Raw genomic sequence first — 133,192 nt, 5'->3', positions numbered from 1 at the left:
CCTATAGTACACTGTAGGAGGCAATGTGGTCAGCATTGCGCTCGCGCGAGATTATTACCCTGATTTGACTTCCTCATTTCAAGCTGAGTCAACTGGTATCCGACATCCAGTCCCGATAACGGATCCCTCTGTCACCGGTGAGATTTGAACCGCGACCTTCTGCTACGACAGTCCAGCGCTCTAACCACTTGATCCATCCGGACACAATGATAAAAGCCAAAGGAAAATGCTTCAAAATATTGAAATCCCATTTTTGAAGCGTTTATCCGATTACTTGTTTGACTTTTTTGTTTATGTTTGGTTGTTACATTTCTTATGGGGATTGTAATAACAAAAGCGATTTTGCCGGTGGTCAAAAGACCATCCTGAGTGCCTGGAGCCGACCAAGAGGGGTGAACTATCTTAAAAAGCTAAAAAGATGGCGAAATTGATCGTGAAAGTCCGCTCGCAAATACTGAACCTCCGTCGATAGCCAGGCTCGGGAATGTGGGGAGGGCCCTTTGAACACTTCGATCCCTCACGTGTCCTTTCTATTGCGTGGATCTGCACCGGATACTGAACAATAAACAACAAGGGGGTTCGCCTATCGAATGACAAACACTCGAACTAAATCTGAAAATTCAAAAATAAAAAATAACGGCTCGATTGTGCGCGGAGAGCCATAAAACTCTGTACCTAAGTGTCACGATCACGGAAGATCCACGATGGATCATATCCCCGATCGATGTTTCCTCTGCCTCAGATGTATTGTGAGGCGCGACCTTCGAGGTTCCCTCAGTGTGTTGGCATTCTCAGACCTTTATATTGGAGGAGGCCCTTTATCGAAAATTTTGTGGGGTTACCGAGGAGGAATAGGGAAAAGGAAGTCCTCAAGTTAAGAAGGCAAAATTCATGCTAATATATTATAGTATAATTCTATGCTGTTCATTCTATCAATTCAAAACAATAATAAAATAAATAGATAAAATCATATAAATAGAAAAAATCTAAAAGGATAAAAATAAAAAGAAAATAAAAAATAAATTCTTAAGTATGGTAAACGAGAAGTGATGATAAAAGTAAGAATAAATAATAAAATCTTCAAAATACACGTTCAAAAATAAAACACAGTAATAAAATTTGCATGCAGTTGCGCCAGATTTAAAACAATTTAAATTTGTTCCCAGTAACGCTTTGATAGATAGATCCGGTGAAATTCCTTTTAGTATTCGAACTGGAGTAGCAAGCAGAATCTCTCATAACATTAAGAGGCGTGCGGTATATAAATTTTCACTGCAATTTCATATCTGAGGCCGAGAGTAAATGTGGCACTTAAATATTTGGTATTCAAAAATGTACAAATTACACCGATATAAACGTAATTATATAACTACTTGAAAATTGAAAAGGCGTAATTCCTTCCAATTCATAAACGTAGACAAACGGAATACTATTTGTTTTGGCTATTGTTAGTTACAGAGATGTCAAATCGCATGGAGTGTTTTAATAAAGAAAAACAGTTTATCACTTTATAGGAGTTGGAGAGACATTTATCTCACGGACAACAATGTTTCGGCACACTTTCGACGATATCTTCATGTAATTAGGATTATCGGGAAACCATGAACGGCAGCTTGATGAGCAAATGACTCACCTTAATGCTATCTTTAATTTCTCCATTCAGCTTAAAATCGTCGTCGGAGGATGTATTGGGAACGCTAAGAGATGATGGTATATTCACCCAAACTAACATCAAAGTATTGTTTTATATGTAGTAAGGCGGAAGCCCCACAAAGAAAAGAGTAGCCTCCAAGAGAAAAATTTCCTCTTAATACAGCGTACATATTTAGTATATTGCTGTAACTGCATCCCTGAAGGAGTTAGAACGTTTATGTTGGAGGAGGGCGAGGTACGCAACCCCCCCCCCCCCCCCCCCCCGCCATAAACCCCTCACCAGCTCCGGAGATACGGTTGAAAATTCAACCTTTATCGAAATATTTTTTGCCCTTCATTCTGCTATCCTTGTAAACTTAACTCTTTGTCTTTAGTTCATATTTCCATAATAATAATAATCGTTGGCGCAACAATCCAATGCCACAACTCCAAACCATGGTCGTTTTAAGGAAGAGAGGGTAAAATTTGTTGAGCTCTAAATCATACAGCTAGTCGTGGAGCTTACGAAAGATAACATCTCTCTTACCCTACAGTTAGAAATTTCTTGAGGTCAGCAAAATATGGTTTACTAAATGCTAGTAGCCTGGTTCTAGCTAGAGCTAGACAAATGTAAAGAAAGTGCATGAGCGTCTCACCTTTCCAGAGCAATTATATTCAGTCTGGCAATAAATTCCCCTATTGGCCGCATCCCATGCATATTATTGTGACCCTGTAAGGATTCGCACGTATCCGATTCATAAGTTCCCATGTCCCGATTTGTCGTCCGCTGGCGGGTAGTCAATGGCGAAACCCTTTCTGGTCAATTCATCGGATGTACTTATTCCCCTCTATATTCCTATGGCCGCTTGAACAGCTTGAAGAATGCCGTCTATGCCTCTAAAACTTTGGAAGGGAGTGGGACAACAACGGAACAGCCAAAATTCTCATTCCTGGTAGATAGTTTAGAGTGAGACATTTTCCAAGCGGAAAAGTTAGAGAGTCAGTGCTATGTGTTTTTCGCTTCTTCACCAGGTCGCAATAATGGAATTTTGATGCGCAAGTGGTTTTTTGCTTTTAACATATATTTACGCTAGGTCTTGAAAAAAATATGCTTTTTGTTTGTTGCGAAAATAGCCTGGAAGAGAATCTGGGTATATAAATACATAAATATAAAAAAAAATATTTTCGTATCTATCATGGCAATTTTTTTAAAAATATAACAACCAGAAACCAAAAAAATTATTTTTTATGCTGAGTTTGTTACTATACGTCTGTTGAAATAAGCCGATTTGTGATTACGATTACGGATTTGCCTTCAGTTCTTCATTTCATTCATGCATTTGCAATTCAGTTTTCCCGAGGTTTCCAGGCTGTTTAATTTATCGTGTAAATGCATATTAATCTTGGTTGTAATTACTTGATACCCTTACATTGATGATAGAAAGCATTTCGAATCTTTCGCCAACAAATCTTCAGAAACATTTTCAGAAGCACAACTACAGCACCTTAATAATGGACTCAACTATGCAATCCGCAACAATAAAATTCTAAGGGAAGAAATCATCATCGATATTGAAACTGCCATAAAATACGAAAAGGAAAAGGAAGAGATACGGAAACCATAGCGAGAATAATAGAAAAAGCAGTAGAAAGGAAGGGAAGGAGCATGAAAGAAAGAATCGTGAAAGAATTGAAAAGCAAACCTGTTTATTACCTCCAAGTCGACAAAGGAAACCAAATAGTGATTATGAACAGAAGTGATTATGACAAAGTGGTGATGGAAAAGCTAGAAAACGGAAACTTCCACAAATTAAGAATAAACCCACTACCGGACTCCATAAAAGAATTGAAAAGACGCTAAAAGAATGCTCAAACGTAATAGAGAACCCAGCAGCGCTCAGGACAAGGAGATGTTATACACGTAAAGCACTCAAGGGGGTCATTATGGGCGAGAATGAGTTTTGGCAGATTTCTAATGTCATTCGTTAAAAATTGGACATTATAATATGCCCATTGTAGTTCCGGCTTTAGATATGCCAATTATAGTTCCAGCTTAAGACCTGGCTTGTGCATCTTACACCACTCTATGCTATAATTCACGTGCTACAGTGCCGTGACTTCTGGCACTAAAACTAATACTTTCATATTTTGTTGAATTTCTTTTTAAAATTTTAGGACGTGATCCGTGGTTTAGTGACATAGATGCTTGGCCTGAAAATGTGTCCTAAAGTTTTTGCAATTGAGGAGTCACATATTTTGGTTTAGAATTTTGGGGGAGTCCTGATTTGTTGATGTGTTGAGCTAATTAGGAAAAATTTTTCTCCTATTCTTTGTGGTCCAAAGACCCCATTGTTTTGGGCTGGCACTCAATTTGCAAAGGAGACGACTTGCGGTTTTGTCCAAGGCAGAGGTAATTTATCGTAACTGTAGTTGCTACAAGAGGTCATCATGAATAAAATGTCTACAAACAAGAATAGATGCCAATTAATGGGAAAAACATTCAGAAAACTTGGTTACATATGAATAGCGAAAACACCTAAAGGATCTGGATGAGAGATTTTTTTTGTAAGTAGTTTCAGTAATAAACCTGCATTTTCGACTTGAAATAAAGTAAATCCTCTCCCATCTTTCGTCATTTCTGGAATTAAAAGATCTGGAATGTTCTGTGCAAAACAGAGAACACATCGAGCATAATTTATATTACTACTATAATTCAAAATTTTGGATGGCAAAATTTGGTTCTAAGGGATCATGGAGAATTCACTACTAAAGATTGTAAACCGGAAAATTGTATCACGCTTATGCATATGTTACTTCTTATGTTGTTAAGAGGGAAATTATTTTCCTTTGAGGATAGGATATTCGTAGATCTGTTATTTTGTGATCAAGGAGGCGATTTACTATCATATTTTTTTTGATACAATGCGAGATTACAATCATGAGGTGCAAATGTTCATGATCATCAGATATGTGGAAATAAAACGAAATTCCGTCCATCAATGTGAAAACTAAAAGGACGGAAGCATGTCGAGAACTTGAAGTGGATGACTTGAATCTATGTAATTACAGAGGTGAGTAAGTAAACTTTGGATCACGGTTTGCAGCAGGAAAATGATATTCAGTGGTGGGAAATCCATTCTTACATTTTTACAGCTTTAGTGCGAGTTAGTAGAATCCAAAAAGATTATCGGTTAATAGAAAACCCCTACGCCATAAAATGTTTTTCTTAGAGTATTCCTTAACTACTGGACAAAATTCCCTTCTGAATCAGTGAGTGAAAAAAAGAAAAAAAAGTTATTGTTACAGCAACTGGTAACTAGATTTTGGAAATATTTTTCAAGACCCTTGAATATTCCGAATGATATATTAGTAAAGGTTGGAGTTTGAAATCGCCTGCAATTTTTCCAGCAAAATGGAAGGTCAACCTGTGTTTGAAGACTTTGATCTGTAGATTCTTCACTGGAAGCAAATGCATGCGGCGTTAGACGCGTCCAGTAAAGTTCTGCGAAACAGATTTCAAACACTTGTTTCGCGCCTTCATTAATAATACTTTTAGTGCCATTTACTGTTTCATTATTTTCAATCACAATTCTTAGGGTCGAACAAGCACAGTGCACACTAGGAATGGTGATGTGTAGTCCGTAGATAGAAGGCTTAGCTCGGATGCTCCCTAGTATTAGAGCCACCCGAAGTGGCCGTCTTGACCAAGGAGGGGGTTCTTGGTCTTGACGAAACCGCATAAGGCGCAACTAGAATGTTTGCGATTTGCCGACTATTGGCCAATGTCGGAGGCGCTTTATTCAATGGGCGTCGTTTACTGATGAGTGCGGTTCAGTCTGTCCTTCCTTACTGTTCCGAAAAACGGTACAGCAAGCGAAGCTTTACGAGTTGCGTCCGCCTATCGTACCGTTTTGGAACCAGCAGTAATGGAGACAGCAGGAGTTATTTTGATCGCCTTTCACGCTGCTGAACGGAGGTCGAATACCTCAAAAAGGGAGAGGGAAAAATGTAAGAAGGCCATTGATTTTGAAGAGAGAGCCCGCATAGCAATTCTGGGGAAAAGAATCAAGAGGTAGATGGACCGCACATCTCATCAAGCACTTGCAGCCGTGATTGAATCAAAAGCACGATGGGTTGACTGTTATCTAAGCCAGCTGCTCAACGGAAACGGGTATTTTCAGTCTCAATCGCACATAATCGGGAAATCTCGGTCGCCCGACCGCATTTACTGCAGGGATGTGGTCGATGATGTCTGCTACAAATTTTTCTTCTGCAGAAGGTGGAAGCGTTATCGCCATCGCCGAAATAGTACCAATGTGTCCAAGTACAATCTATTAGACTATGCTGCAGGGCGAAGATTCGTGGCGCAGAGTGGCATGTTACACCCAAGGCCTCCTTAAAGCGGAAAGAGGAGGACAGCAGGGTGGCTGAGGTCCCCTTAACTATAGAATGTCTGCTCTTATCCTGACCTGGCTTGAAGCAATGTTTCAAACGGTTCCGGGCTAGTATCCTAGACGTTTTAACAGGTAGTCTGTCTGAAGCAAGAGTCCATTAAAGTGTACGTAAATGCATTTCACCTCCCTACTCTGAAAATTAATTTTTTAATTTTTCTTGAAAGTTATCATTTCTTTGGATCGTTTACCAATATTTATTTTTTCTTTTCATTTGTTCACCTTATATCTCAGTTTGGCTCAAATTCAAAGCTAGCATTCTCATACACTGAGAGGTTATTATTGTTTTGAGGATTGCGGTTGCTTTCACTGATGCCGTAAAGCTACCTACCCGATAAGCAATCTTCAATACTGATTCCCACGAACTGAAGTTTGATATTGGAGCTTAATAGCTTGGAGTCTAGTCCGATCTTTGGAACTGCCTCTTTCTTATAACTTGTTTTTTTTTGTGGAATAACCGAGTATCAGTTTGCAGAGCCAGACAAAGCCACCGCATCTCCCGCGATGAAATCAAGCGTGCACTTGATATATTTGTATATGGGAGGTACTTCCATTGTCCCGTAGAACCTCAAGGATACCTTCCGCTTTTCCTTTCTATTCTTTCATTTGGGGATGTAAAACTTGGCTAATATACATAAATACATATAAGATACAATAAAGCCCACACTACTGTCTACAGCTGAAGTAAAAATGCTTAGTGCACGTGTTTCACGAAAAAATTACAAACTTATAAGTTTCTAAATTGAGCGAATCTAAAGAAACTGAAGGTTTGGAAAACGGACCAAGATACACTTCAACAGAAATCTTCAGAGGAAACCAACTGACTCCAATAAACAACAATACTAGCAAAAATACAAATATTTATCAGACATGCGAATGCATTCGAGTCATATAAAAAAATCTAATGCAATTATGTAGGACTTGTAGTGGTTGAATAGTAATCGAAACCCACTTTGAATTCGTAAACGACAACGTCAAAAAGGTCAGAGTTTGATATCATCAAGAAACATAAGTGTTAATTTTTGCGGCCCTTTAAGTATATTGTTGAACAGGCTAGAAGAAAGCACAATCTTACTTTACGCATGCAATTGAGGAAACATTAGTGGAATAACTTAAAATTTTCACTGCCACGGTGGTTTAGTTCAAGTTAATATTATACACTCCAAGCCAATAGCAACTATTTAGAATTCCGTTGCTTTAATAACATTCCCCAGAAACCGTTTTATATTCCAATAATTAACGAAAAAGAGGGAAACTTCTTTGCACCATGTCTTTTGAACAGAGTATGTATGGGTGCGGCTTAGTAAGTTGTCTACTCAAATTGAAAGGCAAACTCAGAGTTAATGCATGGATTTATTTACGTAAAAAAGTAATTAGGAGAATTCTAATGAAATGCAAAATTGCGTTTAATAGGAATATTTAAGCGGGCAGCTAAACCATTGAGTTGCAATCACAATTTTTTATAAAAGGCGAAATTCTTCAGGATTTTAGTCAATTGCGGTCTATCTAGCAATTCGTGAAGTTGATCGATTTTCATAGTGTGTTCGAGAGTTATTTGCTCAATCAGCGGTTATTTTATGTTTTAGTTATTTTTTTAAAGACTGTTCATTAAAAGTGTTTGTGATTAAGTGTAAATCCTTACTTGTCTTTTGGACTCACTGATTTTCTGAGTGGTTTCTTACGATGGCACCAAATGAGAATTCTACTTCAGCGGCTGTTCAAAATGGATACCATAAGCGAACCTCAAGGATTTTTCCAGAAACCGATGAAGACGATATTGTCGTATCTGGAATTTCAGGAAGATTTCCTAACTCTAGAAGCATTAGTGAATACGAATACAATCTCTATAACAAGGTACAATTTTCTATCATCTCAGGATTAAATATACTAAATTTAGAGTATAATAAGAACTTTGGACTATTCGAATAACGACCGAAAACTGCATTTATAAGTGAATTTTCGTTAAACGTTGGGTAATTTTGTGGAAAAATAAATGTGTTATTAAATACTGTGTGGTGATTGTGGTAATGATGGGCCTTCTTATAAGCATTTAACTCCGAAGTGATGTATAATGAAGCCCTATGCAAACAAAAACTTCGCCATAACGATCTTATGGATTAATGAAAATGCGGAAGAAGTGGCACTATGCTCGGAATGGGGTAATTTGTAGGCATCTCAGACAGTGGGTGGATCAAACTTTATTCCATAATTCAATTAGTAATACCCATTGATGAAAAGAGAGGGTCATGAATCTACGTTTATGTAGTATTAAGGAAAAAATTAAACCACACTAGTTAAGCACCGATCTCTATATATTTTTCTACTACTAATGAAGTGTTCTTGGAAATGCATTTTACACAGTTAAGGGACGTTTGTGAAGTTAACGGCAATGTTGATACATAATATATATCAACAATATAATAGCTCGCAAAGTGAAGCTAATTGGGAGGCAAATCCTTCACTCATCTCGATGCATAAATAACCTTCATTATATATTTACATTGGCTACTTTTCGACAAAGGCAATACAATTTTTCGTTTTATTTTATAACCGATAGCCACAAAGCCCGGTACGCTAGGAAGTAAATTAGCCAGCAGTACGTTCACTAAGGATTATTACCCTGATTTCATTCAAGTACTCATTTACAGCTGAGTCTGAGCTCTAACCACTAAGCCATTCAGATATTTTAAACTATATAAATTTACTATATTTCAAGTTTCTACTTCCCACCATATTTTAACAAACCTTATTATCATCAATGGACTCATTCAAAGACAATAAGCAACAATAAACCTACAGAATTATTTGTATTACTGTGTAGCTAATCGGTAATCTCTTCTAGCATACATAGCTTTTAATTGCTGCCTTTTCATGATTCTGTTCTTTTGAAGTTTCCGTTTTTGTGTTGTTGTGGTTGTCGAAAATAGATTAGAATCCTTCAGCTCCAAAGAACTTCCAATATCAATGCGTAAATGTAAAAACTTTCTCAATCAAGCAATGGCAATTATAGGAGAGAGAAGACCTTAAACATGATAGAATCCACATATTTTAATATCTCAAAATAAAAAGAACGCAGGTTAATCGACAGCCTCCCTTTTTTACCCAGATTGACATGGTAGATGGCGAAGAGACCCGCTGGAAAAGCTTTAACCCGGAAATCCCTCAAAGAGGTGGAAAAATCTACGATTTGGAGAAGTTTGACGCTACTTTCTTCGGGGTACATTTCAAGCAAGCTCACACTTTGGATCCTCAATGTCGAATCTTGATGGAAGTAGCATATGAAGCTATATTGGACGCAGGAGTCAATCCTAAAAGTTTAAGAGGCACGAGAACTGGAGTATATGTGGGCGGATGCATATCGGAATCAGAAGTAAGTCTAAATGAATATTGCTCAAAAGACCTTGACGAAACAGGAAACAAAATTCATGGCCTTCAATCATTTGAAGTTTTCTCGCTTCTTTTCTTCGTTATTTCTGTATTTTTGTATAGATATAATAACTTTTACAGAAAACATGGTTCTACGAAAAAATTTCCACTGGAGGATTTGGTATTACCGGGTAATATACTTTTATATTTCCTCAAAAATCAGAAGCACATTTTTTTCTCTTCCCAACAGTTGCAGTCGTGCTATGTTAGCAAACAGAATTTCTTACGTATTGGGGCTCAATGGGCCTTCATATGTTGTAGATACCGCTTGCAGTAGTTCAATGTATGCCTTAGACAATGCCTTCTCTGCCTTTCGTAATGGTGAAATTGATGCTGCAATCATTGGTGGAGTTAACTTAACCCTTCATCCCTATGTTACTTTGCAATTCGCCCGATTGGGCGTTTTAGCAGCTGATGGATATTGTCGACCATTTGATCAAGATGCCAGTGGTTATACCCGTTCTGAGTCGGTGAACTGCTTGTTTTTGCAAAGAAAACGTGATGCAAAGCGTATCTATGGCTCTCTGGTCTACTCAAAAACCAATTGCGATGGGTTTAAAACAGAAGGCATAACATATCCTTCAGGAATAGTACAAGAGAAACTACTTCGCGAATTTTATAACGAAATAGGGATCAGCCCAGATAAACTGGGATATTTGGAAGCTCATAGTACAGGAACTTTAGTTGGCGATCCAGAAGAATGTCGCGCTATTGATACGGTCTTATGCAAATCTAGAAGCAAACCCCTACTTGTTGGATCTGTTAAATCTAATATTGGACACTCGGAAGCAGCTTCAGGTATATGTTCCATGGTTAAGGCCATATTGGCCTTAGAAAAAGGCGAAATTGCCCCGAACATCAATTTCAAAAGTGTTCGTAAAGAAATTCCATCATTGCTAGAAGGAAGATTGAAAGTTGTAAGTGACATCGAAAAACTCACCACTCCCTATATTGGGGTTAATTCATTTGGATTTGGAGGTAAGTAAATTGAATTTTCCACTGGACGCGGTGTAGAACATTTTTTTTTTGTTTCTTTCCGATGTAGGTGCCAATGCTCACGCTCTTCTCAAAGGCTGTGAAAAGGAAAAACAAAATCAGGGAGCACCTGAGGATGACTTACCGCGTCTTGTGTATTGGAGCAGTCGCACTGAAGAAGGCGTGAATGTAATGCTAGATTCTATAGAGTCCAATCCATTGGATACTGAGTATCTTGCTCTAACGTATAATATACAAAAAGAAGGGATTCCAGGATTCGTATTCAGGGGATATGGTTTATATTCTCACGTGAAAGGAGGAAATGCTACTTGTATATCGAAAGAAGTGCAACATTACACTGGAGTTCAAAGACCAATTGTTTGGGTTTTCAGTGGTATGGGATCCCAATGGACAGAGATGGGATCTTCGCTCATGAATATACCAATGTTCCGTGAATCCATCAATCGATGCCATAATGCACTGGCACCTAAAGGATTAAATTTAATTAATATCATTACATCTTCAGATCCGAAAATGTTTGATAATATCCTAAATTCATTTGTGGGCATCGCGGCTATTCAAATCGCGATCGTTGATATTCTAAGAGCACTCGATTTTGAACCTGATTATCTTATTGGTCATTCCGTTGGTGAACTAGGCTGTGCATACGCTGATGGAGGATTCACTGCTGAACAAATGATTCTATCTGCATACTCTCGTGGAAAAGTCAGCCTAGAAGTTGATAAAATTAAGGGTTCAATGGCTGCTGTGGGTCTCGGTTACAAAAACATCATCAAACTATTACCCCCTTCAATTGAGGTCGCATGTCATAACAGCGCTGACTCGTCAACAATATCTGGCCCAGCAGAAGATGTGGAAAAGTTCGTAGCAGAACTGAAAAGTAAAAATATTTTCGCTAAGGAAGTACCATGCTCAAATATTGCATATCACTCTCGCTATATTGCCCATATGGGACCGCTGCTTCTTAAATATCTCCAAGAAATTATTCCGAATCCAAAAAAACGTTCACAAAAATGGATAAGTTCAAGCGTTCCAAAACATCAATGGGATCAACCTCGCAGTGAATATTCTTCGGCCGAATATCACACAAATAATTTGTTGAATAGTGTACTCTTTGAAGAAGCAGCAATGCTTCTACCTCCAAATGCACTGACGGTTGAGATTGCTCCACATGGATTGTTGCAGGCTATTTTAAAGAAATCGATGCCAAATGCTGTTAATATTGGTCTCACCCAACGTGGAAACAAAAATAATGCTAACTTCTTCTTGTCTGCTTTAGGAAAGTAAGTATTTTTATTGAGTTTGTTTGTATCTCGATACTGAGCGACATTTTTTGTTATAACTAAACTAAGATTAGCGTGAACCGTAAATCCTTCGATTACTCGTTGATATCTGAGATTTCTTTCGGTATTAACTTTCTATAAGAAATTGGGTTTGTTTGGGACAATATAATGTCACACAAAGCAGATTTCAGAAGAATCCTCAAGTAGTTTCTTCACTTTCTTTAAATTTCAATTCAGTTTTTTCGTTAAGTTTTGTAGCAAACAGTTAATTTAAAAAAAAATACTATTATTAGTAGATAATTAATAAGTAATTTATTCAATATTTTAGAATTCATTTAAATGGATTCACTTTACCCGTCGAACGATTGTATCCGAAAGTGGAATTTCCCGTCTCACGCGGTACAAAAACCATTTCTTCTCTAATTCGTTGGGATCACGGTGAAAATTGGTTTGTATCCAAATTTGAAAACATCAGATCTGAAAAGACAGGCGAAAGGGTATTCCAAATTGGCTTGAATGCTGAAGACACCGAATTCCTGGCTGGACATATCATCGATGGAAAAGTCCTACTTCCAGCAACATTCTACCTTTATATGGTGTGGGAGGCTTTCTCATTGATGCACGCTGGACCTATGTACATGAATATGCCCGTTGAATTCAATGACGTACGTTTCGTCCGAGCTACACATTTAAACAAGGGTTCAAATGTAACCTTGACAGTGTCAATACATCACGGAACGGGTCTATTCGATGTAAGATTTCAATTCATTTTATTGTTAGAACTTGCAATTACCATTTCTATGATTTCTAGATCACTGAAGCTGGAGCGATAGTAGTGACCGGAAGAATAAATGAAATTATGAATCCGCAACCTCCGGAACCATTGCCACCATGTCCATCTAACGACTGCATTATGCTTGAAACGCAAGATATCTATAAAGAACTCAGACTGCGAGGATATCATTATGCCGGAGCATTCAAGAGTGTTATGCAAGCTCGCAGTGATGGGGCCACTGGGAAAATCAAATGGTCATTCAACTGGGTTGCTTTCATGGATTGTCTCCTGCAAATACATATCCTTGGATCTGATTCGCGTTCATTAATACTTCCAACCCGTATCCGGCAGCTTCGCATTCTTGGGCTGCACCACATTAATTTAGCAGCGCAAATGGACCCGGAGAACAAATACTTCGATGTCCAGATGGATCATACTACACAGCGATTAGTTGCTGGTGGGATTGAAATTTTGGGGCTTCAAGCCAGTCCAGTTTCTCGGAGAAAACCACCAGGTATTCCAGTTTTGGAAACCTACAAATTCATCCCGCATTTGCCAGCTCCCACAACCGAAATAACTGACGCTGCAAGGATTTGCGTACAAACTGCTTTGGAAAATAATCCCGTACCAAAAATGAAAATTGTCGAGGTGGATCAAGATAAGGTTCCACCAACTATTCCGTACTTCCAAGAGGCATTAGAAGACTTGCCGGTGGTTACTGGCGATTTCATGCTTTTAACTTCTCAAGAATTAGAACTGCCTGATATTCACGTTGAAGATGGAAAATTGTCGACTCAAACAAACTGTACATTTGTCATATCCACAAACCTCTTGGGTCGACCAGAATGGGTCCAGAAGGCCCAAAAGTCAATTGGCGATGGTGGATACTTAGTATCAATCGAAACTCTTCCTCTCAACTATGCACAAGTCAAAGCGCCTATAGGATTCAATATTATTGCATTTTTACCAACCGAAAAGGGATCGGTGGTCCTTATGAGACGACATCCAAAAAAAGTAACAAATATCACTGTTATCCATGTTGTTCAAAGCGATATGACCTACACCTGGATCGAAAAAATTAAAAATGCACTTGCTATTAACCCAGTGATTTTAGTAGCCCAGAATGAGAACCTGAATGGCCTAATTGGCTTGACGAATTGCTTACGGAAGGAACCAAGTGGACATCAAATTACCTGCGTGTTTATTGACGATCCTCAAGCACCAGAGTTTGACCTAGAACATCCCTTCTATGCTGATAAATTGAAGTTCGGACTGGGAATCAATGTTTTTAAGAATGTACGTACACAATCTTGCTATGAATACTTTTTAGGACACTTGACTGAACAACTCTTTTCTAATATTATAGGGTCAATGGGGAACATATCGACATTTACTACTGAAGCCATTCGTAGAACCCAAAAAGAATAAACGACAATTATACGTTGACCAGCTTCAACGTGGTGATCTATCATCACTTACTTGGTTCGAAGGACGAAAGTCAGTCGAAGATTGCCAAATCAAAGTAGTGTATGCCTCCCTCAACTTCCGAGATATCATGCTCGCAACTGGTCGAATCACATTAGAATCACACCAGAGCTCACGTTTGGAAAACCAATCTCTGCTTGGATTCGAGTTCGCGGGTGTAGGAAAAGATGGAAAACGATATATGGGATTGAAGAGCAATAGAGGTCTGGCTACACATATCGATGAAACTCAGATCTTATGGAACGTACCAGATGATTGGACATTGGAACAAGCGGCTACAATTCCTTGCGTTTATGTTACGGTTTATATGGCTTTCTTCCTTGTGAGCGATATCCGTAAGGGTAAGTCAATTCTTATCCACGCTGGAACAGGAGGAGTCGGACAAGCAGCTATCACTGTGGCTTTGGCTCATGGACTTGAAGTTTTCACAACCGTTAGTACAAAAGAGAAAAAGCAGTTCTTGCTTCAGAAGTTTCCGAAATTAAAAGGTAATTTTTTGCAATTTTCTCTGAAAATTTCAAATTTAGATTGGGGTATTCTACCTTCATAGAATCGAACATCGGCAATTCTCGTGATACTTCATTCGAATATATGGTTCTGAGGCAAACAAAAGGAAAAGGAGTGGATTTCGTTCTCAACTCATTGGCGGAAGATAAACTGCTAGCTTCTGTACGCTGTTTAGGAAATAAGGGGCACTTTTTCGAAATTGGAAAGTTTGATATTATGAACGACAGCAAGCTCGGTTTAGCAGTCTTTGAAAAGGAAATATCCTTCCATGCGATATTTGCTGATCGCTTATTCTTCGCAGGAATGAATGTCATTAAAGTACGACGCCTCTCAAAGCTCTAGGCAAATCTAGCTTAAAAGCAAATTAAATTTTTCATTTTAGGATGTTATGGAGTTGATCTATAAGGGCATCCGTGAAGGTATTATAAAACCATTGCCTGTAACAGTGTTCAAAGCCGATCAAGTTGAACAAGCTTTCCGTCATATGGCAGCTGGAAAGCATATCGGTAAAGTTCTAATTCAAGTTCATGCTGAGAACGATAAGGAGCATAATACAATAGTACCAATATCACCACTTCCGCAAACTTATTTCGATCGCAATCTGGTTTATATAATTCCTGGAGGCCTTGGAGGATTTGGTTTGGAACTGGCTGATTGGATGATTTTGAGAGGAGCTCGAAAGTTGGTACTCAGTTCCAGTAAGGGTTTTTCGAAACCATATCAGTCGTACAGGGTGAAGTGAGTCGGTTCACTCTTTAGTTAAATTAGATTGGATCATAGTTTCTTTTTTCTTTAGAGTATGGAAATCATATGGAGCTAGAGTTGAAATCAGAACTGATGATATAACCACCTATGAGGGGTGCCTGTCATTAATAAAAGAATCAATGAAAATGGGGGCCATCGGCGGCATTTTCAATCTAGCCGTTGCTTTACGTGATGCGATCTTCCTTAATCAAACAGCAGAAAAGTTCCAAGAATGTTTAGCACCAAAAGCTGTAGCCACAAAATATTTGGATGAAATATCACGAAAACTGTGTCCTCGTTTGAAATATTTCGTAGTATTTTCCAGCGTGTCTTGTGGTCGAGGTAACGCCGGTCAAACGAATTATGGTATGGCGAATTCCATAATGGAGAGGATTATCGAACAGCGCGCCCTCAAAGGTTTGCCAGCGAAAGCTATACAATGGGGAGCTGTTGGAGAAGTTGGTCTCGTAGCCGACATGGCTGAAGATAAAATTGATATGGAAATAGGCGGCACTTTGCAACAAAGAATCTCGTCCTGCCTACAAGAATTGGACAATCTATTATCCACGAATGATGCGATTGTATCTAGTATGGTTGTTGCTGAGAAGCGGCGCATAAAGAGTGGAAACATAATGGAAACTGTTCTAAGTATTATGTCTATACGTGACTTGAAGTCAGTTTCAATGGGCACATCGCTTTCCGAAACTGGTATGGATTCCTTAATGGCTGTCGAAATTAAACAAACTTTGGAAAGAGAATTTGAATTGTTCCTGACACCTCAAGATTTGCGAACAATGACATTCCAGAGATTACAAGAAATTTCAGATGCTAAATTGAAGGATGAAGGAGAGCAGGTGAAGTTACGACTTGCACGTGATGATAAACCGGTTGGAATGGCTATGCTACTTCGAAATCTCGGGGATGAATTGAATAGTCACCATACCATACTCCCTCTGATTACGAAGAATAGTAACCTGGTGGATTTGAATTCGTCGCTTATCATTCCTGGCCTAGAAGGTGTAGCTGGACAAGCGTGGTACAATGTCGGTCTAGGACTTTATTCTCCTTCGTATATCTTGCAACTCATGGGCACCGTACATTTATCATCCATACAGGAAATCGCCGCTTCTGTGTTTGAGGTAAGAATAAGTTCGTATGTATATAAGTAAATGAATATGTTTTCTGGTCGCTCTTTTGTGGAGCATAATATATTCCGACAGTCTCTTTTTTAAGGTTTTGTGTAAAACAAAACCTTATTAAAATCGATTCAATGTCTGTCTGTCTGTCACACGCATTTTTCTCCAAAACGGCTAAACCGATCCGAACGAAATTTGGTGGACAGATGGGAACTATGAAATCCCACGCATACAGCGAGTGGCATAAATTTAGGTGGAGTTTAAAGGAGTGCTCCCCATACATGCAAAGGGGGGATTCAAAAATTTTTTTCACCGGATATAGTTGTGTAGGGTATCAAATGAAAGGTCTCGATTTGTACTTTCCGAAACTGACTTTAGTTTTCGCATAAATTACAAAGTGCGTGAGTAATGAGTCAAAATGTACGCACTTGAAGTGAGGCAGGACTCATTTTCGGAAACTACCCAACCTAAAAATCCGGAAAAAATCAGGGTGGTGCGCCTAGATGAAATCTAGGCCTCAAAATATGTCCCATCCCGGTATCTGCTCAAATAAACTTACTAATAGTACATTACTACTTTTTAGAAATTTACTGAAAAACCCCCCTTAAATTCATCCTAGGAATTTTGTACCAGCATAGAGGACAATATTCTGTGTATACTTGCAAAATTTCGCAGAAATCTGGCAATTAACGCCAAAGTTATAGTAGTTCAAACTTAGCAATTTCATGCTAATTAACAGCATCCTAAGCCATACAAATAAGATGCTGACGTCATAATTAACGAGAATAATTGAAATTCGAGTGAAATATTAAAATTCCATTCAAGAAGAATCTAATTCTCCCTAGCCCTTTTTTATATTTGATGTTGGTTAAATTGTTGGCATACAATATTAAACTCAGAGTGTGAAGCGTATGAGGTTGACTATTTCAATACAGGGCTTTCCATCAAATGATTTATTTAAATTACTTTCTAAAAAATAGATGCCAATAGAATTTTTAACTATGTGACACGGAACTGTCAGGCTCATCGCTCCTCACATCTTCTTCTTTTTCTTCAGCCTTCAGTTCACAAGCGGTGTCGGCTCGTCGTGATCGGTTTCGTCATTTTATTTTATCAAATGCCTGATCAGGATGTAATCGCGAGACCTTCAAATCCCCATCCAGTGTATCATGCGACCATTGTTTTGACCGGTTTTTTGGTTGCTTACCATTGACTTCGATGTTCTGACCAATACTGGTTGTTGAATTCTCGTTAGCGTGAATTACGTGACCACACCATCGAAAACGCCTCTCTTGCAGTTTTCCCACGATCGGTGCAAACCCATATCGCTCGCGGATATTCTCATTTCAGACGTGATCAAAACGTGTCACGCCACCAGTGCAATGCAACATTTCCGTCCCCATTACCGCAAGACGCCGTTCATTGTCCTTTATAGTCAACACTCAAACTATAGAGAGTGACAGACGGACGACATTGCAGTAAATTTTAGATTTGGGACGTGCGCTGATACGTCGATCACAAAGAACACTAGTTGCGGAATGTCACTTCATCCAGGTGGCGTTAATGCTTGAAACATTTCATTACGCAGTTCTTTATTGGCTTTTAGCATTGACTCGAGATATTTAAATCGCTCAGTTCTTTCAATGGCAGTAATCTGCCCCTCCAGATATTTAAATCGCTGAGTTCCTGCAATGGTGGTAACCTGCCCAGAACTGAGCGATTTAAATATCTCGGGTCAATGCGATAAGCCAATGGAGAACTACGTTATGCTCCTCACATAGGGAAACACAAAACCTTTTATACCTGAAGCGTCAAGCTTCCGGTTTCCCGACTTGTTTTTGGTTCAATAAGACTGTGCTTCCCTTCCATTATCATATCATTATCTATATATACTTAAATTTTATCTCATTTTAATCTTACAGAAAGCCTCACAAGTATTTAAGAGAAATCAGCCCTTCTACCTGGTAGGCTACTCCTTCGGTACGTTTATTACACTGGAACTAGCATACATGCTGGAACAATTAGGTTTTCAAGGATATGTAACAATTATCGATGGTTCACCACTATTTTTGAAAAAACTTTCCCTGCGGACCTTTAAAGAATCTTCCTCGGACGATGAGATTCAGTCTATGCTTCTTACTACAACGCTCATGCAAATATTTCCTGGAGAGTTTGACGAAGATACTACAGCCAAATTTTTGGCACTCCCGGATTGGAACAGTCGCATTGAGAAGTACTTAGAATATGCAGAAAAACAAACTGTTTATAGCAGAGACTACGCTGAGTGTATAATGCGAGCAATGTTTGATCGTATCAAAATGGTCAATGATCTTTCGTTGAATGACGTTAAACGCATCCAATCATCAATTACATTGGTCCGACCCACGGATGTGTCAGTTCCCGATATCGATGAGGATTATGAGCTGTGTAAATACACTACTGGAAAAGTTACAGTTAAGTTTATTGAAGGTGATCACACTTCCATGCTGGACAATCCTAAGTTACCACAAATAATCAACAGCTTCGATCCGAATCTTGAATCTGATAAATGTTTTGAAGATTTATTATAAATTGATCAATGAGAATGTTTCGAACCACTATACTAATTATTATATTCATGGAAGGAATAACCCGTATGACATTTGCTTTGAATATGGATAATTTTCGCATTTTTAGTTAAATATTGCTTAAATCAATAAAATATTTTAGAAAAGAGTTGGCCGTATTAATTCCTTATCGCAACAGATGCTGGTGAGACTCGAATGGCTCCTTTCAATAACTAAGCATCACCCATTTCACTAAATTATACACCTTCATTCACAGAAACCTTAACGCACCTTTCCTTATGCTTGCTATTCAATTCGTCTAGTCTGGAACAAGTACAGTAGAATCCCGATAATTCGTTTGCACAAAGGACTGACGATTTGTTACGAAATATCGAGATTACCAAATATCTACCATTGCGAATATTAATTTCTTTCAGGTATAGGAGCTCCTTGACCTCAATTGGACTTCAAGAACTCTAAACACTGTTTTACTTTCCATCTGCATGGAACTGTTGCATGTGATTATAAACTTAAGGTTTTCAATAGCATTTAGAAAATCTACACTGCAGTAAATGCTATTACCTCCAAACATATTTTCAATTATTTCTCAGAAATCAATGGACCAAATTCAATAAAATTGTTGTTCACCAGAACATCGAATGAGAAGCATTTTCAAAGCTTTAGCTTTATTGCTTTATATATACAATATCAAGCTTTTGCCTAAAATTGTCATTTTAAGGATGTTAATGTTTTTAGCTCCATCTGCGATTTAATGTGATTTTCGTAACTAATTTGCTTAAATCTGTCGAGGTTTTCGTACTTTTTCGTTAGTGTACGGATTTTAATTAATATGCCCCGTGCTGTTGCATTATGCGATTACGAAAAAGGTGTCAGTGGCAGGCTTAAACCAGATGGGAGATCGACGCTTACAATACAAGAAAAAAACGCGGAACAGAAAACAAATTCACGCCCACTGCAATACGCCAAACCTGTGGTTTGGCTTCCAATTCGACACGTACAAGTCTCTCCATCGTGGGACATTCCAGTAGGCCCTAGTCGCACCCATCAAAAGGCAATCCATAAATAAGGCGAAAACCGGAAACTCGGCGCTTCAGGTATGAACGGTTTTGTTGATTTTTTATGTAAAAATATAAAGGGTCGTTCTACTTATATGTATCTCATAGTAAATATATGTTGAATAATAATAATAATTTGGTACGAAAGGGACAGCTTTGATCTACTCTAACTTTAAGGGGGTGGAAAGTTTATGGTGGTGCCCCCTCTTCAAACCCTGTAAAAACTCGTCGCGCCCATCCTCTTTAAAATGTTATGGCTTCTCAAAGTCACATCATCACTGCCAATTTGAATTTTCAAGCCTATCTTGTGAGAAAGGCAGAATGGGGAGGATATCTAAAAGTGAGAGAAAGGTTCTCTTTTTCTAACCCAGTTAAAGGATTACGGCGGTCATCATCCCTTTGAACGATAGGGTTTAATTTTAGGCCCTATTCCCGCAGTGGTAAAGGAGGCCCTTCTTCTGAAATTATCCCCGTCTAATGGGGAGTATTTTGATATCATCATGGTAAAGTCGCGATTGCCAACCATACTCCCGGAGAGTATGATTGTAAAGATGATATATAGAAGGAAAAAAGGTTCCGTCTTTCTAGTTCTGTTAAAGATACGACACCCCGAAAACAAGCTATTTTCGAATCATAAATAAGCTTGTAGGGTAATTATTGTCCCAATGTGCAAGGGGGACTACAGAGGGGCCCTTCCGCCTTCGCGCGGGTGCTCTCCCCCTTCATTAATTCCACACCCCCTCCGAGGATGGGGTTGAAAATTCAACTTTTACTTTAATTGCTGCTAGTGTTGTGTGTTATGTTTATATATATGCGAAGATACCATTTGCAAAAGATCTCCGAAAGTATTTAAGCCCATCCTCAAATAATTTTTAAAGTTGAGAGGAGGAAATCCGTTGAGCAATTTGTGTAACAGTGTATAGTCCCTATTATGTATATATTTTACCTTGAATTGCTTCCGGTATTATTCAGTGGCCAAAAGAAGTTCTCACTGCATGGTCCAGAACACAGTATATCTAACAGACAGTACCCACACTCAATGGGCAGTGTGGGCAGTGCGCTTAGTGTGGGTATTACTTATTAGATGTACTGTGGTCCAGACGGTTTAAATCATTATATAATAATAATCATAATCGTTGGCGCAACAATCCATATTGGATCAGGGCCTTGAAGTGTGTTAGAACACTTCATTCAAGACCATAACTGTACACTACAGGATTATAGTACCCTGTAGGAGGCAATGTGGTCAGCATTGTGCTCGCCCGAGATTATTACCCTGATTTGACTCAGGCACTCATTCATAGCTGAGTCTACTGATATCCGACGTTAAATCACGACACAAATTCCACAGCCACCAGCGAGATTTGAACCGTGACCTTCCATACGACAGCCTTGCGCTCTAACCACTCAGCTATCCGGATACACGGTTTCAATCATTACTCAGGGGATTTGTGAAAAAATCCCCAGTATTTCATGCGACGCAATTTCAGCGGTAGTTCGGTAAATTTTGTGGCCTTGCTGTGAGCAGATGGGCAAGGTCGAGTTGCAGTTCCCATCGTTAACAATGGATCGAATATCAACGTGTAATTGCGCATCGATTGATTGTTTTTTTTTTCGATGTATTGAGATACATTTTAGCAGGACAGCACGTTGCCCTATGTAAGCCCGAGGACGCGCAGTTGGCTTAACGCTCATCGTATTGAGATGCTCGATTAACCTGCGTAAAGCCCGGACTTCAATCAGATGAAAAACATTTGGAGCAAGATGATCCGTCATACGTATGCAGGTAAAAAGCAATATCACCCGATTGAAAAATTTAAACTTCGATTATCAATGCGTGGCACGTAACCGACAATATGTATGTAGTAAAAAAACCTTGTAAATTCTTCGAATAATTTTATTTTTGATGTAATAAATAAAAGAAAAAAAACCTTGTAAATTCTTCGAATAATTTTATTTTTGATGTAATAAATAAAAGAAAAATCCATCCCACTAATTATTGAAATTACCGCTCTTTGCATTCCTGCTTTATAAAACTCACTAAAATGTAAATTTGGTCGAGTGTGCAGTGCTATTTTTCAAGCAATAAAACTGATTTGTGTTAGAGGTACTTCTTGTTTAACATTTTTATAACTCGACATTTCATTGAATTTGGTCCATTGGTACTTGTGAAAAAAATTATAGTTGTTTTAAAACTCTAGATACCACAACTTTGACAGACCCTCGTTTGTTCGTGTCCCTTAGCCTAGCTCTCTGCGGCATGCCAACTGGATTGCCCCTCCCTTACTGACCCCGTCTTTCGTCGCAGTGGCCAAAGGTCGAGCAAGACCCACATTCTTTCATTCCCAGGGGTTTCTCAACGGAAGCCAGGTCCCTATTCAATATGTCATTCTCCTCTCTGTGGAACACAATCTCCGACTTCTACCACAATTATCTTCTCTAGGATTTCGATCCTAATCTCGCTCTCCTAAACGATACCAGACTGGCGGAAGCCCTCAACGTAAAACTATATGCTCCCGGTTACATTACGTTCCGCAACGACGCGGGCAGAGGCACAGCCTTACTAGTCAAAACGGGACTTAGGGTAGATAGCATCCCATCGACTGCACTGGCATCAAACCGCTTGTTAGCAGTAGTTAGACTTCCTGTTAGGGGTGGAAGCGTCCACCGAGTCCTAATCGGCTCTCTCTACTTCCCGGGCGGCACAGGTCGTCACCTCACTCCCATTTCCAACGCGACTTATCCAGTGCACTGGGTCCTCTAATGTTGAGCTAAATGCATACATCTGGAAAGTCAACACAACCTTCAAAACTACAAATGACAAACACGCTCCAGTTGAAAAACGTGGTACTACAAATACGAGTGCCTTTCCCCTTCAACCCTCCTCTTAGTCCACAGCGCAGGAAACGATTATTTCACCGGTTACGCAACAGATGCAATGCTGACTACCAACTACCTGTCCAGAAAAATCAATAGAGCTATTCGATCCGAACTGAATGCATCTTACAAGAAACTACTCAAATCCCTCATACCTGGCCCACAAGTTTTCTCAATAATTAATCTATTGGCTGGAAAAAAAAATCAACTACTACCCGTACTACCCGCCAGCGGACTCTATCTGTAACTGCTGTGAACGATAAAAGGTTGACCTTGGAAGGGTCTTGCGTTTGCCCCATTTCGCCCAGCTCATATAGTCAGAATAGACCCGTTTGCCTCCTTCTTTACCTCCCTAGAAGAAGTCGACCTAATTCGCAATCACTCGGTCCCACAATAAAAAATCTTCGGGGCCCGACGGTATCTCTAACTTTATCCTGCGCCTACCATCAGTGAACGTCTCGCCATCCTTTTCAACAACTGCCTGAACCATAGACAAATCCTGCTATCATGGAAATCAGCCCTCCTTATACCTATCCTTAAGAAGGAGTGGTCGGGCGATCCCTTTTTTTTCCAATGTTGGAAAAATCTTGAAACGTATCCTGCTAAGTCACTTCAATAGACACTACTCCCCTATCATTCCACTTAATCAATTCAGCTTCGAATACCTCAGATCTACCGAACAGGCAATCCTGTATCTGCAAGACCATATCCTCGAAAAGGCACTTGATTCAGTTTGGAAAGAGGGCTTGCTCTACAAACTAATTCGAATTACACTATCGCGCGTCAGACTGAAGAAGTGGCTGTCCCACCCTAACCCACTGATAAAAAATCTCGCTACGTGCATTGCCTCGTTACGCGAGCAGAGGTACTACGTGTCAGGGCTGGCTCTCCTCTCAGACAGTAATTCTCCTCTCAACCATCACGCCTCCCACCCCCCACCCCCCTTCATTCTTTCCTTTTGTCAAAGCTCTTTCCGGACTTTCAAAGAGGCTAACCGCGTAGGACCAATGTTTCGGCAGTCAACCGCCGCGCAGATCACCTTTCATTATTTTTTTTACCTAGTCTAGATTAAGTCAATCATCATTAATTAGCCTGTACAGTATGTGATATCTGTAACCATTAACTTCTCCCCTAAATTAAGACCCCTTCTTTTACAAATTAGGCTCCACAATACATGCCCCGCAATCCCACAATACTCTTCTTTCCTGCCGTCTTTGGTCACTGTTCTTGCACAGGTCCAAATCGAGTAAAAGGTAGTTTTTTTTTCAATTTACTATCACCATCGAGAAAGGTTTATGCGTTACTCCAAATCCGTCGATCAATCCTGTCCGCCGGTGCCTAAAAACTCCCATTTTCTCGTTTCTCTCTCCGTCATCCAATACCGAGTACAATTTGGTGTTGTTTTGTGTTATACATATTTGTTTAGCTGTAAGTTATAAATTATTCTTAGGTTTAAGCACATGCTATGTCAAATAAACCTTGCCATTCACCGCCTTTTCACTTTATACTATGTAACCGACTAAGCCGAATATTTCCGTAGGTTAGCGTTACATACTTAATTAGTCACGCTTGAGTTTTTAAGTTATTTTTATTTTTTATTTCTACAAAAGAAAGGAAATGTCGCTCAGTTACATCAAATTTTCTCTCTGCGGCAGTCAATGAGAAAACGCCGTCTTTAAAGTTGCCTATGATACAATGACCAGGGTAAAACTGTACATAGCTGAAAAAATTTGGGTTTCCGGCTAATAAAACCGACTGGATAACTTTGACCACTGTTCGAGGCCAGATAAAAGTAGCGGGATTAGTATAGACCCGATTCACCATCGATTATGGTCTAAAACAAAGGGATGCTCTCTCATGCTTTATTTTTAACCTGGGCATGGAAAAGTGTTCCGCCACACTGAGAGCAACTTGAATAGTTAAAAAGTGTTGTTTAACCAACAGTGATACCGGATATAATGTCGGTCAACCTAGCAAATGCGAGTATCTCAACATCAACGTCAAGTTGAAGTTGTCCCGGCTCATGAACTATCTGTGCTGCTATATACAAAGTGTCCGCCACCATTAATCAAAAGCTCCAAAACATTTGACCACACTTGTCTTTTCCGTGTCATCGGGTGCTCTGGCCCCGTAGACGTGTTAATCAGAAGGCGGAAGTGATCGAGACGATAGGTAGGGCAAAAACTTCATTTTGGCTTATGCTTTGCAATGAAACCTATTATCCCAGGAACACCGGTTAGTGCGTTAAACTAGAACTACACACATGGCGCAGAACAGTTAAATGACGTCGAGAAAGCTAAAATACATTGCCAGAAACTGGCAGCAATAGTGCGTAGCGACAAATATGTATATACTCCTCACTTCTACCAATATTTTTTAAATCTTTAATTAACTAGCTGTTCATTTTTTTCGTTAGTTAATTGAAATTGTTAGAATACCAGCTAAACATTGAAAAATTAGTTTCCTATTTCCGACTAACACGATTTTTCGAAAAAGCTGTTTTTTTGTTTAAGTTTTTCCTTGGTTTTTAATGGTTTGGTTTGTAAATAATAAATGGAAATAAATAAATGTTCCCCCACTGTATTCGTGTGTTTGCCGACAGAATTTTCAGTTTTAGTTAATACATAAACCAAAAAAGGTAATAGATTAATCCAATTGAAAATATGGAATAGGTACAATTGTATGGCAGGAAGGCAACACAGCTGATTGTCAAAGATAGATACTTCGCGTGGTTGCGGTTTTTGCATAAAGCAATGTTCCTGTCGAAGCATTCCGTGCGGGTCTTAAGGCCTCTCTACCCGCTTTTTGTAAAGGAAGGTATTGCTACCGGACAATGAACCATCCAAGTAACCATCCTTTGAAACAAATTAACCATACTTTCACGCTTTACAGGGCAAACCCGCGAAATTAAAAGATGGGTCGCCCCAGTGCTCAAGGAGGTGAATAAGCGGAAGAAAAAGATGGGACCAGAACCGGAGAGGCCGCGATCTTCATTTATCGAATGGAATTACAATGCGGAATTGTTCGCATTCAACAAACGATTGAAAGAGGACATGGATTTGGCGAAACTTCAACAAGCATTCGTTCACAGATCGTATATTATCCAAGAAGAGCAGAAGCAAAGAGCAGTAGGTGTGCAAGAACCTAATATTGGATTGAATGGTAACCGCACACTGATTCAGAATGGCGAAACAATTATCAATGGGTACACAGAAGGATTTCTCAAGTTTTTCCTTCCCAAAATGCCAGCGTCATTAGTTGCATCCGTGCAAAAACAACTTACTTCAGATCAGGCCCTTGCATATCTCGCTGAGAATCTTGGGATGGGTGACTTAGTTTTGAGTTCGGAGTTCCCATTACAGGAAGGAACGCTTGCTGATACATTTAAAGCCGTTGTTGGATCACTACTTTCATCTTCTGGCGAGGAAAAAGCATACACATTTGTCCGTGATTTTGTCTGTACTCAATTAAATCAGAAAGACTTAGCTGAATGGATTGAGATTGAGAAACCTTTCGAACAATTGAAAGAGGTTTGCAACGGAATAAATATTGGTGAACCGGAACCGCGACTGATTGGCGAATCAGCTAAAAATACAGTACTGGCAGCATACAACGTTGGAATTTATAGCGACAAGAAGCTGATTGGAAGCGGTAAGAAATAAATGAAAGGTCTGACTGTTTTCCGAAACTAATTGCAAATTTATTCTTAGGTTTTGGAGAAAGCATAGCCACAGCTATCGACGTTGCCGCGTATAATGCACTGCGTGAATTGTGGGGCTTCCCTGAGAATATGAAACCGTTTGATTTCAACATTCAAATTGAAAAAGTTTCAAAAATGAAAGTAGTGAATCCAAGTTGAGTTAGAAGCATTTGTTGAAAATAAAGTTAGTTATAATCATTAAATTGTTTTTTATCTACAAGCATTGTGTTGGGAAAAAACGCTTTTTTTGCCTTCCAAAATCGGCACATCTACGCAGCTGATGGGTCCTGATATTGGTTACAGAATTACAGTATACCTCGAATCGAGACATGCAAACATCACTGTGAAAACTTCCACATAAGTTGTCAATGCCATCCTCCTGACCATTTACCAGGTGTACAAGCTTAAATCCGTTGTTTTTTTTTTCAAGAAATGAATTTTTTTTATAGGAACCAAAAAAACTTTATTTAGAATACTGGACGTCTGCGTAAGAATCGAAGTACTGCTCAGCGAGCGAATGGCCCATGGATGAAAATAGATGATAGTCGGATGGGGCCAGGTCTGTTGAATAAGCGGGGAGGGATAGTATCCCCCTGTTGAGCATTTCCAAGTAGTTTCGAACTTTTTTTTACGTGTGCGATGGAGCACTATCACGGAGAAAAATCAGCTTTCATGTCTTTACTGATATTCCGGTCGTTTTCCACTCAGAGCACGGTGCAATTTGATGAGTTGTTAGGGATAACGCTAGGCATCGACAGTTTCACCAGGTTTCAACAGTTTATAGTAGACAGTACCCCGCTGATCCCACCACACGCACAGCATCATCTTCCGTCCGAAACGATTTGGTCTTGCAGAAGATGCAAGCTAAATTACGCATGTATTTCGGCCATCTGCCTAACTTTCAATTCATGCGATACCCATTTTCCAATTTTTTTAACCTTACCCATTGCACGTAGAATCATGGAAACGGTTTGTTGAGAAACACCTAATTACTTGGCGAGGATTTTCTGCGTGTGTTGTCCTTAACTTTCCTGGGTCGATTTTCATGCTCCTTATCGCTTAGAGTGAAATCGCCATCTTTGAACTGACAAAACTAGTCTCGGCACGTTGTTTCCTATGAACATTGTAGCCGTAGGCCTCCACAAGCATTCGATGCGATTCAGCGGCTGATTCCTTCAAACTGAAGCAAAAAAGTAGAGCTTCCCGTTAATGGTTTTTTTTTCGGGAACAAAACTGGACCTGATTAGTGAAGAGAAAAAATATGTTTTTGCAAAATTGCTGATGATATGGACTGATAATTGTTGACAAATGTCGTAAAAAAAAAAATATGGCGTGCTCATAGCAGCTTGATACGCTCACTAATGCCATCCGTGAGCAAACATCGGATTTAAGCTTGTACACCTGGTATATCTATATTTACTGTGTGTTAACCGTCGAAAACGGTGAATGTACCTTCTTTTTTTCTTTTTGATTACAGGTGATGATGAAAAGATTTTCAAACATTAATAATTAGCATCGCTACAATCGTTACGGTCTTGAATGAAGTGCTCTAACACACTTCCAAGGCCCTGATCCAATATGGATTGTTGCGCCAACGATTATTATTATTATTGCTACAATTTGCTCATCCAAGAAAATACGCATTCTACTGGTGCAATGCTTCCTTGACTATTTAAAAATTGGACCCAAAATAATTGATGTGAAGAAGCATTTTTTAAGTAGTCTAAAAGGTCGATTTTATTAGTAAAGTCTTGTTGTGGATTTACAGGGAATTTTGAAGCAATTTCGCCAATTTCTTCTGGAGTTTATTTAATCTTTTGAAATACCCCACTAGATATCTCTAGTGATTGAATGTTCATCCTAGAATGCAAAATCTGTCCAGCAATCTAAGGCAGTAAAACCCTATTCTAGTTTGGTTAAGCAAAGATGATGTACCCAAAACTTGGACAAAAGTTAAATTGCGATGTTATGGTCAATGGGTCATTAATCTGTTTCTAGTAGTAAAATTGTCCTCAATATTGCTGGAAACCTCGCAGTAATGTATCTGAATGATGCTTATAATGGTATAGTGCAAGTCATGAATTAACTTGATATTATAATGGGATTTTATTATTATAACTTTTGCTCAGAAGCTAACGCTAGGCATATAACATAGTTTGAACGTTTCCCCACTAAAGAAACTAGAAAAGCCCATATAGCGTGTTTTTTGGCGCCAAATTGTTACTTCAAGTACACCCTCGCCTTATTTTCACTGACGGAAACCATTTCTATGGTGCAATCTAACAAAACTCTCAAAAACCGTTTTTGAAAAAAATTGTATTTTTTAAATTATCAGCATTTTGAATTGCAACTAAATTCAAGCGCACTGGAAAGCTCGCACCATTATGAATCACGTCACAAGTCGCGTCAAAAACTTCAGTAGGGCGGCAACTGGCAGTTGCTCATTAAAAACTCAAAATATTAAAATTAATTTTGCGCGTCAAACCTGACCTACGCCATTGCTCCAGCTGAGGCAGGGTCTGCCACGTCTTCTCTTTCTACCATAGATAGTGCCCTTATAGACTGGTCCGCTATTGCCCGACTAAATTCAGTTTCTTTGGAGACAGATTTAAATTTTGACGATCATTTCAATGTGAGTTAACACTTTTTAAACTTGAACTCGAATTTTAATAGATAAAGTATGAAGTATGAAGGAAGGTCTTAAGACATTATATGCAAGACATTCAAACCCTGCTCAGTGCCAAACCAAAATTTCAGCGAATTTATAAAAAAAAACGTACATTCTATCGCCACTCAGGAACGGGCGTTATTTCCATCCTTTCTGTTGAAAACTGATTTATTACTTGAAAAGTAACAAGCACTAAGCCGAGTGCTTCCACGTAGATAAGAATCAAATTACTCGCTCAGTGACGTCAAACGAAGTGTCCGCTTTTTTTTCCCGCCATGCGAGTATTCGATTTTTAAACTATTGTAATTAATAAATGAGCTTTCCGAATTGGTTTTTTTCAACGGATATGGTAATTGGGGTACATATACTTATTTTCTATAGCGCGGAGACCGGATGGTACAAAGTTATTTACTATTACGCCAGCAAATGTGATTTTTTCAGTAGGGTAACGGCAGCATTCATAAAGCGACAATTGTGAAAAAGCAAAGAGGAGATTGTGAAAGCTTAGAAGTCGCTGAAAAATCAGTTCACTTCTGAGATATGGTCGCTGTTTCCATAACATAAAAGTAATTCGAGGTTTTCACATTCGTAGCTCACGAATCTCTATACCTTTTAGTCATCTTTTAAGAAAACCTGAATATACTCTATATGAATCCTTAATACCCAGCGAACGTAGTGAAAACTATTAGCACAAGTGATGATTACCTTTTCTACATCCTTCGTTGTCTAGATGTTATACAGATATTCAGACCATAATAACTATCTCTGCTCCTCTTTTAAATGGACTTGGGGCCATCTATGCCGGGGTTGTGAGTCCGAAAGGCGTCATGGGTTTGGGCCTCAGTACCGCGACAAATCTCGGGAAGCGCAACGTAACGCACATGGTGATAACATGAAATTTACTATAGCTCTGGTCAACATATACGGACTAACAAGCGAAATAAAATTGCTGGGGTTGATGTTTGACCTGTTCATCGCAGCACCCGCAGGCTTCTCATCTTGTATTATAGGAAAAATGCTTGGTATCCTAGAAGAAAGGCTAGTTTCCCTTTTGGATCCTTCTGTATTGGCCACATTAACGCTTTGGTCACTTTGATCATTGCGGCACAGTGCGCGAAATTGAGATCAGCTTTTCACTTGTTTTTCATCATTTTCGAGAAAACTTTCGAAAGGTCCAACATGGACTGCACCTCATGTACTCAATGTAGGTACAGCCGATGTATCGGATGCTGTATCGAAGTAAATTCTCAGAAGAATTTTAACTTTAAAATCGAGTCCGAAAAGGCTGCGTTCTATTGCCGATGCTATTCCTTCCCGTTATCGGCGACGTACTTCATGTCGTTTTGTCCGGTGGCCTAGGATGTCTCGAACACCTCGACTAGGTCAGCATCTTCTTGCTCTCACACCCAGTCATAGAATTTGGCCAAATAATTCCGCATTTGGAGAAGGAGACAAGAACAGTCGGCCTAAAGATAATTACAAACAAACCCTAGGTTCCTATGTGCGTTAATGGACAGAGCAATGAAGGCAGCGATCGATATATCTGAGTACCGTTTTACTGCCGACGGTGGTAGAAAACTTGATTTTGTCCGACACATTAAATGCGCTAGATCCACTTTCAGTATCATCATCATCAATGGCGCAACAACCGGTATCCGGTCTAAGCCTGCCTTAATAAGGACCTCCAGACTTCCCGGGTTTGCGGCTAATAACAACCCTACTTTCAAATACACTATTTACATAATGCTACAAGATTTCGTAATGACAAAGTGCGGCTACATCCTGGACCTAGACCCTGAGCCTGTACCACGAATTTCGCTTTAACATTTCTGGAGCCTAATCTGGGATAGCTAAGCTAACGATCAATGCAATAAAAAAAATCGACTCCGAAAACGTCCTAAAATTTGAAAATACGCCTATTGTGGGCAAACGCATGCAAGAATTCAATTTGCACATTTGAAATGACAATTTTTAAACATGACAAAAACGACCAACATGCCGACCGCAACAACGAAGGTTGGATACACTAGATGGTGAATTGAGAGCTTCTTGACTTCAATCAGATCAGGCCTACGGCCGAGAAAAATCCAGACGAACCAAGCTCCGCTACTGAAGGGAACCAAAGCTAAAGAAACAGAGTTCGATTCTCAATAAAAACGAAAAACAAAAATGTAATAATTATATGCATTGTTCAATGCTATAACTCAAATAAAATTACGCGTCTTCTGGATTATTATTTTAGCGGGAAAAAGTTTTCGAACTTTTATTAAATATTCAGAATTCTTATTCAAAGCTTATATCTAACGTTGGACATAATATAATATTAACAATAATAATTGATTAAATAATATTTTATGTACATCGTATAAAATCTGCCACTGCTTTCTTATAACTGCTGAGAGTCCATTATTAAATTGCCGTCTTTATCTTTTAATCTAACCCTACCAGTTGAGTATCTCGTTTCCTGGCTTCCATCAGGATAAACTATTTTCACGGTCCCATCAGGATATTCACGTCGTTTATGGACCTTGGTATGAACTTCTTTTTGTCCATTAGGAAATGATAAAATCTTGTCTCCAGTTTTGAGTTGAACTAATCTCGTTCCATCCGGATATCGCCACTCTTCTACTTTTGTTGGATCCGTTGGATTAGCAATTCGGATGGTACCATTTTCAAAGTGAACCTCAACAGTACCGTCTTTATATCGATGTTCAGTTTGACCATTCGGGAACTCAAGAATTTCTAAACCATCGAGATAAGTGGTATGCCACGTATTTGTCTGCGCATAGTAGTATTTAACAGTGCCTTCGTTGATATTTGTTTCTTTTATATCTTTGTTATAGTAGAGCATCCGAATTAGCATCCCATCCGCGGATATTTTTTTCAAATTTCCATTTGTATACCAAATGTCCTTGCTGCCATCAGAATTCAAAATTTCGCGCTTAAATTCATCTTGTGTTTGAGATGTTTTTGGATTAGAATCTGTCTGTGCATTGTCTTGAGAAACCTCATTCTCACTAGCTTCACTTTCATTATCTTCAGGCTCTTCACTTCGTTGATGGTTTTTAAAGTAGGCACTTTCGTTCTCTTCAAGCGTATCACTATCGTCACTATTATTAGGTTGAGCTTGCTTTTCTTTGGACGCATTTGAAGAGATAACAGTCTTTTTTATTCTACGTCCACAAATTTTTCCAGTATGGGATGTAACTTTAGCTACTAGCGGCTTCGAGTGCTGATTTTTCGCTTCAACTACCGATGGAATCTAAAAAAGAATGGATGTCTTTTGATTTCCGTTAGAATAAATCTGCCTAACAAATGAGGTTATATTGCTGCTCTTGAATGGTAAAAGGAAAGCACATAAAATTTTGATGGTTGGTTGGTTTTGATTGATGTTTGCCCAAGACATGCATCCTGAACCACCATCGACAGCTGCGATATTCTCACCTTCTCATGATGGCCGTCGGAAACTGTTTCAGGGGCGGATAGCCTGTGCAATAAAACACATAAGAACCGAATATGGGAAGATAACCCAAAATAAAAAACAAAAAGCAAATATGAAATGAACCTGGATAACTGTCGGAAAGGTCTTCCGACGGGCAATCTTTTAGTTCAATAGATTAAAAGTCCTAGAGGATCTTCTATGGAAAACGCAGAAGAAATCTTTGACTTTTTCTTGCAGCCAGCATGTACATAAGCGATCACGCAAGGCAACTCAATGCGTCTCGATGGATGGACCCACTTATACGGAAATCCTGAGAATCCGAGATCTTTCCCAGGAAGTGGAAGAAGGGGATGAACGTTAATGTTCCGAAAAAGGTCACCTATGTTGAGTGACAATTGGAGGGATATCTGCGTGCTAATTACCGTTGTAAAGGCTATAGTTAAAACAATCCTGGAACATATTAAGAAATATCTCGATCGACAGATAGTATGCTTTGAGCATATCAACACCTCGCAGATGATCTTGGAAGATTGCGCGGAGTTTACGTCTCCATTTCTCTTGCCCTTCATCGATTTCGAGAAAGCTTTCGACAGGGCCCCTATGCGGGAGGGACATTCCGGAGAAACTAATGACTATTATCAGAGCGTCATATGATAGCGCAAAATGTCACGAGCTAATGCGAGATAAAATTTCGTAGGCATTTGAGCTCCAAAGTGGAATTCGTCAACGTTGTATCTTGTCGCCGATATTATTTCTGTTTTTTACCGGTGAAGTTCTCCATCCAGCCTTGTATGGCTTCAATGATGATATCTGTTTGATCTCCCACCGAGTCATGGGACTTGGTCAAATGACTCCGGTTATGAAAAGAGAGGCTAGACTGGAAGTAGACACTATCAAAACCAAGATTTTTAGTCTGAGTAGTCATAGTGCTCTTCTTATCTACATTTGAGCAGAGCATGGAAAGCGTTGATCAAATTGCACATCTACCAAGTGTCGTTTTTGCAAACGGTGGCAACGCCCGAACCATTAAAATGCGCAATATCCGCGTTGGCTGCCTTGTCTAAAATCTCGAAATGCAGTTATCTCAACACTAAGATCAAGTTATGATTGTCCTGTGCTAATGTACTTTTTGTGTTGCTATAGGGGAGTAGCGCATGGGAAGCGATCACCACGGTTACTCAAAAGCTCCAAGTCTTCGTCAATACTTGCTTGCGGCATATCATCCGAGTACGCTGGCCTGTTAAAATTTTAAACGAAGAACTTTGTCGGCGTACAGGCCCCAGGTGACAACTCCATCGATGACTATGCGATGCAGTAGAATCCAATATCAGAAGATGGCTGACGAGTGGGTTGCTCCAGGAGCACATGGCGCAGAATAGAGGAGAAGGAGTGCAAGCGTGACTGGAAGTCCTAGCGGGAATTGAATCACTGAAACACACTAAATATTTAGGTATGATGATCGATGGAGGTGGAAAGGAAAAAAAAAAGAAAGATTTAAGAGCACACAATTCGGCATAGTCCTTACTTGGGTTTCGATGTGAGGAATAAAGTCCAAAAATTGTCAGATATTGAAAGGCTGTCAGGACGACTGGAAGAAGTAAATCCGTACGACCTACTCTCATGAGGTACGAATTGCCAAAGGGCTAAAGCTTCTAAGGAGCAGCTACTTTCGCAGGCCAACCAAAGTGCATGGATTGACTACAGGGTCTTTTACCCACAAATGTGAAGCCGAAAATCGCAATCGTAACTTAGCGAGAGGTGATTTTAATATGTAAAATCCGGCGCTAACAGCGTACGTTACTCTGGATTTAGCCTTTTGAGGATTTTCACATCTTTAAAAAAAGAAAAAACTAGAAGAGCACTAAAGGCCCTGGGAAATTGAACAAGTCGGAATACCGGAAACTGGACCCTTCATGTATGAGTATATATTGAAGAGATGAATATTATGCTCATCCTAAACAAAAAAAATTGCCTATTACAGTATACTGATGTTTACATATGTATATACGCATATACCTATTTGAATTGATCATATGCATCTGAATATTTCCACTTTACTCCATTCACCGAAGGATACATATACAAGTACGTAAGTTGAATGGCGCTGGTACTAACGTAATTACACATATACATATCTATCTGGATGGGACACTAAACACAAACTTCAGTAACAAATTCATATGCATATGTCTTCCGTGGGTTTTGTTCCAGATAAAACCTTAAAAAGCAAAAAAAGAAAACAAGTTGGAATACCGGAAGCTGGGCGCTTCAAGTAGAAAGATTTTGTGTTCGTCTATGTCAAGAATTTTCTTTTCTTCTTTTTGCAATTCGTACATAGCCAAAAATTCAAAACATTTCTTCATTTATGTCCAAACTTCAAGATATATTTCCATATTAAAGATAGAAGTTGTACGCAAGCATACGTGTATATATAATACTTATACAATTGGATACAACCCGCGAATTTCATTCGCATATACAAATATATGTATGTTTGTCTCGAGTAATTGATACTGATACATAAATAACTAAAAAATAAAAAGGAAAACTAAGATGTTCCCTTTTTTCTTTTCCTGTCAGAACCGAACATGCGTACCGCAGTTTATCCTCTCGAAAAGCAGGGGTATTGTAGGCGTTCTCACAGGCCATAATTCACTAGCTGGGCATATTATTATTATTCTGTTAAGGGAAAGTCGCACCGCGTCCTTGAAGAACTATTGTGCCCCTTTTACTGGTTATAGTGTACCTATTGATCATAGTATCTCAAGCAGGCCTATAATCGTTAGGAACTTTAGTATGTTCCCTACTTCCAGATCTTTCAGCTTTGCATCTGGGCATATCTTCAGAATAGGAATTATTCAAGATGATACGTGTCCCTCCTGTAATGAGGAAGCGGAATCCACGGAGCGTTTCCTATGTGAATGCTCCGACTATGGGCGCATCAGGCATCAGATCTTCGGTGCCGATGTTCTCCAATTGCGATGGGTAGCATGGCATCCACTAACGGAAATCCTGCGATACGTTAACAAATCCGGGATATTCCGTTAGATGGGGATATCGAGTGCAATGGGCCACCACGGCCTGAGTGCTCAGAAGCTATTGCTTCTCCCCCACCCATACACACACATACACAAACAATTCGTATAAATTTGCCGGTCCCCAAAGTTCATTATCCCGATATTTTGTACTAAATCGTCAGCTCCTTGATGGTACGAATTAACGGGATTCTAATGTATTGCTTTACCACTAAATCCTTTGAAATTAATAATTATTTTAACTATCATTTTATTTTAGAAAATCTTGCTATTGTAATTTTAACAACATCATAATGAATTATTTTCGGGACTGCTTTCATGATTTCATTGTACAGCCATACTGGTACTTTGGGCTGACGAGGAGGCGGGAACCAAGTCGTCCGAATCAACACCAAGTGGCCAAGGAGAACCTCTACGCGGTGGCACCGGGAAACGTTACATTCACATTGACTTGCTGGTCCCGATGCACGGGGACTCATTTAAAGTGGCTTCGGCCACAAAGCCTCACCAGAGGTTATCTGGTTCCATAGAAAGTCAGGTAGCATTCGAGCTCATATGTCTCGGGAGAATGTGAATGTGATGTGAGAGGCATGTACTCTCACCCCCGTTAATTGCTGTTAGCCACCAAGTGGGAGTTTCATGAGGGTGTGGTTACTTTCACGTCGCGGATGGAGGCCTTCGAGCCTCAAGAGTGGCGTTTTGCTGTACAGCTCGGGTGCCGCACTTTTGAATTCAGTACAGACTTTAGGTAGATCATGCATCCACCAGTAAGAATGCGAAGACTTGGAGTCAATATAGGCTGCAACCGTTGTTGCTTATCCCGACGTGTCTTAGGAAGACCGTGGGATTAGATCTAAATGGTGAGAACTCATGTTTAACCACCCGGACGTAATTGTACAGTCATATTTTGCCAAAATAAAAAAAAACAAACATTCTGCAGAAGGAAAAAAGTTGACGATGAACATAAATTGAATACCGCGAGTACTAACGTACACATATATCCATCTTGATTGGACACTACTCACATCATAAATGTGTAAATGACTTCTTGAGTGCCCAAACGCAACTCCAGCGGCGTTGCTCAGTTATCTCACCACTTTTCAACAACAAAAAGAAGTGTAGGAACACCGATGACTAGGAAATATTGCAATATCACATGAAACAACGTGGTCCGATCACTTTTAAAATTATAATGTGCTCTCAAGCGCGACAAACCAAAATTGAGGCCGAAAAAGAAGTACTCGGGGAAAGAAAATTGACACCTCTCCACAATAGGACATCTGGTCATAAAGGGATTAGGACGGTCGTTGGAAAGGGGGTACAGGTATAAGAAAACGTCAAATACTTGATAAGATCTCAATATTTGATTTTTTTAAATTTGGAAAATTAAAGCGACTATGGTTGCTTATAGGCACTAATGGGTTACAAATTATTCGCCTGAAATCGTTAATATGCTTCGAACGCTAAACAGTGGACTTTATCCAAATTTATGATCCCTACAATTTATAGATTTACGTTTTACATTATTGAAATGTTTAGATAAATTCCCTTTAAATCAAATGAAATTAACAAATGGATAGAAATACTCACTGTTTTAGGTACCAACTTAGCAATGCTCTTATTAATTTCTTGTAGCATTTTATTGTTGCTATTTCGCATCAGTCTCGCATTCTCGTTTTCCAACCTTTTCTTCTCCTTCTTCAAAACATCAATTTCTATCGAGAACTCTTTCAAGTCTTTCTCGAGATTCCTAATCTGGGCCCGTAATCTTGCCTGGGCGGCAGTGTGTTTAGTTTCTTTTTCACGATTTTCCTTCTGCAATTGCTCTACTTTCTCTTTTAACTTTAAAACATCTTCACATTCCTTTCGATTCTTTGCTCGATGTTCTTTGACTAGCTTTTCGTATTTCTTTTTCTCCTCTTCCATTTTCATACGTTCATCATGAAGTTGTATTTCTAGTTTAATCTGCTCGTCTTTGAATTTTTCGCCAAGTTCTTGCCGCTCCTGGTCCAACCGGATTTTCTCAATTTCGCATTCTTGTTTGAGTTTTACTAATTCAACGTTATTCTTCTGGAAGTCGGCTATTTCACGTTCTAAGTCAACTAGGCGGGTTTTTAAACGATCGGTTTTCTCCATTAAATCAACTTGTTGATGATCAATTACATTATTTGTTAATGTTGTGGACTGGTCATTATCCAGTGTTGATTCATGTGATAAGTTATTGAGTTCTGATACTTGATTATTTGTTTCCCTATTTGGGGTTGAAGTATTGCTTTCATCCTGAGAGTTCTCAGTTCCATCGTCCGACTCCGACGTTATTTCATTCACTTCAACTTCATCTGAGAAGCGCACTCTATATTTCACCAGTTTCGAATTACTGCTTTCCTCCTCCTCGTTATCTGCTGTTGAGGCATCAGAATCGTCAATGTGTACTCTGTTGTTTATGTCGAACGGAAGGGGAGAAACCCTCTTCGATTTCAAAGAGGATATTTCAGCACTAGATTCTTGGTCAATGTCCTTCGACGGGCTTTGGACGTTCTTGAGCCAACGTTGCAATATACTCGAGTCGACAAGAATACTGCCCTCTCGAGCTTTTTTTTCAAGCAATTCAAATAGACTTAGATTTTCTAATTCATCATCAGGTAAACTGAAATCCGTACTGTTGCCTTCTACGTATTTCTGTAGGTTGTCAAGTGAAAATGGTTTGATGTTGTTTGGGTTCAGCACGTCCGCCCAAGACGAGGCTAATATGCTATCTGGAGAGTTATCTCTATTGCTTGGCGGTATTTCGAAAGAAACACGTTCATGTTGGCTACTATTAAAAAGATTCGGGGTGTCATGGTCACCCTTATCACCGAATGCCTTGCTTGGAATCTTTTGAAACGCATTCAGCAGCGACGATTCTAAATATTTCCCATTTTCGCTATCACACAAAACATTATTATCACTTGAAACATTATTTTCACATTTATTCGATGAGGATGGTTCTCGGAATGGACCGTTGCTAGTGAATTTCTTAGGTAACTTTTCGGGTGGACGAGAGTGTTTGATTCTGTGTGCAAATTTGTACTTCGGTAAATTATGCAAACGAAACTTTTCCGGGTCGACTTTGAATCGATTTGTAAGACCTTCTCCTTTCTTTAGAAATGGTCGTTTGACGACTCGACTATTTTCACAATTTTTTCGGTTTTCCATCCGTTTACACATTATATCCTTGGTAGCATTATCTTGTGAAGTAATTTCCATTTGCCTAATGTTAGCAGCTTTCTCTATCTTTAAAGTTGACTGTTTAACATCGCTCCCATCTCGATCTATCTCTAGTTGCGGACCAATACTGCTTACTGAATTTGAAAAACCATGTTTCTCGTAAAGCAGTCTCTGCTCTTCCTCGAGAAGTTGCCGTTGAGAATTCTGTCGCTGAATTAAGATCTTCTGCTGTTGCGCTTGCCATTTTTTCAATTCTTCCAAGCGTTTCAGGATAGCTTCTGGCGAATTGTGATTATTGGGATCCATGAATCAACTTGCTCTTCACTTAATTTTCAGTTTTAAAACAAAATTAGTTCGTGCACAACGTTTGACGTTCCATTTCAATTCAAACTTGTTTACAAAGTTGGGCAACAGAAAGATGAAAAGTGCACCTGCACGGATTGTGGATTTGCTACAATAATACAATCGTATGCAAACACTAAATAGTTCGTTCAATGCACTTGTCATGAGTATGGCACGTTTTAGCAGAGCAATAGCTTTTCTAGCACTTTCTATTAAAGAGAAGATCGTCGTATAAGGGGCTGTCACAGAAAGGAAATATTTACTGTTTGTTGAGTTGCCGCAAGCGAGGTGTGATCTGTAGAGTCGACGGAAAGGCGTATAGCATTGACAAAATGAGGTATTTTTGCTCAAGTCAAGCGCTAATTGGACAAATATTTTAATGTATGATAACTTTCCTGCAGCGAAGTCCAAACATCTGCATCGATTTTGGAGCCAGCAACACACATTATGCCTTGTCCTCCAACAGTTGCCTGGGATGCTCAAGCAATGCCCTGGACGGTGCCTAGCTATAGTGGGCTAATGGAATTCACCGGGATTCGGCAGCCTGATTTTGACCCAATGAAAACTCTATGCAGCAAAAAACGAAAATCCCTCCTTGATGGCGAAGTGTGAGTAGAGAAATGCTAGCTTACGTGCTGTAGGGAGCGTTGTCAATGATAATTGTGCTCAATAATGAGTGTTAGTTTATATAAATTAGGAGGACATCCTTACTTTTATGATCAAAGGTGGTGGCTTGCTCGTTGACTCAAGAGACTTATATTTAAATCAACCGAGCTAATTTCAAAATAGTTGAAGCTCATCCATAGGTTGAGTTCACCAGCTAATGAAGTGCAATAAGAAATTAATGTCACCAATTCTGCAATTAAAACAGTAAATAGTAGGCTTAGTCAGAAAACCAATTAGGTGAATGTTTTGCAAGTAGTATTTCTGAAAACTGCATGAGCAAATCACAGAAGTGTCAACTCTTGAAACTATTACCTGGAAAAATATGTATGGTTGTGAAACATAGCAACAACCACACCTACGCCTCATCGCTGTTGGTTCTTTACAGTGTAACTCAACTCCCCCATGATTTTCCGAGAAGTTTCCACTTTTCCACTGATCTACGTCATTCATTTCTAGGAAGTCTCACTCGCCGGCCATTCTGGGATAGTGGGTTCTATTCAATGACAGTGGAATTATCGACGTTTCCCAACGTGTCACCTATTCACTGCCAGTTCCGCTTTCTGATTAACATGTTCCCGGATATCTGACCCGTATGTGGAGGAAGTTCTTCATTCACCACCAGAATACTCTGATGACATGACCCAAAGGTGAATTGATGAAGGCTTGGAACTCCCTTGTCACATTGACGCTCATTTTCCATATAACACTCCTATAAAACATTGGCATAGAACAACTCAAATTTGATGTTGGCAGAAACAACACTATCGTTCGCACTGTTCGATGTTCTATTCACTAATGCAAATAGGAAAAGTGCAACGACTCGTCGGACTGAGAATCTGAGTTTTGTTGGTGTTTATTTTCAGTCCGACTCCGCGATTCGGTTATCACCTAGTAGTGGGAATGCTTTGCAAGCACCAAACTCCTTTATATCTGGTGCGGATGAAGTGCCGGCCAGGTCCAAGAATATTGCAAGACCTGGCTGTTTGCGGGAACATGGAGTCGGATCGATAAAAGTAAGGTATACTACTGTATACTGAACCACAAAAAACCTTGAAGGTGATCGTAATCTTTTCGATGGTCCTGTGAGCAATGTCAAGGATTTCTAATCCAATATAATTAGCAGCTGAAGAGGTAGGAAGAACATTTCACCATGGTCCTGAATCTCATAACGTCCAGTAAAGTGCCACCTATCGTGAATGATATCGACAAGCGATCGTAATATACGGATGGTGACTGTCCTGCTAAAACAAGGACAAAATTATCTTTACCATCAACGCATAAATACAGAGTAAAGCTGCCGAACTTGACGGTCTCTATGCGGAGGTCCATGCAGCCCTTGCAGTCTCTGCAGAAATGCTACTTCCACTCATTCATAAAACTTAGAAATCTTTCCCAATGTTTGGAAGAAAGGTTCTTCTTGTATCGACCATGTTGACACACTCTGGGTCATTGTGCAGCATTGTGCGAAACTTAGATAATCGCTCTACCCGTTTCAAATTTCTAGGTTATCAACTTATTGGATTTTCTTCTTATCTGCTCGGATGTCAGACCTCTATAACTTTCTTGAGGTTTACTATGTAATGGATTGTGTTTCATTAAATGATCATGAAGAAAAATGAATTTCTGTATCGTAGGGAATTTCGAGTTTATTTTACTACCCCATCCTAAAGATCAAATTGCAAGTTTCAATTCAAGAAAAAAAACACGTAATGCTTGTGTTACCCGCAAAGTCGTGCTCGCATCCCGCGGCAGATCCAGAAATGTGAATAACTTCGAAGAGGGAAATCGAACATCTTCGCCTCAGCAAGGCGTATTTTGCGTTGTTCTCCGACAGTTGCCTGACTTGTAAGGCTTGTCAATATGTTTGCCGTGCATCCCCTTTGATTTACTGTCAAAGATATTTATTTTAAGTGGACTTACGTCGCAGTTTGCTTTAGAGGATATTTACATACAAAGAGTACCATGATCCTCGTTATGGGCGAATTATATTGAACGATATATACTATTGTCACAAAATTTTATGTGATGTTTGTTGCGTCAATTACATTTGCGCATCATCGTCGACGATTCTTGACTTCAGTCCCCTAGCACTTCTTAGTTAGTTTTTACTTTCTCCTCCACTCCTTCGGGTAATGTAGTTCCCCTAGAGCTACACTTACACGTTGACTTTCTAAGATATTGGATTCGACGAGATGGTAGACTGAAGTGTGACCCATCCTCCTACTTTTATTTTCTAATCTAATAATCTGACGTTAACGTATTTCATCTTTCGATATTTTCGGATTGAGTGAGGTTTAGTCCTTCGAAATGTTGAGTTTTCATATGAACTTCAAGAATACCAGTTGACCCTAAGTTGAAATCAACCTCGGTGTACAGGCCGGAAATTTGTGAGCAAGTTGCTTAGAAGGCAATGAGAATCAGTTTTTATATAAAGGAAAAGAATTGCTGTTTTGCTATATAACGGAGATTGCTTTTGTTGAATTGTACAGTGCAGAGTGGGCACTGTCGAAATTGTATCCAATTTAAGGGGTTCTCGGGATTTGGAGAACAATATTTTTCGATTATTTTCAAAGAAACTTGATAATATTTTTTGTTGAGGATGCTGGGAGTCCTGAGTTCCGACTCACTTAGTGACGGACCGAACCACTTGGGAAGCAACTTACTCCCTCTTTTGTAGTTCACGGACTCCTCTTTTTTGAGTTAAACCCAAGTTTACAAAAAAGCAAAAAAAGTTAACTGACAGTTTCGTCCAGGGCAGAAGCAACTCGTCAGACGCTGCCGCACCTCTGCCCTGGGAGCAGCGTGAACGAAAGTGACGATTACGTGATTATGATTGAGAATTCCATGGTTACATGATTTTAAACGTAAACGAGCTCTCATCATTACGGGTGTAATCACGTAATTATAATCATATAATCATCAGTCTTGGTCAATCTCGCTATTTAATAACATGATTTCAATCGGAGATGCGTTTGATGAAATGATGTTAAGGATAATGGTTTTTGATGTGCCTGTATCAGACATCAAACAGACAAACGTCTGCGTCTGCCTAGGGGAACAGTCAGACAAATAACTGTGGCTGAGTCTGCGCATTTCAATTTACGATTTCGGCTTGCTGCTAACACGTAATAGATATATATGTTTCCTCATACCCAATTTACAATCATCTATGGGTGCATCGTGAAGGGGTGTTTGCAAATTGTAGGCAGATATGTACATATCTATAGGGTGTTCGTCACAAGCCAAATATACATATGTATATATATGTGTACTATAAGTTTTAATATTCCCAATTCAGAAGCATGCAGTGAGCAAAATTGAAATTCGGGCGCCCTAGTAAGAAATAAAACCGTGCAGAAAGGAGGGATGAAAGAAGTTATATGTGTTATATTTTTTTATTGGAACCTGTTAGAAAATTAACGAAAAGTAGAAAATGCAACCTTTACTGAGAGCGAATTACTAGATGCTGAACATATTCGGCTTAATTTTCTTTTCAATTCTTCGACAAAATTGTGTGGTTTTGTAAGTGTTTTTCTGCTCGAAGTCGCGAACGTTCCGAAGTTAATCATCGACGTAATCCTCCGGTTCTTAATAATTCTGCAATACAAAGATCGTGGAAGAGCTTTGTCTACCTTCATTATTGGACAATAGTTTAACCATTCATAACCATGCTTTAATGGCATGAATGGCTTCACTTCTATAAAATTTCACGTTCTTGCAAGTACCATTACCGCCAGCTCGTCTGAAAAACAATCGACATTGCATCTTTTACCACATACTGTTCCTCGCCAGGTGCCCATCGCGCAGCACTTACTAACGGCTGATGTCACCCGAGCAAAGAGCAGATCTTAAAACGGGCTCTCGACTATCGGAAGCAGCTTGTTGAATATCACCCTCTGCAATATTTTCTCCATAGTGTCTAAAGCGATATAAGGATGCACTAGGTGTTTTTTTTGGTTTTGATAGTAGAATCAATCTTTGTCTCTTCCACTGGCAGGGAAACACTCCTTCCACTATGCACAATTAAAATTTTCTTATGAACCATGCAGCCCTGATTTTAGCAGCCAACTTCAGGGTTTTGTTCGGAATCTCGTCCAATCCCCGAGCGTTTTTATCCCCAATTCGCCCACAGATCTCTTGTAGTTTTTACTCGGTCACCCCAGAGACCGAGAAGACGACCTGTTGGATCTTTGGTTGACGTGACGGGAATTGTGATTATTTTGGACAAATTTGGGTGATTTTTGTCTACGAATATTGTTCATTACAACTTTGTAAGTAGCGTCTCATGGATTCGTATTTATATCAAGGCACAGCTGCTTATATTCCCTATCGTCTTCTTTGGGCTAGTTCGAAGATCGCGGTATTCTTTCTCCATCGGCCATTGTTTTGGCTTTCCTTTTGTCCTTTAGCAAAATCTCCTCGCTTGCAGACCCTTATGCCATAGTGGTTTCGTGAGTTTTTTCAGAACAAATAAATGATAACTTTCCACCCCACGCGGTACCCTCTTTATAACTAGTGTCAAAACTAATACCAGCTTCGGAAAGTAATAATCGAAGCCTTTCGTTTGATACCCCACATGATTATATTCCTTAAAATGAATTTACACTCTCCTTTTGCCTGTATGGGATCCCCAACTTAAACTCAATGTAGAAGAATGTTACTCACTGCATGCCTGGACGTTAGCCGTTCCAACCTTCCCATAAAATTTTGTGCCAATAGATGTAACGCCTTCTGAGAAAAGTGCATATAACAAACAATGAACCAATTTTAATAAGATGGATTTTGTACAATTTGTTCCTGAAAGACCTCTAAAGAGGATCCAACAGATAGCCTGTTAAAAAGGACACGACAAATAGGCCACTTTGTACAAATGGGTAGAAATTGGCTACATGTAGAATACAGATGCTATATTTACTTAGTTGAAATTAATGTCCATGTTTTTTTTACAGTTGGTATATAAGTTGAGAAAACAACTAGGTGTTTTTCTTTATCCTGTAAATATTTTTATTTATTTTTTCCTCCGTATACAATTGTTTCGGAGACCACGTGCCTCCTTCCTCAGTGCTAGTACCTAATTCATTAGGAGGCACGTGGACTCCGAAACAATTGTATGCGGGGAAAAAAATAAAAATAAATAAAAATATTTATAGGATAAGGAAAAACACCTAGTTGTTTTCTCAACTTACTATATTTACTTCTTTAAAATAAATTTGTCAACGCTTTCAAGAATATTTAATTACACTTTTTGCAGCCCAACAAAACAACACATCACTGAAGAGAAAATGGCAGCACACCTTGATGGGCTTCACATCTCATCGGATTACATTTCGCACAGACTCAATTCACCAAATACATCTTCAACAATAGTTACTGTCCCCTTTGACATGCAAATGGATCCAAATATCAATACCAATAAAGAATGCAACATTGCCATGTCAGCAAAAGACCTCGAGGAGAAGCTGAAAAATGCAAATCGGATCACTATCTGTGATGAAATTCGCCGACTGCACACTGAAGATGCAATTATTCCCAAAGCCTTGTTAGCACGTTATGAGCAACCCTGCAAGGCATTGGTTCTTTGGCAACCACCACAAAAACTTGCCGATATGATAGTGCCTGCAACACAAAAGGACGATGAAATCAGTGAAGATGAGGAAAAAGATAATAATAATGCAGTTAACAGTGTAGATTTAAATTATTGTATGGATGTCGAGATGTAGTGTTAAGTTTTGCTCCCTGTTGTGTTCTTGAGTATGATAAGGAACGATTTTATGAATGAGTTTACGTAGAAGTCTTCAGTATAAGGATTCGAAAGTTTAAAAGTAGATTACGTGTAAGTTTTATACATATATATAGTTGTTCAATTATGTTTGAATGCTTCATACCTATCGGCCAAGTAAGTTAGTAGACACAAAGGCAATAACTGGTTTTGAAAATTTTCGCGGACGGACAGAGGTGTCTGAACAGCCCGCCAAATAAATAATTGTTCATAGATACTATTACTACACTGTGATACAGTTGTTTTTCTCCATAAATTTCCACGAGTTACAGACTGAAAATGATAATTTCACTCTACATAGTTTACTTCCACCCAATTTCTCATAACAACTAGCCTTTGTGCGCTGACTCGAATCATCAATTTACTATACTCTTCCGGAAATGAGACCTTATATTGCTTATGATTTCATTGTAAAGTATTCAACATCAAATAAAAGATCTCCTAATGAAGCTATATAGTTTTTTTACAAATCTTTATTTAGGGGGCTCGTCTACCACGTTGACTGTGAGTGGCTCCAGCCTCAGCGATCGGCAAAGGGTGCACTCACAATAAAACAGGCGAGAAAGTCCATTGTCAGTAATGTACGCTATTTATATTTCCCGACGTAAGAAATTTTTTAATTATATGCGCTGTGACTATCCAAAAAAGCGGTAGAGGATCATTTTGAACAATAGATAGTATACATTTTTTTAACGACTGACCCCGGTGAATCCGGCAGGATGATAATTATTTCCAATCTGTCAGTTAATAATGAACTGTGCAATCAAGTTACTTCACTTATTTTGTAGCCTAAAAGAACACCACTGGATGAAGATGTTTTGATGAATCATGTCCGATTTGAGGACATGATCCAATTGAAATGGCGTTGCGCCGTTCGTGTAGAAAGTTGCAAGAGAAGTATTTTCGAAGAATGCGATTATGCAATTCACATTGGTTGGCTAAAATTTGGCTTGAACACCCGATTCGATGGGAAACGACTTAATAGCCGGACGAAACAATGATTATGACCTGGACTCTATCGCCAGGAAAGTGGTAGATCCGATCTAGACGAAATAATCCGCTGTCGAAGGGGGAAAGGCTGAAGTAAGAAAAAGAGGTAATGTACAGACTTACGGCTGGAGTAGCCTCATTCTTTTCATAAAAACAGTTAAGTGCGACTGAACAATAAAGTAAAACCTCAGTGAGGATCCTTCCCCAAGCCCCTGATATTAATAAATATCTAAAGTGCACTGTGAAATCAGTATATTCGTGAATAATTGGCTGAGCTCTCTAAGAAACTCTAAATAAATTTTATGCCGATACTTTCCACTCCGATTTGATATTTTTAGAATAATTTTGATATAACTGAAATTTAAGAAGTTAAGTTATAAATATCTCTATTAATACATGCAGTACGCTCTATTGTTATTATCACGCCCATCAGAGAAGGAGGGAGAGTTTTGCTGGAAGCGGGGCAGAGGGCCAGAAAATAATTGGGTTGATAATCCGAACTGAATGTAATTTTTTCCCCTATTACCTTGCTTCTTATTAAGACGCATGTAAACTTTTTCATGACCACATTTTCGTTAATTGGTAGCTTTTTTGAAACGCCAGATTATTAGTGAAGGTGGGCTTCTCTTTAGGCTGAGACACAATCTACACCATCCAACAACAGTAAACTTATCTAAGGAGTGAAATTTAACGAAAAGATGGTTAAATATTTCTTCACCATGTTTCCTTAAGAACAGTTTCAATCATTTATATGACAAGCATCATTTGCTTATCATAGGGCCCCACTTTTCCCGGCGCCGCTGAACAATTTTGTTCTAATATTTCCGCCGCTCATTCAGTCGCTATCCTCTTCCCTCTTGCTTTATGAAACGAAACAGAGTGGCTGCAGGCTGTAGAGTCTGCAAAATATGCTGACACAAACATGACACGAGCTTGCACGAACGCCATGAATTGCTGTTCGGCGAGCGATTCATGGGCCGATGTGCGACAATCGACAGAGAGGCTCTTGGAATTTTGAGATTTGAGACTTTTTATTAATGGCGCTGCCGTAACGAGGTGTGGACGTGTGTCGTAGGAGTGCTTGGGCGAAGTCGTGAATTAGGATTTTGCGAAAAAGTTGCGCGGGTTTTGTTTTGTTTGCCGTGGTCACAAGATTATTTTTACTCGGTCTGGAACCGTGTTGCGGTGTTGAGATATATCGGCCGGGGAATTGAGCCACCTGGAGTGAAGGCTTGGTGAGATCGCAGGTCGTTCAACGCCGGGGTAAGAATTTTTCGCCGACGAAAATTGAGACAAAGTGCCTGATCAATGTGAAAAAATCGGTGCTCGGCTCTGGTTTTGAAGTGGTTTTTGGTGCGCGGTGACGTTACGTGTTGCGGTCTGAAGGGAAAAGTGTGATTTGGAGGCGCGTCCGAAATAAGATACGAAGTGAACTGACAACTTGCCAATCCGGAATTTGTGGTCTTCTTGTGGTTTTCGGAAAAAATAAAGGGCCCAAATTCGGCGATGTCCGAGGCAGGGTCACCAGCGAGGAATCATCAGAGCCGTCGCCAACTGGTTAGTGTCAAGCATTTGAGTATTTTATCCTTGGCATGATCCGCACTAGCATCGGTTGCCTACCAGCGTGCACGAGACCCCTGCACACTAGGATCCAGGTTACTAGGAACGCAGGAAAACACCAGCTAACTATTTGACGCCATTTTTGGACAATTACGTGAATTTTCGTAAGCTAAGTTACAGCCGGAGTCCACTAATCTACCGACTGCGTGTCTCACACGACACGTGGGAATGCTCCAATACCGTGCCCATCATCCTTAGAATGCGATTATTAACTGCAGGAAATGCTTGGGAAAATCTAGCCGTCCTAGAGTCTAATGTTGACGAGAATTTATTTGGTGTGGTGTCGTTCGCCTGGGAATGGAGCAAAACTGGCCGGGCGGGTTTATTTTTTATCGGTCGTCTGAGCAGCCGACACTTGTTTTTCGTGGTCAGACGCGGAATTGAAAAACGCTCAACGACTCGCTCCAGAAGTTGTTTCAGTATGGAAATGTGATAAAGGTGTGAATCAACGGCAAAATTTGTGCATGGACGAATTCGGCCGCCGCTCCAATTCGTCACAGGCGAACCTACCTGACGCTGTATATCTGCTGAGTCCGAGTGTCCGACTGCTGTGGCTTTGCATGAGTATAAATAGCATCGCTATCAGTAAATAAATATGGGGGACTAGGATCAAGCTTTCACCTCCTCCAAAAAGTAGAAGAAAGACTACCGGGACACTAGTAGAGCCAAGCAAGAGGAAAACGCAAAGCTCCCGGATTGCATTGAATCTAATTTGGCAATCTGCGCACAAGCAAAGTTTTAAGTTTAGGCAAATGGCCTGATGGAATTATTCACATAAGCAAGCTCGCGCCCGTATCAGATTGGATTGGAAGGCAGTAGCGCTACGACAGTACCGTCAAGATTAGGCTGGACATTAATTCTTCATAATTTTGCTGTGGCAAACGTACATCGCATTTCTAATGATTGGAGATATTGGCAAAATGCGTTTAAAACCTGCTTATTGCCTCTATATTTCCTTTGTAGATTTTGATAGAATATTTGCTCAATTTATTACGAACAACTCCATCCTTTTATTCGCTATCGAACTCGATATAACATAAAATGGTAATATGTAGTTCAATTATTTCAATACTTAGGCAAAGGACATTCACATTAGGGAATAGTTGTAATTCTGAATGAATGTATTTTACAATACACAGCCAAGCATTTTGTACGCTCAAATGTATTCCATTTTTAACATTGAAATTGAAGAAGAAAATTAGTCATCATCAACCAGTATTCGGTTTAGGCCTCCAGATATCCGGGTTTTGCGCCGACGTTCACCAACTCGATTTTCTTGGCATACTGGCCTATTCCATTGCTCCCGTTGAGACATGGTCTGCCCCGTGGCCTTTTTTACCATAAATATAGCCCACATGAATTTTCCGGGTTGGATCTACCTTAATTAATTTGCACCGGTGACCGCCTGGTCGGTCTAGATGAAAGCAGTTTCGACATTTCGGTTTGTTCTTCCCATCATGTCGATATCGTCACTATACGTCAGTAGTTGGTGGGCCTGAAGGGATTATGCCTCTTGTATTTTCGGAAGCATCACAGCCAGAATAAAAAAGATTCATGCTATGGCATCTCCTTTTCTTAGATGATATTGTTGGTGAAAAGTCTCGAGAGTGATCCTCCTGCCTTTGTCTGGTCTCATACATTGGTCATTGTGAGGCTAGTGCTTCTTATCAACTTAGTCAGGATACCGAATTCTCTCATTGCCGTGTACAGTTTTACTTTGCAATGCTATCATTGCCTTGCTATGGACGCGTGTCCGGCCTAAAAGGAGTAAAGAATATCTCTTAAATGGCACTCAACAACTTGAAACCACTATGATTACTGTATTTATATTCCCATTTTTATGTATGGCTGTCCCAAACCTTGGTGTAGTTGGTCACCCCATATTCAATCGGGTGTAAATCCGTTGGCTGCTGGCGATTTATCATTCTTCAGCCGGTAAATTGCAGGGATTGTTTCTTCCATGCTTGGTGGTAGCTTAACTTAACGATATGCAGAGCTTACATAATCTGATCGAGAAGTTAATAAGTTAATTTCCAGGACTGGGATCTTGAAGCTGACATTGACCATAACTGGATACTAAATTCCTTTATAAATATGTCAGTAGTCTAGTTGATCTCATCACAAAGCTAAATGATAAATATATATTTGGATGTTTTGGCTCTGATATCGACTCACCAACACTGAGGTAGAAGATTTAGTTTTCCCTTTAATTCGTTCAATTAGATAGAATAGTTTGGTTACAGAGAATGTAAAGAATATTCGCTTGTGAATTGATATCCGATTCGGAACTCGCTTTTAAATTATTGGAAAATTTCTGGACGCCGACGACTGAGCTTCTAAATTAAGCGGGGGTCAGTTACCGAACGAAGAGAAGTAACTTGAAGATGCTTGAGAGACATTGAACTTGGACTTCCTATAACATAAAAATATGATACCTGATGTTAGCGCTAGAATTTGAAGTATTATCAGGCTAATTGATTTTCAGTGAGATTTTTAAAATCTAAGATTTTCAGAGTTCTGAAACTATTATTTGTTTCGACTGCGTGCCAACGAATATAGAACCAAATTTATCGGTTTGGGCAGAAGATTTAGTATTTTTTCATAAAAAGAAGGTGAGGTATCACGTTTCGTGTTGATAGGTATGATATGATATTAACATTCCAGGAAAAAGTGTGTGACAGAGGCAATGTACTGTTTTTGATAAGTTATAACATTACGTGTGGTGTCAAACGATAGGAAATTTGAACGTACATAAGCCATGCTGAATTTAAGCTCACAGGACTTTACCGTTATGAAGTTATATGCAAAAAATGCAATTTTTCACAAAATTTTTTACCGTTATTTCAACCATTAGAACCCCGAATCGCCAAAAACCACCTATATTTTCGCAAGCAGCATACTATACAAATGTTAATTTGTAAAACTTCTTTTTAGGAGGCTCACACCCCCTAATCGGAAGAACACCCTACTCATGCTCTAGATTCGATCAATCCAAAACTAACCGATTTCTTGAAGCCGGCACACGGGATGACCCCCTCAAGTACGAAATGTATGATTCAGAATCAAAAATTTGCTTTATTATATTTTAAGAAGTAGTAAATACAATCCATCGAAATTTTCACCATAAACATCAACAAAGTTTCCCAACTTAACGGTAGATTGTTTATACTGGCAGCAAAGAAGCCCAGGGTACAAGAGTTGATAAAAGCAGTAACATCGTTTTTCAGATCGATGTCCTTTTTTAAGGTTTTGTCCATTTGTTACCAAGGCGGGGAGTGGGAGGGGTGGAAACTGATAATTTTTTTAACAGACTCATTATCAGAAACTACCAAACCAAAAAATTTGAAAAAAATATGAAGCTACGTCTATATGGTGCCCAGGCCTCTAAATACTCTCCATATCGATATCTGCTCAAATTAAGTTAATAATAATATATTACCATATTTTGGGGGAAATTGAGTAGAAACCCCCCTTAAGTTTATCCTAGATTTATAAAAGTTTGTAAAAGTATAGAATATAATATGAAACATGAAACAACTCCGAGTGTGAAGCGTATGAGTTTGATTATTATTAATACAGTGCTTTCCATCAAATTATTTGAATCGCTTTGTAAAAAAAGAGGGCAATGGAATTTTTAACAATGTGCACAAGGAACTATCAAACACTCATCGCTCCTCACATAGGGAAACACAAAACTTTTTATACCTGAAATCCTCCCTTTGCATGTATGGGGACCCCACCTTTAAACTCCACCTACATTTATGTCACTAGCTGTATGCGTGGGGTTTCATATTTCCCATCTGTCCATCAAATTTCGTTCGGATCGGCTTAGCCGTTTTGAGAAAAGTGCGTGTGACAGACAGATAGTGATTCGATTTTAGTAAGGTTTTGTTTTACACAAAACTTTAACAACCAGAGGTTGTTAAGAGAATGACAGTGTTGTAAAACAGGACAATGTCTGTCAGGTCTGTTAGTTATTCATAATGAAACCAAATTATATTATATTATGAGTGTTACTGTTCGTCAGATATTGATAATTAAGTTGATAATAATTTAACTGCTGTAGAGACGTTGAGTGACTTGCAAAGAGTATAAACAATTTCTGTCGAGGCAAGACCCCCGTTACTTCCTGATGGAGAATAATGAACAAAATTAATTGGTCATATTGCGATATCAATTAAAGTGTACCAGAATGTTCTTAGATTGTAATGTGTAAATTATGCATGGCAATATTATCTTTAATTGAAATGAGGGAAAGCCCTGAAAGAATATTGAATTATATACGGATATTGTCCAACAATTATTCATCATCATCATCAACGGCGCAACAACCGGTATCCGGCCTAGGCCTGCCTTAATAAGGAACTCCAGACATCCCGGTTTTACGCCGAGATCCACCAATTCGATATCCCTAAAAGCTGTCTGGCGTCCTGATCTACGCCATGGCTCCATCTTAGGCAGGGTCTGCCTCGTCTTCTTTTTCTACCATAGATATTGCCCTTATAGATTTTCCGGGTGGGATCATCTTCATCCATACGGATTAAGTGACCCGCCCACCGTAACCTATTGAGCCGGATTTTATCCACAACCGGACGGTCATGGTATCGCTCATAGATTTCGTCATTGTGTAGGCTACGGAATCGTCCATCCTCATGTAGGGAGCCAAAAATTCTTTGGAGGATTCTTCTATCGAACGCGGTCAAGAGTTCGCAATTTTTCTTGCTAAGAAACCAAGTCTCCGATGAATACATGAGGACTGGTAAGATCATTGTCTTATACAGTAAGAGCTTTGACCCTATGGTGAGACGTTTCGAGCGGAACAATTTTTGTAAAATAGGCTCTGTTGACTGACAACAGCCGTGCGCGGATTTCATCATCGTAGCTGTTATCGGTTATGATTTTCGACAGTTGATAGGAGAAATTATCAAGGGTCTCAAAGGTGTAGCCTCCTATTTTTATTGTTCCCTTTTGACCAATGCGGTTTGATGTTGTTGGTTGGTAGGTTTTTGATGCTGACGTTGCCACCATATATTTTGTCTTGCCTTCATTGATGTGTAGCCCAAGATCACGCGCCGCCTGCTCGATCTGGATGAAGGGAGTTTATACGTCTCCGTTCGTTCTTTCCATGATGTTGATATCGTCAGCATAGGCCAGTAGTTGGGTGGACTTAAAGAGGATTGTACCCCGTGGATTTACCTCAGCATCACGGATCACTTTTTCCAGGGCCAGGTTAAAGAGGACGCACGATAAGGCATCTCCTTGTCGTGGACCGTTGTTGATACCGAATGGTCTTGAGAGTGAGCCCGCTGCTTTTATCTGACCTCGCACATTCGCCACGGTCAGTCTTATCAATTTCGTCGGGGTACCGAATTCTCTCATGGCCGTATACAATTTTACTCTGGCTATGCTATCATAGGCGGCATTAAAGTCGATGAAAAGATGGTGCAACTGATGTCCATATTCCAATAGTTTTTCCATCGCTTGCCACAGAGAGAAAATCTGATCTGTTGGTGATTTGCTTGGAGTGAAGCCTCTTTGGTATGGGTCAATGATGTTCTGAGCGTATAGGTCTCCCTGGCCTAGCAAGATAATGGAGAATATCTTATAGATGGTACTCAGCAACGGGATACCACCATACGATATCTGTTCAAATAAAGTTAATAGTAGTATATCACCATTATTGCCTGCAAAACCCCCTTAAGTTCATTCTAGCACCACGAAATTGTAATTGTAACAATATAGGGTATAACATAGAGCATGATTCTACCAAGTTTGGTGGAAATCGCATTATTAGCAACGAAGTTATAATAGGTTCAAGTTGTTGCTTCCTTGCAAATTCAAAACTGAATATGGATATTAACACATAATATATGCATATACTACGTGCTACGTACTAATGGGACAGATGCAGACTCAAATCTCTTTATAAAAGAAATACACAAAACCTTTCGTACCTGAAACATCCAACTTCCGGTTTCCCGACTTGTTTAGTATTTGAGTCTCTTAACTTCTCTTCATTAGGATCAAAATCCTTGATGTTTTAGGGTGTAGTCGTTAATCACGCTGTATATCTAAGAAGAATCGTTTCTGCTAACGATGCCAACAAACTTGATGTTGGTCGACGCATTAACAGCGCTGCTTTGTTCAGGATCTGGAAACGTAGCTACCTCAACATCAAATTGAGATGTTTTGTAGTAATGTTCTTTTTGTGCTTCTGCACGGGAGTAAGACATGGAAAGTGAGCTCCACTGTTACTGGACAGCTCTGGGCCAGATATCCGTAACTGTGTGAATCAGAAGGCAGAAGTGACAGTGGGTAGGTCCCAGTCGTCATGCAGTGGAATCCACTATCTTGGGGGCCGATTCATCAAAAATATGCAGAGGTGCTTTCCATGTATCTTATACAGTAAATCGTTGAAAACGAAGCTGCGACATTTTCTCATCGGCATATTTCATAAATATATTATTGTTATGTATCCTTACATGAAGCACACGTAATAACCACATCTATGCATTATCTAAAGTAAAGTAACTTCTCAAAATAGCGGACAAATAGAAATCAGAACTTGTTCGTTATTTCGAAACATTATTTTGAGAGAGTTGTTACAAAATGTCATTTGCATTATAATAACTTAATAGAGGGTACACAATTTCTGGGGAATGATATTGGTTTCATTTGGAAAACAGGTTTTCAATATTGTTAATTACGAAGAGCTATGATTTGACTATATTCTGCACCATTACATTCTAATGCTTTGTTGAAAATTGAAATCTCTTCAGCATTCCTTATTTAAAAAAAGTGAAGCGATGGCGGCTTTACGGTTTCTTACCAGGGCAGAGGCAAATCGTCAGACGCTGCCTCACCTCTGCCCTGGGAGCAGCGTGACCGTAGCGGCTCGCAGATGTTGTGTGCTCCTCCCTGGTAAGAAACCGTAAAGCCGCCATCGCTTCACTTTTTTTGAGAAGTTTGGGTGCAAGCCCTAAGCGAAGGATCCGTGGACCAGGAAAGAGGGAGTAAGTTGCTTCCCATTTGGTCCGGTCCTGCATTAAGTTGATGCGGACTTAGGACCCCATCATTCCTAAAACGAATATTCCTTATTTTCTAACGAGTCTTCGATGCTTTTTTGTATGAGCTGCATTTATATGTTTCATCTTATGATATTTGGGAGTTTTTCATATTTCTGAAGTCAGCTTTCAGGTTCCGCTGCTCCAAATTTTAAGCCTATGGATGATTCTTAGAAATGTGATATGAAGAAATTAAAAAGCGATATAAGAAAATGAAGTCTATTTCTTTTGGATCCATAGTGTGAAGTAAATTCACCATAGTTGCGATGTGCGCTTACACTTCTCACCACTTTTCGGCTATAATGCTTGAAGGAATATTGTCCTGTGATTGTTTTCTGAACGACTTTCTCCAAAACTAAACACGAATTGCATATCCTCACCATACTTTTCAGGCTTTACCAATAATAGATAAATTGGTGTCATGTTCTGACATCGCATTCAAAACCACCAACCACTACTTTTTAAAAATAGTGTTACTGATTTAGGATTTACTGATTCTTACAGAAAGAAAGACTTTCCCCAGTAATTTTCACGTGTAGTAATATGTATCTCTCTTTAAACTTATTAGGTCGAGTTTAATTCACCAGTGATTAAGAATTCATCTTTTTTGTTTCGGTTTTTATCATATCTCCACTAACTGGTAAATTTCTTGATAATTGTTTCATAAACAATTTTATTAGTGTTTTTTTGCAATTTTTTTGCAGAGATATAATCTAAATAAAATAATAAAATGACTGAACAAAGCCAACAAAGGACGAGAAAGATATTTCAAACAATTTAAATTATATTGCGTATATTGTTATATTGTCCTGAAAGTTTTGTTCACTATTTAGAGTATCTAATGTGCAAAAACTGGCGTTCGCTATTTGGAACTGTTCGTTATTTCGATACTCTACTACATATGTATCTGACAAAATAGTCGAATATGATAATTAATTGTTCAATTTGCTAGGTGATCTAAGAAGCTTTTGCGTAGAACTCTTTTTAAGGTTCTGTGTAAAACAAAACCTTATTAAAATCGATTCAATGTCTGTCTGCCTGTCTGTCTGTCTGTCACACGCATTTTTCTCCAAAACGGCTAAAGCGATCCGAACGAAATTTGGTGGACAGATGGGAACTATGAAATCCCACGCATACAGTGAGTGGCATAAATTTAGGTGGAGTTCAAAGGGGGCTCCCCATACATGCAAAGGGGGGATTCAAAAATTTTTTTTACCAGATATAGTTGTGTAGGGTATCAAATGAAAGGTTTCAATTTGTACTTTCCGAAACTGACATTAGTTTTGGCATAAATTGCAAAGTGCGTGAGTAATGAGTCAAAATGTACGCACTTGAAGTGAGATGAAATCTAGGCCTCAAAATATGTCCCATTCCGATATCTGCTCAAATAAACTTACTAATAGTATATTACTACTTTTTAGAAATTTACTGAAAACCCCCCTTAAATTCATCCTAGGATTTCCGAATTTTGTACTAGCATAGAGGATAATATTTTGTATATACATCCGAAATTTCGTAGAAATCTGGCAATTAACGCCAAAGTTATAGCAGTTCAAACTTAGCAATTTCGCGCGAATTTACCGCTTCCAAAGCCATGCAAATCAGATGCTGACGTCGTAATTACCCGGAATAATTGACATTCGCCTGAAATATTAAAGTCGCATTTATGAAGAATCTACTTATCTGCAGCACTTTTTAAGATTTTGCGTAAAACACGTATGTGAAATCTAATCTTCGAGAGATGTCCTATTCCGGTATCTGCAAAAAAAATTTACTAATAGTATATTATCAACTTTTAGAAATTCACTAAAAAACTCCCCTTAAGTTCATCCTAAGTGTACTAAATTTTGCACCGACATAGAGGACAGCCTCGTGCATACACATGCCAAGTTTCATGAAAATCCAACTATTATTGGGAAAGTTATAGCAGTTCAAACTTATCAATTTCATGCTAATTAACAGCATGCTAAGCCATACAAATAAGATGCTGACGTCATAATTAACGAGAATAATTGAAATTCGAGTGAAATATTAAAATTCCATTCAAGAAGAATCTAATTCTCCCTAGCCTTTTTTTATATTTGATGTTGGTTAAATTGTTGGCATTTGCTAATAATATTAAACTCAGAGTGTGAAGCGTATGAGGTTGACTATTTCAATACGGGGCTTTCCATCAAATGATTTATTTAAATTACTTTCTAAAAAATAGATGCCAATAGAATTTTTAACTATGTGACACGGAACTGTCAGGCTCATCGCTCCTCACATCTTCTTCTTTTTCTTGAGCCTTCAGTTCACAAGCGGGGTCGGCTCGTCGTGATCGGTTTCGTCATTTTATTTTATCAAATGCCTGATCAGGATGTAATCGCGAGACCTTCAAATCCCCATCCAGTGTATCATGCGACCATTATTTTGGCCGGCTTTTTGGTAGCTTACCATTGACTTCGATGTTCTGACCAATACTGGTTGTTGAATTCTCGTTAGCGTGAATTACGTGACCACACCATCGAAAACGCCTCTCTTGCAGTTTTTCCACGATCGATGCAAACCCATATCGATCGCGGATATTCTCATTTCAGACGTGATCAAAACGTGTCACGCCACCAGTGCAATGCAACATCTTCGTCCTCATTACCACAAGACGGCGTTCATTGTCTTTTATAGTCAACACTCAAAATATAGAGAGCGACAGACGGACAACATTGCAGTAAATTTTAGATTTGGGACGTGCGCTGATACGTCGATCACAAAGAACACCAGTTGCGGAATGCCACTTCATCCAGGTGGCGTTAATACTTGAAACATTTCATTACGCAGTTCTTCATTGGTTGGTAGCATTGACTCGAGGTATTTAAATCGCTGAGTTCTTTCAATGGCAGTAATCTGCCCCTCCAGATATTTAAATCGCTGAGTTCTGGCAATGGCGGTAACCTGCCCAGAACTGAGCGATTTAAATATCTCGGGTCAATGCTATAAGCCAATGGAGAACTACGTTATGCTCCTCACATAGGGAAACACAAAACCTTTTATACCTGAAGCGTCAAGCTTCCGGTTTCCCGACTGTTTTCCTGTAATGTTCTAGAAAGAAAAATTTGTTATCTAAAAATATTAGTATTTATCATGTTCATTTCGAAGCATAGGTGCGATTCGATTTAAAAACTTTAATAACGGCGCCACCTGTAGCTCCCGCTTTGAAGGGACGATTGCTTGTAACTAAAAAGAGACTTGGTATATCCAAATAGATTACGCATCTACATCTGCAATAGCTTGTTTTGTCGTATAAACACAAAATTACAAATTCTCTTAAATTTGTTTTTAATTGATCAAAGGTCCAAGAGATGTTCACTTTTGGAATAAGTTTTGAAAGGAATTTTTGATTAAACTTGACAAGCATAAATAAGGTCAAGCAGTGGTTAGACAGGATCACTTCGGTCGTTTGGATTTGTTATGGTATGGAGGAATTCCGAGTGTTATACACTTACAATTTGTTCCAGGTGGCCAACGCATATGTAATCTTTTTAAGCATACGAATATGGGTTTAGTTAACAGAAATTGCGCCGGAAGCTCGATGCTTCACATTGTGTTTTCTCGTCTCAAGAACTTTCATTGCACGACAGTTTCGTCTCTACGTAGCTGGAAATTCTATTGTGGGCTGTTATTAGTCAAGTATGCAGTAGCTCATACCATTCTAAACCAAGTCGAAAATTGGAAGCGTGGCGCATCAAGTATGAAAGTTTTTTTTGTTTTTTTTTTTTATGTAAGACTATTAGGGTACACGATTTACACTTTGGGGATTATCAGGTGAGGTTGATAGCAGAAGTTGAATGAAAACCGTGTTTATATATTTGATTTGTTTATTTAAATCTAATATCGATCCTGTTTTTCATTGTGCTGCTCTTTAAACCTGTAACAATTAGCTAACTGAAGTGGATCACTTCAGTAGAGGAGAAATTGAAGTTCTAATTTCAGACAAGTGTCTGAAAGTAATTAGCACTGCCACAGCATTCCCCTGGCAAAGATTGAGTGCAAGGAAATTACGATAATTCAGCTGGCCGTGTCGCCAGCTGACGGTTTGTGGTATTATTATTGGCATTTATTGTCACAATGGCATCCTAGTGTTCATTCGTGATCGTTCGTTGGCCCTCGCGTAAGAAGGATTAAGCCCATCGATGTTGCTAACAGACTCGCTTATCATTTCCGCTGAAGCACTGTCTCCTATTTAAGATAGCACTGTTTGTAGATTCATTTTGCGTTGTGCTTTGCTGATTCGGTTGCAGATTTGAATCAGGCATTCATTCACAGCTGAGCCGAATGGTATCCGATGTCAAATCACGATGCAAACCTCACTGCCATCAGTGAGATTTGAACCGCGACCTTCCGTATGACAGCCTTGTGCTATATATTATCCCAATCTGTGCCTATAAGCAACCGTATTTTTGTGTTTCCACCGGACATAGACAGGCATCGTGAAGGGGATGAAACGGGACCATATGCATTCTTCGAAGTTCAATTACATGATTTCGTGCATTTGATGGGTACGGTGATACCAACATAAACCCTCGGGGCGAAGTTTTTGGAGCTGCACTGTGCTCGTGACATGGACCGAGAACGTTGAGATTTCCTTCTGGATGAATTCACGGGTGAATCGGCTGTTTTACTGCGCGTATCTTCGCTCGCAACTCCGCGAGTTGACTTAACAATTGCTGAACTAGCTGCGTTAAGCGTGTTTCTGCTATTAAAGGTGATGATGTATGTATACCTAAAATTGCTTCCGCGAGGCATGGTGTCAAATGAAGTGTGGAGACCTTGTGAGCTACATCGGCGGCTGGTCACCAACCGTCGTCACAATCGGTTGAAGAGTAGATGGTAGGCGCCTTACCCATAAACTACGCACTAACGGTTCTGGAGCTTTGGGGCCGCCGAAACACTGCAGGTGGCGGGCGAATTGAGAGGGTTTCACAAACCTTGCTTCCAGAATTTTTAACCAAATTTCGGGTTCCTGCGGATTGAAGCCTGGAAATCTTGGAACGCCGTTTAGTGCGGTCGCAGTCGCACTCGTGTCTGCAGGCGTGTTGTATGCTCTCGACATTCTGGTTGTCACTGCTTTTCTCTTAACCTTGAACTCGGCAATTCTCCTTTTGAACTCAGGGTTACCACTTTGAGAATTACCAGCTGAGGTTGATGGTTGATAACAGAAGTTCAATGAAAGCCGTGTTTATATATTTTAATTTGTTTATTTGATTGAATCACTGATCTTGCTTTTCATTGTGGTGTTTCCAATGTGAGAGAGTAGACTGTTTTTTCTATCGACTGACTGCGCTACTTAACCCTGTAACATTTAGGGAGTAGATCACTTCCTATTCTTATTCTTTATGCTGCTGCTTAATTTGGTACTCCTAGGATAAACTTCAGTAGTTTTTGGTCAATTTCGAAAATTGGAAATACACTATTATTACGTTTATTTGATATCGGAATTGAAAGTACCTGGAGGGCTAAGCTTTTTCAGATTTTTCAGTTGAATACTTTCTGAAAATGAGTTTTGTCCTACTTTATGCTTGTACTTTTCAATCCCTTACTTCTCTATTTTGTAACGAATATGAAAATTGAGATTTGAACAAAAATCACCCTTTAAAAGTCATACTAATTTATACCATATCAGGTTAGATAAAGCTTACCACAAAGGTTATACTAAAAAAAACTTGAGAAGGTTTTTAAATAAGTTGCATTCGTTGAAATCATCGAATTCTGGTACATCAACTGTAGTAGTGGTCATAAGTATATAGAGAGTTTAGAATTGGTGCCTTTATCCGGGGCATAAGTAAATAAGGTTTTTCTTTGGAACGGGGGTGGTTTTTAATAAAACGCGTTTATAAGAGTTGCGTGTGTGATGAATATCTGCAAACATATTTTTCCATTTCCATGAACATTAATTAAATGACTTACAACAATTTTTTCCTTATATTTATTTAGCGAGAAAGAAAACAACGAAAACTATATTCAGATGAATGGGCTTTAGGAGAAGATGATGTGGAAGGAGTTCGAGGTTTCAGTGTAGCTGAAAAGTTAGAATCACCAAAATTCGCACAAACCGGCATGGTTCGTGAAATGAAAGGTTTCGATTTATCGATAGGGTAAGTAAATTTATTGTATATTCTTTAAATAAACATATTATCATCGTCATCATCAACGGCGCAACAACCGGTATCCGGTCTAGGCCTGCCTTAGTAAGGAACTCCAGACATACCGGTTTTGCGCCGAGGTCCACCAATTCCATATCACTAAAAGCTGTCTGGCGTCCTGGCCTACGCCATCGCTCCATCTTAGGCAGGGTCTGCCTCGTCTTCTTTTTCTACCATAGATATTGTCCTTATAGACTTTCCGGGTGGGGCCAAAATTTCGCAATTTTTCTTGCTAAAAACCCAAGTCTCTGAGGAATACATGAGGACTGGCAAGATCATAGTCTTATACAGTAAGAGCTTTGGCCCTATGGTGAGACGTTTCGAGCGTTCCCCTCTTTGTCTCGGCAGGATGAGCATCGAAGTGTATAAGGCTTCATCCTGCTGACTTGTTGGTAAAACTTGCGCGCCTGGTGCGGTTGCTCCCTGTACTTTTCTAGGTCACAGACTTGTTGGATCTCCAAGGCTTCCTTTTCCGTCTGTGAAGTCGCTTCTCCGCTCGACGGAGTTCGTGATAAGTCTCTGCGCGTGCCCGCGTTCTTAGAGAATGCAACAATACTCGGTATGCGGCATTCTTCCGTTCCGTTGCTAGCCTAGGACCTTGACGTAAAAAAATGTTTACTATTGATATATATCAAAAGGAAAACTAGATCTAACGTTCAGATAGTTAAATATAACTTAGCTTAGTGTAGCTTTGTTTTATTTAAGCCCTCAACGGGTGATATTGGCTTAGTTTGATATAATTAAAAACCTACCTTTTCTAATTTTATTTTGGCATTCTTCTGTAGTTATTGGCGCGGAATATTCGAGAAGCAAGAAAATTTTAAATCAATTTGCGAATTAACATGCTATTCACATGATTTTCACCAAAAACAGAAGTAATGGCACTCAGCTCGGGCGCATAGGACATCAACGCTAGAATTGGCCAAATTTAAATTTTTAATGAACAAAGATAACTTTCAGAACACGTAGTTGAATATTGAATGGTGGAAAAAAGGCCTAAATAAAAGCTTAGACGAAGTAAATGTATTGTATCCTAAATCGGAACGATTTTGTGTATTAAATCATGATGCATGATAAATTTGTAGCAATTTTCAATAATCAACATACAATTTAGATTGCTCACTTCGGCCTTGATGTGTTCATATGTACAGGTGTTCCTATGAAAGGTTTAAGATGCATTAGATGAAAATTGTGCAAAGAAAATCTGCCGTTTAATGTTATCAGTAAAAAACTATTTGTAATAATATCAAATAATAAATGTTTTGCCTTTCCAGGTTCTTCCAACAGTATGGCTTTAACATTCCTCTACTTTTCCGTGAAAAGACTGGACTTGGACTCCGTGTGCCATCAACGGATTTCACAATAAATGACGTTCGAATGTGTGTTGGATCGCGGCGAACATTAGATGTAATGGATGTAAATACTCAGAAAAATATTCAAATGACAATGAAAGAATGGCAGCAATATTATGAAGATCCGCATAAAAATCGCTTACTAAATGTCATATCTTTAGAATTCTCACATACAAAACTTGATAATTACATACAAAGCCCAACAGTAGTAAGACAGATGGATTGGGTTGATGTCGTGTGGCCAAAGCAGTTAAAAGATTCACAAGTGGAAGGAACCAACGTTATAGAAGAGATGATGTATCCAAAGGTGCAAAAATATTGCTTGATGTCAGTTAAAAACTGTTACACAGACTTTCATGTGGATTTTGGTGGAACGTCTGTTTGGTACCATATCCTTAAAGGTAGTAAAGTGTTTTGGCTGATCCCACCAACCGAGAAGAATCTACAACTATATGAAAAGTGGGTTTTGTCTGGGAAACAGTCAGATGTATTTTTCGGTGACACTGTGGAAAAGTGCGCCCGAGTATACCTAACGGCTGGCAATACATTCTTCATTCCGACAGGCTGGATACATGCCGTCTATACTCCAACTGATACTCTTGTGTTTGGTGGAAATTTCCTACATTCCTTTGGAATTGTTAAGCAGTTGAAAATTGCTCAAGTCGAAGATATAACTAAAGTGCCACAGAAATTTCGTTACCCTTTTTTTACCGAAATGCTTTGGTATGTTTTGGCGAAATACGTTTATACCCTATTAGGCCGGTCACACCTGGAAGGAGAGCCATCGATAGAGGAGGCTGTTGCATGTATGCCACATGTACATTTAACACATCACGAACTGTTCGGTTTGAAGGTATAATAGCATTAGTAGCCTAGATTGTTGCTTATTTTATTATATGATGATATGATCTGATTTTTTTTTATTTTTTCAGGAAATTGTCATGTATTTATATGATCTTCCTCCACATAAGAAGAACGTTCCAGAACTGATCAAGGATCCTGTTGCATTGATCAAAGATGTCAGAACCCTAGTGGAACGGCATTGTAAAGACAAACCCGAGTTAGCCATAACTGGCGAGCCCGTTCTTAAGCCAGAAACATCCAGGTCGCCATCTATTCAGATTTATGACAGTAATGTTTTTAATGATGTGAATCACATGCATAAAGACGAAAACGTTTACAATGTTCACAATACTGAGAATATTATCAAACATGAAATGAATTCACCAAACGAAGGAAATTGCAGTAGTGGGCGAGCAACAACAGATGACGGAAATTTCGTTTCACCAACAATGACAGCCAGACCGGTTTCTAGAGGACCACATAAAAAGCAAGGCAACACTTCCGATGGCGGATCTTCGGATGTAGCGGTTAAAAGCTCCAGCAGTCAAAACGGAACAAATGCTGGCCAACCACGTCGAAGAAGAACACGTTGCAAAGTTTGTAATGCATGTCAACGCTCTGATTGCGGCGAATGTAGTTTTTGTCTTGATATGGTGAAATTTGGTGGTCCCGGCCGAGCGAAACAGACTTGCATGATGCGACAATGTTTATCACCGATGTTACCAGTAACTGCACAATGTGTTTACTGTCACCTGGATGGTTGGCGACAAACTCCAGTTTCGCCGCAAGCTAAGTTACAAGCATCATTGGAAGGACCTTCTTCACTAATGGAATGTTCAGTTTGCTATGAAATTGCGCATCCTGACTGTGCTCAAGCTAATTCTCAGAATACTAAAGGTATCGCTAATGAAGATTTGCCTAATAGTTGGGAATGCCCGTCGTGCTGCAAATCTGGGAAAAATAATGATTACAAGGTAAGAAATGAGTGTTCTTTAGATTTAGATAGATAGATAGCTTTATTAGTGTAAATCAATTCATGTTCAGATACAATCAATATTTAAGTGATACAGACTGTCTTTTCAACTATGGTAAGTTGTGCAGTATAAACAATCTTAATAAGTGCAATCGCTTCAATTCTCAAAATTCCCTAGGAAAATTTAAAAAAAACCTAGCTTGCAATTCTTTAGATTTAAATTTAAATGTTATGTGTGTGAATATTGTGTATCTCACAAACGGTGTAGCAATTTGAAGCAATGAATTTTGAAACAGAGCTTAGTGATAAATGTCAACCTAATTTAACCGACTCCCACAGGGTTGCATTCGATGTGATTTCTTGTTTGTTCTTATTATCGGTGACATTCTCTCTTCTCTGCCATTTTGGTGGAAAGTGGGGAGGCTTTCAAGGAACCATTACGTTTTTTCTCAAATGCCTAACTACGTGATGATATCTGTTTTTTTCTCGAATCGAGATCGAAATTAAACACCAACAAAACTAAGGTTCTTAGTCTGACTTTTCCTATCTACGTTAATGGACAGAGCGCTGAAGGGCATCGATCAATTTGTATGTGTTTCTGCCGCGCTAGGTAAATGCACCTCAACTTCAAGTTAAAACTCTTCCCCCCAACGTCTGCGTTGTTATAAGGGTCCAGCAAACCCAAAATAATTGTCCCTTTTATTTGAAAGTTTTTTATTTTTGTTAACACAACCTGCCCCGTGCTATTGGGGTGCTTTAGTCGGACAAAATCTCGAACGAAGAACAACATCGGTATGGTATAACGGGCAATAAAATTGCCGCTTTCCCTTAATAAGTGACCTATCCGTTGCCACTTTCGCCTTCTGATCAACTCGTCCGCGGATTACTGGCTTGTGCGTCGACGAAGTTTTTTGTTCGAAGTATAATAGTATTAGACCAATGTACCCCGATAACACCTAGCAGAATAACAATGTCAGAAAGAACATTAGCAAAAAACATTCTAAACTTGATTTTGGTGTTGAGGGAGTCATCTCAATGCAATTGAATTTTAAGATTTTAGACAAAGTAGTGAATGTGGATGTAGCGCAGTTGATGCGTAGTGCGGCATGAAGTTCGATGCCATCCTCGACAGAAACGCCGATTCCTAGATATACAAAATGAACAAGGCTCTTATGCCCAGTTATGCAGATAGGAAGAGTACAATGACCCGACAGACTGAGAAGTTTGGTTTTCATGATGTTTATCTCGTATCCGAATCTACTTGCTTCTCTTTCCAAATCCGGGGTCATTTGGCCAAGATCCATAACTCGGTGAAAGGCTATCATCAGCTTAGTCGTGGTGTTTGAGCAATAATGTCATGGGGAATTAGAACCGTTTGAGATCTTACCTCGGTACAAAAACTAAAAGAGCAGCGATGAATAGTTCTGCGGGTAGATCGTCAAGCCCAGCGGCTTTACTCGGTTTAAGGGCATTAACGGCCGAGATAATTTCTCTTCAGCTTGGAGGAAGAAACATGTATCCGCATGTTACGGTGACTAGCCGTTTTATCTCCAAAAGGATCTTACTGAATGTGATATGAAATATTCTTTTCATTTTTTTAGTCACTCGTCATCGTGAATAAGGAACCGACGATTAACGTCTCTCACAGGACTATCGTAAAGTTTCCGATGACATGCAAGATTTTTCATGATTTGGTATATAGCTCTGAAATCTTTGGGATCTGCTGCTGTTGACCAGCTCAACAAAAAATTCCCATTTGTCACGGCGCACATTACGTTGAACTTCCCGGAAATTCACACGATATCGGAGCTAGACGTTTGAGCGAGGTGTTATTAGAGCCCATTTTGGCATTCAGATCACGCATCACAATGACAATGTCACCTTTAAGAAGTCTCTTCTGGGCTGCATGTAATTGCTGCTGCATCATTCTCAACTATATCGGAAACCTCCGTTCGTGCATAACACTGCACAATCGTGATGTGCGTTACTGCACCGGAAAAATCGGCTCCAAGGTCAAGAGAGAGTGCCTTGCGGTAGCGTCAGTATCCGACACCGGAATCGCGTCTGTTACCACTTGGCTATCCAGAATACAAACTAGTGTTTCTGCAATTTTACCTTTTGATATTGGAGATTGAAGAAAATCTAAATTTCTTGAACAGTTTGACATCCATACTAAGATTCACGATTATCTATCGAAATAGAACGGCTTAATCTTGGATTTGAAATGAAAATTTGTGTTTACATTGTTTTGCAATGTTTTGAATGGTTGTTAGTTTACCTCTCTGACCTGATTTAGTCGAATGTGCATCATGAGGTATTTTTGCTCAGCAACAAGAGGAAGACATAGGACCATTACAGTAACAACAAGCATAATAAGTTTACTTATTCTGCGAATTCTTCGAGAGACCATCAAATTGAGAAGTCAATGGATCGAGAAGATGCTATATCCCCTTACCAGTATGGTTGACATATGCTTTGTCTGTTTGTCATCATCAGAATAAATACATCGAGCGCTCTCTTTTATGCAATTTAGTTTCTGTTCATGCTCATGTACCTCTTGTATGCATACGTTCTAATTGAGTCGCATTGTTAAATGAATCTGTCTTTTGCACATGTGTTTCTATGTGGGCAACACTTTCACTGTTAGATAAAGTTTCCTTTGTATTTTCAAAATTAATAATCTTAATGTCAATCAGCTTATTTTAATAGGATAGGATAGACAAAATTTTTTTAAAAATTAACCAACTCTGAGCAAATAATTTTTCTCCTTTGCAGCCCCGGCATTTCCGTGCTAGGCAAAAATCATCTGAAATTCGTCGCATGTCGGTGAGCAGTGATGCATCTTCAGTCATTGAAAGTAAACAGCACATTGATGGTCATCATGATTATGGAATGTCGAGTGAATCAGATCTAGAAACTCCATCGAAACGTGAAATGAAAAAAGAAATGAAAATGGAAGATCTCAAGTTGGAGCGTATGGGGAGTAACAGCAACGATGATAATAAAGACATGGAGCACCGTTTAGACGTCAGCGTTATAAAACGACGTAAAAGCGACGACGGGAGCATGTGCAGCAGTATGCATGATAGCATGGATGTCATGGAATCGAATTCAGCTCTGCCACGAAAAAAGAATACAATACGAACACAACTTGCACACCAAATCATCAGCACATCAACGAAAATTTTAAAGAAGCCTCAGTATGTCGTCCGACCAGCCTCATTGAGCTCTATGTCACAATCGTCTAATAGTAATCTTACATTGGATCCGACATGTCTTAAAGCCATTTTCAGATATTTGCCACCTGAAACGTTGGTTGTGTGTTCACTTGTATGTAAAGCCTGGTCTACAGCGTCTGTGGATCCCTCTCTATGGAAATGCATGAATTGTGCCGAACACAAGCTCTCTGCAGCTCTTCTAACGGCGATAGTACGACGACAACCAGAACATCTAATACTAGACTGGACACAGATAGCAAAACGTCAACTAGCATGGATTATATCTCGCATACCAGGTTTGAAAAACCTAAGCTTGCAGAACACTCCAATTCAAGCTATTTTAGGTCTACATACTTGCCTGTGTCCGCCATTACAAACTCTCGACTTGAGTTTTGTACGAGGTTTGAATGATTCTGCCATACGTGAAATTCTTCTTCCGCCAAAAGATTCAAGACCGGGTTTATCTGATTCTAAGTCACGTTTAAGAAATTTGAAAACTTTAAAGGTGGCTGGAACGGATATTTCGGATGTTGCGTTACGTTACATCACACAAGGACTACCGTCTTTAATACATTTGGATCTTTCATCGTGTCAGCGAATTACTGATGCTGGAGTTGCTCAGATTGGCACGTGCCCCAGTGCAATAAACACTCTGGTAGAGTTGAATTTGAGTAGTTGTCGACTTGTAACTGAACTATCGTTAGACTATTTGAGAAAATGTGAGGAGTTAACGTGGTTAGATCTACGCCATTGCCCGCAAGTATCAACCCAAGCTGTGATCAAGTTCGCTTCTAATTCAAAGCACAATCTTCAAGTTAAGGACGTTAAATTAGTTGATAGAAGGAAAGTTACTTAGATATAAGAACTCTTTCGAACCAATACAATCATCTAACAATTCAAAGTCTTTGGTTTTATCTACTTTGGTTGTATGCGTTTTAAATGAACAAATATATGTAGAGCTTTCACTTAATTTTAGATTGAAAACGATTTTAATCATTTCGAGTCAAAAATTAGAAGCTTTTATAGCGGGGCTCTTAGCATCGATAATTCTTGTTTTATTCTTCAGGTAAATTTTGACTGAAAAACAAATTAACAGATGGAGCGTCGCTACAAAATTTTATCTTGTCTGATTTTTTATGATGTACGAGATTTTTCAAAAATTGCATTGGACTTTGATCAATGAGTGAATGAGTACGAAGAATAAATAATACAATAATGTTAAAATACATACATTTATAGTGGTACAATAAATTTTCCATTTCTAATTGGTAAACCCTTTCGAGTTTATTTAAATGTACAAAGAGATTTTGACATGTATATACTATATATTAATTGTACCGATGCAATGTATTTAGTAAATACCAAAGATACTTTTATGAATTCGTTGAATTTTTTCAACTTAAAAATCTTATAGAGTGTAATGCGAGTAAGTTCAACTGTAGTCATAATGTAAATAAAAAATGCATATTGAATTTAAAATAATATACAAAAATGTGTTTTTAATTTTCCCGTTGTGGTTATTCGCCTTCCATTTACCTTGGCCTTTTCCTTTTGTATTGTATTTTAAGTGCCTGAGGGTCTCTTTGTTACTTATCCACTGTATGTGGTTTGCCCACTACACTGTCTAAATATGTAGATTGTTATAAAAGAGGACTGTTTGTCATAATCAATGGGATAAAGCTCATCATCATATTTAATTCGTCAGCTGCTATTTTCCCTCGTTAGGCCTAAAGTTTGCCTGAGAACACTTCTTTAGATGCCCTAGACAGCCTGTTTAATTTGCGAGTTCTTCCTCATCATGGAAATAAACATGCATCTACAAAAAAAGACAATGCTGTAGATATCGCAGATATGACACAAATTGTCGAGATGTTCACTTCCCTTCGAAGGTCGTGTTAACAATAGAAAGCATACGACTATTTCTTTCTTTTACAATGAGCATCATTTAACAGTAGTTCAAACAGCTTCGGTGTGTATTCTAAGTGAGGGGGAAAAAATAGGCTTGTGCTCATCTAGAGATTGAAACTAGCCTATCTCATTGAAGAGTCTTTACTCTCAAATCATGATGTAAATAGAAATCACCCATACCCCCAGTTTCTGTTACCATACATGCAAAGGGGGGATTAAAATGTTTTTTTCACCGAATATAGTCGTCGTCAAATGAATTGCAAAATGCGTAAGGAGTTAAAATGTACGCATTTAAAGTGAGAGAGGACTCATTTTCGAAAACTACCCAACTCAAAAATCAGGAAAATGCGCTTAGATAAAACTTAGGCCTCAAAATATCTCCTATTCAGATATCTGCTCAAATAAACTTACTAATAGTATATTACCAACTTTTAGAGATTCAAACGATTTAAATAGATGAGATGGTATTCCACTCGCCGTTATGAAAGACATTACAACTACAATTTCAAATCATTGTACCGCACAGGAAGTTTAACAGGCTTAAAATGGAGTAAAATGAGCTTCACTTGCTTAAGCACGGAGTTATCTATAAGTAGCCTACTCAACTTTATTCTCCGAAGAATTCATTTGTTCCACACACAGCTAAACTCCAATTGTATGGTAAATCACAAAGCAGTAATTTTTTTAAAGTTCCATAAGAGGTGGCAACAGCAGCATCCGAAGTAAAGATAGATGAACCAGTGTTCTCCTTTTGAAATAACTCAATTGCGAGGCAATAATAGTTATGGTGCAGTGGAAATATTTTAGGCGAAAGGGTTGTAAAACATAACCGAAAAATAAGTATCAGTGGATTGATTGGAGCAGCATAGAATGAAACCTAACTGATGACATGATGTATTTTATCATCCCCATCGATTTCTAGCAGTCTTAAAGAGCGATCAACCAACTTTACAGAAACGGAAAACGATGGCGCGTAGATGTATTTGTCGCCCCATGCCACATTTAGGTAACAATGGTAACCATATATACTAAATGCTGCACCAAACTCCTCTATGATTACCTACCTTATCGCGATAGGGGGATCACTGTTAGGAAATCGTCGTCGAATTGGGAAACTCGAGCCTAATAAAAATCATTGCTGATAGGTGAATGGTACCAGATGTCCTGAAGCATTTGTATACTGGAGTCTGTACTGAGAACAAAACGGCATCCTATATCATATCCATCTGCGTGGTGAAGGTTTACTACCAGGGGGAATAGTAAACCCGAAAAAGGGGCAGCTGAGTTTTCAAAAACAAGGAAAATTCACCGTCTAGAGATTCTTCAAGTACTTAAAAGAAGCAAGAAAGAGTGAAATTGAACGATATTTTCTGCCAATGTAACGCTAACCTTTCGGGGTAAAGGGATAACATATCTAGGAGGATATCTTCAGAAAGGACGTTTGTTGTGAACGGAAAACATCGAGAGATCAATAGACAACCCCTGTTCCTTGAGCCCTTCCGGTAACTTAAGTTTTCTGGTGAATATACGATATGTATCAGGACAAGTCATTGGTGATTCGGCGAAAGTTTAGTTTTCGGCCCTATCTTAAGAGGGGGCGGAACTTTTGAAGCAATAGGTCAGCTACTACCACCTTGACAAAAACCCATGGCGGTCGCTCCCCCTTTTTAAAAAGTGGGGTTGTAAGGATTCGTATAAAAGAGGACGTTATTAAAATCGATTTACTGGCTGTCTATCACACGCAATTTCTCACAAACGATTCCATCTATTGATACGAAATTATGTGGGAAGATTAGAACTCTGAATCCTTAAGCATTTGAAATAATAAAAGCTTGTTGTTTCTTATTCGTTGGTGTGGGTATTTATTCTTGCAAATACCGATATTTCAGGAACCACTTGTTCCCTTCATCAGTGCAAACAAGAGAACAAGGGAAACTTGTCTGCACTGATGAAGGGAACAAGTGGTTCCCGAAATATCGGTATTTGCAAGAATAAATACCCACACCAACGAATAAGAAACAACAAGCTTTTATTATTTCAATTAATTAATCGTTGGAAACACCGCATAATTTCACTCTGCTTAGGCATTTAATATTATTCTAGGGTGGGTTTAAGGTGGAATGAACTTCATACATGAAAAAGGGTGGGGAAAGTTTTTTTTTCGCCAAATATAGTCAGTACTTTCTGAAGTTATTTTTAATTTTAGCATCTGTTATAAATGGGCAGGAGGACGAGGGTTAAAAAGTGGTGACTTATTTTACGGACCCATTCATAGTAACTACCAAATCGACAAATCCAAATAAGTCATGAAGCTGCTCCTTACCTTACATAGGTCTCAATATACCCTCCATACAGTTATCTGTTCAACGAAAGTTAAAAATAATACATTGCGGCATTTTCCCGAAATTATCAGGTAACCTCGTTAACAGCAATTTACCAATCGATTAAGCACCTCCTCACGAGTTAAACATTTTTTTACAAAATACCGCACAAACAAAATAAAAATTTTTGAAGATCTTCTGCGGCGAGCAGTAGAACTCCCTTGGATCGCCATTTGGAAACATAATATTATTTTTTCCATGAACTACACCAGTGTATCTAGTGAATTAAGTACGTACAATTATAATTTTAAAATTTTTTTTCGCAGAATAGGAGAGTTTAGAAAAGATTCGCTTCTTCGGTGAAAAAGTTGACTTCCTTTCATCAATTATTAAAATCGTGTGTACTCAACTAGATAATCAAGTGTAGAAATTGCAGGTTAATTTTCACGCTGATCGGATGAAAACTCTTCGAGTTCTATTGCTCGCTGATTTCGAGAAAAACTCCATAAGTGGTTGCTTAACGGCTAAAATGCAGTTAAGAATATTTCTAAGTTGTTTTTATACATTGGTGGTGTATAGCGCATCAACTACACCTACCATATCCGCACTCCTCTATACAAGAACGTTATTAATTATTAATGTAGGAATATTTTAGCATAGAATAATAAAATTTTTGGTGAAAATCCTACTATTACTAACAAACCCATAATAGGTCAAAATTTTCCGCTTTGTGTAAATTTAACAATCGCTTAATTGCCTCCAAACTTTCCAGAATTATATATTATAGCCTATGCTGACGCCAATTTTTGTACTTCTAGGATGGACCTAACAGGGGTTTCGGATCAATTTCTAAAAAATGGTAAGATACCATTAGCAGCTTTATTGGGGCGGTTTAATCGGTTCTGAGAACGAGACAAGTTTCGCTTTTTGGGGCATATATTTTAAGCTCTCAATTCCCTATATTAGAAATAAAGTCATTCAAACCACTCATCGAGCACTTTCATTTGATACCCCAAATGATCATATTCTATGAAGAAAACAATTACACCAGCCTTTCGCATATATGAGGAACCACCCCTTAAACTCAACGCACTTGTTCTATGTAAGGGGATTCACAAAGCACAATTTTTTTTTATTCCAAACTTAAACAAGTCGGGAAACCGGAAGGTAGACGCTTGAGGTATAAAAGGTTTTGTGTTTCCCTATGTGAGGAATGATGAGTACATGACAGTTCCGTGTGTATATAGTTAACATTTCAATTGCCATCATTCAAGCCATTTACGCAAATAATTTGATCTGGAAAGCACTGCACTGACAATGGTCAACCTCATACGATGGATGATATCGATAGATGAATTAGCAAGAACTACACCGGTTAATCCCCCTATAGTAAATAGAAATAGGAATCTGAGAGCTCAGATAATTGCAGGGAATAAGATAACTGTGTTCCGTAAAGAGTAGCAAGGCAGCTGAAAATTTTAATTCCTGTAGGAACGGCAATAATCATGGTAGCCGAAGTGAAATAGGCTCGTGTATCAACGTCTATGCCAACAGTTAATTTCACTAGAATGTCAATTATTCTCGTTAATTATTACGTCAGCATCTTTACATGGCTGAGGATGCAGTAAATAACTTTGACACTAATAGCCGGATTTCCTCCTCTATGCCGGTGGAAAATGTAGTATTCCTAGGACGAATTTAAGGGGGTTTTTGGACAATTTCTTAAAGTTGATAATATACTATTAGTAAGTTCATTTGAGCAGATATCGAAATGGGATATATTTTGAGGGCTAGATTTCATATAAGCGCACTACCCTGATTTTTTTCAAATTTTTGGTTTGAGTAGTTTCCGAAAATGCGCCCTGTCTCACTTTAACTGTCCACATTTTATGTCTTTACTCGCACATTTTGAAACATACATCAAAACAAATATCAATTTTTGTCACTCACTGTATGCGTGGAATTTCATAGTTCCCATATGTCTACCAAGTTTCGTTCGGATCAGTTTAGCTGTTTTGGAGAAAAGTGCCTGTGACAGACAGTGAATAGATTTTAATATTGTTTCACACAAAACCTTAAAAAGATAGTGAAACTGTAGTTTTTTGTATTAGCTTTATTTCTTATTTCTACCTAGGTTTAAATTTGCACATTCAAACATAAATGTCACTTAAAATAAGCGGCGAAATGAAAACTAACTTTCTGGTTCTGCCTTATCATTATCCTGTTCCCCGTCGAAAAATTCATTCTTAGCTTCAACCATTCGATCTTCGTCAGACTGACTGATTCTCACATCAGGATCCGATTCCTCTTTTTGTCGGTTCTCCTCGGGCTCAAGCGCATCTTCTGGTATATTGAACATTTGAACACTGGGAGCGTGTTGACACATTTTCAAATTTTCGTAAACATGCTTGACAATCAGTTCCAAATATTGTTTCGTATTGGCATTGTCCTGTCTTGATCCAATGTCTGGATGTAATGTGAAATCTGGGGCGAAAAATTCCAAATATTCTGTCATAGGTAGCTCGTTCGAAATAGTTTCATCGACTAATAATGAAGTCTCGTAGGTCCAGCAACGAGCAACATTTCGAAGCGTATAGCCACCACCACCAACAACTAGTGTTGGTACATTCAGTTCCCTGACAAATTTGACACATTCCCCATGACCCCTTGTACTGAGAGAAAAGCAGCCTAATCGGTCACCTGCCAATGAATCAGCGCCGCATTGCAGCACTATCGCAGTGGGTCGGTAGTATTCCATCACATGGGAGACAATCGGCTTAAATACTTGGAAATAGCTTTGATCGTCAATCCCCTCTTTCAAGGGAACATTCACACTGTAGTATCGGCCAGATTCAGCCCCAATCTCGTACATATCACCAGTGCCCGGGAAGAACCAATTGCCGTATTTATGGAATGAGACCGTCATCACCCGATCTGTGAGGTAGAATGCTTCCTGCACCCCATCGCCATGGTGGACGTCAATGTCTATATATAATACCCGGGGATGGTACTTTAGAAGCTCTAGGATGCCTATCACTATGTCATTTACGTAGCAAAAGCCTGAAAATATAAATTAACCTTTAGTTTCAGTTCAACCTTTTCCAGCTCGATTCAGCTTCCAATGGTTGAAGAGTACTCACCTGATGCTTCGAATTTTTTAGCATGATGCAAACCTCCTGACCAGTTAATGCAAATATCGCTGTGATTTTGGTTCAGCTTCTGTGCTCCTTCTAGGGATGCTCCTGTGTACATCGAGCAGAATTCAAATAACCCATCAAACACAGGACAGTCCTCCCCAACGCTGAAGTGGGACAAATACTTTGTATATCCAACAGCTAAAGGAAAAAAAATATGTTTATCAATAAAGGTACCAATAGGAACACGAGATACATACAATTGCACTGAATATTCTGAGGGGTCACTTGCTGTAGAAACTCAATGTATTCCTCGCTATGGAAACGCAGCATGTCCTGTGCACTGGCTCTGGAAGAGGAAAAAGATTAAGTTCGTTCGAATTCCGCCAAATGTCTATATAAATTACTTGTAAGGTCGGTAGATCTTCATTTTCTTATTTAGTCCATAGTTCATAACTAAACTATGAACAAGAGTCAGTCGGTGAGGCTTCATCGGATGACCCGGTCCATAATGAAAATTGCCAACGTGTGGATTATAAAAATAAGATACGCGTCTCGACGACATAGTAACACGATCCCCTATTCAACTAAACAGCAATTTCAAACACAAAATTATGGTTAAAATAAACACAATAAGGAGTAAACGCCGGGTAAGTGAAAAATCCAAGTCCATTATTGCTTAGCGCGCCATGATATTTTGTCGTATTAGAGGACCAACCGTTTTACTTAGTGTACAATTAAACAAATGACAACCATTGAGGCACAGTCTTCACCGTTTTCTTCAAAAACCACACTTATTATTATCTGAATTCCAACTGAATTGAAAACAAAACACTTAGAAGGTTATAAGCACAAAATGTCAAGCCCTACATTTGACGTTTACGAGAACCAACTTTTCTGATTTTAGTACCACTCTGCAGGGAATTTTTAATCTTGTAAAAATGTTGCAGGCTAACAGATGTCGCCTAGGTCGAATAATGCAAATATACGATAGTATCTAAAAACTTGTTTGTCCGCTGATCATGATCTCGCAAAAGTATGCTTAACTCTACTGTTTCCCTGTTGCCGAAAGTAATACTTTTAGTACATTTGAAGCTCAATAGTATTTTAATAATTTTTCTCATTTTTTAATATTTCCTTAGTTTAGAGAGTACAGTAGAATCCCGACTGTTTCATATCATCAAGGGACTGACGGTTTGGTACGAATTATCGGGAGTATAAAATAAAGAAAATTAACTCTGGGGACCGATAAATTTGTACCAATCAGCCGGAAATACGAATTATCGGGATTTCACTGTAATACTTTTCAACACTAAATGAAATTAATACTTGGAAATGACACATTTTGATATCAATCAAGAAGACTATATGATCCTGACTGAAAAGCCCCGCCCATCGGACGCTTTATTTTTTGTCCTGCAAACCTTCAAGACTTGCCTAGGCAGTTTCCCCTCCCGGGTATAGTTTTCTTGATATCAGTACATAAAAATGACTGATTTTAAGTTGTTTTGTCATATCTGTTACTGATATTCTCTTCGGATTTCAGCGTACTAATTAACCCTGATACGATCACGCAGATTCAATGGTCGCAACCACGCGAGGTCATCGATAGTGAAAAAAACGTGTATTCGGTAAGATCATATCAAATTATGCAAGGTGAAGAAATGTTTTCCTTGCCAGAATTTGACCCCTCATTCATCACACGAGTCATTACTGGAAACGAGATATGGGCTTATAAGAACCACACACTCCGGACATCACATGAGTCAATGATGTACCACTAATAAACCCCGGGGAAAGCAGATCTGAAGAGAGTTACGACTCGTCGATTTCACACCATGATAACGTATATGCAACAAATATCATCCAACAGCCATCAAATTTGCGCGATTCCCTGCAATTTAATCAAATTAAGTAAAAAAAACAGGAAGTAACAGCAAACCATGATGTACATAGTAAACGTCGTCTATAAAAAATGTTTTAGGGTTGGATTGAGCATTGGCATAAGTATTGTAGTCGATGAGGACAATATTGATTTTGATAAATAATCTTGACTTTAAACTTTTCTGAATAAATTTTGAGAGCTTTTCAATCTAGGTGGCATGTGTGAAACAAAACCTTATTAGAAACGATTCAATGCATGTCTACTTGTCACACCCGATTTGTTCTGAAAAGGCAGAGGTTATTATCACGTTATTTGATGAGAATATGTGGTCTATGAAACCCTTTACATGCAATAAATGGCACCATTTTGCGTTGGGTTGAGGGAAGGCTCCCCATGCATACGAATCACAGAATATGGTTATGGGGAGTGTCAAATGAAACGGCTTACTTTTCGAAACTGATCATATTTCTGACATTGGGGGAAACACAGGGGAATGAGGGCTCAAAATGTTGCATCGAAAAGTGAAACATGTCTCTTTCTCAGAAGCAATCCAAATGAAAAATCTGGAAAAAATCACGATAGTGCACCTATATGAAATATAAGTCTCAAAACACATCCCATCCCGATATCTGCTCAAATAAAGTCAGTAGTGGCATATTATCGTAACTTTTAAATTTGCCTGAACCCCCCGTAAGCATCAGTGTAAACGATAAAGCAACCCAACTATTACTAACAAAGTTCTGTAAATTCGTCAAAATTTTGTATTTACGTACGTTAGTATCAGCGATGTTCAATTTACGTACTCGTATATGTACATATGTAAGCTTGGGTGCATGTAGCAAAGTGGAAATATTCAGATGTGTGCCAACAATTTAGATATGTATGGGCATGAATATGTACACAGCAGAATGCACTAATAGGCAATGTTTGTTTTAGGATAAGCATATCATTTATGTCTTCAATATGTATATATATCTGAAAGTTCGGAAATATATGAAAGAATATTTTGAAGTTCTTAACATAAGATGAACATAAAGCCTTCATACCCGGTGTCTCCAGTTTCCGGCATTCTGACTTGTTTAACTTTTGAATAGGTCAGATTAATCTATCAGTTACGATACATTTTCAGTAGATACATTGAGAATTTTGAAATACAAGTAGTTATACCGCACCACTGGAAGGAGACGTTTAAATTTACTAAAGCTGTAAAGAAAATATGCAAAGTTGAAGTGATTGCTTCAGTGCGTGTAACAAAAAAATGGTCTAAAAAGATGGATGAAAAAAACCGTAACGTTGTAGTCATCCTACGATAGGTGAATAGTGAAACCATTGAAACAAATTCGTTAACGAACACTGGAAGTTGATTGTCACACTTACAATTTTCCAAACATCTTCCCGCTCTTGCAGATCATAATTCTATATTTTCCAAATCGGCTATGACAAGTACTTGATTATAGTGTCTTATTTAATAATCTTTTCGGTTTTCTTTTTTCGGATGATTTTTGAAGAAATGCCAGTGGGTACTGTGTATGCAGGCGCTCCAAGAACTATGCGATATCTTTACACATTTTTGATATTTAAAAAAAAAGAAAAAATAAACCTATTTTTGAATGTATATTATATATTTAATTAAAATCCCAAATCCGAAATTTCAAATAGATTTCAAATAATAGAACCAAATTTGATAATGTTCTGTTTTTGGAAAATTTACTACTTTCGATACCAAAAAGAAATGAACTTTTAATAATTATCGTTTGCGCGAGAATTAAATTGGATCTTGGCGTTGAAGTGTGTTAGAGCACTTCATTCAAGATCTTAACTACTACAGAATTACTGTACGTACCGTGTATGAAGCAACGTAGTCAGTATTGCACTCATCCGTGATTATTACCTGGATTTGGTTCAGGTACTCATATATTTCTGTCATTCTACGCTCGAAAACGCGTCAAGGTAATTCATACATCCATTCGATTTTGAAATAACTTGAATATGGAGAATCTATCTAATTTCAAAACTGTAAATGAAAATTTAAATGGCCGGTTGTGTGGGGTCTGTTTAAAGCAATCTACAGAACAGCATCCAACCAAGTTAAAAGACCACATAACTTAACTAGCAGTAGGCTCTTACATGTTGAGCAGTAGATATCACATAACTATTGTTTTTGTTGTAAACAATGTTCCAGACAGTTCAACTTGATTCCCATCGTAATATATCACCTACATATATCAAAATTGTCATATTTGTTTGGAAATTGTTGCTATAACTTGAACCAGGAACTAAACCCTGCACACAAACTTGCAGCTTCAACCATATTTGCAGGTGGTTTTGTCTGTTTGCAGGAGAGAGTAATAGTTAAGGGATGCGTTCACTTTCGAGCCAAAAATTCAAGCCTATTTGTCGGAATTAATTACGAACGAATTATTGAAAGTAATTGAATTTTGTTTCTTTTTTTTTGATTATTTAAAAATTAGTAACAACAAATACTGCAGCATTGAAATGCCTTTGGCCTGTCCACTGCAGAGTAGACTCCCCGCCCTATTTTCATTAATGACGAAAATCACTTCTATAGTGCAATCTAAAAAAATTCTCAAAGACTGTTTTTGAAAAAAAAAACTGTTTGTTTGAGATTATCAGCATTTTATATTTCCACCAAATTCAAACACACTTAAAAGCCCGCACCATATTGTGTCACGTCACAAGTCATAACAAGAAACTTCCAGGCAATTGCCAGTTACTCATATAAAATAAAAAAGGAAAAAGTTTCAAAATCGATTTCGCGTGTGAAAACTTAAAGAGGATGGTGAGACATTGTTTCGTGCCTTGCTGCACAAATAACTCCATAAGAACCACCCTGAAAGCTAAAAAAATTTGCTATTCCGAAAGGAGATATTCAAAAGAAGTGAATCGTCATCGTGCAATGAATTCCGGTTTCTTTGCGGTCAGGTTTATATTGTTGTGAAGATCATTTCAATGTGAGTTAACATTTTAGAATTAGAATTTTGTATCACTATAATTCATTTTTCATGTTTCAGTTGAAAGAAGATCTTGAGAATTTCATGGAGTTTCCACTAGATCCCACTTCTAAAACCTCATCCTGTTCATTCTGCTACTACGAAATTGCAAGGAAAGCAGAAGATAAATGAACCTAATTCAAATTAAGTCACAAGAACAGAGAACCTGCAAAATATTCCACCAGCCTAAGGTTCGAATCCCGCTCAGTGGAAATCCATTTTTGCTGCCTGTGGTGAATCTTCTGGAAACGTACGTTTTATTGCTGCCCAGGTAAAGGTGCGAATGAAGTTTCTTGTGAACCTGTGTTTAGGCACTTTTTTCGTCAAAATTGAGTAAACATTGTCCTTGCACATTAACTGCACTCCTCCTCCTTTTACGCTGGCATATCTAAATCAATTATATAACAATACAGGGAAGATTTGTATTAATTTAATTTTTCACACTTGTAAAGTGTAAGATATATTTGAAGCAGTCAATGGAGACAGATATTAATTAACATTTTTCTACTTATGTGTAGACATTGTCCTTGCACATTAACTGCACTCCTCCCACTGGATTGTCTCTATAACTTTTACGCTGGCAAATGTAAATCAATTATATACCAATACGGCGAAGATTTGCACTGATTTAATTTCTCTCAATTGTAAAAGGCAAAATGTGTTTGAACCAATCGATGGAGACAGATATTAATCAACATTACAATACTATTATTCTATTTAATATAATTAATATGTGGTAATCATCATATTGACCTTTCTCTTCGAAGACGTTGTACTTGCCAGGATTTGCTATATAGCCTATTTCCATTACTATCGAAACGTAAGGTAAATTGAAGAATTGTCTTTTCACGCAACAGTTTCCCACTTTTTTGTTAGAAACTGATTGATTACTTCAGAAGTAACAAGTCACAAACACTAAATCGCGCGCTTTCACGTAAATACGAGTAAGATTCAAATTCCTCGCTCCGTGGCGTCACATGAAGTATCAGCGTTTTCATCGCGTTTTCTTTTCCGCCTTATGAGAATCCAATTTTATTATAATTAATAAATGAAAAGGTGAAAATACTATTTCGGCGCAAAAAAAAAACATACAGTTATTTTCTAACGTGAAGAGTCTATTTTAGGGTTAATTCTTCTTGGAGAGGATTTTTACCCGAAAATGGATCTGTAGGGATGGGTCGTCCACGCACCGGTAAAGTGCTCGTAAAATCAGGTTTTACGGCTATGTTTTCAGGTTCCATATGCCTAGGAAGGGAAGTGTATTTCACGAAGTCCTTAATATGGCATATTTATAAAAACATTAGAAGAGGTAATAGGGGAGAAATATTCATATTAATAGACACATACAACGTCAAGTAACCAGAGCCCATGCATTTATGTATACTAAATTCTACTTTTATTTTTTTTTACATTTCTTAAAGATTAAGTGGGTACATATGATGGTGATCATGATTTCATTCCTTCTGAATTTGTTTCTCGGTTCAATTTTCAGTTCGGAAGTACATAGTGGCAGTTATATAAAGATGCATAATTTTACATGGTGTATTTCTTATCAAGACATTTAACTTTTAACAATAGTGTTCCGATATCTCTGACTTGAACAATGTATTTTAAATTGATTATTGCAACCGCTGTACAATCTGTTTCGATACTCGTTCGCCATACTGAACGAAAACGCATACAACGAAACTATCGACCCCGAATACGAACGAAAGAATTCGATATCGTTGGGAAGATCTCACAGTTCTTCGTTCGATTTTTGAAAAGCGAGAAGCACGGCACGGCCATATTGATTAGTGTGTTGAGGCGGTGTTCTACCCGTAGGTGTTTCGTACATTCTCTTTGTGGTCGGAGTTTGTGTGCTGGTCTAATTTATAAGTAAAAGTCTTGAAATCTCGGGAGTGAAATCGCGAAACATCAGAAATGTCCGAACGCGAAAATAACGTATATAAAGCGAAATTAGCTGAACAAGCTGAGCGCTACGATGGTGAGTTCTACTTTCTTTGAAATTGTGCTCGGTTCGCAAAGAAAAACTGTTTGAAAAAAGAGGACATTGTACCGCTTGGACGGGGCTCCGTTGGGACGCACCTGCTACGGTTTTTAGTTTTTCTGGCTTGGAAACTGCCTTCGGAAGGATAAGCGTGAATCAAGGGACGGCTTGCAAGGGGAGAAAGTTCTGGACTTGGATATTTTCATGTGAAAAGTCCGAGGCGGTAACGTGGGAAAAGTCGCCGGCATTGCGCGGCGTCTGAATGGAAATCGAAGGGAAATTACTTATTGAGCGTCCCGGCTGGGGCTGAGATTTTTTCGGGCAGACGTCATGTACCGGTCTCGTGAAGTTAGTTGGATGGTTAGATCGTGAGTCAGATATCTAGCGATGCGTCAGAAAATGGTTTGTTTCGCGGGAAAGAAGCACAGAAGCGGGGCTTGGCTGGCTGGCTTGCGGCGGGCGTTGGACCGGAGTTGCAGAAGTGATAAAAAGCGCAGATTTGTCAGTGGTTGGCGCTGGAGAAATCAATGAACGGATCAATAAAGGTGTTGGAAAGAATAGGAATAGGTGGAGGACGGGCGGGGGCTGAGGGGTTGTACGATTCGCGATAGCAGTAGCGCGACCATTGCCGTTTCGGGGCGCACACACTATACAGTCATTGGCGTAACAGTCGGGGCCATTCGTTTGAGTTCACCTTCTGAATTTGGGCTGTGACGTTGGGTGGTGTCGGGCTGTTTTCAGCGTGACTAAACCGGTAATTAGCTCGTTGGAGTCATTTGAGTGCAAATGGCAATGTATCTGGAAAATATTTCTGTTAATTTCTAGGAGGGAGGTCGGGCAACCGACGTATTGCGACTTGGAGGCTTTGGGCCTTGTACGTCTGAACGGCGTTAAGGGTGGGTGGGTGATTCGCCGTAGCGCTTCTACCCTCAAGATTTGTTTCATTGGGAATTAAGATATGTAAGGGTGACCCATCCTATTTGTGCTTCGAACGGCATTATGGGAGTTAGGAGCTGGTGGTGATTCATAACGCCCCAAACCGGTCAGCCGAGTTGACCGCTAAGTTAGACGTAATTATCTGACAGTTGCGGTTACACATTTAGGCAGTGATGCATCGTGTGCAAATTCATAGCCTCCTTATTTGGAAATAAGCTGGGCAAGTGGGGTGGAAGTATGAGGAATGTGGGTCAGAAGAATGAAGGCTTGTAGGAGCGGGAACCTGATGTGGCTTTGCTGGAGATTCGAGCAGTGTGCGAGTGACGTCGGTCGGGACTAGGCGCAGCAGCAGTAGAACGATTGGCATTGGAGTTGCTCGCCGCTCACTCGCTCCTCGTATAGTTTGAGCGGCAAGCAAAGACGGATCGAGGCTGAGGCCGGTTGCGCGCTCCGTGCCCCGTTTTGCATGGTGTTGCGTCTGAAACCCACCCGACCTGGACAAGCCCGGTCGGTCGGTTGTTAACTGGTGGCGGGGTTAGTCACATTTTATTCACTATGACAACTAATCAGTCGAAATTCTTAACTGCTCTTGAGACTGGCTTGCAGTGCGACGTATTCCGATTGGGTTCTAATTGGCAAAATTGGAAGATGTCGGCGCCGTTCTACATGGACGGATTTCCTTGGCCAGGTGTCGCGGATGGATGATATTGCGTGGAAATTGGCGTAGGAGCTACGGTACCTAGTTACGGGGCGACGTAGGAGAATGAAGCTTTCCTTTCGTGCACGAAGCAGAAGAGCGGGTTAATTTGGCTTGCTGGTCGTTGGTGGGGAAGTGGCATTCGTCAGAGCAGCGTTCGGTCGTAGAACGTAGATACACGGCGCACAATACATCCAAGGCCGTTGGGAACCAATACCAACGTAGCTGCGAGACCGGCTAGTAGTTCTTTTTCTTTTCTTATTATATTGGGGGATGGAGGCGGCTGGCTGGATTTATAATTTGAACCATTGATTGTGCACGGCGACCGCTCGGCTTCATAAATTTTTCTGCCTTGTTGCTCACTGAGATCCGTGAGCGTCTAGAAAGACGTTGCTGACGGTCTCGTCTTTCCGTTACGCAACATAATTTCTCTGATGAATGATAATTCGGTGTAAAGATATGGAAACGGGTGTACCGCTTAATGGAAGTTTGCAGAAAGCTGCAATTGCAAGTTGCTGTCGGCCTTTTGATGTGCAAATAACGGAAAATTCAAGTTTGTTTTGCATTTGTCTGTCGGGGGGAGGATTGCTATGTCAGCTAGTCGTCAGGCAGCTATTTTAGGACGCCAGCTTACATGCGGGCTACTAGGCTACTATGTTATCTAGAAAATAATTGATAAGAAACATCGCTGACGTCGTAAGTTTCTATTTGTCGAGGGTGAGACACGGACACTTAAAACTAATCGGTGGATGTGGTAGCGTGGCGCTGAGGTTTATCGCTTTACTCAAATAGAAGACATGAGATCAGAGATTTTTTCTGGAAACTCGTCAGATTTTGCAAGTATTGAATGGGAATTTCATCCAGTGGTCATGCGTATATTACGAAACGGAACACTGGTCGGCAAGTGGAAATTTACGGGAGCGTGATGGGAGGGACATGAGTAAGAAAACAGTTTAGGAAGTAGACGGTGAAAAAAGATCCTGGATCCATATAAGGTGCGCGATAAAAAGATGCATGCTTCAAAATTATAGATTAATTCCTATTTTATTACATGCGAACGTCTTCTAGGTTTTACAATTTATGCGGAAAGAAAGTACTTCTACTTGAATTAGGGGTTTTTGAAGGATTGTCTGCAAAAAGGCATATATTGCAATACCAGCCCTTATTCAGTTTATATTTTCATAGCAGTCAGATTTGATTCTACTTTTGAAGATCTTGTTGTATCGAATATTTTGTATAGATCCCTTAACAAAATTGACAACGAAAATATATTGCGTTAATAGCCCGGACGATTAGTAGATACCGAATGGGAGACCAGAAAATTGGCAAAAAGCGCATAGGTGTTGCCAAGCGCAATAACGGAGTTGGAGAGTCGCCTTGAATTGAATTCAGCGGGGCATAGGCGTAATGGACAGACTGAAAAATATTTCGCACATTCAAAGAAAAAAGTTAAAGTGTGAACAGCCAGTAATCGGGACATGATGCTACTTGTTTGGTAGCACCTCTGGAGTTTTGGATACGTGTCGTATTGAGGGGGGAAATCAAGGAGCGCAACCTTCTCGAAGATTATTTCGGGTAGGGCATGGTATGAACCTACAACTTCTGGGGCCGAGCTGCTTCTAAATTGCAGCAGCCGGCCTGGCTCCAAACCACTCTTTATAAGTCTGTCGCCTGATCCAGATTTAAGTTGCTTCACTTCATTGCCCGCGAGATGCGTTTGACTCTAATTACATATCGCCATTTCTTAAAAGGATTGGTTTTTCAATACCGAGAAATAATCTTTTCTTGTCAACAAATTTTTAAGAGCACGAAGATGACTTCTTCACTAGGGTAGAGGCAACTCATTAGAAGACGCTCGCTCACCTCTGCCCTGGGAGCAGTGTGACCGAAGCGATTCACAACAAAGAATTTCCAGCTGCGGCCAAGCTTTGATGGGCGGATTTACGTTCGATATAATTCGCCACTCCTGAATGGTTTTGCAAATTATAAAATGGAGCGTATGACATGACATTGGCGAATCGTTGGGTCTTCTCTGATATGAAACCGTAAATTGTCTTCGTCCTCTTTTATTTTGATTTTTTAATCATGGGTGTTAACCTCAAAAGGATTCCGGGGACGAAAAAGAGTAGTAGGTTACTTCTCCATTTGGTCCGGTCCGACATCAAGTGGATGCGGACTTAGGACACCTCCATCCTTTTACTTGGATTTTGAACAATTCGCGTTTTGCAATCCCTTTTTTACTACATTGAAAACTTGTTACCATACTTTCTCACAATCAGTCTTCGAATTCGATAGTAATACTAATCATGCCAAGTTTATTCAATTTACAACTCACTGAGCCATGGACGATTAAAAACGTGACAGTTTCTAGAAGAATACAGTTTCACATCTGACTACTACCAGACATTGATTATATAAGATAAGCAGCAATTCATGTTCTTTTTTCATCGCCTCTAATTATATTTCCACTATTGTATATTTGTATATATAATGTATATTTATATAAATGATTGGGGCAATGACCTTGACAATGTACGTGAAAATCGAAGGAAGCCGCTAAATGCGTCATGATTTTTCATCTGAGTCATATAAAATGTTAAGAGTTTGCCTTGTGATTTGCGGTCAGAGGTTGTGGGAGCATAGTATTGCATAAATTAGAATTTTGTGGGATTTGCTCAGTTTCAGGAAATAACTATCTAAACTTGAATGTAATGTGTTTTGAACAAATCAAATTAAATTTTTTTTCGTATTGGCCCAAGCTATTTCGAAGACCTATTGAAATTAAAACTGAAAATGCAGTATCTCACCAAATCGATTATTAGCCAGTTTATATGATACAATAAAGGCTGATGTCAATTGATTTCATTTGATGTTCATTTTTGTAAAAATTTGCTAAAGTTAACGAAAATGAACAAGATTATTTGAATTTATTCAACTGCAAGTAGAGAGTGAATGCGAGTGAAGTCGAAGGGGAAATACAGTATTCGAAAGTGTTCATTGTTGAGGAAAATTGTTTGATGCATTTATTGGTTACGTGCAAGTTGGATTTCACCACAACCTGAATGCGATATTGCAGGCAAATGTTGGTAATGAGCTCGGTGTAGATGATGGCTCATTGCTTGGTACTTTCGATCATTATTCACAATGTCAAATTTGCATTGAATTTACAGAATCGTGAGTCACTGATTTATAGATAATGAATGCCATCAAATTGAAATAACTTCATTAACGTTAGACGTTCGCGATATTTGAACGAAATTGGATTTGTATTTTTAATGCGGCGACCCAAGGATCATTGCCTCAATAAATTGATCCGGCATGGTGGCTTTTGTTTGAAAAAGAGTTATTTCCATAACCGAGAAGAGCAATGCGTTCGGAGAAATCAGTTATCGTGAATAAATGATCTTCATTGGTGACAGACCTGTAGCATTGAGCATCAAGAGAGAGGATCAATCATTTAGCTTGTGAACGGATTGTGCAACATGAAATGATGGATTTCAAAGGTTTTTCAACGACAAAATTATCCAATGGCTTTACTGATGGTTCGGTAAGGACTAATTTGCTAATAATTTCCCATTTCTGTGGCTTACCACTTGCACAGTATTAAGCGTGATAATGGGACTGAAACAAAGTGTCATTGAATATAAAATAAAAATAAAATAAATAGAAACAAGTCGGGGAACTGGTAGCTTTCGTTTGTTTCTTCTGTGTGTATATTTGAGTGCAGAACTATCCCATTTGTACGTAACCCGTTATGTATAAGCATTTAGCATGTTAGACTACTCACTTTAGTGTAATATTGATATTTAGTTGCTGTGAATTTACACGGTAAAGTTAACTTCGAGCTACTGTAACTCTGCTAGTAATAGTATGATTTTGATAAAACTTGGGGATAATATGATTCATATCATATTCTATGCTGCTACCAACTTTTATAATTCAATGGCTGAACAAATCTCAAAATTAGGACCGGCTTCGAGACCTTTCTTTTGATACCATCATCATGATCATGACCATATTCGGTGAAAAAAACTGTTCTGAACAAAGAGTAAGAGCAGCGGCTTGAGTGACTTGCAGAATCGCATAATGGTATATTATTTGAAAGCCGCAAATGCACTAGCTCGCTTAAAATGTTTTTATATCAAGATAATATCTGACAGTTTTTGAAAATGGTTTGACGCGTGGTAATTTACAAAGTCAAGACTATACTGCATAAGTATTTATTCATAATTTAAATTCAATACTGCATATGTGTTGATTTGTTCATTAATTCAATCAATGTCAGCATTACTTCTGAGTAGTTTCTACTACTATATATTCTCCTTCAATCTGGCCTATCATCAAACATTTAGAGAAAATCTTTGAATTCATGCTTTCTTCGCGCAGGGAGAATAAATAGTTCTGTAATTGAAAAAAAAGTAAGGAAGTCGGAACGTTCCTCAGTTTTGAAAAATTTTCCTTTTCTTTGAATCTTGCCACACAATGTGTCCTTTTCGATGTTTGCCCTTTTAAGCTAGCAAGGAGACTAGGCAAAATGAGAATTTTTAGTCTGTTGAGGTTATTTTTTTAAATTTTTATTCGATAGATTTTGTTAGAATCAAGAGTGTTCTTCAATTTCCTCGTAACTTTTCACATCATTCAAAATTGAGCTTCAATGAAACTTTTATTTTTTGTATGTTTGAGTCGGCTTAACTATAATAGATTCCATTACAAATCATAGATGTTTCCGTTGCGATCTGATTATTTGAGTTTATAACCGCTATTGCTATCTTGTTTGTAATTGACCGTTTTTATACTCGTTAATGGAAGAGAATTGAATACTGAAACAGCCGTTCTTCATTGACCCACACGATCTTTATGGGTAGTAGCTTGTTTCGTCTATACTATAAGCTTATTTGAAAATTGCATTTTGTTTAGTTTTGTTGAAGTCTAGACAATTTCACGCGGAACAGCGAACGGAAGCGCGTGGTAGTCTTAGTCTGAGAGTTCTCTTCTGCAGAGTATCTATTCCATATTTATTCAGGTTGACGAATATGTGATGCGATCTTAAAATGTGCATTGAAGCTAGGACCACTTGCATGTACTCCAATCTAGAATCACTTATGGAGCTTTTGCGTTCGAACGTTGAAAGGGTTTCAATCCAATATTCAAAATCGCCGTTGAGATTTTCATACATCCGCTAGCTGAAGAAGATGCCCCGCCATAGTTACAGATACATATTGAACGCTGGACTTACTGGGAATTTATGACATTATATAAGTATCAATTGATTTCCTCCTTTAATATTGTCGACATATGACCATATTTAATGAAAAATGTGGTATTGGGGTCAACCCTTAGCGAAATGCTCCATTTCTTCTATAAACATTTCTCATTGCTCTTATTTCCTTAATTTGAAGATATTTTATTGCAGATTATATGGCCTTATATAAAGTCATTGAGATTTTATTGAAATGAAATTACAAACGGGGTCAAGGTTGAAATAGTACTCGTGGATATATGTGGATGTTTAGGGGTCAATTGCTCAAAGGAAATACATATATAGTGAGTTTCGCGTGAAAATTGTTTGTAGGCTTTATACATGGAAGAAAGCTTCTGATTTGGTGGTAATATTACGTATTCACTGCTATTGGTCGGTGAATGGCAAATTTCGAACAAATTTTGACTTGATGAGCATTTGTAATTTAGCGAAATTTGTGATTGCCGGATACTTATTGAGGGATTTGGCTTACCGAAGGTTCTACATTTTACCGTGCGTTAAAAATGTATTTATGCAGTTTCTTATCAGTATAGATTTGAAAATAATCGAACAATAAATTGTAAAGTTTGGAGGAAATTTTGTAAAGTTTGGAGGAAATTGTAAAATGCCACTGAGTTTCTTTACACGCCCAGTGAAATTCTTTCTTCACTTAAGGGGGTCATCCCGTGTGAAGGCCGTTTTTTTTGCCTTTCTTTGAAAAATTATTTTGAAGGACTGGATAAAGATAGAAACGTGATTTTTTCACCATATGTTTATCGATATCTCTAGTATATGTGATAAATTTTTCAGCTTGATTTCTTAGCTAATTTTCGGAATAGGTGTTAATTTATGCACCCATCTCCAAAAAAAGGTGTTTTTCTGCTGCCACGCTGGAGGGCGCTGTGTTCATCTGAGGGAAAAAAACTAAACGGCATTTTAATGTGGACAATATTTCACGGTCCGCAAACTAGGATAATTAGGAAATATTAAAAGGTAAATTTTTGGTGGGCTTTTAAACTTAATTTTTTGAATTTTGGTGTTTTTTCACGGCTTTTCTTATGAATAAAAAAAAAACTACCTGTCCGATTGCAATTATCCTAGTTTGCGGACCGTAGAAATATGTATTAAAGAAGTCGTGAAAATTTCAAAGAATTTGGTTGGATAGATTTTGAGCTATGGTGGCAGCCGATTTTCAAGATGCAGTTTCGAGAAAAACGCATTTGAAAATTTAAATGTGATTATCAACAGTAAAATTTTAGCTCACCATTAATCTGCTATACCTGGTCCATGGAGAGCACCCTCCGTTTCTTCGAAAAAGTCTTGTAAGGCCGATTGTTGCTCTCTGGTCTCAATTGTGGCTCTTTTAGCGAGATCAGTCGATCGTCGTTCGGACCGCCAAATTCGCGCTTCATTACGGCGGTCGGTATAAACCTGACATATGTGACCAACTTGACATCCCATTGTCACTAGGATTTTGAGAATGCCATTGAATCCTTCATTAAAAATAATTACAGCGAGAAAAGTGGCTATTTCTACGACCTTGGCCCCAGAATGAAGGTGTTTAGGAGCGAAAGTTCAGATTAATGCATTTAACGACTCATTGTTATTCTGGGTCTCTGCTCCTAAACATCTGTTCAAGAGATCATCTCGTGACAAATCTTCGTAGAGTGGTTTGATGACTGTTTGAACTTCTTCAGTCAAAGGTGCCTTCTCTTGGTGAAAACTATCCAGTTCTCCTTTAGCTTCCGCTTTGTGCCATTTGCACCAACTGCCCTCGCCTGCTGGACAATTTTGATGCTGAGGATTTTCGTCTGTAGAACATTTATGGAAGAAAGTTTCCAAAATTTCTTGCTTCATTCCTTCTATCGACTTTGCATGTCGACGAATAGCCAGCCCAGAAAATGTAGTGAGGTCCTCATCAGTAAGTTTTCCAGCCCCTTTTCCACAAATGCGTTTGTGATTCTTCTTTGCATTTCTAAGCCGCGTTCCCATTCTTTTCTCGACATGTCCTTCGTATTCCTTTTTTAATACTACGTATACAGAAATTTACAGAAGTACCGGAGAAAACTCCAGCAAAATCCAATATACAATATACAAAACTTGTCGCAATTGAAACATCCATGTTCATGCTTGCTAAATGTTTCTTTGCTGATTTTGATGCGAAGTCCTTTTTCTTCTCTGATAACTCTCGATTCCCATGAAATACTCGTTTTTTAGTGCGAGCATGACGTTGAACGTTAAAGCGATCTCCCTTCGTAAGATCCATTTAAAAAAATCACTGAACACACAAACAGCACAATACTTACAGCAAAATATAACTGAGTATAACTTGAACGCCTTTCAGTGCTCACTCTAGACTGGATTATCCTTTTTATTCTAAACAGCAAATCAGTTTAGACAATTGATTGGTTTTCCATCTTTTTATATTTCTATCTGTGTTCAAATTTATAAGGCTCAGGTAAAAAACTAACAGGTAAAAAAAGATTCGATGCTCTTTCTCATCGAGCACTCTAGCCGCGGCTGCAAACTCCTTACCTGTTTAACCCTGTAGTTTCTCAAGGACTCTGAATATCGGAAAATCCCTTTGCCCACATATTCTCCACTATATATAGATACAATTCATGCAAAAAAAAAAAATCGATTTCTCCAACCCGACACACGGGATGACCCCCTTAAAGCGTGAAGTATGTGGTCTTCTAAATTTTTACAGAAAGGATGAAAAGTAGAGCAAACTGGATTGGATAGACGTTGGGAGATGATAACAATTCGTTTTTCTTGAAATATTTATGTCGGTTTCTAGCTGATGGTATGATGGGCGAGATATGTGGGTCATTCTCTCAGTTTATTCTTTTCCGCTGGTCACTTGCAACTTGGCTTCAGTATGAAGATAATGAACCTGAAACATTGTTTCGTTATACATGAAACAGAAAAAAAATAACAAAAATAAAGGTGCCCATATTCTAGAAAAGAGTAAACAGGGGCATAGATTATTTTATTTTACTAGAATGTGCGCAAATTTTTGCTGTGGTTTATGCATACAATGTAATACATTTGCATTTATATATTATTCCTGTATTGGCACAAACGCCTGACATCTGTGTAAGAAATCACCGCTATATAGGTGAACTGAGCTATCTGACACCATAAGTGGAAGCATAATTTTGGCAGTTTTCAAGTAATTTCACACCTATGCACGGAAAGTTTGATAGTAACAAGCTAGTTCAGCTAAAAATAAATATCACATCGTTTGTTGTAAACATGGTTCAAATTTCGTAATTTTGTGGAAATGTTGCAACTATGGTTTCCATTCATGCATACTCTTTGCATGTAGTAAGAATAAGGTCGGCGTCCAGGTACTTTTATTGAATTCAACTTATCTTCCGTTAATCCATGTTGGAAATGTAATTTTCTTCGCAACTTTAATTGAGTGTTGTTAGCTAAGGATTTATTTTTGCTATTTAAATGATAATAAAACTGCAGGGTGGGCCTTCAGTGAAAAGTACAGTTTGACTTCCTCTTTGATTGAAAACAAATAAAATGTTTATGGATGTTTAAACAAATCTAATTCACATTCTGTGCGCTAATAGTTCAGCGCCCCTCCTCTTCAAACTTACATTGGCGTTAAGCTGGTGAATAAGTAGATGACGCAGTTTTTTCCGCATGACTGAATATTTGCTGTGAAAAATTGTTGCAGGTCCCAATGGAAATTCTGCTTAGTTTAATTGCGTACAATTCCGATCACGATTTTTATTTGCTTTTCGCTTATCAGTTAGGGCGTTTCGTTTATTTTGAACAGCACATGATTTGGTTGAAAGCAATTAAATGTTTAATTGAAAATTGCTTGGGCGGTTTTGACTCGGAATATATTCTTGTGCAGATAGTTTGGAGAGATGGAAATAAGTTGACGCTCAATTCAAGAGCAACATGTTCAATTTAGTTTTGTTTCAGGGTTGCGTTTGAAATTAGAAACCATGAAATGTAAGGTTGTTGGTGGTACTAAGAGAGAGGTAAAACAAAACCTTGATAAAATCGGCTTATTGTCTGTCTGTCTGTCTCAGAAATGGTTATAGCTATTCACACCGAATTTAGGGGAAAGTTGGGGTGGTCTTCATACATTCAAAGGGGGGGTGTACACTTTTTTTCGTCAAATGTAGTCATGTGGCGTATCAAATGATAGGTCTCAGTACTTTCCGAAGCAAGCAGGTCTTAGTTTTGATATTTGTTGGAAAGATGGGGACTTTCTGTCACGGACCCATTCTCGGAAACTACCCAACCGGAAGATCTGAAAAAATCAAGAAGCTGCCTTCCCACTCCCTAAGGTCATCCTAGACTCATGAAGCAAAATAGGCGATAATATAGAACATGATCCTACCAAGTTTAGTGGAAATTACATTATTACTCACAAAGCTATATAAGGTCAAAGTGGTCGCTTCTGGGCAAGTTTAAAACTTTGAATATCAGTATCACGCGAAAGTGGATATTCTCATATAATATATGCTTACACATAACGTGTTCAGTACTATTGGGACAAATGACCTCTCAAATGTTTTTTAGAAGAAATACGCAAAACCTTTCATACCTGAAGTGCCCACCTTCCGGTTTCCCGACTTGTTGAAATGTTTGCCACTACGGCAGAATTTGCTCAACAATGCTGAAAAATGCGAACGTGTTATGGCCTTTTGAATCGAAGCTCTCGATCTGCAGGAAGATGGACGAGAAATCAACGAATGTTTCCCGATAAAAATTTGAAGAAGTTGAATTTAGTATTGGAAGATAGAATCAACCATCCATCAAAGTGTCATTTCTATCTTTTTATCGAATTTTTTCCACAAGGTGTATTTTGGTTGTCGAAAATGTGATATAAAAGGGAAAGAGCGTTTGTTGAGGTAGAGTTTTGTTGTTATATTTGGATAACCGTATACATCTGTTATCTTCTAACACTGAGAAAGAATTTCGTACTTAACAAATCTCTAAGGGAGGCGAAATAGATGACATTTACAGGTTTTCTTTGCACTAGCAAAACATTAACAAGTTATGATTTTCCAAAAGTGTTTATAACTCTGAATATTGCCTTATATTTTAAAATATAATATCTTTATTTAATTTTCATTACAGAAATGGTCGAGGCTATGAAAAAGGTCGCGTCGATGGACGTTGAACTCACAGTGGAGGAGAGGAATCTTCTTTCTGTTGCCTACAAAAATGTGATTGGTGCTCGACGAGCATCCTGGAGGATAATCACTTCCATCGAACAAAAGGAGGAAAATAAAGTAAGAATAGAGTGTATGTTTTCTGATTTTACATTTTAAGGCATCCTTTGTTACCACAGGGAGCAGAAGAGAAGTTAGAAATGATCAAGAACTATCGAGGACTTGTAGAAAAAGAACTTCGCGATATTTGCTCTGATATTTTAAATGTATTGGAAAAACATCTCATTCCTTGCGCCACGACCGGCGAAAGCAAAGTATTCTACTATAAGATGAAGGGTGACTACCATCGTTACTTGGCCGAATTCGCAATGGGAGCGGATCGTAAGGACGCTGCCGAAAATTCTTTAGTTGCTTACAAGGCTGCTAGCGATATAGCTATGACTGATCTTCCGCCAACACATCCAATTCGGTTGGGTCTAGCACTGAACTTCTCTGTAAGTATAGCATTAAATTGAAATTGGGGAATAAGGGGACTTATGTCGTCGTACTCTCTATTTTCAGGTATTCTATTATGAAATTTTGAACTCTCCTGATCGTGCCTGTCGATTAGCGAAAGCTGCATTTGATGACGCAATTGCTGAGCTTGATACACTTAGCGAAGAAAGTTATAAAGATTCTACACTGATTATGCAACTTTTGAGGGACAATCTGACACTATGGACGTCTGACATGCAAGCTGATGGTAAGAGCACATTTTTTTATTCTCAATATATGAGTGCAGGCGTAGAGATTTTCTGACATGATTTCCTCATTTGACGCATAAATTGATTTCCGTAAAAAATAGTGCATCCATAAAATGTTCTTTGACACATGGAACGTTTGAGGCTAATATTTTTGTCGAAAATGTGATGTCCCAGCTACTAATTGGATCATTATATATGCGTAGATTCTCCTCCGGGTAGTGTTGCTTCCATTTCATGTTGACCAATGGGGCTTTGAATATTTGCTACCCTACTTTAGTCGGAAATGTAAGAAATACATGTGGTACATGTCTTTTGTTCTATTTGCAGGCGAAGGAGAACAGAAAGAACAAGTTCAGGATGTTGAAGATCAGGATGTATCGTAATTTAAGCAAAGCGTGTATGTGTGAAATGAAAACAAACGTTATTATTAAGGAAATAAAAAGAAGAAAAAAACATACATATAAGATAATATAAATTATAAGTGTATTGTTTCGTCTTTACATTATAAAACAGCATAAAACCTAGAAAAATAAACTTTTCAAAAGAGAAATGAAAAATAAAAGTTAAGAAGGAATAAACACAAGTTACACATAGTATCAACGACTACACAAGACATGAATTTTTATACTTATTTAAAAGTTGTTCCGCTGGCAGCGGAATAGTGATTTTATTACTTTCTTCTCATTTCTTACATTTTTTCGTCTAATTGAATATCACAAATTTGCAAATCAAGTAGATTCTGAGCAGTAACATTTCGTCAAAAACAAAATTCATAAGATTAAATGAAGTTTCTGGTCATTGAGTATTGGGCACGCGCGTCCATTTTAGAATTATTTTACAGCAGGAGTAGATTTGCTTTTAAGTAAACCGAAAGTACGAGATAAGTTGGCATTTCGTGTTAATTTTCCAATTTCACTTATTTATTTTTTTTTTTTTTGAGATTCCATGTATTGTTGTTTTTGGACCAATAATAAACACTGGATTTCCATCACTTTTATTTCAATCAATAGAACGTTTGGTTTTCTCGTTTAGAGCAATTTTTTATGCGAAGAGAAAACTAGTATATATAGAAGTTGTCGGTAAATAAAGATACTTAGAGAATGCTATATAGCTGCAGCTGTATAGAAGGAAAATCAACATGTATGGGGAGATGGCAGAAGGAACAGCAAGAATTTCGTATTTGTTCGCAATAATAAGGTACAATGATTATATATTTGAAGAAAAGCTGATTAAATAACAAAAAAAGTGAGTTGAATGTCACAGTAGTACTTTTGCCGTCGCGATGCATTTATATACATAGTAAAAGAATAGAGGAGTAAAATAAAGATTTTTCTCATTTACTTTTCAAGGTATTTTTTACTTTACCTGTAGAGTTAAACATTCGTATATCTCAGAAAGTAAAAGAATAATCTACCATTTAGGAATTTCGTTCGATAAGCGTACATATTTTATGTAATAATCATAATACTACTTACGATGTACAAGTTGATTAGAGGTCTTTGCTCTTGATTTGACCAGCACACGTCGCTTCTTTAGCTTGTATCAATACATACTATGTACTATCATATTCTTGCGTTTTTTACAGCTTTAACTTTTTAAGAATTAGAAACAAAAGTATTTTATGAGAACTACTAATAAAATCATGTGACCACTAACGAACTAACAAAAATTTGTATTTCATTCTCAGAAGGCTCAAAAATTTATTTAATTTTCTGTAAGGCTTGTCATCTGGTCCTATTGGTAATTGTCTTCTTAAGCACTTCAATTAGTTTGTAGAGTTAGTGTAGTGGTTATTTGATTAATAAGATGCGTTGCGATTTGAAAACGCTAGAACATATGCATAAACATGCACAAAGGTTCGCCTACAATAGGCGTCTGCATTTACTGGTCTGCAAAGCGATTTTGTCCCTTTTATCGCTTTAGTACAACCCATTTTGCCGTTGTAAATATCTCGATGTTACTAGTCAATTCTGGTGTTTCTAGCGAGTGCTAAGAAACGTTAAGAATAGGTTGAAGGAAATGTTTAGTTTTAAAAGCAAGTATGTGTTCAAGTTGGCCAAGGTAAGTACGCTTATTTTCAAAAGTAGGTATCGCCTGATATAAATCAAGCAGTTGACTGGGCACCAGCATCGTAACTGAGACCACAGTATATCTAATAGGCAGTACGCACAATAAATAGTCTGGGCTTGCGAATGTATTGGAAAAGCTTATCTGTACACATCATAGACCTTCAACACCTAGCAGTATCTGCATGTGGTTTAGTGCCTATGGTATGGGATAAGCTCCCACAATACATTCCCCAGTCCGGTCCATTGAGTGTGAGTACTACTTATTAGATATACTGTGACTGGGACTAAAGTGGGAAGTCCCCGCTCAGAAAAACAGCCCGAATAAGTTGCGAAAGAGTTTTTTTGTGTTTGTTGAATATTTATCGTGATGTTCCGGCGACGTCACTAGCAGTAAACATGCTAACGCTCCTCGTACATTGATCAAGTGTGGGTCGAGAAATCCTAGGACTTTTTTTCAGAACATCACTTGTCATGAGTGATGGCAGGCACTCCTGCTTCGTAAAACCGTACACAGACAACCATTTGCTGAAAGCTTGGTCAATGCCTGGCAAACGCCGGTTTTGGGAGTGCCCTCCGAGAATGGGTTTATCTTTCCAAATGCCGATATTCTGTCGGACCAAAGTTCCATTCGACATGTCATCCCAAGCTGCTTATCAAGTCCACACGCGACAAGTCTGATCCTATTGGCCAGCGAATTGTTTATCACAGAAAGTGATAAGATGATAAGTGTTTCGAAAGCTTTGTGCTGTTGCTTGCAAGGACCGTGTTAAAGGGAGGGCGGGTGAAGGTATTGATTGGTGCAATTTTGTTTTTTTTTCGAATAGCTCAGTTTTCGGGGAGGATCCAGATGACGTTGAAACCCCTTCAGCAATCTATAGTTCATGATTGCCCCAGCAGGTGATGTTGCTTGGAAACGACGTGTTTGTTTACGCTGTCCGAGGCCGTACTTACAACTTGAATGTAATTTTCAATGCTTCCTTCATTGTCAGTGTGACTTCACGAAATAATTGTCTTTACGTGACATTTTTCCGCATTCGGCTGGACGTCGATATCCGCACTGACCCGTGTGCTGATGTCCAGTAAGGACTAAAATTGGTTCCCGTCTTTGGCATGCAATTTTTCAATATAAATTTCGGCAAAATGGCATTTAGATCCAAGTTCATGGGAAATATAATACAACAAATTCTAGATTTGACCACCGATGGTTTCGAGCTCCAATTCTTCTCCATTGTTTCAAGGAAAATTACCACATGCCGGTTGATTTTGTTCAGCCTGTTTCACACACTATATTGATTATTAATCCCAACTTTTATTTCCTTAGCTATACATTTATGAACATGAAGATGTTTTGAGATGTTTGCGTGGAGCGTTGAAGTGTACCTTGCAGATGAAATATGATATGGTTCGGCAAAGGTTCTTTCGATGCCTGCCGATTTGATTAGGATACACCGTGATTCTAATTATCGAAAGATGGTAGCTTCTAGTGGCGTTTGTAGCATGCAATTGAAACACTCTTGATAATTTCCCAGGGTGGGTTTGTCAACCCGCTTTTGCAATTTGTTATCCCTTTTGAGGCGAAAAATTTGTTTCTCTTGATAACGACATGGCCTTTCTAAAGCATACATCTGTTGTTCGTTCAAGATGTCGGGCGAACAACCGTAGCAAGTGAAACAGATCACGCTATGAACTTCCAGGGCAGTAATCTTACAAGCCAAACATCCAGAATCCTATCATAGTTGTCGAAGTAAACTTCAGTCTTGAGATCTTTGATCTAGCGTCGGAAGCATTTCAGGATACTTTGCGAATGTGATATTAAATGTGAGTTTGAGTTAGCATTCCAAGTTACTAAACTTCGTTTCACTACTGGGTTCATGGAGTGTCTTACACGTGGAGTATTGCTTGCTCTGTTTACCAGTCTGGTTAATTGGTGAGTCCACATCGAACTTAGATGAAACTTCATGGAAGATTTTTCGCCTAGTTGGAAGGGTAACTCGATCACTTTTCATTATTACGCAATACTGGTCGGTAACGTTCAATTCTGAAACATAAAATGGTTTGGGGTGACCACCTCTGAACTCTGCGGAATGCTGCTCTAATCTGTGATAGGTAATAGGTGCGATGATAAATTCGTTGAGTTGATCCGTTCAAATCCATTTATCGTGCCTGTGAGTTGACGGCAATCACGGTAGGCGGGACGTCCAAGAGTCCGCTTGCGGCTTATTTGAGCGATTCTTCGTTTCGCTGAGTTTTTATTGAGTATTAAGAATGACCTCTTCAATATCTTTCCCACGAGTAATAAGGGAAGAGTCAGCCTTGCAATAGAGCCCTAGTTTTGAATGTCCTGTTACCTCCAAAGTTATGGAAGATGTTTGAGCGGAGCCGCTGAAATACAGTGTGGCTTCAATTTATTTTATCCGATAAGCACATCGATTTTTTTATCCTGGGTTATACATTATGGAGGTTTATTCCCGCGGAAAGGAAAACAAACAAAGGAAAAGATTCTGTTAGTCTGCGGCTGCTTATTTGCAAAATTAATTAGCGATATTCGTAGCAGACCCGACAGTCTGTGAACGCCATTATCCACGCTCTACATGCGCCTAACCATATGAAACTCCGCGTTTGTAATTCGGAATAGGAACAAATGTGGTACGTCGTTATAAAAAACGTAAAGCGCGTCACTTTTCCCGTAAAGATAAGGTTTCCTCTGGGTTTGATATCGGCTTGTGTTTTGCCGTAGATAAAAAGTAAGGAGGAGATATACACCTAAAAGAATAATTTAAAAAAAAATGTTTTGTTGAAAATATAATTAGGAGAATTTATCAGATTCGGATGATTCTGTGTTGTTGTTGTTTGTCTTTGCAGCTTCACAAGCGCGAATCTTCCTGTAAAATTATTATTATGTTGATTATCAAATGCACTTTTTGGAATAATATAATTGTATTTTTAATCATCTTTATCTGTATATTTGAAGTAATTTGTACTTTCAACATTTCGAGTTTCCCAGCCTTGCATTTCATTCTCAATATCAGGATGTATATCCTTCTACAATATCTTGATTATATTCTCCCGATGCTTCCTTGGGGCTTCTATTTTACAACTTGGAACTTCTTGCATGGCAGCATAGCCATGGTATCCTATTTTGCCTTCCGTTAGCTATATTATCTCTACATAAATAAATTTACGTATGAATTAATTGCCTGAGACGTAGCTCATCTGTAAAAGGAATTGATAGAGATTGTATAAAATGAGATTATGTTTTAGTTATGATGGTGGCGGTGAATCTGTGGGTGATATTTGTCGCATTACGTTTTAAAGATGTACCTAAAGTATTTGAGAGAGATGTGATTTTGCAGAGAATTATATTTCATTAGTGGATCGGAGCAGTGCAATATGCTACGTTTGAATAAACTGCCTAAGATTAGCTCATTTCGGGCATGGTTAGAGGTACGGTTGCAGTACAGCTTCACAGAGTAACTATTCGATTATTATCCGGCATCGTTAGGTGTCCGGATAGCTCAAGTAGTTAGAGTGCTGGGCTGTCGTATCGGAAGGTCGCGGTTCAAATCTGGTGAGATGCTCTAACACACTTCAAGGCCTTGATCCAGTAAGCTTTGTTCAAAAGAGGGGAATCTAAAAAATCATGATGTTGTCTTTACATATAATTTAGGCCTCAAACTCCTTAATTGAAAACCCCTCCCTTATGTCAGTTTGGAAAGCTATAGCGTTTCAAAGGAGCCCAGAGTTTGCTAGATTTAAACTACTGCCTATTGATTCTCAAACCAATTGTCCAATCATGAAAGTTGAATATCTAGAATGGTAAGTATTATAAGAGAGGAAAACAATTGAGTCTACTTTTAATTTGTAAAATTCATTAATTAAACAGTTTGACGAAGTAGTGAAGGAAGTTCACCTAAAAATAAATGAAGGGAAGGCGAAAATCATGACACGAACTAGAAGAAAGACGTCATTTGAATAAAACGCAATACTAACCGATTACAATTTTGAACAAGTCGACAGTTTTGTGTACTTAGAGCTAATTCTCATAAAAGGCAACAGCGAAAAAGATAAAATCGACGGGCAAGTCTTGCTCGTTTAGAAAACCTTTTAACTGTCAATTCTGAAAAGAAAAACAAGTCGGGAAACCGGAAGCTGGACGCTTCAGGTATGTAAGGGTTTGTGTATTTCTTTTGTAAAGACATTTAAGTGTGCATTTGTCCCATTAGTAAGTAGCACGTAATATATGCATATATTATGTGAGAATATTCACGTTCAATATTGAATTTGCAAAAAAGCGACCAATTTGACCTATAACTTTGTTAGTAATAGTGTGATTTCCACCAAACTATACCGTGCACTATTGCAAAACTTCGTGGTGCTACAGTGCACTTAAGGGGGATTTTGTAGCCATCACTAAAAATTATAGTAATCTACTATTATTAACTTTATTTGCACAGATATCCGTATGGAGGATATTTCGGAGCCTAGGCACCATATAGTCGAAGCCTCTTGATTTTTTCAGATTTTTCGGTTGAGTAGTTTCTGAATATGGGTGCCTACCTTTCTAACAAATGTCAAAATTAGGATCGGCTTCGGAAAGTACCAATCGACACCTTTCATTTGATACACCAACATGACTATATTTGGTGAAAAAAAATGTGCACCCCCCTTTTGCATGTATAAGGATCCCCTCTTAAATTCGATGTAGAATTATATAACTCAATGTATGCATGAGCGTTCACAGTCGCCACCTTTCCACCAAATTTGGTGCGAATCGTTACAACCGCGGCTGAGAAAAATGCGTGTGACGGACAGATGGACAGTAAACCGATTTGAATAAGGTTTTGTTTTACACAAACAGTTGAAAATATGTAAAACTTCGGCCTTTCCTAAGGCAACGAGACTTGAACAATAAACAAGGGGGGAGAGCAAGAAATCAATGTTTTCGAATGTTGAGTCTTCAGGAGAACTGTAGATCCAGCGAGGGTAGACGGCAAAGGACCTTGAAGCAGGTGGGCACAGGTCGGTTCTCGAAATTGAGAAGAGAAGAAAATTAGATGACGTCAAAATTAATAATTACAAGTGTAACGAATTAAAACCCGTTTTAAATTAATCGATTTTTTTTTAATTGTTTGCTGAACTTAAGATTCTCGTTCGATAAAGTATTGTTCAAACTCACTCGCGCGGGGTACTGTAATCCTGTAGTGTACCGTTATGGTCTTGAATGAAATGCTCTTACACACTTCAAGACCCTGATCCTATTGGATTGTTGCGCCAACGATTATTATTATTATAATAACTTAGTTTGATTCGGTAATTAATCATCCTACGCGCAGTTTGATAACTTCTTCATATTTGTATTAAATTCCAACCTTCTGTTAATATGGTCAAACCCCTGAGAATGTTCGGCTTAAAATTTATCATTTATTCAAAAAAAGACAAAAAATCTTTTCTAATTCTAAACATGATTAACGTATTTATTGCTGAATTGGATTAAGTTACATATAATGAGTGCATTTTTAGTAAGTAATAAACTTATTTAACTAATTTGGATTTCATACGTGTTAGAAGCTCATCGAGTCGTTGGACATATTGAATTCGGCTCGTTCCATGTTTGCGAGATTCTACACATTTCAATGCTTTCATCTATTAGAAAAATCTAAGTGTAATATTAATTTTAAACTAATTATTCAGACTATCTTACCGTTAGTTTTGGATCTATCGATGACTCATTCTTTATAGCTAGGTTCCAAAGATTGCTAGCAAGCGATAACGTTTTATCCTTGTTTAGGTCGGCGTATCGTACAATGCGCGTGAATAATTCCAATGCTAGAACTGTCTGTGATTTTAAATGGTTGGCATCTCCAAAGGATTTTAGCTGAATGAGAATTTGATCGACAATCGATGAACACATTGAGTTCACTTCTGCTATAAATTTTGGATCGCTGCCATAGAGTTCATCGTTAGAAACAACTGTGAATAGCAAAAACAAACATTTTTAAATATAGAAGGCAGAATAAAGTTGTTATTCTAAAAGATCCAGTTGACTTGAATAGAAGTAGCTATGGGACCATATGTGCATAGGTATACAAGAATAAGAGCATTTATTTAAGACGAGAATATGAATACTTTTCATTGAGCAGGCAGAGGCAGGCAGGAGACCGATTGAATTCCCATGCTTTCTGCAGATGTGACTCCTTTTTGGAGTTTAGGCTATTCACTTAGTTTCTTCTTTGCTATCGTCATGTCGGTTTTATTATCATCACACTCAGGACAGTAGAGAGAAAATTCGGGTCCGTGATAAAAAATATGCGAAAACATCGGAGCCGGGATAAAAATACACGTTTGAAGTAAAAATTATGTAGGTTCCCATATTATTCCCATTTTCATTGAAATTTCTATTCCGGGCCACCGAAAAAACTTCGGGCCCTTCCACCCCCCCACACTTAATGCTGCGCCAGTAATGAACCTGCAGCTAAGTGTATCACGTCAATGGTTAACTAAGATCTGCAACCGGGCATAGTGCACAAAATAGGCGAGAAATCATCGGTGTGCCGATTGTTTAAAAAAACTGGGATGCGGAATCATATGCACCGGTTAACCTCGTTGGTAATTTTGTTATTCTTTGGAGCTTCTATGAACTGAAAACTTTTGCCTAAACCACAGATATATTGTCTCCAAAAGAATGGCGGGAAATTATTGCAACTATTTGGAAAAAGGCAACGGAAGACAAAGTTCAAAGAGAACTACAGTTGTCAATAGCTATTTGACGTATTCAAGGAACGAACATATTGAAATAGATGAGAAAGGAAAAGAATATTTTTTCCAGTATAAAAATGCATATATTACGGTTTATTTTTTCAATGAATAAAATTGTCAATAATTGACGCAGCTAATAACCTAATCTTGAGCAGATTTTCTCGAAAATCGATGGGCAATCTACCGATGCCTGGACCCGGACAAAAGTAAATAAATTTCTTTGATGTCGTGCAACTGGCGACTTGGCAACAACAGGTCGGCAACGCGAAAGTTGCTATATGAGGTACTAATCGGACAGATAATATATAAGGGTTATTCAATAAGTAATTATAAGAACGCTGCATAAAAAAGTGTTACGAATTTGCTTTTACGTACTTCTACCGCTGTCACCAATACGATTTCCTTTACGTAATTCCGGCGCTGTCACCATTTGTTACGTTCTTAGCTATTCGTACTCGACAATAGTTACGTTACTTGCTTTACGTAGGCTTGTATCACTGGATTGCGCAGCACTAAACAAAAACCCGTTCTATGACTTTAATATAAGCGTTTATTGAATACTAAATGATGCAACCGACTGACTTTGTGAGCGGATTTCCGGCCCTTTTATACCCCGGGGAACATTCCAGGAAGGCATGTAAACACTTTACTAGAAAACTACTTTGCGACAAGATCTTCCTACCGACATTTGAGTCATCTGTTAACAAATATCGTAACTAAATATTAGCCCTACTGTTATACAATTTTGGTGTCCTGGCTAGTTGTCATAACTACGATTTACATTGACGTCACACGTAATTTTCCAAAGTGATTTTCGTCACAAAAGTATTTATTTGATATTCTAAGCCAACATCTTCTTTTTTTCAAAGTAACCACCTTCAGTTGCTATAAACTTTCGGCAACATTTCCGCCACTTTTGAAATAGAAATTTTAGGAAGTCTTCTGCAAGATAACCGCTCTTACCACCTCCTTGTTTGTTTTGAATTTTAATATAATAATAATAATCGTTAGCACAACAATCCAAATTGGATCAGGGCCGTGAAGTGCCTTAGAGCACTTCATTCAAGACCGCAACAATATACTATAGTATACTGAAGGAGGTAATGTTGTCAGCATTGCGCTCGCCGGAGATTATTATCCTGATTTGGTTCAGGTATTCATTCCCAGCTGAGTCGACCGGTATCCGGCATCCAGTGACGATAACAAATCCCTCTATCACCACTGACTTTGAACCGGGACCTTCCGCTATGACAGCCCAGCGCTCTAACCACTTCAGCCATTCGGGTCTTGAATTTTCCTGCGGGAAAAAGCTAAAAATGACATGAGGCTAGGTTCGGACTGTAGGGTGATGGCGGTACAGTTTTCATGCTGTTTTTATCCAAAACACGATTACAGTATGAGCGGTGTGGTATCTGCCATTGTCATGATGCGGTCAAATTTCGTTGATGTTCTTTTTTGTTCTTCTTTCTTAAAATAACTCAACATGGTGATCAAAACAGTCTACCGAGACTGTCTGACCTTGAGAGACTTCATGTTAAAACAAAAATCCCTGGAAATTCGAGAAGACTCAAGTTTCACGTGACAACTTTGCTTTCACTTATCATCCATTTTAACTCCCGTAGGCGAATACCAAACACGTTTCACATTGCCAAAATTGTTTTAAAACTGCAGGTATAGATGGCTAAAAGAATACTGAACACGATGGAACCCAGTGTTACCTTACCCATCTCGTTTCCCTTCTTGTGGCGATTAGGTTACTAGCTATGATATTTCGCTCATTGATATTTGGCTGCTTGCCATCGACTGGAAGAATGCAAACAGGTTGGTAATATGAACATTACTAGATTTAATATCGTCTTGAAAGAGAAGCAAATATTGGGAATTGGCCACTTGGCTTTGAAATGAAGAGGGAAACATCTATACAACAGTTATGAAATAACTCGGGTATTAAGGCCCTAAGTACGTATTGCATAATTTGAAAAAGAAAAGAAAAGATGTGAGTAGGTATAGAGCCTCCTTTGCGGAGCATATGACATCCATATACTATACTTTTACTTTGTAATGTTATTGCTTCGTATTTTATTACATACATACATTCACAAGGAAATATCCATGACCGAATTAGCATTTGAACTTGGGCGTGGGGGGCTGCGACGCATAGAAATAATGCAATTCAGCCGAAAATATTGAGTCTTGCGGAAGAGGAGTAATTGCCATTAATTGGAAGTTAATAGTTTCAGTGGGGGCGATGATTGGTAATGAGCAACTATGTGTAATGCGTATTGGGGCGATGTCGACAAGAAAGTAGGTACAAAGTAAAAACTTTGGCTCGATTATGTATATATTACTAGCCCCCCTGATGAAGTTAGAGAAATTTTGTTTTTGTTGGGAATAATTGTGCGCTTTTAATTGAAAATATCTAAAATGTTGTGCTATTCTCTACCATGCGCTCCTGAGGAGCTTCACTTTTCGGCCATTTTACGATGGATGGATTCCACCTGCATGGCATAACTAGCAAAGGAGTAATCACTTTTTCTAAATATGCATCCAATCCACTGCATCTTCCGCCTTCTAATCAAATATTTCAACTAGCCGAATCGATCAGATAAGAGTCAATCAATGAATTAATTAAACTAAGACATTGGGGAGATATAATTTTTGGTAACTTATAAGGAGCGTAATTCAGAGTTCAGTGTCGTATCAGACAGCCCATGTTAGAACCAAATAGATAACATAAACTTACTACTTACCGTGTGGAATGTGAAATGGAAATGTATCCATACTCTGCGTATAAAGCATATCTAGAGCATGTAAGTATACTATAGTTGGTCCGGTACTGTGCAAGTCAAACGGATACTTTTTCAAAACATCGAGAAGCAAGCGTACTAAGTACAACACTCCTTGTTCAGGGCTATCCTATTGGATTAAGACATTACTATTAATAAATTCTTTTCATTATGTTTTTGGACATTTACCGGCACAACAATGAGCGTAGAAAGCATGTTGCATAAATACGAAATAAGATAACTCTCAGTGCTCTTTAGTTTTCCCTCGATCTCTACCGTCCTCGGTAGCTCAGATACTAAATTCAATGCGGTCTCAAAGCAGGCATCAGCTGCAATATGTTTCTCAGATGACAATTCAAACCATAAATCTGAAAATTACCTTGGCCTAAGCAAAGATTAATCAAGGCAACCTGACCACTTAATAAATAAAGATCCATTTGAGTCACCACAGAAACTATACTTGGAATTGTAATGAAGCAATACGCTGCACAGGCTTTCACAAAGGCTGCAGTTTTTCTCGTGTGATGGCCGTTCACTATTTTTCTCGTTTCAACAGCTAATTTGTTAACGCAATGAACAAGGGTTGAAAAAACAGTATCTAAATTGGGGAAAGCCGCGCGAGCTTCTACATAGAATGCCAGTTGTTGCTCGAAATCTCTACCGTAATCCACTTTCTTAATAAAATTGCTAATCAGACATCCAATTTGTCTTCGTTCATCTTCGACTGTGAGTGCGCTACAAAACAAAATCAGAAGTTGAATATATTCTGGGCGTTTAATAAATGTTTGCAGTTTACTTGACGGAATCGTTGAGCACTTTGCAAATGTACATCAGGGCATTCGTGACGACAGGATCTGAAGTTGGTGACTCAATATTTGTTCGGTAGGTGGTTATAATATTTTTGCACACTTCTAACTTAACCGATTCCTTTTGAAAAAGATCAAGAAGCGGAAGAAAGCTATCCTGGAATTATACATAGATAATATTTCCATTTAAAGAGTTTCGGAACAAGTCAGTCAATCTTACCAATGTGAGCAAAGCTTCAAAATCTTTCGTATGCCGTACCACCTTGTCGACTATTGCTTGCAATTGGCTGTAGTGATTCTCATAAACTTTATTTTGACTCATTCGTTGTGTTACTTCTTCCAGCAGTTTATTCACTTCAGAGACCTAAATGAATGAAAATAGTCACCTCTACATTTATTTCTCTACACCGACAAAATTTTTACTGTAAAGTGCTCAGCTGTATATTGAGCCCACATTTCGATGCATGATATGTATTCTGTAGGATTGGTGAGGGTGTTTATGGTGGCAAATGCTGCATTCAATACAGGCAATTTTTGTTCATATTGAGGTGGGCTCATGTTTAGACTTCCTCCCAATGCACGGAATAGTTGTCCTTTGGTTATTCCCTCTGTATTACAATTAGAAAGGATTCTCACGAAATCTAAAGCATGATTAGCAATGAAATCTGGTCTAAATGTAGTCAAAATTGACATCAGTAAAGGCCCGCTGTAAAATAATAGTTCACATTGACATTTTGAGACAATGAGTAGTTGCATTCGTACTTATTTTTCTTGTCTTTACATAGTTGAAGGATTTCCGCAGAGTTGGAATCGGGTGAGCGATACACAATTGCTTGAATAATCCAATCGAAAGCAGGTCCGAATAAAGAGAGATAAGTGACCATGTCGATGCGTTGTCTATTCATTTCGGAGCGTATTGATCCATTAAAAATCTAGAACAAATATTGATGAACGAGAATTTCCTAGAAATGTATAATGATTCATTACAGTATGATATACGGTTAAGATGTCATTGAAATTCTCTTTGATGTATTTCTTATCATTGGTAACGGTCATTCCAACACGTATTAAATAACAGCGAACGTAAATTGCAACTAGTGGATCGCCGATACCTCGGATCATTCTTGTTAGGCGGAGTAAGGCATTATTACATTCACTGTTCAAGAAGAAGAGAAATATCTTTTACCTTAGGCTGGAAAGCATGAAAAGGCAAATTACCAACTTACTTTTGATTTAAGAAATTGTAGCATTTTAAGATAGCGATTTCTACGTAAAGTCTGGGGATGAGCTCGCGAATCGATGAAATTTTATAGAACCAATTCTGGCAAGTTTCTTTCGCTGATTCTGAAATCATTTCTGGTGTAAATTTCTCGGGTAGCGTAGTGGGAACTTTCTTTCCTGGCCTGAAATGAATGTCCAATGCTGAGATTGTTTGACACTAACATTTTCATGTCTCTATAGTACATTGGAATTTTCATAATTTACATTATACATTATATAAGGAGTTTAGACGAGTATTTTGTTTAATTCTCGATAATAATGAAAATCATTCGTACAGGGTAGGGTGGACTCTTTCTCATTTTTCAATAATAGTTTCGCTGAATTGATTGGTGAAGTGTTAAAGTGGCTTTCTGATTTTCAAACACAATGGTTTGGACTCTTCGGATAAAGATAATGAAATGATTCCCATAACGTTGGATAGGCTTGTATCAATATCGTTTCCTTAAGGGGTTATTTTAGTGTTAAGCCCGTAAAAGGAGTTTCATTTTAAAACTTCTGTAACAACAAAACTATAGAAAGAAGCTATCTACTTGAAATTTTACATATTTCCTTACTGGGTCCTTACAATAAAAATTTCAGTTATAATAATTAAAAAAAAAAACAAATGAGGACCGCAGGGCCCAGGTATTGCAAAAAGTTATTCAGGGTAGTACCTAGCTTTTCCAAGTGACCGGTAACCAATTCCACAAAAATATTTCTTTAGTTTTGATGCAAATCTACTGTATGCACCTAAATTTGGCAATTTGGCAAGCTTGCAACTTTCCAAAATTTATTATTTTTAATTTTAGGGCGTGTTAATTATGCCATATTTTCTAAAAAAATTGATTTAATCGGTTCATTACAATTTTTTCTGTGCTATCACGCGTAACAAAAAATATGTTTCGAGAAAAAGCTTTTATTACTAATACATACTGTAAATGGGCACCGTCCGATGAGGTTTTCGAAAAGTGCTTATACAATCAAAACGAAAGTGGATATTAACGTTATACTTTACACAGTTATTCTTGGACGTATTATCTAACAAAATATGTAAAAAATGGAAAAATAATAAAAATAAATTTTAACGCTAAAATAACCCCGCTCGCGATAAACTGATAAAGTTTGATTTCAATCGAGAAAAATATCATAAATGAAACTCTGAAAATTTGAAAATCTTTAAGGAAATCACATAGCCTGAAATGTTGGTTTATATGAGACTAGTTATGAACAGTGAGCCTGGCGTTGTAGGTTAATTAGATTAGCTTCCACAGCATGAAAGCCGTAACTTTTGATGGCTAAAATGAAGAAAAGCTTGACCCTATGAACACATTAAACGCTTAAAGTTGGAGTAAAAATAAACGAGACTATGTACTGAAAGATTTTTCTTTTGGGGCATTGAAACCATCAACGAAACATATTTTTAGCTTAATGTGGTTTCCAGTTATCAACTGGAGAAAATTTTACGCGGATCAATTTATACAAGCAAGGTCTTTTCCACATAGTCTCGGAACGGTCATCTAGGTGCTTATTTGAGATAGTTGGAAGAATAGAATTTTCAAAGTAGTAGTTTTAAAATGAAGCATCCTCATTTTCTCTGAAAAATTGAGAGCTTATGCTGAGGTATGTCTAAGAGGGAATGACGTTTCAAATTGGTTGACAATCACCCAACCAGGCAGACCTTAAAGCAATTTTATCTCCAAGAAACCAATAAAAATGGGACCCAAATTCGGTCTCATTCGAAAAGGTCAGAAATTTCGATAAATTCCCGTTTTCTAATTTTTAACAATGTTCAATCCTTAAATTGTGTTACCATAAATTACACTAACTCTATATAATCGGCCTTAGAGCGTAATCTCTCGTAAACTAATTTTCCAAATATGTCTAAAATATCTGTGATGAGGACAAATTGGCTTGGATAGAACTGTAAAACAGATGTATCTGCAAGCATTTTCGAACACTGAATGGCAATTTTCAAAGAGTTCACACGCTGATCACCGTTCCACGAGCGCACTAGTTCATGGTTGAGTTGCTCGATTTGCATTATGTACTCTTGTTGATTCAAGTCCATAACTTGATGCATAGATCCATCTTCGAAGTCATCAAGCTGTTCTAAACGATATTTGACTTTGTCTGACACTGTGGTTTGCGTTTTGACTGGAAAGAAACATATTTACCATTTAATTTTTTTTTTACCATTATCAGAAATTCCATACTTATCTCGCCGCCAGTGAGGAAACTGGTGGTAATGGACAGTTTCTCGGACGTCGTGAATTTATTGAATATTCCTGCCCGCTTTGAACTCCAGTTTAGGGCGTCGCCATCTAAGACATCTTTCTCCTTTTTCCCAGTTTTCTTGAATGAAGTTTCCTGAATGAATAAAGGCACAATTAATTGTTTGAAACTTTTAAATGTATGATTTTTTTAAGTGGTCTTGGTTCTATCTTTAGAGGGAGTTTAAAATAAAATGAAAGATCTGATCCTGGTTACAAATTAATATAATCGCTGCACTAATAGTTTTGGCAAAGTGGGTCTATTACTGGTTTCATCTAATAACTACCGTTTTCAATTCACATACTAGTTGCCCCCAGCAATTGTTCATTATGTTAAAATCGGGTGAATGTGCTAGCCAATCAAGGAGTTAGATTTCGTTTCCTTGGAGGAAAGATTTCACCCTCTTGACAGTATGTAAAGACCCATTGTCCTTCTAAAAAAAGGTGGAGCATCTGCAATTATCATTGAACTGTCAGATGTCTACTGTTTCGACCGACCGTTAAACCCGATTGTGCCCCGTATCATAATGCATCCTTCATCATGGTGTCATCATCATCAACGGCGCAACAACCGGTATCCGGTCTAGGCTTGGCTTAATAAGGAACTCCAGACATCCCGGTTTTGCGCCGAGGTCCACCAATTCGATATCCCTAAAAGCTGTCTGGCGTCCTGATCTACGCCATTGCTCCATCTTAGGCAGGGTCTGCCTCGTCTTCTTTTTCTACCATAGATATTGCCCTTATAGACTTTCCGGGTGGGATCATCCTCATCCATACGGATTAAGTGACCCGCCCACCGTAACCTATTGAGCCGGATTTTATCCTCAACCGGACGATCATGGTATCGCTCATAGATTTCGTCATTGTGTAGGTTACGGAATCGTCCATCCTCATGTAGGGGGCCAAAAATTCTTAGGAGGGTTCTTCTCTCAAACGCGGCCAAGAGTTCGTAATTTTTCTTGCTAAGAACCCAAGCTTCCGAGGAATACATGAGGACTGGCAAGATCATAGTCTTGTACAGTAAGAGCTTTGTCCCTATGGTGAGACGTTTCGAGCGGAACAGTCTTTGTAAGCTGAAATAGGCTCTGTTGGCTGACAACAACCGTGCGCGGATTTCATCATCGTAGCTGTTATTGGTTGTAATTTTCGACCCTAGATAGGAGAAATTGTCAACGGTCTCAAAGTTGAATTCTCCTATCCTTATTCTTCTTCGCGTTTGACCAGTGCGGTTTGATTTTGTTGATTGATTCGCCTTCGGTGCTGACGTTGCCACCATATATTTTGTCTTGCCTTCATTGATGTGCAGCCCAAGATCTCGCGCCGCCTGCTCGATCTGGATGAAGGCAGTTTGTACGTCTCGGGTGGTTCTTCCCATGATGTCGATATCGTCAACATAGGCCAGTAGTTGGGTGGACTTAAAGAGGATCGTACCTCTTGCATTTACCTCAGCATCACGGATCACTTTCTCGAGGGCTTAGCCTGGCCCGCATGATAGGGCATCCCCTTGTCGTAGACCGTTGTTGATGTCGAATGGTCTTGAGAGTGATCCTGCTGCTTTTATCTGGCCTCGCACATTGGTCAGGGTCAGCCTAGTCAGTCTTATTAATTTCGTCGGGATACCGAATTCTCTCATGGCCGTGTACAGTTTTACCCTGGCTATGCTATCATAGGCGGCTGTAAAGTCGATGAATAGATGCTGCAACTGTTGTCCATATTCCAACAGTTTTTCCATCGCTTGCCGCAGAGAGAAAATCTGATCTGTTGCTGATTTGCCTGGAGTGAAGCCTCTTTGGTATGGGCCAATGATGTTCTGGGCGTATGCGCCTAGCAAGATAGCGGAGAATATCTTATAGATGGTACTCAGCAACGTGATACCTCTTCATCATGGTGTCGCTTGCTTAAAATAATTACTTCTCTTTCAAATGTTGTGGAAAGAATATAGCCATCTGGACTATTTAAATTAAGTTGAAAAATTTCCGTGTATGTTCCTTTGCTTAAATGGAAGCTCACTTGTGAATGTTCCCCACAATAAGAGCAGAATTCGAAGTCTCCTTCGACATTGGACGCTTATCGCGTTTTTTTTATCTCCTCCCACTTTCCTCAACATTAAAATCTTTTGTTACCAAAAGCTATTTTACACTATCCCCTGAATGTCTATATCATGATATTGATTTTCAAAGAGATCAAATCTAAAGTGGTCTGACGAAGGAATACAAACTCATTCAAGAGGAATGAATTATGTGCAATCTTTTTTAAACACCTAAGAACCATCATATTTGGGAAAAATTTAGTTATTTTTGGGCCGAAATGTCTATTAGTCTTCCTGCCCAATTAGTAGAATCTCACTGACTTGCATCCATCAACTTAGAGGATAATGATAAGCTCGAATCCAGTGGATGCCGGACCAGACCAATTGGGAAGAAACTTTCTTCTATATTTGTGGTCCACGGACCCCTCTTTTTTGAGCTAAATCCCCAAAATTTTCAAAAATGTGACTGACAGGACCTCCTTGCATATCGTGACGATGATTGGCCTACCAATATTATTAATGTTGTGGAATTACGGAAATAGCCACGTTCCGTGACGCCAAAACTTTTCAACGATTTTATTAAGGAGATACATTATTCTTCTGACTGCGTACCCTCTTTATTCTTTCCTCTCCGGGGGTGGTGGTGACAAGCCAAACTTTACTATGATGACGTCACAATACCCCCATTGGAAGCACCATTACTTTTCAAGGGGATGTGACCGCTGTGATTTTTTAACGGACTTTGAGAGAAAAGATCCTCCGCTCCCCCATTGATATTCTCCTTTCCGTCTGGGGGAATGGGGTTCAAAGTTAAACTCTACCGTTTTGATATGGAAATAGCCCCAATTTGGGGTGCCATAGCCTTTTAAACGGGATGGTCGTCGCTATTTTTTAACGGGGTTAGAGGTAGGGACTTTCCTCTAGCATGCTCTTCCATCCTTTCTCCTTAACATGGTAGGAAATTAAAACAAGAAACGCCCACTTTGAAGGGTCATAACTTTTAATGGAGTGACCGCGACCAGATTGAAGATAGGACCGCTTTCCCTTTCCCTACGGTGATGGGGCTGAAAATTCAACTTTTACCCCAATTTTCAAGACGAACGAGTGAATGGTGTAGGAGACTTGTGGCAGCGAGCTACAGCAAGGTTATTTTCCATGAAACAATACATAAATAGAACAATTTTAATAGCGATTGGATGAACGGCGAAGAAATTGATTTGTCGCAGCGCCATCTAGTGGGATGACTTTATTGGGCAAAAGGCTTCTTCATTACAAAAACATAATCTGATTAAAGCCGATTCAACATCTGTCTGTTATCACACCCGATTTACTCGGAAACGGTTGAATCTATCAAAACGTAAGTAGTAAATCTAGTAAGGACGTGTCATTTTTGAATTACTTTACACACAACAAATGGCACCATTTCGCGTTGAGTTTAAGGGGGCTCCTTATACATGCGAAAGAAGTGTGTAAGTTTTTTTTCCACAAATATAGTCATGTAGAGTATCAAATAGATTATGTCAAGAGTCCAATCGGTACTATAAAAAATGTGCCCCAAAATATGAAACAAATCTCTTTCTCAGAACCTATCCATCCGAAATATTTGAAAAAAAAAAACCCTCATTATGCATTATGCATTCCGATAAGTGCTCAAATAAAGTTTATATGGCTTATTATTATACCATACTTTTGAAATTTTCCCGAAAACCCTCGTTAAGTTCATCCTTAAATAAAGAGACTAATTTCTCAAAGAAAATTAGTACATTGTGTATGTTAAAATTTGAGAAAAGTTAGGTTCAACAGCAGAATTTTGGAGGAGAAAAACACAATTTTTAAATTTGGAAAGCTATGATTTCTACACTTTCGCATTCTAGAGTGAAATCTTAGCTACGATTCAACGTTTATTATAATGCTCTGCTGTAGTTTTTGAGGTTTTATTAAAATGTTTGCGGCGGCTAAAGAGTAAAGAAACCGAAAAAAATTACTTAGTACTTTTCATTTCGAATTGCATGAGGAACTACCTGGCTTGCAATTCGTTTGGTAGCTTTGAAGGGATGCCGCATGAGCAAAAAAAATTATATGGAGCACGCCTCGCAAGGTTTTTCGATAAAATCAAATAAAAATTAAACCCGCCATGTTTCCTCCATCCAATTCGTACGAATGAATTTGCAGTTCTTTATCAAGGATTCGCCTCGAGGAGACAATTCAGTAGTCATTGAATGTTTGCGGAACAGAGTAATAGCAAATAGCCGTTTATATCAATATTTTGGGCGACATTCGTTCGTGGAAGACAAGGTTTTTCTTAAATTGCCACCATAATCTTGAAATGGGTAAGGATTTAACGTTGCTTATTCATTGCATAAGAAGAGAATAGTTCGATGATATGACGCAGATATTAGTTGATGAAAGGTTGGGACTTTCGAGTAAAAGGGACGATATATTTTCATGTCCTGCTCCCGTATAGTAGCACAGAGAAAATGAATCCTACTGTTATTGGCTATGGAAACATAAGTGAAAGGCTGTGAACTCTGCACTTTCGCGCGAATTTCGAAATAGTAAGCCTTATTAATGTTCACGACCCTACAGATGAGACTCCAGAATTGGAAGTCTCTTCCAGTATGATGTTGAAATCATTCTTGGACATTTTAAAGCCAAGTAGACACGGTCGCATTCAGGCGTTGTTTTTTGTAGCTTATAAGCTGCTTATTATTCGATTAGCAGTATTGCACTCACGGATGCAACGGATAAATGCTGAGACTACCAAGCAAGGACGAAACACGCCGTGAAATTCACCGGCTTAAAAACCATAAGTCGCCAGGGGCCGACTCAATTACAGCCGAATTGGAAAAATATGGAGACCACCAGGTGGTTTATCAACTGATGGGGAAGGTGTGAGAGTGAATAAATACCTGACGACTGGACATTATCTGTCTCATAAATAAAAAGGGGGAATCACGCAATGTAGCAATTATAGAGGTATCCCGTTGCTGAGTACTATCTTCCTAGCCCAAATAGCCCCATATACCCAGAACATCATCGACAGATTAAATTTTATCTCTGCGATACGCGATGGAAAAACTGTTGCAATATGACCATCAATTACACCATCTTTTTATCGACTTCAAGCCCGCGTATGATAGCATAGCCAGGGTAAAACTTTTCACGTCTGCAGCCAATATACTATTACTAACTTTATTTGAGGGGATATCGGTATGGAAGGTATTTTGGAGCCTAGCCATATAGTGGCAGCTCCTTGATTTTTTTTCAGATTTTTCGGTTGAGCAGTTTCTGAGAATGGCCCCCTTTATATAAGTGATCATTTTCGAACCTCTGATTTCCCTGCCTTTCTAACAAATGTTAAAACTAAGACTAGCTTTGGAAAGTACTAATCGAGACCTTTCATTTGATACCCCACATGACTTATTGAAAAAAATTACACCCCCCTTTTTGCTTATATGGGGATCCCTCCTTAATAATAATAATAATAATCATTTGCGCAACGATCCATATTGGATCAGCACTTTAAAATGTGTTAGAGCACTTCATTCAAGACCGTAACGGTACACTACAGTAACACTGTAGGAGGCAATGTGGTCAGCATTGCGCTCGCCTGAGATTATTACCCTGATTTGACTCAGATACTCATTCACAGCTGATTCGACTGATATTCGACGTCAAATCACGATACAAATTCCTTCCCTCTAAAATTCGACGAAGGATTTAACTCATTGTATGCGTGACCGTTCACAGATTCCACCTTTCCACCACCAATTTGGTGTCAATCGCTGCTACAGTCTCCGAAAAAAATGCGTCTGACCGACAGACAGACAGACAGTGAATCGATTTTTTCTACTTTTAGTGTAAAACAAAACCTTAAAAAAGCGAGAATGCCGCAAGAGACGGCACATGACCGTTTTCTTCTATGATGTCCTCAGTAACTACCGCGGCTGTATGGGTGCTGCCGTTTTGGCGTAGGAGCCCGTCAGTATGGTTCCTCCAATTCGAGGCTCAATTCACTTTGGCCGGCGTCACAGCGGACGCTGTTCGTTTTAATTTCGCGCTCGTCGGGCTTGACGAGGAGGCAGTTGGGCTTGTCTCCTACGTCCTTGAGGAATGAAGCAGTTGGTGACAAAATCGGCATCGAGCTGCTAGCATCTTTATGGCTGAAGAGGCTTTCGAGGAGCATATAGGCTGAATTCGGGGTCTCTCGGTTGGTTAGCCGTTAATGCGAACAAATTCATGGAGTCCGTTGTTCGACCCATGGTTGGTGACGTGTCTCGCGAAAACTCATACCAGGTGGCTCAGCTGCAGCAGATGGTGTGAGCACTAACAACCACCGTCTCTGAGTTCGCAGAGTAGGACTAGATTCGTCTTCCGAAATGAGCGATCGATTAATAGGTCGTCGGGACTTTCGGCAAGTACCCGGGCATGCTGGTACCATCATAAGTTCGCCGAAAAGACTAAAAAATGCACCAGCCCCAGCAATTTCTCACCAAATAAATCAGACTTGTCGGGGGTTCTGGTCATTGCTACAATCACAATCGCTGAAGTTTCGGTTCTTCCCGTATCCCGGCAGAATAAATTAATACCACAACCATTGAAACTCGCTGCAGCAAATTCTTCGTCGATCCGCACGTATGGTTACAGGCAGATAGACTTGCGTTTAACACTTCGACGAACATTTTCTTGGCGCTTAATAATCGCGGACATAAGTATACCCACCTTAGGCGCGGATTTCCTGTGCCACTTCAAGATCCAGTTAAGGTGCAAGCGATTCCGAGCTTCTCGCTTCCGAAAACTGTTAAGGACCACAGAAGGTTCTTGGGTGTGCTAAATTTCTATCGTCGTTTTTTGCCCAAGGCCGCCCACCATCGATTGGACTTTAACGCCTTTTTGTTTGGGCTGGAAACCAAAAACTCCCATCTGATTGTGTGGATCCCAGAGGCTGTCCAGGCGCTGGTGGATGTTACATTTTTGGCTTTCCCCCAGCAAGATCCCACCCTAGCCGTATTCGTCGTTGCCCCAGACATTGCCGCAGGTGCTGCTCTTCACCAAATAGTGAATCAAATCTGGCAGTCGTTGAGCTTCTTCGCTTCACGGAACTGCAGTACCTCTGATCGTGAGTTGCCTGCCGCGTACCTCCCAATTAAATACTTCCGGTATTCCCTTGAAGGCATGTCGGTCATATTGTTCGCGGACTTTAAGCGATACACTTCGCTTTGAAACAAAAGCCCGGCAGAGCGTCCTCTCGCCAACTTCGGCACTTGAATTTTATCAGCTAGTTCACTTCCAACATTCAACATGTGTCTGGAAAAGATAACGTGGCTGCTGACGCTTTGTCACGTGTTGTAGAGGTCAAGATCCCAGCCACTGTCGATTTTCCAGCAATTGTCAAGGCGCAGAAGGACGATGAAGTTCTCCAGAGTTCGAAGACCAACTCCATACATATTAGGATTCAACATCCAGTACATACTGCGAGACCTGAGACAATCCGGCCGATATCCGAAAGGAAGTATTTTACGCCGTTCACAATCTGGCGCACCCAGACGTTCGGGCAACGAATCGGTTAGTCACCGCAAAGTATTTCTGGCCGTCTATGAACAAGGACATTAGTTCCTGGGCCAGATGGTGCATCGTATGCGAGAAGAGCAAAATTACAAACCATTTGAGGAAAGAGGTAGGAGTTCCCTCGGTCCACCACACATAATCCACCTTGACATCATTGGCCCTTTGCGAGACTCGCACTGTTTCAGGTATTGCCTCACAATCATCGATAGGTTCACGGGGTGGCCTGAGGCAATACTCCTGAAAAACATTACTGCACAATCTTGTGCAAAGGCCCTCTGTTGAGAATTAATTCCACGCTTTGATGTGCCGGCAATTATAATCACCGACCAGGGAACGCAGTTTGGGTCCTCCCTTTTCAAAGAATTGGGCAAATTCCTCGACTTCAAACGCCACCGGACAATTGCGTATCACCTGCAATCCGCAATGGGATACTCGAACGATGGCAGAGATTACTGAAGGCTGCTATAATGGCCCAACACGGCGCTTCTTGGCCGCGGATGCTGCCACTCATTTTTCTTGGCCTCCGAACAGCCAATCGTGAAGAATTTGCTGTAAGTCCAGCGAAGCTGGTATACGGGTAGAATCTCCTCAGCGACCCTGTTCTTGACATCAGGTCGGCACTCAATGCTACCGGTCTATCCCGCCTACTCAAGGATGTAACGTTAAAGCTAAAGCTGCCACCAACCACGGGAAAACCGTAGCTGACGTGCCCAAGGATATTGAATCCTGTATGCATGCCCGCTGTGACCACTTTATGAGGGCCTCTTTGAAGTTCTTGAGCAAGGCCGACATCATTATAGCATTAACGCCAGGGAGCACGGTTAAACGAGTCTCTTTGGCTCGACTAGAGCCCTTCGTCCAACAATAGAACGCGACCAGGGCGAGACGCGCGCGACCCATCCTTTTTTATTTGCGGCAGCCGAGTCGAAGGAGCCGTGCGCTTGGTTTCTCACTGAAACCTGTTTTGTTTCAGCTGGTGGCGGAGTGAACAACTTGCGTGTCGCATGTAAGCAAATGCGAATCGGCCATGACATCGAAAAACAATATTTGAAAGCGAAAATTTTTTTTAGGTGTCAATTGGAGTTCCAGACGACGTCAGGAGAAAGGTCACTACTGACTAAAGATTTTGGGTGCTACTGACATTCAAAGTGTTAGAATTTGCACTAAAGCGACATCCTTCGAACTGTTCTAACTTAGTAATAGTCCCATTTTCACCAAACTTGGTAGGATCATGCTCTATATCATAACCTATATTCCTGCAATTCACGATTCTAGGATAAATTTCAGGGGTTCTGTATTCTCTATTATTAACTTGATTTGAACAGATATCAATGCGAAGAATATTTCGGAGCTGGGGCACTACAAAATGGCAGCCTCCTGATTATCTTTAGATTTTTCGGTTGAGTAGGTTCTGAGAATGGCCCCGTGAAAGAAATTACCCTTTTCTCACCCCGCTCTCCCCCTTTGTGAATTAAAGGTCAAAGCTGAGACCGATTTTGAAAAGTACTAATCGAGACCTTTCACCTTTAACTATGCGAGAGCGTTCACAGTTGCCACCTTTCCACCAAATTTAGTGTCAATAGGTGTAACCGTTTCCGAGAAAAATACGTGACAGACAGACGCAGTACACCAATTTTAGTAAGTTTTTGTTTTGCACAAAAACATAAAAAGGGCTAGGTAGAAAACGTAAACATTTTATTTGGCCGCGTTCGAAAGAAGAATCCCCCGAAAAATGTTTAGCCTCATACATCCGAATGGACGATTCCGTACCATTTCTGTTCCTTATCCTAGGTGTGAGGCGAGAAAAGGCCATAAAAGGAACCCGATTTCGCATACATGTATCACGCACAGGACACAGTGCCGATAGGACTCTACCTCTATTTGCGTGCAGACAATTTCAATTCCTACTTTCCTGCATCTCGCCTTGGCTACTTAAGCCACATTAAGTACTGCAAGTTTTTTAATCTAAATTACTCCATTCTTACGTATTCTGCTACCATTTGTGATAGTGGATCCATCGCCTCTTGCTTTGCGAACTGACTCAGTGGATCAGTCCCATCCAGGGCGAGACTTAAAGGGTCCAAAGAAAGGGTCGAAGATGTCCTGCTGCTGGCATTGCTTGCAATACTCCCGCCGCCAACTTTCCGAGTTCCCTTGCTATCAATCATCTGTGGGGAAAAGAGGACAAATCTATCTTGACAATGACATCAATGATCAATGAGATATTCTAAACTTGCCGTGACCGTCATTTGTTTGAGTGGATGCTCTAACGTCTCCACCCACTGGAAATGTTCCTTCGGTATGGGCGTTTCGGCTGCTACACATAGCCTAAATAATTGTTGCTTTATCCAGTAATTATGTTAAGATAACAAAGAGCGAGAATTTTACCATTCAGTTGCCATTTATTCAGGAATTATAGATAAAAAACAACAAATTACAATAAGATCGAGACCGAATGTTTACATACAGCTTTAAAGCCGCTGAAAGTGACAGGTGTCGTCCTGACTGCTGATAAGGGGCAGTCAATTCACAATAGTAATAAGTTTTAGTTCTTGGTGATAGATGTCACTAACAAAGTTCCTATAAAGTTTCAACTGATATGTATCTTTGCTGTTTTCATTTTCTATCCAAAAGGCAGATGGCGGAGGATATACGATATTTGGTTTGAATTGTAATTAAGTTCTAAATCCAGACCAAAAATCAACACTAGATGTCAACAAAGACGCATTAAAGCATGGTTCGAAGTTGAAATAGAAGTTACTTTCTTGGAGGGATTAAGGACTCGGTACGCGAGTGAAGTTTCCGAGCAGAGTTAAATAGAATAAAGTGTCGATACGCTTACAATGAATTAATAAGACGTGACGGGTGAAAAAGATTCGTATATTCCCAAAATCTCAAGCTTACTAACTAACCATCGTTGGCTTCACAAATCTTTTTACTGACTGAAAATGTTATATTATGAGATCTCGCGATCTTAGTTTGCAAGATCACATTGTTGTTGTTATGAGATCTCTTGATTTTAATAAGTGGTCTGCAGGATAAGATTGTTACTGTTATGATAAGTACTGGAAAGCCAATCGGTTTGTGTAGTTAAATGGAAAACCAAGTCAGCCTTAATTTACTTGTTTAAGATTAGGACATTTAATATCGCTGACTTCCGAGCACGATTGAAGGGTATGTGAGTCATGTGTGTGTGCATGATACTTAGTTCGTCCCTCCTTATGTTCCAAATTGTCCTCAATTTTATTGGTAAGATTTTTAACTTTTATTTTTATGGTTTTCCGTTTCAAGTAGAAATATGCAAAGATGGCTACCTTGAATTCCTTAATTTGTTGTGTCTCCTGAGCGCTTCCATAATAAATTTACTTTGAAATGTTTGTTGCTTATTATTGAATGAGTGATTATTAATGTTGATTGTACAATTATTAAAATTGAATAAAAAGTTTCCAAAACTTGTAGTGTATTTTCTTTCGTCACAGGTGCTGTTCCAACTTATTACAGCATTGATGGTGATTGCTAATCCTGTTTCTAATTCTTTGATTACTTTTCTTGTTACTTTCTCTTTATTGCAGACTCTGTTTACATATATGTATAATTGGTTAGCCTTCAAATGTTTTTCATGATTTTCATTATAATAGTCATATGCTATTCATTAATTTTTACAATAGTTTGTGGTTGAAAATTTATTTGATATTGATCCTTATCAGGTATCGGTATTACATAGTATTTTAGTGTAATGATCAAATCTTTTCGTAATCTAATGACAAATATAATTTCCTGATTATTCCTAGTATTGGCAAGTACTGCGGCCAGCACTAAGATAGCCCAGATAAACCTCCACCATGCGAGAGCTGCATCTGCAGTGATTGCAAGGAAAAATTCCAAGGAGAACATTGGAATAGTGCTGGCTCAGGAGCCCTGGGTGTACCGGGGGCAGATTCGTGGTCTGCAAGGAGAAAGCATGCAGGTAATTTGGGACTCCTCTAGTGAAAAACCAAGAGCTTGCATAATTCTGAAACATAATTTAAAATACATATGTCTTTCAGAGTTCTTAACCGGGGACCTTGTGGCTATCCAAGTCTCATTGGAAGCCGGGAGGAGCACTCGAGAGGCAGTTGTAGCTTCGGGATACTTCCCAGGAGACGAGAGCCGGGCTCCACCACCACCACAAGTCGCAAAGCTGACGAAGTATTGCGAGGAGAGGGCGTTACCACTTCTTCTCGGCTGCGATGCCAACGCCCACCACGAAGTCTGGGGAAGTAGCGACACTAATTGTAGAGGTGAGTACCTTCTCGAATTTATTCTTAGCAATAAGTTAGAAATATACAACGTAGGGAACACTCCAACATTTGTGACCAGCACCAGACACCTCCTATAATTCTAGGAAATACCCTAATGAACAGAATGGTCAGGAATTGGAGGGTGTCGGATGAACCCTCAATGTCTGATCACAGGATAATCAGATTCGACATTGAGGGTAACTCCGAAGTAGAAAGAATAATAAGGAATCCCAGGAGAACGGATTGAGAATCCTACGCAACGCACTTGAGCAACAACATTGCCCACCTTCAAGGGGGCGGTGACATCAGGAGCGAACTGGACCTAGAAACAGTGGTGAAAAACCTCAACACAATTTTCATTGATGCATATGAGACCAACTGTCCATGGTGGAACAAGAACCTGTCCAGAATGAGAACAGAGGCACGAAAACTCTTCAACCGGGCAAAACAAACCGTGGACTGGCAGAGGTACAAAAATGCACTGACTGCGTATAGCAACGCGATCAGGGAAGCAAAACGGAACAGCGTCAGGGAATTCTGTGAAGAGATCGAACAGATCACAGAAGCAACCAGGCTGTACAAGGCTGTAGCCAAAGACGGGGAATATCCTATCTGTTTGAAAAAGGAAGATGGGACATTTACCGAGAATGAAGAGGTCAGGGTACACCTGCTTCTCAGAACTCATTTCCCGGGATCTTACCCCACGGTGGCAGGCGACAACATTCTGCTTGTCACCCCAACAACGAATAAAAGGGGAAGGAAGGAGAGCTGGAAACTAGCAAAAGAAGAAGCTAGGCTAAGATGGGCAGTGGGAACTTTTAAACCACTGAAATCTCCCGGAGTAGATCGTATTTTCCCAGCACTTATCCAGAGAGGCCTAGGAATTATCTTGGAGTCTCTTCTGAGAGTGGTAACGGGGAGCATAGCACTGAGATATATACCAAGGGCATGGAGACGGGCAAAAGTGGTCTTTATTCCGAAAGCGGGTAAAAAGGATCCTTTTCATCCTAAATCTTTCAGACTAATTTGCCTAACATCGTTCGTACTCAAAACGGTGGAGAAGGTCATAGACAACTATATTATAACTAACGTTTTAAAGCGTAATCTCCTACATCACTGTCAACACGCTTACAGGGCAGGACGGTCAACTGAAACTGCTCTGTATCAGCTGACAGAGGTACTACGGGACGCCATAGAAACAAAAGAAATTGAACTGTGCACGTTTTTGGATATCGAAGGAGCATTCGACAACACATCGCACACAGAGATACAGGATGCCCTGAGTCGCAAAGGAGTGGGAAACACCCTGGCACTCTGGATGGGCAAAATGCTAGAAAGCAGACAAATAGAGGTACAAACAGGTACAAATTCTATTATCATGAACACCACTCAAGGCTGTCCACAGGGTGGAGTACTATCGCAGCTGATGTGGAGTATGGTAGTGGATGAACTCCTGGACGTGTTAACAAATACTGGAATACAAGTCCAGGGCTACGCGGACGACATTGTTTTAATCTGTAGGGGCAAATATGAAGATACCCTATGTGATAGAATCCAAGCTGTATTAAGGGTTATTAGTGCCTGGTGCAGGAAGGTGGGACTGCGGATCAACCCAATCAAAACCACCATAGTACCATTCACTAGGAGGCGTAAGCTGGACCACCTGAGAGTCATAGAGGTGAAACGAGAAACAGAGGTCAAATATTTGGGAATCACGCTTGACCAAAAGTTACTCTGGACGACACATGTCGGAAACACGTGTCGGAAAGCTACGAGGGCTCTGATGACTTGCAGATCCATAGCAGGAAACAAATGGGGTTGCAGCCCGAAGATACTACTTTGGATATATACTGCAATAGTAAGGTCAATGATTACCTCTGGAGCGGTAATCTGGGCAGAAAGAACCCAACTCAGCACACAAGCCAGGGAATTACATAAGCTCCAAAGGCTGGCTTGTCTGTGTATCAGTGGGGCAATGAGGACATGCCCAATGGCATCCCTGGAGGTCCTTCTGGGATTAACCCCTCTCCATCTGCACATACAGATGCAGGCAAGGAGATCAATATTCAGGATGGCCGGCAGTATGAGTGAGGCGGGGAGCTGCCTAAATCGAAGGAAGATTGATATCCTTTCTAGGCGGTATCCCTAATTACTGATACCGAGGGACAACATGACAACGAGGTTTCACTTCGATAAGAAGTTTGAAACACTTTGGAGTAACAAGGCAAACTGGGAGAGCGTGGCTGCGACATACGGCTTAAACCAGCAACTGATTCCTTGGTACACTGACGGATCCCTCACAGTAGAGGGAGCGGGTGCCGGTGTCATTGGTCCAAGGAAAATGTACTTTGAGCCAATGGGCAGGTACACTAGCATATTCCAGGCGGAAATATACGCCATAGACAAATGTGCCTCCTTTAATCTGCAAAGGAACTACAGGGGGCAGAACATAGCTATTCTCACCGATAGCCAAGCAGCGATCAAGGCACTTAGGTCCAACCAGACTGAATACACTCGGCTCGTCCAACAAGGTCTGGATACTTTGGGTTGCAGGCCATGCTGGGTTGAAAGGCAACGAGGCAGCGGATGAACTAGCCAAGAAGGCAGCAGGGACGCCTTTGCACGGGCCAGAACCCTTCTGTGGAATCGGAAACGGTTTCATGGCTATGAATCTAAGAAATGAAGAGAAACGGCGGGCCTACCAGGGATGGAGCAGTCCAGGGTGCTTATTGGGGGATACGAACCCATGCGTACAAAGGATTGCTTGAACCTCACCAAAAAGAACCTCCGAATCATAGTGGGAATTCTCACTGGTCATTGTCGGCTGAACTATCACCTAGGGAAGCTAGGGATATCTACGGACACTGCCTGCAGGTTTTGTGCGGAGGAGGACGAAACCTCTATACACTTCCAGGGACAGTGTCCGGTACTTGTGCAAAGTAGGTCGAGACATCTGAGAGAACACTTAATACCAGATGCAAAGCTGAAACATCTGGAAGTGGGGAACATACTAGAGTTCCTAACGGTTACAGGCCTGCTTGAGATATCTAGCGGATATCAAATTATCTTGGATTATCTCAATTTGATCTTGTAGTAGATGTAAATTAAAAATAAGACTCAAATAGGCAATATTTGAATCTAATACTTCAGCATTAGCTTTTATCAATTGAGTAATATTCTGAATATTCTGTTCTAATTTGTTATTAATTTGTATTAGTTTATTAATTCGATGGATTATTTCGTGATTATTTGAATCAATGGTATTTAAATGTTTTTCAATGTCTTGTCTATCAGGGTCGCTCATTAATCCGAAGAGCCAATTATAAATGTTGCCCATTGGATTAATTAGTCCTCTACGTCTACGTGTCAGTACTTTTGCCGTTATATCGTTAATAAATATAGGTTGATGTATATACTGGCCTGGCAGTAATGTAAGGTATTGCTGCTCTAGATTTTCTATCTCTTGTATAAGTAAGTACGTTGATCTTTGCTGTAGTTAGTGATAGGTGAACTTTTAATTTCTATCAACGCTTCTTGTATGTGTTTTAGATTGATTCGATGCAATATCGTTTGTTGGGTTATTCAGGAAGGAAGAACACCATCTGACTGGCAAGAAAGTACCACTGTTCCAATATGGAAAAAGAAAGGTAGCCCAGCAGAATGTTCAAATTACCGTCCGATCCGGTTACTTTCCGATACCATGAAGATTTTTGAACGCATTCTTGACAACCGTATTCGCGAAATCGTTGAAATAACCGTGAATCAAGCCGGATTTGTCAAGAACTGCGGAACTACTGACGCAATACACGCTGCGCGGTTACTCATGGAGAAACACCGTGAGAAGCATCACCCTCTTTACATTGCCTTTCTGGATCTAGAGAAAGCGTTTGACCGTGTACCACACGAACTCATCTGGTATGCTTTACGACAACACTTCGTGCCAGAAGAACTCGTGCGCTGGGTTCAATTGCTCTACCACGATCCGAAAAGTAAAGTTCGAAGTATGGCGGGTGTATCAAAACCGCTTCGTGTCTCTGTTGGAGTTCATCAAGGAAGTGCCCTCTCACCACTCCTCTTTGTCCTTGTTATGGACACCGTCACACGGGATATCCAACGTCCAGCGCCCTACACACTGCTTTATGCAGATGATGTTTTTCTAGCATCTGATAGCAAAAATGATCTCGAGCAACTTGTTCAAAAATGGAATGATCGCCTCATGCAACACGGTCTCAGATTGAATTTAAACAAAACTGAATTTTTGATGACCGATCCCCATGAAACAGGCACAATCACTGTCAGCGGCAGTGATCTGCCCAGATCTGAGCGATTTAAATACCTCGGGTCAACACTATCAGCCAATGGAGAGCTGCGTTATGAAATTGCTTCACGCATTAACGCAACCTGGATGAAGTGGCGTTCCACAACTGGTGTCCTTTGTGATCGACGTATCAACGAACGTCTCAAATCTAAAATTTACCGCAATGTTGTCCGTCCAGTCGCTCTCTATGGTTCTGAGTGTTGGCCGACCATAAAAGACAATGAACGGCGTCTCGCGGTAATGGAGACGAAGATGCTACGTTGGACTAGTGGCGTCACACGTTTAGATCACATCCGAAATGAGGATATCCGCGATCGTTATGGGGTTGCACCGATCGTGGAAAAGTTGCGAGAGAGGCGTCTTCGATGACATGGTCACGCAATTCGTGCAAACGAGAATTCACTTGCAAAGATTGGTCTGAACATCGAAGTCGATGGTAAACGACCAAAAGGCAGACCTAAGCAACGGTGGCTTGATACGCTGGATGGGGATTTGAAAGCCTCGAGATTGCACCCAGATCAGGCATTCGATAGAGCCAAATGGCGAAGCCGATCACGACGAGCCGACCCCGCTTGTGAACGGGACAAAGGCTGAAGAAAAAGAAGAAGATCGTTTGTTGGGTTTGTACCAATTGAGTATCATCCAGTTTGATTTCAGTATATCCTATATCCGTTTTAATCTCCTCAACCATTAGAGTGGTTTCCGTTAGCATCCAAAATAGCAGGTTTATTAGTTGCAGGATCATTAGTTCCATTTTTGTGTTGACTTGGAATAATAAAAAGTACAGGGAGCGACCGCACCAGGCGCGGAAGTTTTACCAACAAGTCAGCAGGATGAAGCCTTATCCACTTCGATCCTCATCCTGCCGAGACAAAGAGGGAAATCTGATTTCCGACAGAATGGGCATATTGGAGCGATGGTTTGAATATTTTGATGAGCTACTGAATAACCAGAACATCGGCGAGTTGGAGGTTCCGCCAGCTGTAGACTTTAGATTTATTACCTCCAATCCTGCTTTCAGTTTGCACAATTCCCAACCTGGAACACCGCAGCTTCTTTGGGTAGTACTCGTACGTAGCTCGTACAACTGTAGCTCTTTAGGCTGCCGGTAACATTCAAAAGATGTAGCAAACTCCACTTGAGAGAGCACCGCGTTCTACGAACTGTATTCTAGTTCTCTTTACGAACAAACTCCACCGCTAGGCCACGTACAAAAAGAAATCCACTTTAGGTAATAATTTTTTATGCACACCTTTATTACTTATTACTACTAAGTAATTAAAATAAAAATAAAAGGTGATAAGTTAACTTCACACGTGCCTGTCTGCTATCAAGGCTGGAGGCAGAAGAGACCGATTCGTCTCCATGCGGTTCTTCCTGCCCCCAACCAACGGCACATTCTCACCGCTAGCTCTCCACTCCCGTGGCGAGTTCTAAAGGCGTGGAGAGTTCCGTGCGCCATCTATCCGTCGTATCCGCAACATTCGAAATAAAGTTCGAATGGCGCGAATCCTGCTGCGCCACAAGACGACGGACAAATACTGCCACCACAAATTTAGGAGAAACAGTCCGTGTAACTCATTGGCTAAAAAATCATAAGTCGCCAGGGGCTGGTGAAATTACAGCCGAATTGGTTAAATATGAAGGCGACCAGTTACACCAAGTGGTTCATCAACTTGTGCTCAAGGTATTGGACAGCGAATCAATGCTTGACGATTGGCAACGAGGCATTATCTGTCTCATACATAAAAAGGGAGATATCATACAGTGCAGCAACTATAGAGGTATCACGTTGCTGAGTATCATCTATAAGATATTCTTCGCTATCCTGCTAGGCCGGATAGCCCCATACGCCCAGAACATCATTGGCCCATACCAAAGAGGCTTCACTCCAGGCAAATCAGCAACAGATCAGATTTCCTCCCTCCGGTAAGCGATGGAAAAACTGTTGGAATATGGACAACAGTTGCACCATCTATTCATCGAATTTAAAGATGAATGATAGCATAGCCAGGGTTAAACTGTACACGGCCATGAGAGAATTCGGTATCCCAACGAAATTGATAAGACTGACTAGGCTAACCCTGACTAATGCGCGAGGCCAGATAAAAGCAGCAGGATCACTCTCAAGACCTTTCGACATCAACAACGGTCTACGACAAGGGGATGCCCTATCATGCGTCCTCTTTAACCTGACCCTCGAGAAAGTGATCCGTGATGCCGAGATCAATGCAAGAGGTACGATCATCTTGAAGTCCACCCAACTACTGGCCTATGCTGACGATATCGACATCATGGGAAGAATGACCCGAGACGTACAAACTGCCTTCATCCAGATCGAGTAGGCGGCGCGAGATTTTGGGCTGCACATCAATGAAGGCAAGACAAAATATATGGTGGTAACGTCAGCACCGAAGGCGAATCAACCAACAACATCAAACCGCACTGGTCAAACGCGAAGAAGAATAAGGATAGGAGAATACAACTTTGAGACCGTTAACAATTTCTCCTATCTAGGGTCGAAAATTACAACCGATAACAGCTACGATGATGAAATCCGCGCACGGTTGTTGTCAGCCAACAGAGCCTACTTCAGCTTACAAAGACTGTTTCGCTCGAAACATCTCTTACTGCTCTTACTGTACAAGACTATGATCTTGCCAGTCCTCATGTATTCCTCGGAAACTTGGATTCTTAGCAAGAAGAATTGCGAACTCTTGGCCACGTTCGAGAGAAGAATCCTCCGATGAATTTTTGGCCCCTTACATGAGGATGGACGATTCCGTAGCCTACACAATGACGAAATCTATGAGCGATACCATGACCGTCCGGTTGTGGATAAAATCCGGCTCAATAGGTTACGGTGGGCGGGTCACTTAATCTGGATGGATGAGGATGATCCCACCCGGAAAATCTATAAGGGCAATATCTATGGTAGAAAAAGAAAACGAAGCAGACCCTGCTTAAGATGGAGCGATGGCGTAGGCCAGGATGCCAGACAGCTTTTGGGGATATCGAATTGGTGGACTTTGACGCAAAACCCGGATGTCTGAAGTTCCTTATTAAGGCAGGCCTAGACCGGATACCGGTTGTTGCGCCGTTGATGATGATGATGATGGAATAATAATATCCTTTTTAGGTGGTTTTCACACACTTTTGCAATATTTGAATTGTATTTTGCTTTCTTAAAATTTGGGGCTAATTTGTTTAGTTCTGCCTGGCGATTCATTTTTAAGATTTTGTGTAAACACAAAACCTTATTAAAATCGGTTTACTGTGTCTCTGTCCGCCATACGCATTTTTCTCGGAGACGGTTATAGCGATTTACACCAAATTCGGTACAAAGGTGGGAACTTGGAACGCTCACACATACAGTGAATTACATCCTTTTACGTTGAATGTAAGGGGGGGGGGGGGGGGTCCCCATACATGCAAAAGGGGGGTGTAAAATTTATTTTCATCAACTATAGCCATGTGGGGTATCAAATTAAAAGTCTCGGTTAGTACTTTTCAAAGTCGGTCTTAGTTTTGACATTTGTTGGAAAGGTGGGGAGTGCGGGGGTTGAAAGTGATCATTTCTTTAAGGGGGGCATTCTCAGAAACTGCCCAACCGAAAAATCTGCAAAATATCAAGAGGCTGCCATTATATGGTGCCTGGGCTCCGAAATACTTTCCATACCGATATCTATTGAAATAAAGTTAATAATAGTATATTACTATAATTTTTTGTAATTGGCCGGAAACCCCCCTTAAGTTTATCCGAAAACCACGAAATTTTGCAGTTATATGGGCTGTAATGTAGAGTGGAAATTGCGCGATTACTAACAAGGTTGTAATACGTCAAAGTTGTTGCTTCTTTGAAAATTGAAGACTACGAATATCAATATCACCCCAAAGTGGATACTCCCACATAATATATGCATATATTACGTGCTACGTACTAAGAAATACACAAAACCTTTCGTACCAGAAGCGTTCAGCTTCCGGTTTCCCGACTTGTTTCTATTATTCTTTCCTTGTTAGATAGAATCTTATTATGTAGTTTCTGTTTGTCTACTCGTCCCTGTTCTACATCTGTGGGTCTTTCCTGAGTTGTTGTATGGACTTGACGATTATAGAATTCTAAAGCTTCGTAGAAGTATTCACTAGTTGTCTTCATATTCTTCCGTACTGGTATTAATGTCATCTTTTCTTGGATGGTTTCATTAAATCTCTCGATATCGGAATTTTCGGTATGTGAATATGGCTTAGCAGTATGGAAAGTTATACCCTTGTCCTGGTAAACTTCTTGCACTAACATGCTATCAAATTAGGCATCTCCTACCAAAAGTTTAGGTCGTCCTAGTGTCGCTAATATACTTAACAGTCCTGACCTAATGTCAATTTTATGTCGAGATGGGATTACTATTCCAGATGCAAATTTAGAGAAATTGTCAATCATGACCAAGATATTTAGATTTTCGAATAATAACAGATCTAGATGGGCAATCATCCTAATATCTTTTGGGGTTTCTGTGATCTGGAATTTAGGTTTTATTTTTATTTTCATTACATACTTGACATGCATTTATACAGGGTGCGGCAGCATAACTTCCTTTTTTAAAATGCGCGCCACTCAGTTAGTTGATGTCATAGCGGAGCGCTAGTGGTCTCGTTCAAGAGGGGATGCTGTAAAGTTTTGTCCCGACATGGTTCAGTCGCCATCATGCGTTGGAATAGTAAGGAGCATGCCTTTGAAGTTGAGGTTTACTTTTCAAGCGGATGTTCGGTTATTGCAATACAGTGTGCATTTCGGAATCGCTTTAATTTAGCCCCGTTGGCTCCCGTCCCAGACCGCAAATCAATTGTTACATGGGTCACTACATTCAGACAAACTGCAAGGGCGACAAAAGGAAGAACTGGAGTCCCTCGGCCCGTTAGATCACCTGAGAACATTGAAGCAGTGAGAGCGTCAATGTTGCGATCGCCACGACGTTCTGCGCGCAAACACGCATCTGCCCTTGGACTATCCGATCGTTCTGTGAGAAGAATTCTTCGTGATGATCTTCATTTTCATCCCTATAAGATGGCGATAGTGCAGGAACTTTTAGAACGTGACTTCAATTCTCGGATGAACGCGTGTGAGCTTCTTCTTGATGTCGTTCCCGAGGGTGCTATTGTTTTTTTTAGCGGTGAAGCCCATTTTCATTTGTGTGGGTCGGTTAACAAACAAAACATGCGCTACTGGGCTGACACCAACCCTCGAGAATTGCATCAAAAGCCTTTGCATTCACCCAAAGTCACAGTGTGGTGTGCAATTTCCTCAGCTGGAATTATTGGTCCCTGGTTTTTTGAGGAAAATGAGGTTACAGTGACAGTGAATTCGAACCGGTATGTAAACATGCTACAGAATTTTTTTTCCCACGGCTAGAAAATTTGGATTTGGGGACACTTGGTTCCAACAAGACGCACCGTCTTGTGGAACAGCACACATTTCAAGAGCATCGATGGCTGTTTTGAGGGAACACTTTCCAGAGCGCCTTATCTCAATTAGAGGCGATTTGGAATGGCCGAACGCTCTCCCGATCTGCCCCTTGTGATTTTTTTCTATGGGGTTTTTTGAAATCCCGTGTTTATGTGAACCGCCCAAGAACCCTACAAGATTTGAAGACCAACATCCAAGAAGAAATTGCCAACATAACACCTGCTATGCTAACAAGAGTCATGACAAACGCCAGAAATCGGTTTACGCAATGTATGGAGAATGGGGGACGTCACCTAACAGATTTGATCTTCAAAACAATGTAAGTAAAAACTTTAGACATGTACCTACATTATAAAAAATAAATAAATATTTTCCGATACATACAATAGTTTTTATTGAGTTTTGAAAAAAGGAAGTTATGCTGCCGCACCCTGTATATTTGGTTTTTCAATCCTGAGTAATTTTCGCGTATTCCGGCATGACCGGTTTGTTTTTCATGATAGTATTTAATATGGTCGTTTAGATCGTCTTCATTAGTAATTTCTTTTACTATTTGTGTA

General features: G+C 39.2%; 8 protein-coding genes across 9 annotated transcripts; 5 read left to right on the top strand and 3 right to left on the bottom strand.

Annotated features, from left to right (window-relative positions):
• Positions 1–7,593: 7,593 nt before the first annotated feature.
• On the top strand, positions 7,594–19,150 carry LOC119659457 (fatty acid synthase). The gene is made up of 12 exons (XM_038067541.1): positions 7,594–7,937; positions 9,190–9,453; positions 9,591–9,640; positions 9,700–10,487; positions 10,555–11,788; positions 12,117–12,540; positions 12,600–13,859; positions 13,930–14,536; positions 14,599–14,873; positions 14,938–15,293; positions 15,352–16,438; positions 18,358–19,150. The coding sequence occupies exons 1-12, from the start codon at positions 7,767–7,769 to the stop codon at positions 19,003–19,005; spliced, it is 7,164 nt and encodes a 2,387-aa protein (XP_037923469.1). The 5' UTR covers positions 7,594–7,766; the 3' UTR covers positions 19,006–19,150.
• A 6,455-nt stretch (positions 19,151–25,605) lies between these two features.
• Positions 25,606–26,854, top strand: LOC119659088 (39S ribosomal protein L44, mitochondrial). The gene is made up of 3 exons (XM_038067001.1): positions 25,606–25,751; positions 25,827–26,585; positions 26,645–26,854. Exons 1-3 carry the CDS (start codon positions 25,688–25,690, stop codon positions 26,791–26,793), a joined length of 972 nt encoding a protein of 323 aa, XP_037922929.1. The 5' UTR covers positions 25,606–25,687; the 3' UTR covers positions 26,794–26,854.
• A 4,719-nt stretch (positions 26,855–31,573) lies between these two features.
• On the bottom strand, positions 31,574–39,292 carry LOC119660026 (centromere protein J). The gene is made up of 2 exons (XM_038068403.1): positions 37,370–39,292; positions 31,574–32,564 (listed from the first exon to the last, which is right to left on the bottom strand). The coding sequence occupies exons 1-2, from the start codon at positions 39,290–39,292 to the stop codon at positions 31,689–31,691; spliced, it is 2,799 nt and encodes a 932-aa protein (XP_037924331.1). The 3' UTR covers positions 31,574–31,688.
• A 238-nt stretch (positions 39,293–39,530) lies between these two features.
• LOC119660141 lies at positions 39,531–46,222 on the top strand. Of its 2 annotated transcripts, none has more exons than XM_038068540.1 (3): positions 39,531–39,665; positions 39,735–39,936; positions 45,246–46,222. In XM_038068540.1, exons 2-3 carry the CDS (start codon positions 39,776–39,778, stop codon positions 45,712–45,714), a joined length of 630 nt encoding a protein of 209 aa, XP_037924468.1. In that variant the 5' UTR covers positions 39,531–39,665; positions 39,735–39,775; the 3' UTR covers positions 45,715–46,222. The 2 variants fall into 2 exon arrangements, with proteins under 2 accessions (XP_037924468.1, XP_037924467.1); XM_038068539.1 differs by having other exon boundaries at positions 39,540–39,665; positions 39,730–39,936.
• Positions 46,223–47,771: 1,549 nt separating this feature from the next.
• On the top strand, positions 47,772–69,504 carry LOC119659310 (jmjC domain-containing histone demethylation protein 1). Its single transcript, XM_038067325.1, has 5 exons — positions 47,772–48,320; positions 61,418–61,578; positions 62,901–63,831; positions 63,911–64,795; positions 67,570–69,504. The coding sequence occupies exons 1-5, from the start codon at positions 48,270–48,272 to the stop codon at positions 68,866–68,868; spliced, it is 3,327 nt and encodes a 1,108-aa protein (XP_037923253.1). The 5' UTR covers positions 47,772–48,269; the 3' UTR covers positions 68,869–69,504.
• Positions 69,505–74,339: 4,835 nt separating this feature from the next.
• Positions 74,340–75,940, bottom strand: LOC119659986 (histone deacetylase 3). Its single transcript, XM_038068358.1, has 4 exons — positions 75,783–75,940; positions 75,636–75,724; positions 75,382–75,576; positions 74,340–75,301 (listed from the first exon to the last, which is right to left on the bottom strand). The coding sequence occupies exons 1-4, from the start codon at positions 75,938–75,940 to the stop codon at positions 74,433–74,435; spliced, it is 1,311 nt and encodes a 436-aa protein (XP_037924286.1). The 3' UTR covers positions 74,340–74,432.
• A 6,065-nt stretch (positions 75,941–82,005) lies between these two features.
• On the top strand, positions 82,006–96,374 carry LOC119658832 (14-3-3 protein epsilon). Its single transcript, XM_038066569.1, has 5 exons — positions 82,006–82,258; positions 94,249–94,403; positions 94,463–94,777; positions 94,845–95,025; positions 95,354–96,374. Exons 1-5 carry the CDS (start codon positions 82,195–82,197, stop codon positions 95,407–95,409), a joined length of 771 nt encoding a protein of 256 aa, XP_037922497.1. The 5' UTR covers positions 82,006–82,194; the 3' UTR covers positions 95,410–96,374.
• A 6,181-nt stretch (positions 96,375–102,555) lies between these two features.
• LOC119660133 (VPS35 endosomal protein sorting factor-like) lies at positions 102,556–121,079 on the bottom strand. Its single transcript, XM_038068532.1, has 16 exons — positions 120,959–121,079; positions 120,808–120,898; positions 120,556–120,738; positions 110,917–111,070; positions 110,530–110,857; positions 108,670–108,846; positions 108,431–108,599; positions 108,206–108,375; positions 107,867–108,149; positions 107,664–107,807; positions 107,434–107,600; positions 107,017–107,372; positions 106,827–106,966; positions 106,602–106,767; positions 102,797–103,065; positions 102,556–102,738 (listed from the first exon to the last, which is right to left on the bottom strand). Exons 1-16 carry the CDS (start codon positions 120,970–120,972, stop codon positions 102,628–102,630), a joined length of 2,922 nt encoding a protein of 973 aa, XP_037924460.1. The 5' UTR covers positions 120,973–121,079; the 3' UTR covers positions 102,556–102,627.
• Positions 121,080–133,192: the final 12,113 nt, after the last annotated feature.

Source organism: Hermetia illucens, chromosome 6, assembly GCF_905115235.1.
Source record: "Hermetia illucens chromosome 6, iHerIll2.2.curated.20191125, whole genome shotgun sequence".
NCBI lineage: Eukaryota > Metazoa > Arthropoda > Insecta > Diptera > Stratiomyidae > Hermetia > Hermetia illucens.
Note: the sequence above shows the minus strand (reverse complement) of the source record. Positions and strands in the feature narration are given on the sequence as shown.

Excerpts from the sequence above, each read along its gene's own strand:
- LOC119659457 (XM_038067541.1), top strand. The coding sequence starts at position 7,767 with ATGGCACCAAATGAGAATTCTACTTCAGCGGCTGTTCAAAATGGATAC. Across the intron at positions 10,488-10,554 it reads TAATTCATTTGGATTTGGAG|GTGCCAATGCTCACGCTCTT; the intron begins GTAAGTAAATTG and ends TTTCCGATGTAG. Across the intron at positions 16,439-18,357 it reads TCGCCGCTTCTGTGTTTGAG|AAAGCCTCACAAGTATTTAA; the intron begins GTAAGAATAAGT and ends TTAATCTTACAG.
- LOC119659088 (XM_038067001.1), top strand. The coding sequence starts at position 25,688 with ATGTTCCTGTCGAAGCATTCCGTGCGGGTCTTAAGGCCTCTCTACCCG. Across the intron at positions 25,752-25,826 it reads CCCGCTTTTTGTAAAGGAAG|GGCAAACCCGCGAAATTAAA; the intron begins GTATTGCTACCG and ends CACGCTTTACAG. Across the intron at positions 26,586-26,644 it reads CAAGAAGCTGATTGGAAGCG|GTTTTGGAGAAAGCATAGCC; the intron begins GTAAGAAATAAA and ends ATTTATTCTTAG.
- LOC119660026 (XM_038068403.1), bottom strand. The coding sequence starts at position 39,292 with ATGGATCCCAATAATCACAATTCGCCAGAAGCTATCCTGAAACGCTTG. Across the intron at positions 32,565-37,369 it reads CTAAGTTGGTACCTAAAACA|ATTCCATCGGTAGTTGAAGC; the intron begins GTGAGTATTTCT and ends ATTCTTTTTTAG.
- LOC119660141 (XM_038068539.1), top strand. Across the intron at positions 39,937-45,245 it reads TCCCTCCTTGATGGCGAAGT|CCCAACAAAACAACACATCA; the intron begins GTGAGTAGAGAA and ends CACTTTTTGCAG.
- LOC119659310 (XM_038067325.1), top strand. The coding sequence starts at position 48,270 with ATGTCCGAGGCAGGGTCACCAGCGAGGAATCATCAGAGCCGTCGCCAA. Across the intron at positions 48,321-61,417 it reads ATCAGAGCCGTCGCCAACTG|CGAGAAAGAAAACAACGAAA; the intron begins GTTAGTGTCAAG and ends ATATTTATTTAG. Across the intron at positions 61,579-62,900 it reads GGTTTCGATTTATCGATAGG|GTTCTTCCAACAGTATGGCT; the intron begins GTAAGTAAATTT and ends TTGCCTTTCCAG.
- LOC119659986 (XM_038068358.1), bottom strand. The coding sequence starts at position 75,940 with ATGTCGTCGAGACGCGTATCTTATTTTTATAATCCACACGTTGGCAAT. Across the intron at positions 75,725-75,782 it reads AAGATCTACCGACCTTACAA|AGCCAGTGCACAGGACATGC; the intron begins GTAATTTATATA and ends TTCCTCTTCCAG. Across the intron at positions 75,302-75,381 it reads TAAAAAATTCGAAGCATCAG|GCTTTTGCTACGTAAATGAC; the intron begins GTGAGTACTCTT and ends TTATATTTTCAG.
- LOC119658832 (XM_038066569.1), top strand. The coding sequence starts at position 82,195 with ATGTCCGAACGCGAAAATAACGTATATAAAGCGAAATTAGCTGAACAA. Across the intron at positions 82,259-94,248 it reads ACAAGCTGAGCGCTACGATG|AAATGGTCGAGGCTATGAAA; the intron begins GTGAGTTCTACT and ends TTTTCATTACAG. Across the intron at positions 94,778-94,844 it reads GTCTAGCACTGAACTTCTCT|GTATTCTATTATGAAATTTT; the intron begins GTAAGTATAGCA and ends CTCTATTTTCAG.
- LOC119660133 (XM_038068532.1), bottom strand. Across the intron at positions 111,071-120,555 it reads CACAAATGGTAGCAGAATAC|GAAACTTCATTCAAGAAAAC; the intron begins GTAAGAATGGAG and ends TTATTCATTCAG. Across the intron at positions 102,739-102,796 it reads CGATAGATCCAAAACTAACG|ATGAAAGCATTGAAATGTGT; the intron begins GTAAGATAGTCT and ends TTTTTCTAATAG.